This window comes from Ahaetulla prasina, chromosome 14 (genome assembly GCF_028640845.1).
Source record: "Ahaetulla prasina isolate Xishuangbanna chromosome 14, ASM2864084v1, whole genome shotgun sequence".
Taxonomy (NCBI): Eukaryota; Metazoa; Chordata; class Lepidosauria; order Squamata; family Colubridae; genus Ahaetulla; species Ahaetulla prasina.
Genome location: NC_080552.1, coordinates 18,888,173 through 19,031,352, shown reverse-complemented (window position 1 = coordinate 19,031,352; position 143,180 = coordinate 18,888,173). Strand labels below are relative to the sequence as shown.

The 143,180-nt window shown below is 45.8% G+C and overlaps 2 protein-coding genes across 2 annotated transcripts; both read right to left on the bottom strand.

Moving 5' to 3' along the window:
- Positions 1–26,811: 26,811 nt before the first annotated feature.
- On the bottom strand, positions 26,812–31,961 carry FOXL3 (forkhead box L3). Its single transcript, XM_058156908.1, has 3 exons — positions 31,833–31,961; positions 28,981–29,149; positions 26,812–27,289 (listed from the first exon to the last, which is right to left on the bottom strand). The coding sequence occupies exons 1-3, from the start codon at positions 31,937–31,939 to the stop codon at positions 26,843–26,845; spliced, it is 723 nt and encodes a 240-aa protein (XP_058012891.1). The 5' UTR covers positions 31,940–31,961; the 3' UTR covers positions 26,812–26,842.
- A 14,962-nt stretch (positions 31,962–46,923) lies between these two features.
- Positions 46,924–120,084, bottom strand: FAM20C (FAM20C golgi associated secretory pathway kinase). Its single transcript, XM_058157460.1, has 10 exons — positions 119,297–120,084; positions 100,090–100,268; positions 87,793–87,871; positions 61,848–61,940; positions 61,033–61,148; positions 56,232–56,412; positions 55,003–55,112; positions 53,646–53,727; positions 52,311–52,370; positions 46,924–50,452 (listed from the first exon to the last, which is right to left on the bottom strand). The coding sequence occupies exons 1-10, from the start codon at positions 120,061–120,063 to the stop codon at positions 50,200–50,202; spliced, it is 1,920 nt and encodes a 639-aa protein (XP_058013443.1). The 5' UTR covers positions 120,064–120,084; the 3' UTR covers positions 46,924–50,199.
- Between the last annotated feature and the right edge of the window lie 23,096 nt (positions 120,085–143,180).

The window sequence follows — 143,180 nt, the reverse complement described above, 5'->3', positions numbered from 1 at the left end:
CGGAGAGATTCTCTGGTTTCCATGTTGCCCCAACGCGTGCCAAGGGCTATCCCGAGTTTGCTTCGACACAATCCTTACATGTAGACCATCCCTGAGCTACCCTTGCAGCAGGGTTGAAATCCAGCAGGTTCTGACAGGTTCTGGAGAACCGGTAGCGGAAATTTTGAGCAGTTCGGAGAACCGGCAAATGCCATCTCTGGCTGGCCCCAGGATTGGGGTGGGGATGGAGATTTTACAGTAGCCTTCCCCTGGAGTGGGGTGGGAATGGAGATTTTGCAATATCCTTCCCCTGAAGTGGGGAGGGAATGGGGATTTTGCAGTATCCTTCCCCTGGAGTGGGGAGGGAATGGGGATTTTGCAATATCCTTCCCCTGGAGTGGGGTGGGAATGGAGATGAATGGAGATTTTGCAGTGTCCTTCCCCTGGAGTGGGGAGGGAATGGGGATTTTGCAGTATCCTTCCCCTAGAGTGGGGTGGGAATGGGGATTTTGCAATATCCTTCCTCTGAAGTGGGGAGGGAATGGGGATTTTGCAGTATCCTTCCCCTGCAATGCCCACCAAGCCACGCCAACAGAACCCGTAGTAAAAAAAAATTGGATTTCACCACTGCCTTGAAAGAATTTCAGAGGGGGCATCCAACGATCAATTTTCAATGGATTACGTTTGAAGTTCGTCTCCCAATTATTAATTAATTATGAGAAGTTGGATCCCAACTTAGCTTTTGTTAACTCAGAGAGACCTTAAAAGCCACAGAGGGTAACTTAGCTGGGAATAAAGCCAAGCGATTTGAAAGCCCGGACACTAATCAAGACTAAATCTGGATCTGAGCTGTTCTATTTTAATTATTGGCATTTTTAACCAATTTTCAACTAAGATTAGTGCCTGAAGTTGTGTACAGTTAGATTGAAGGTGGTTTTTTTTTTTTTTTAATATTAACTTTACCTTTCTTTGGCACTTTTGAAAGGATCTCGCCATCTTCTACCCGCCTGGCTGAGCCCTTCAAGTCATTTTGAATAGGAGCCAGCTGGCAAAACCATCTTAAAATACACAATCATTTTCCCCCCTCGCTATCTGCAGAAAAAATGGCCATTTACACCCAACTCTAAATAAAACACAATCCCAGTGAGGAATGCGTGTCATTTTGGAGGTCTTCCAATTTCCAATCTGTTGGCAAGGTCTGTACCAATAACCTATTAAATCTGAAATCTGAGACAAAATCCAGGGTTGGGTTGCTGGGGGTTTGCAGGGGTTCGAGAGAACCTCTAGATAAGATTCTGTGCAGTTCGGAGAACCCCTAAATTCCACTCCCACTTGGAAGGACGGAAGGTTGAGTCAACCTTGAACTGTTGTGGGTAGAGTTAGCCTGCAACATTGCATTCTAACCACTGCACCTCTATGCTTTCCTTCCTTCCTTCCTTCCTTCCTTCCTTCCTTCCTTCCTTCCTTCCTTCCTTCCTTCCTAAGCAATAGCAGACTTTATTATACCACTTTATTGTGCTTAACAGCCCTCTCTAAGCTGTTTACAGAGTCAACATATTGCTCCTAACGATCTGGGTCCTCATTTTACCCACCTCAGAAGGCTGGAAGGCCGAGTAAAACCTTGAGCCTGGTGAGATTCGAACTGCCAAATTGCAGGCAGCCAGCAGTCAGCAGAAGTAGCCTGCAGTACTGCACTCTAACCACTGCACCACCTTGGCGCAGTGGTATAGCATATTCAAACAGAGAGAAATTAGCTAAATACCCTTTCCTTCTCTGACCAGCCAAGCAAACAATAGAGTGCTTCTTGTCGTGTTTTTTTTTTTCACACTTATCTTGAGTCAATACAGAAGTTTTGCATTCCTGAAGTTATGTCAAGGGCAGCTGTAACAAGAACCACATTCACACGAGTGGCATTTACATGACCCCGGGGGCATTGCAACCCTTGTAAATACATGCTGGTTGGAAAGTGGCCCAATATTGATTACATGACTGTGAGGAACCTGGGGTGTAATAAATGAGAGGAGTTGTACCATTGTAACTTCAAACAGTCACTAAATGAATGGTTGTAAGTCAAGAACTCTCTAATATTATTTCATTAATATGATCTCTTCTCTTCTCTTCTCTTCTCTTCTCTTCTCTTCTCTTCTCTTCTCTTCTCTCTTTTAATTCTATTCTATTCTATTCTATTCTATTCTATTCTATTCTATTCCATGCTATTTTCTACTCTACTCTACCTTATCCTACCCTATCTTATCCTATCATTATCTCCTTCTCTTCTCTTCTCTTCTCTTCTCTTCTCTTCTCTTCTCTTCTCTTCTCTTCTCTTCTCTTCTCTTCTCTTCTCTTCTCTTCTCTCTTTTAATTCTATTCTATTCCATTCCATTCCATTCCATTCCATTCCATTCCATTCTATGCTATTTTCTACTCTACTCTACCTTATCCTACCCTATCTTATCCTATCATTATCTCCTTCTCTTCTCTTCTCTTCTCTTCTCTTCTCTTCTCTTCTCTTCTCTTCTCTTCTCTTCTCTTCTCTTCACTTCTCTTCTCTTCTCTTCTCTTCTCTTCTCCTCCCCCACCCCCTCCCTCTGTTCTGTTCATTATCCAAGGCATATCCCCACCCTTTGCTTGTCTAAGCATTTAACTTACTCAAGAGTCACGAAGTGTAGAAAATGATGTTCTGAGCAGGTCTTGCTGGGTTTCTGAGACCACCCAGCCTAAGGACCGACCAATGTTCATCTCTATCTTTTTTTTTCTGCAGCAAACACTCCTTTCTTTTTTCCCCTCTCCAGTGACATTTCATCAGCATGAAAGGCAAGTCAACGCAGCACTTTACAAACAGAAGGCCTCAGAGTGAGATTGTTCTGTCAGCATCTTCCATCTTGGCCCACGATTGCGCTGGCCCGTTTCAGGGCCGGGGAGCTGAAAAGCCCTTTCATCATTGTATGGACAAAGTCCTACCATTGCAACTCTTCTCATCAAAGGACTTCTTATGTGAAAACTCATCCCCCAGCCCATTCTCTCCCTGAAAGCCAAAAATTGTCCTCCAATCAGCACATAAACATTCATTCTATTATTTAGCAGAAGTAAGTCAACTCTCCGGAGTCTAGAAATAGGACCCCCGAGATTCGAGTTTTCTCCTTGTAAGTTTCAAGGGAGGGAGGAAGGAAGGAAGGAAGGAAGGAAGGAAGGAAGGAAGGAAGGAAGGAAGGAAGGAAGGTGTTGTGTCTGTACCCCCCGAGCCGGGCCTCCTGCCAGAAAGTGATTTGGAAAGTGAGGGGGAAGGGCCATCAGGACTTACCTCTGGAGCACCGGCTTCCCTGGCTCAGCTCCAGGAGCCAGAGGCAGGCCAGGTGGAGGAGATAACAAGGCCTCCATCCCCTGACTCTTTCCACCCCCAGGCCACGCCTCCAGACCCAGCTGATGGCAATCAGGCCTGGCTGGATCCTAGGTTTCGTAGGCAGGAGAGGCGGGAACAACAGAAGCAGGGGTGGGGCAGGCCTAGGAAGTGCTGAGTTATGGAGCCACACCCCACAGGATATAAAGCAGCAGAGCTGCTGTGCCTCTTCGTAACAGGCAAATCAACTGCTTAACTAAGAGCTGAAGTACTGTTTGTTCCTGGTTGACTCATCAAGAGAGATAACAGAGATACTTGGCAGACGCTTGCTATTTTGCTGCAGAGCTGATAGTGCTGGCTAATTAAGCCATCGCTCGGACGGAGGTGAGGGGGGACAGAATGGAAGGAAGGAAGGAAGGAAGGAAGGAAGGAAGGAAGGAAGGAAGGAAGGAAGGAAGGAAGGATGGATGACAAATTCTCTACCCTAATATTATTCCATCCAGAAGTTGTGGGTGTTCCATCACTGGAGGTTTTCAAGAAGAGATTGGACAACCGTTAGTGTGAATTGGTGTAGGGTCTCCTGCTTCAGCAGGGGGTCGGACTAGAAGACCTCTAAGGTCCCTTCCAACTCTGTTGTTTTGCTTTTCTGTGGCCTCTGAACCAGGTCACTGCAGACCAGATGAAAACAGTCCAAGTGGCTTTCGAATCCTGATATTCTGTGAGAAGTTACGACAAGCCAGCAGGTCGGCTTTGGAGAGTTATCACGCTCTCTCCAAGGAGATTTCTGAAGCTCAGCATCAGCAGCCTCTTACAGCCCACACCCTTGTAGCTGTCTTCAGTTTTCCTTCCCGGGGTCTGGACAACCCACCTTCTGTAGGAAGTTCTAGTTATGGAAGTCCGCAAGGTCACGCTTGGAGACGGGCCTGGAAACAGGTCTTGTGAAGCTTTGAACTTGTGAACAGCCTTTGCCGTGCCAAACGGTGATTTTATAACAAAAGAATGGTTAATTTCACATTTTGGATCATATTCTCCACACCTCCCCTCTGGCCTTCCCCCCCTACCCCCCCTGCCAGAAATCAATAAAGCATATTGGTGCAGGAATTTATTTTTTATTTATTTATATTTATTTCTTTATTTTGTCAATTCTATATAAGATAACAGGTAAAAGTATAAACATCTTGGATACTTGAAAAGACTTAAGTAAAAAGGAATATTAGGACAGGGACGGAAGGCACGCAGGTGCTCTTATGCAGGCCCCTTACAGACCTCTTAGGAATGGGGTGAGGTCAACAGTGGCCAGTCTAAGGTTAAACTTTTGGGGATTTGGGGAAGAAACCACAGAGTCAGGTAGTGCATTCCAGGCATTGACCCCTCTGTTGCTGAAGTCGTATTTTCTGCAATCGAGTTTGGAGCGGTTTACCTTGAGTGTGTATCTATTATTTGCTCGTGTATTGTTGTGGTTGAAGCTGAAGTAGTCATTGACAGGTAGGACATTGTGGTAGATAATTTTATACACTATGCTTAGGTCAGATTGAAGTCTGCGTAGTTCTAAATTGTCTAAGCCCAAAATTTGGAGTCTGGTGGCATAAGGGATTTTATTGCGGGTAGAGGAGTGGCCAAAGGTCACTTTTTTGACCTTTTTTTTTTTTGACAAAGGTCAAAGACACCGGAGAAGACTAATCAGTCATTAAGCCAGATAATTAGATATTAACATCAGGCTGGGATGAGTAGAGGGAAGAGGGGCGCTGATCTAAGGCTGAAGGAATTGGAGGCATCCAAAGCTATTTTAGCTGAAGTTCTTGAGAACATCCTTCAGTCCGCCAGAAGCAGCATTTTTTCCTCTCCAACTTTGATCAGATTGCTAAATGGGTCGATGGCTATTGAACTATTAGCAACATGGCAGGTAGTCCTCGACTTACGACACAAGGGAGCCCAACCCAAAGCTCTCCTACCCATCAGATTTTGCACCCGCCTTGAACCAGGGGTGAAATCCAAGAGGTTCTGACCGGTTCTGGAGAACCAGTAGCGGAAATTTTGAGCAGTTTGGAGAACCAGCAAATACCACCTCTGGCTGGCCCCAGATTAGGGAAGGAATGGAGAGTTTGCAATATCCTTCCCCCAGGAGTGGGGTGGGAATGGAGATTTTGCAATATCTTTCCCCCAGGAGTGGGGAGGGAATGGGAATTTTGCAATATCCTTCCCCTGGAGTGGGGAGTGATTGGGGATTTTGCCATATCTTTCCCCCAGGAATGGGGAGGGAATGGGAATTTTGCAATATCCTTCCCCTGGAGTGGGGAGGGAATGGGGATTTTGCAATATCCTTTTGCAATATCCTACACTATTTTTGTAGTGTCCTTCCCCTGACACGCCCAGCAAGCCACGCCCAGCAAGCTACACCACGCCCAGCAAGCCACGCTAACAGAACCGGTAATTTTTTTAAAAAATTGAATTTCACCACTGCCATTATTATTAATAATAATAATAACAACAGAGTTGGAAGGGACCTTGGAGGCCTTCTAGTCCAACCCCCTGCCCAGGCAGGAAACCCTACACCACTTCAGACAGATGGTAATCCAACATTTTCTTAAAAATTTCCTTCTTGGGCTCAGCCAGCCTTGCCAAAAACTCCTCGAATCCACCGGTTGCTTCGCATGGTTTTCTAGGTCAAGGCGGCCCTTCATATCAAAAGAAGGAAAACAACTCATCGGGAAATATCCCTGGAATTTCTTCCGCGTGGGCCTGGATTCTGGATTCCAACCTGAATGTAGTCAAAACAAAATTGCAGCGGTATCCAGGGGGGGGAAAGATCAAGCTTTTCCTTGGATGACTTTCACAGCTATGGGGCGAAAACTAAAATTTGGTATGTTGAAAAAAAACAGGACAAGGCTGAGCAGTGCTAGAAATAAGGAAAGGCTCATCTTCATGGTCAGGATGAGATCTTCCTGTCGTGCTGTTGATGTCTAGAAAGCACGCTTGGCCAGATCAGCTGGGCCAGTTGATATCCCCTTCTTTAACATCGTGGTACCGTGCTGTACTCCTATGTTTATATTTATGTGTATGTATATGTTTATAGAGATTCAACCTGGAAATAAGGAGGAATTTTCTGACAGTGAGAACCTTCAACCCATGGAACAGAAGTTGCCTTCGGAAGTTGTGGGAGCTTCATCCCTGGAAGCTTTCAAGAAGAGACTGGACTGCCATCGGACTGCCATCGGTCAGAAATGGTGTAGGGTCTCCTGCTTGAGCAGGGGGCTGGATTAGAAGACCTCCAAGGTCCCTTGGACTAGATGACCTATGAGGTCCCTTCCAACTCTGTTAAATCTGTTTGATACTGGCTTCGACCATTTCTTCTACCAGAAGAGACTGGTCAGTCACTTGTCTGAGATGGTCTAGTCTAGTCTAGTCTAGCTAGTCTAATCTAGTCTAGTCCAGTCCAGTCCAGTCCAGTCTAGTCTACTGTAGTCTATGAAATTTTGACACTTGGGGAGGGCAATGTTCTATCCAATGCTGTTTCCACATAGTGTGTATGTCAAAATCATCTCCTACAAATCCTTTAGCAGTAGAAATAGATTTAACAGAATAACAGCATTGGAAGGGACCTTGTAGTCATCTAGACCAGCCCCCTGCCCAAGCAGGAGACCCTACACCATTTCTGACAGGTGGCAGTGCAGTCTCTTCTTGAAAGCCTCCAGTGATGAAGCTCCCACAACTTCCGAAGGCAACTTCTGTTCCATCGGTTGATTGTTCCCACTGTCAGAAAATGTCTCCTTATTTCCATGTTGACTCTCTCCTTGATCAGTTTGTCAAACTATTTAACACCACTGATAATACATCTATCATTCAAAAAGACCTTGATCATCTAACCGCTTGGTCTAAAACTTGGCAACTCCAAATCTCAACCAGCAAATGGTCAGTCTTACATATAGGAAAAAAGAACCCAAACACTAAGTACTTGCTTGATGGTCATTACCTTACAGATGACCCCCATCCTGTTAAAGACCTTGGAGTTTTCTTGTCAAATGATCTAAGTGCAAAGCCCACTGCAACTACATAGCAAAAAAGGCTCTAAGAGTTGTAAACCTAATCTTGCGTAGCTTCTTTTCCAAAAACACCACACTACTAACCAGAGCATATAAAACATTTGCTAGACCAATTCTAGAATACAGCTCACCTGTTTGGAACCCTCACCATATCTCTGACATCAATACAATTGAACGTGTCCAGAAATATTTTACAAGAAGAGTTCTCCATTCCTCTGTAAACAACAAAATACCTTATCCCACTAGACTTGAAATCCTGGGCTTAGAAAACTTGGAACTCCGTCGCCTTCGACAAGACCTAAGTTTAACTCATAGAATCATCTATTGTAATGTCCTTCCTGTCAAAGACTACTTCAGCTTTAATTGCAATAATACAAGAGCAACCAATAGATTTAAACTTAATGTCAACCGCTTTAATCTAGATTGCAGAAAATATGACTTCTGTAACAGAATCATCAGTGCTTGGAATACTTTACCTGACTCTGTGGTCTCTTCTCATAATCCTAAAAGCTTTAACCAAAAACTTTCTACTATTGACCTCACCCCATTCCTAAGAGGACCATAAGGGGCGTGCATAAGCGCACAAACGTGCCTACCATTCCTGTCTTATTGTTTTTCTTTTCTATATATATATATATATATATGTGCTTATACCTTTATATACTATATAACCTTTCTGTATGATAGTTACATATATTGTTGTGACAAAATAAATAAATAAATAAATAAAATAAATAAAAGTTTCCATCCATTATTCCTTGTCTGGCCTTCAGGGGCCTTGGAAAACAGCTTGACCCCCTCCTCTCTGTGGCAGCCCCTCAAATATTGGAAGACTGCTATCCTGTCTCTCCTGGTCCTTCTCTTCACTAGACTAGCCAGGCCCAGTTCCTCCAACCGTTCTTCGTATGTTTTAGTCTCCAGTTCCCTAAGCGTTTCTGCACTTCTCAACTTCTGAGTCTCGACATTTTTTTATAGTGATGTCTGGATACAAATAGAGATGCTTCTATAACTGACGTTAGTTTTTTTGGGATATCTTCTAAGTAGCCAACCTCAAGCAAGTAGTGGTTGAGGTCTCAGGAGGCCTCTGGAAAGAGGCTGATGAAAACCTTTGAAAGTCACCTTAGTTTCCCTTCCATGGTTGACCATCTGAGTGACCATCATTCCATCCTTACATCCATCTTCTTCCTTCTCCGATCCTGTAGGGATACGGTAAACATTTGGTGGAATGTGTAGACTTTCCTGAAATGTTTGTTTCCAGAGGTTTACCGGTGAGTCACTGTAGAAGCACACTAGCCTTTTTGTTACCTGGTGTGTAGCTGGGGCCAGCTCCAAATTTCTGTGGGCCCACCGTGAGAGGCCTCTCTCCATGAAAGCTCACCACTTACTTTGATGTTTTCCCAATCTTCCTTGCTGATCCCCGATTTCTGTAGGAACAGCTGGCCGGGTGGGCAAAGGCCTTGCTAGAAGGAAAGCAAGCTGAGAGACAGTGAATGGACTCACATCTCAAATAGAATCCGACATTTTGCCTTCAACACCTAAACAGGACAAACAGAGTTGGAAGGGACCTTGGGGGTCTTCTAATCCATTCCTTTTTCATTCCTTCAGTTCTTTCCTCAACCTATTTGGCTGGCCAATTCGTTCGTTCGTTCATTCATTCATTCATTCATTCATTCATTCATTCATTCATTCATCCATCCATCCATCCATCCATTCATTCATTCATTCATTCATTCATTCATTCATTCATCCATCCATCCATTCATTCATTCATTCATTCATCCATTCATTCATTCATTCATTCATTCATTCATTCATTCATTCATCCATTTATTCATTCATCCATTCATTCATCCATCCATCCATTCATGTCTACCTCACCTTTTCTTCAGGGGATCACAACCTTTCTTGCCACAGTTGTTCAATGAATCACTGCAGCTGTTCAGTTAGTAACATGGTTGTTAAGTGAATCTGGCTAAATCTCCCATTTCATTTGCTTCTCGGAAGGTCACAAGGAATGATTGCATTACAACAATAGGGCCTCTGGTGGCTCAGCAGACTAAGTCTGTCTGTTATTAACACAGCTGCCTGCAATTACAATTACTGCAGGTTCGAGTCCCACCAGGCCCAAGGTTGACTCAGCCTTCCATCCTTTATAAGGTAGGTAAAATGAGGACCCAGATTGTTGGGGGCAATAAAAGTTGACTTTGTATATAATATACAAATGGATGAAGACTATTGCTTGACATAGTGTAAGATGCCCTGAGTCTTCGGAGAAGGGCGGGATATAAATGCAAATAAAAAAAAAAACCTTCTTAGCTGGGCCATCCATGCATCCATGCTTCCATGCTTCCATCCATCCATCCATCCATCCATCCATCTATCCATCCATTCATTCATGGATCCATGCATCCATCCACCCATTCATGCACCTGTGGATCTATTCCTCCCTCCATCCCTCCATCCCTCCATCCACCCACCCATCCACCCACCCATCCATCCATCCAATCATCCATCCATCCATTCTTCATTCATGTCTACCTCACCTTTTCTTCAGGAGCTCATGGTGACATACAAACCACCATGCCTTTCTCTGATCAGTATAGAATAGGTTGGTTGAGATACCAAGACTGTCCCAGATTGGTCCAACCCCTGGCCCTGAAGCCAATTCTCCATAATCCTGGTCCAATAACACATGACACTGCCACCTGGAGTAGGTAATTCAGAACTAGCTAGACCATGTGAGACTTCTCCACTGGTAAGAAAGGACTACCATAAGGGCAGGCAAATGAAAGCACCTTGGCCAGTTGGGTTTTGGGGAGGTAACCTGAAGGCTAAGATCCTTATAAAATGAGAAGAATATGCCTGGGTTATCTTGTGATCAGTCAATCTCTATCTAAGGTCAATAAATTAAACTTCACAATATTCAGATTCCCAAGACTGTTACCAAGCTAGGTCAGGCCTGAGGAAGACCAGGTGGTCACCCAAATAGGGATTAAGGAACCCCTCCATATCTGCAGACTGTAAGATGGCCACTCTATTTCAAAGATGGCTTGCAGATTCAGGACCTTCTAAATAAAAATTTGGGTCCTCTTTGTTGTCAGCTGATACAGCTAATCCTCGACATATGACCTCTACTCAGTTAGTAACACGGTTGTTAAGTGAATCTGGCTGCCCCATTGACTTGGCTTCTCTGATGCTCTCAACAGGTGATTACGTGAGACTGCAACTGTCATTAATGGGAGTCAGTTGCCGACGAGCGTCTCAATTTTGATCGACGGTCATAAACTGTGAAACCTGGTCCTAAGTCACTTGTTTTCAGTGGCGTTGTAACTTCGAAATGAACTGTTATAAGTCAAGGACTTCCTATATTGGAAGCTCTTGTGTTTCCTCGTCTCAGGCCACGAGAAATTGCTGGAGGTGCTGCAGGAGGAGGGGCGAATTTTCCAGACTCTTATTTTTCCGAGGAAAATCACTTTTCATAATTGCAAAGGCTGCTGCTACTCAGAATCAAAATCAGAACAGAGCCAGAAGGGACTTTGGAGGTCTTCTAGTCCAGCCCTCTGCTCAAGCAGGAGATCCTACAGTATGTAATACCATAGATGCAATCCTGAAGCCATTTCTGCAAAGCAGAGAGAAGGAAAAAACAACAATCATATATTTTATTTATTTATTTATTTACTTATTTGTCAACCATATATAAGATAACAGGCAAAAGTATAAACATAACTTGGATACATGAAAAGAGTAAGTAAAAAGGAATATTAGGACAGGGACGGAAGGCATGCAGGTGTTCTTATGCAGGTCCCTTACAGATCTCTTAGGAATGGGGAGAGGTCAACAGTAGACAGTTTAAGCTTAAAGTTTTGGGGTTTGGGGAAGAAACCACAGAGTCAGGTAGTGCATTCCAGGCATTAACAACTCTTGTTACTGAAGTCATATTTTCTGCAATCGAGTTTGGAGCGGTTTACCTTGAGTTTGTATCCATCATTTGCTCATGTATTGTTTGTGGTTGAAGCTGAAGTAGTCATTGACAGGTAAGGACATTGTGGTAGATAATTTTATGTACTATGCTTAGGTCAGACTGAAGTCTGTGTAGTTCTAAGTTGTCTAAGCCCAAGATTTGGAGTCTGGTGGCATAAGGGATTTTATTGCGAGCAGAGGAGTGGAGGACTCTTCTTGTGAAATATCTCTGGACTCTCTCGATTGTATTTATGTCCGATATGCAGTGCGGGTTCCAGACAGATGAGCTGTATTCAAGAATTGGTCTAGCAAATGTTTTTTGTATGCTCTAGTTAGCAGTACAGTATTAGCAGAGAAGAAGCTACGCAAGATTAGGTGAACAACTCTTAGTGCCTTTCAGGCAATGTTGTTACAGTGGACTCGGGCACTTAGATCTTTAGAAATGAGTACTCCAAGGTCCTTGACAGAGTGAGGGTCACCTATAAGGTCATGTCCATCTAATTTGAATTTTATGTTTTAGGTTTGCTCCCAAACCCAAAATTATCCCTTCGCATCTCCCAGCGAGCTGCTTCTATCTATTTCTACAAAGAGGAAAAAAAAACCCACCATGGTCCAAAATTCTTCTGAAACTGAATTTGCTGATGGACGGCTGTGAGATCTCTTCTTTTTTTTGCAAAGTCTTGGACCTTCCAGAAAAATCCTTAGCTCGAAAGCTTGAATTCTACCGCCATCGTGTGGGGGGAAAAAAAAGCCAAGATTTCGAAGAGCATCTCTTCCCGACTCGGGTCGCTTGGCTCGCGTTTTACCGTTTGCTGGCAAGGTTGAATTGGGTGAATTTAGGGAAACTACCTAAAACTCTTCACGCTGTTTATGTTGGCTTTCCAAGTCAACAGCTGCGTAGGGACTGCTGGAAGGAAACCAGCTAGGCGATCCAGATGGTTACGGGACTGTGTGGGTGTTAAGGCTAGGCCAGTGCGTGTGTTGGTGTGTGTGTGTGTGTGTGTGTGTGTATGGGTGTGTGTATGGGTGTGAAGGAGAAACAGCTTGCTCCTGGGAAAGTGGAATCCAGCTTCGTGCTTGGGGAAGTTCCCAGTCTCTTAGAAAGTGTTTCAAATCGTTGGTAATCCCTTCGGAAATGAACTCCTTCATGGCAGTGTGGTGGCTATTTCCGCTGGCTTGTAGCCGGATGGAGTGGAATTTCCCCTTTGCCAGTGGCCCAAGCGGATCCAGCTGGAAATGTAACTCATCCTCGGTTAAATTTGATAATACAGGCAATCCTAGACTTACAACGGTTCACTTAGTGACCGTTCAAAGTTACAACAGCACTGAAAAAAAAAAAGGCCCTTTCTCACACTTATAGAATAGAATAGAATAGAATTTTATTGGCCAAGTGTGATTGGGCACACAAGGAATCTGTCTTGGTGCATATGCTCTCAGTGTACATAAAAGAAAAGATACGTTCATCAAGGTACAACATTTACAACACAATTGATGGTCCATATATCAATATAAATCATAAGGATTGCCAGCAACAAGTTATAGTCATACAGTCATAAGTGGAAAGAGATTGGTGATGGGAACTATGAGAGGATTAATAGTAGTGCAGATTCAGTAAATAGTCTGACAGTGTTGAGGGAATTATTTGTTTAGCAGAGTGATGGCCTTCGGGAAAAAACTGTTCTTGTGTCTAGTTGTTCTGGTGTGCAGTGCTCTATAGCGTCGTTTTGAGGGTAGGAGTTGAAACAGTTTATGTGCAGGATGCGAGGGATCTGCAAATATTTTCACGGCCCTCTTCTTGATTCGTGCAGTATACAGGTCCTCAATGGAAGGCAGGTTGGTAGCAATTATTTTTTCTGCAGTTCTAATTATCCTCTGAAGTCTGTGTTTTTCTTGTTGGGTTGCAGAACCGAACCAGACAGTTATAGAGGTGCAAATGACAGACTCAATAATTCCTCTGTAGAATTGGGTCAGCAGCTCCTTGGGCAGTTTGAGCTTACTGTGTTGTCGCAGAAAGAACATTCTTTGTTGTCCGTTTTTAATGATGTTTTTGATGTTAGCTGTCCATTTGAGATCTTGCGATATGATAGAACCCAGAAATTTGAAGGTTTCTACTGTTGATACTGTGTTGTCAAGTATTGTGAGAGGTGGAAGTATGGAAGGGTTTCTCCTAAAGTCTACCACCATTTCTACGGTTTTGAGTGTGTTCAGTTCCAGATTGTTTTGGTTGCACCACAAGGCTAGTCGTTCGACCTCTCGTCTATATGCGGATTCGTCATTGTCTCGAATGAGACCAATCACTGTTGTGTCATCTGCGAACTTCAGTAGCTTAACAAATGGATCATTGGAGATGCAGTCATTGGTATACAGAGAGAAGAGAAGTGGGGAGAGCACACAGCCTTGGGGGGCCCCTGTGCTAATTGTACAGGTATTTGATGTGATCTTGCTTAGCTTCACCTGCTGCTTCCTGTTAGTTAGGAAGCTTGTGATCCACTTACAAGTCTGTTCCAGTACCTGTAGCTGGTTTAGCTTAGTTAGAAGAACTTAGTTAGAAGAACTTATGACCGCTGCAGCAGCCCCGTGATTTACATTCGGATGCCTGACAACTGACTCACATTTATGACGGTTGCCACATCCCGGGGGATCCTGTGATCCCTTTTTGCGACCTTCTGACAAGCTGGGGAAGCCGAATTCGCTTAAGAACCGTATTCCTAACGTAGCCACCGCAGTGATTCGCTTAACAACCGTGGTGAGGAAGGTCATAAAATGGGACAAAACTCACTCAACAGCTGTCTCACTTAGCAGCAGAAATTTCAGGTTCGGACTGTGGTCACAAATCCAGGATTATCTGTAATTATTGCATGGTTAGGTAAGCACCGAAAATACAGGGGGCGGCCAGGTTGTCCTCTGCTGCCCCCTGTCTTTCAAATATGGAACTTCCAAAAACTAGACAATGTTTAACCTAAAATTCCTTAGTAGGAAGGGCTAATCGAAGGACAATTTTCCCCCCCAGAAGATAATTTTAAAGCGTTCCCTTTTATTCTTCAGTAGAATAGAATAGAATAGAATAGAATAGAATAGAATTTTTATTGGCCAAGTGTGATTGGACACACAAGGAATTTGTCTTGGTGCATATGCTCTCAGTGTACATAAAAGAAAAGATACGTTCATCAAGGTACAACATTTACAACACAATTGATGGTCAATATATCAATATAAATCATAAGGATTGCCAGCAACAAGTTATAGTCATACAGTCATAAGTGGAAAGAGATTGGTGATGGGAACTATGAGAAGATTAATAGTAGTGCAGTTTCAGTAAATAGTTTGACAGTGTTGATGGAATTATTTGTTTAGCAGAGTGATGGCCTTCGGGAAAAAACTGTTCTTGTGTCTAGTTGTTCTGGTGTGCAGTGCTCTATAGCGTCGTTTTGAGGGTAGGAGTTGAAACAGTTTATGTCCAGGATGCGAGGGGTCTGTAAATATTTTCACGGCCCTCTTCTTGATTCGTGCAGTATACAGGTCCTCAATGGAAGGCAGGTTGGTAGCAATTATTTTTTCTGCAGTTCTAATTATCCTCTGAAGTCTGTGTCTTTCTTGTTGGGTTGCAGAACCGAACCAGACAGTTATAGAGATGCAAATGACAGACTCAATAATTCCTCTGTAGAATTGGATCAGCAGCTCCTTGGGCAGTTTGAGCTTACTGAGTTGGCGCAGAAAGAACATTCTTTGTTGTGCTTTTTTAATGATGTTTTTGATGTTAGCTGTCCATTTGAGATCTTGCGATATGATAGAACCCAGAAATTTGAAGGTTTCTACTGTTGATACTGTGTTGTCAAGTATTGTGAGAGGTGGAAGTATGGAAGGGTTTCTCCTAAAGTCTACCACCATTTCTACGGTTCTGAGTGTGTTCAGTTCCAGATTGTTTTGGTTGCACCACAAGGCTAGTCGTTCGACCTCTCATCTATATGCGGATTCGTCATTGTCTCGAATGAGACCAATCACTGTTGTGTCATCTGCGAACTTCAGTAGCTTAACTGATGGATCATTGGAGATGCAGTCATTGGTATACAGAGAGAAGAGAAGTGGGGAGAACACACAGCCTTGGGGGGCCCCTGTGCTAATTGTACAGGTATTTGATGTGATCTTGCTTAGCTTCACCTGCTGCTTCCTGTTAGTTAGGAAGCTTGTGATCCACTTACAAGTCTGTTCCGGTACCTGTAGTTGGTTTAGCTTAGTTAGAAGAACTTAGTTAGAAGAACTTATGACTGCTGCAGCAGCCCCGTGATTTACATTCGGATGCCTGACAACTGACTCACATTTATGACGGTTGCCACATCCCGGGGGATCCTGTGATCCCTTTTTGCGACCTTCTGACAAGCTGGGGAAGCCGAATTCGCTTAAGAACCGTATTCCTAACGTAGCCACAGCAGTGATTCGCTTAACAACCGTGGTGAGGAAGGTCATAAAATGGGACAAAACTCACTCAACAGCTGTCTCACTTAGCAGCAGAAATTTCAGGTTCGGACTGTGGTCACAAGTCCAGGATTATCTGTAATTATTGCATGGTTAGGTAAGCACGGAAAATACAGGGGGCGGCCAGGTTGTCCTCTGCTGCCCCCTGTCTTTCAAATATGGAACTTCCAAAAACTAGACAATGTTTAACCTAAAATTCCTTAGTAGGAAGGGCTAATCGAAGGACAATTTTCCCCCCCAGAAGATAATTTTAAAGCGTTCCCTTTTATTCTTCAGTAGAATAGAATAGAATAGAATAGAATAGAATAGAATTTTTATTGGCCAAGTGTGATTGGACATAGAAGGAATTTGTCTTGGTGCATATGCTCTCAGTGTACATAAAAGAAAAGATACGTTCATCAAGGTACAACATTTACAACACAATTGATGGTCAATATATCAATATAAATCATAAGGATTGCCAGCAACAAGTTATAATCATACAGTCATAAATGGAAAGAGATTGGTGATGGGAACTATGAGAAGATTAATAGTAGTGCAGTTTCAGTAAATAGTTTGACAGTGTTGATGGAATTATTTGTTTAGCAGAGTAATGGCCTTCGGGAAAAAACTGTTCTTGTGTCTAGTTGTTCCGGTGTGCAGTGCTCTATAGCGTCGTTTTGAGGGTAGTAGTTGAAACAGTTTATGTCCTGGATGCGAGGGGTCTGTAAATATTTTCACGGCCCTCTTCTTGATTCGTGCAGTATACATCCAGATTCAAGCATTCGAAGGAATTTATTTTTCTTTTCTTTCTTTTTTCTTTTTTTTAAAAATCATGTTATCTTTTTTAATAGACTCCTCCTTTATGCAGATATTTCCTCTAACCTGCGATTTTTTTCTTTAAAAAAAAAATCTGGATATTATAAATCCCTACCATTCTGCACTTAGTGAAATCGTTTTTTCAGGCAATTAATAGAAGTCAGGCACGCTATTGCTCGCCCGTCAGAATTTCAGCCGACAGGTGTAAATATTCCTTCCGTTTTGACAATGGGGCCTGCGGAGAACGAGAGGTCATCAATCTTGACGTGCTTATATAAACAAAACAAATGACTTAATTTGTTTTGGGTTAGAAAAAGCTTTTGGGCTTGTAACAGGAGGGGATTTGCAAATTTATATAAGAAAACATTGCCCCACCGACACCAAATTACATCTCAATCAATGTTAAAAGGCAACTGACATTTTCATTTTGATTTATGGATTAACCTTTACATCTAATGCAATCTTAGAATTTATTTTTTTCCCCCGCCATCAGCAGCTGGTAGTATAGCAACCTACGGAAGTTCACTAATTTAATAATTTCCACCTGCACCGCGAACACCCTGGTGAAGGAGCTCCTACCAAGGTTTAAATAGTGGATGGACGCTATCATCTCTCTCCCCCTGTCTCTCTGTCTCTGTCTCTCTCATCTATCTATCCATCCATCCATCCATCCATCCATCCATCATCCACCCACCCACCCACCCATCCACCCACTACCTACCGACCTATTTTTGTCTCTCTGTCTGTCTACTATCTGTCTGTCTATCTGTCTATCTATCTATCTATCTACCTATCTACCTACCTACCTATCTATCTATCTATCTACCTATCATCTATCCATCCATCCATCCATCCACCCACCCCCTACCTACCTATCTACCTATTTACTTACCTACCTACCTACTTCTGTCTGTCTGTCTGTCATCTATCTATCCATCCATCCACATCCCTCCCTCCCTCCCTCCATCCCTACCTACTTACCTACTTACCTACCTACCTACTTCTGTCTGTCTGTCTACTATCTATCTGTCTATCTATCTATCATCTATCTATCTATCTATCTATCTATCTATCTATCTATCTATCTATCTATCATCTATCTATCCATCCACCCCCCCTCCCCCACCCCCTACCTACCTACCTACTTACCTACTTACCTACTTCTGTCTGTCTGTGTCATCTATCCATCCATCCATCCACATCCATCCATCCATCCATCCATCCATCCATCCATCCATCCATCCATCCATCCATCCACCCCCTATCTACTTATCTACTTACCTACCTACCTACTTTTGTCTGTCTGTCTACTATCTATCTATCTATCTATCTATCTATCTATCTATCTATCTATCTATCTATCTATCTATCTATCTATCTATCTATCTATCTATTATCTATCCTTGTCATCTATGTCTGTCTGTTTGTCTTTCTGCCTGCCTGCCTCCCTATCTATCTATCTCTCTATCTCTCTATCTATCTATCTATCATCTATGGTATAGAAAACGTTGATCAGGTTTAGCAAAGCAGCTTCGTGAGAAGCAACAACGAGAAACCCGAGACTTGTCCTTTAACAAGAGATATGCATCAAAAACTCAATCTTGATTTTATTAATTTCTTTTAAGAATAAAAGGAGGCCTGTGGGTCAACTTAAAATTGCATTTGTTTTTCTCTAAATAGAGGTCCGAATGGGCACGTTTAGATATTCCCAACCGTGCAATTTTTAATGGCCTGCTTAAATGACCTCCCCTTGTTTATTATTAATCGCTTATAACACAAGTTTTAGCTGAGTGAGTTCCCAGTTACTTTTGCTTTATTTTATTGTTATTATTATTAGGTTTTTTTTTTAGTTTGGGTTTTGTTTTCCGGATGTAGCCTAAAGCTTATAGAAAAGTAATTGCATAAAGCGGAAAAGGGTTCAGGAGAAAGAGAGAGAGAGAGAGAGAAAAAGAGGTGTACGAGAACATCCAATTTATAAGCTGTGGTTATCAGCCTACTGCAGACGCTTCATTTTGTTCAAAGGAAAAACATTTACTTAAAACAACAAAGCCATGTTTCCGTAATTTACACGAACCACGTTCGGTATTTGGAAGGGATATAAAAATGTGTAAGTTTGCAAATATTTTTTTGCCTTGGTTTAATTTCATCTGCAGCGAAACGAGGCTGTAGGTAATAGCAAAGGCTTATCCCTCGTATTAGTCTTTACTCAAAAATTAAAAATAAATCCCCTTTTCTTGTGTAATTATAATCGATTTTGGATTTATTACTTAGAGAGAAATTAGGCACTGCACACCGAAAACCGAATCTGGTTGAAACGGCAACTTCTCTGATTTTTCACTCCGTTTGAAAAGGAAGATGGGAAACTGTTTATCTGAATAAATAGGGAGGGAAGGAGATGATGGAATAGTCAGTATAAATAAGTAAATAAGTGGATTTTGGATCCTCCCAAATATATATCTGTATGTGTGAGTGTGTGTGTGTGTGTGTGTGTGAGTGTGTGTGTGTGTATATATATATTTGTTTTCTGAGGTTTTCACGGGTGTTTGTATGTAGGTCTTTGGTTATTCGGGTTTTCTCCCGCGTAAAATTGGAAGTGTCTTGGCGACGTTTCGACAAAGTCTCATTCGTCATCTTCAGGCTTCAGCTTCGTGCTTCTGGGAGCAATGTGTGATCGCAGCTGTTTCTTCCTTTTTAACTGCTAGTGGGGGTTTGAACTGATTGGGTGGGAGCTTGGCTGTGCTCTGATTGGATGGGGTTTTTTTTGTGCTCTGATTGGCTGGGGGTGTGTCCTGTGTTGGTGGGGGCTTGGTTGTGCTCAGATTAGTCTGAGTTGCAGGGGGATTTGAGCTGGTGAGCTGCATTGCTGTTGTTTGGCTTCGTGTTTGTGGTCGTGCTCCATCTTCATAGTGGGTGTCTGTCTGCTGTATGTATGGATTGGAGGGGTTTGAAATGGCTGATGTTGCAGCTGCGGTCTGGCTTCTGGTCCTTGGTCGTGCTTCCTGATCATTGTGGGTTTGGGTCTGCTTTCTGGGTGGATGTGTGGTGGTGACATCCTGTGTGGACTTCGTGAATGTGGGTCTGGTGTCATTCCTCGTGTTAGGGACTCGTTTGTCAATAAAGGCGGGTTTCCAAATGGCTGGTAGGCGGGAGGTATCATCTCGTTTGTTCATGTTGTGTGGGCGTTTTTCTATCTCGGCTTCTCTGATTATTCTGTTGTTAAAGTGTTCAGTTTTGGCGATAGTTCTGGTCTTTTTAAAGTCAATATCGTGTCCTGTGGCTTTAAGGTGTTGGACCAGGGAAGAGGTTGGTTCCTCTTTTTTGACTGAGTTCTTGTGTTCTTCAATGCGTGCGCTTATTCTTCTGTTGGTTTTTCCGATGTATGTGGTGGGGCAGGCGGTGCATGGGATTTCATATACTCCTTGATTTTCTAACTCAATTTTGTCTTTGGGGTTTCTTAGGATGGTGGATATTTTTTGGTTTGTGCAGAATGCTGTCTTGATGTTATGTTTGTGGAGGATCTTGCTGATTCTGTCTGTGGTGCCTTTTATATATGGGAGGAGGGTTGTGCCATTTTCTTGTTCTCTGTCTTGGATTTTAGTGGGGGGTTCTTTTTGGATTAGTTTGGTAATCTTATTTCTCTGGAATCCATTGGATGTTAGTACATTTGTGAGAGTGTGTAGTTCAGTTTTTAGGTGTTGTTCGTCAGCTAAGCATTTTGTTCTAGAGATGAGTGTCTTGGCTACGGAGTTGATCTGTGCTGGGTGGTGGTGTGAGAGTGCGTGCAGATAGCGGTTTGTGTGTGTTTTCTTCTGGTAGATGGTGTGTCCTAGGGAGCCATTGGGTTTCTTGTAGACTAAGACATCTAGGAAGGGAAGTTGGTTGTTAACTTCTGTTTCCATGGTGAACTGTATTTTGGGGTGTAGGCTATTGAAGCTGAAGCCTGAAGATGACGAATGAGACTTCGTTGAAACATCGCCAAGACACTTCCAATTTTACGCGGGAGAAAACCCGAATAACCAAAGACCTACATATATATATATACATATATATATATACATATATATATATACATACATACATACATACATACATACATACATACATACATACATACATACATACATATATATATATATATATATATATATATATATATATATATATGAGATATATATATAAAAGAGCCTGTTTCCAATATGAACATGGCATGGAACTTGGAAGTATATTTTATTAGGAGACAACCCATGCCCCATGGGATCATCCTTGCAGAGATATTTTTATACCTAAACAGAGAAACAGAACAGGTCGCAAAAAAACAAAACAAAACTGGAGCAGGAGTGACTTTCGACTTCCTGTAGGCTTCCCCATTGAGGCTGCAGGGAGACCTCCTAGGCCCCAAATGGGGCACGGGGAGGGGGGGGGAGGCACATCCGCCCTCCATAACTCGTTTTTGCTCCCAGGGGGGTGCAGGAGGCTGAGTTTTGCCTGTTACACACCCTGGCCATGCCCACCATGGCCACACCCACCCAGCCGGTCATTAGGGCAGAGAACCGGTTGTTAAATTATTTGAATCCCACCACTGCTTCTTGTCCAACCTAACCCTGTGCCATTTCAGACAAATGGTTGCCCAATCTCTTCTTAAGAATAACACACACACACACACACACACACACACAGACAGGCAGGCAGGCAGAGACAGAGACAGAAAGAGAGAGAGACAGAGACAGAGTCAGAGAGAGACAGAGAGAGAGGGAGACAAAGACAGAGAGGGAGGGAGACAGAGACAGAGACAGAGAGGGGGGGCAGAGAGAGAGAGAAAGCGGGAGGGAGAGGGAGAGAGGGAGAGAGGGAGACAGAGACAGAGACAGATAGAGAGAGACAGAGAGAGAGGGAGACAAAGACAGAGACAGAGAGGGAGAGAGAGACAGAGAGAGAAAGAGAGACAGAGAGACAGAGAGAGAGGGAGATAAAGACAGAGACACACAGAGAGAGGGAGAGAGGGAGACAGAGACAGAGACACAGAGAGAGGGAGAGACAGAGACACAGAGAGAGGGAGAGGGAGAGAGACAGAGAGAAAGAGAGAGAGAGAGAGAGACAAAGACAGAGAGACAGAGACAGAAAGAGAGAGAAAGGCAGAGAGAGAGAGAAAGAGGGAGGGAGGGAGAGGGAGAGAGATAGAGATATTTTATGTGCTAGGGCCAAAGCATAGCAACTAGCAAGAAAGGAGAGCTCCCGAGTCCCGGGAAAAAAAAAAAGTAATCTGGAAGTTTCTTCTCTCCTTCTTCATTTTCATTCTGACGTCAAGGCCACTTACGAACGTTTGCCCGCGACGTGTGTGCCACAGTGCCTCGCATCTTCCTTAATGGAAACCCGCTGATCCGTAAACACTTGTGAGAGAGCCCGGCGCTCAGGGGCAGTGTGATATTAATGTTCATATCAGTGATTGATCAGAAGGATTTGCAAGGGAAGCATAAAGTATTTAATTATAATTAGACCAGGAACGGCTCCGTAATGGCACCGACATTTGAATAAGGTCATGTCTTGCCCATACACCTTTCATATTAAATGCCATCCGTTTCAAGGGCCCGGAATTCGTTTTGGAAATCGTCAGCGTGCAACGCACCAGGTAAATTAAAAAATGTCCCTGGCTTTTTTCCTCCCCCTCCCTCCCTCCCTTTCTTTCTTTCTTCTTTTTTTTTTTCCCTTCCCTCCTGGTTTGGAAAGATGATTGATCTCCTTTGAAAAGCAAACAACAGCATCCGGTGGTCCAGGAATGCCTTTGAGAAAGGTGTCAGGGACGTAAGAACTTTTCCTTGCCTCTTGGACATAAATCGGGTCAACCAATAGGAATATCTCAAGGTAGATTGAGATTAATTGCTTCGGGCTGGAGATGGATGTCTCCACTGAATATTAACCTTTTCCCTCCCTTGCAAATGGTTCCTTTTGCTTTGTTTGCTCCTCCTCCCCCCACCCTCAAATAACCAGGGACTGATCTTACCAAGGTAAGGGAGCAAGAGAAAATTACCTGCAAAAAAAATCCACAAAAAAAAACCAAAAAACCAACCACCTTTTGGAAGGGGTCAAAGAGAATCAAAACGCCAGAGTCTCGAGGGAATTTTAATCCTCGTTTGGGTTCCGATTCGGAGTCTTCCTTTGCGGAATAATTGCGCATCAAGCAATTAATGACACGAGAGAGCTGGGAATAACAACCGCGAGCAAAGAACCACAGCATTGTGTAGGTGTGTGGTGTAGAAAAAGCACAATGTTGGAGGAGAGGCGCGGCTGTTTAGGAAAACAAGAATTTAGCCCAGGAGAAGTGGAGAAGGTGGCAAAGAAACTCAAGGAAGTCTTGCCTTGATTCTCTTTGGCATATCCTACCTGTAAGGGACACTCAGTGGCTCAGTGGCTAAGACGCTGAACTCGTCGATTGAAAAGTCGGCAGTTCAGCGGTTTGAATCCCTAGTGCCGCATAATGGAGTGAGCGGGGTGGGTTTTATTTTTTTTATGTTTTTTTATTTATTTATTTACATTTATATCCCGCCCTTCTCCGAAGACTCAGGGTGGCTTACAGTGTATGAGGCAATAGTCTCATTCTATTTGTGTATTTTTACAAAGTCAACTTATTGCCCCCCCAACAATCTGGGTCCTCATTTTACCTACCTTATAAAGGATGGAAGGCTGAGTCAACCTTGGGCCGGGCTTGAACCTGCAGTAATTGCAGGCTGCTGTGTTTTTAATAACAGGCTTCTTACAGCCTGAGCTATTACGGCCCTTACTTACCTTTACTACCGGTTCGCGGTGGGATTGTACGTGCGTGCTTGCTTCGCTTGGATGTGCTTGCTTCCTGATGATGTCGGGGTTGGTGGGCGGAGCCTCTTCCCCCCCCCCCCCGGTTTTACTACCGGTTTGCAAGAATCGGTCCGAACCGGGGAGCAACCCACCGCTGGGAGTGAGCTCTTGTTACTTGTCCCTGCTTCTGCCAACCTAGCAGTTCGAAAGCAGGTAAAAAATGCAAGTAGAAAAATAGGGACCACCTTTGGTGGGAAGGGAACAAGCGTTCCGTGCGCCTTTGGCGTTGAGTCGTGCCGGCCACATGACCATGGAGACGTCTTCCGATAGCGCTGGCTCTTCGGCTTTGAAACGGAGATGAGCACCACCCCTTAGAGTCGGGAACGACTAGCACGTATATGCGAGGGGAACCTTTACCTATAAGTACAGGGTGGTCCTTGACTTACAACCACGATGGAACCCCAAATCTCTGTTGCTAAGTGAGACAGCTGCTGAATTTTGCCTCCATTCAGCCACCGTTGTTACGTGACTCACTGTGGTTGTTAAGTTAGCAACACGGTTGTTAAGTGAATCTGGATTCTCCCCATTGACTTTGCATGTCGGAAGGTCGCAAAAGAGGATCACGTGACCCCGGGGTACAGCAACGGTCATAAATATGAGGCAGTTGCCAAAACATCTGAATTTTGATCATGTGACCATGAAGGAAGCTGTCACGGTCGTAAGTGTAAAAAAATGACCATAAGTCAGGGGTCTCCAACCTTGGCCACTTTAAGACTTGTGGACTTCAACTCCCAGAGTTGAAGCTGGCTGAGCAAAGCTGGCTGAGGAACTCTGGGAGTTGAAGTCCACAAGTCTTAAAGTGGCCAAGGTTGGAGACCCCTGCCATAAGTCACTTTTTCCCCCGCCCCAGTGCCGTCGTAACTTTGAATGGTCACTAAATGAACTGTTATAAGTCAAGGACCATCTGAATCTACCCTTATGGAGGGGAGGGGAGAAGTTTCCCCTTCAAAAATACCTCCTCATGACTGAACCTGCAATCATTTGGAAACAGATACCATGCCATTGCTGAATCCTGCTATAAAGCAATGTTTCCCGATTTTATAAACAGAGGAAATTGTGTTTTCCCATTTTAGTTTTTAGCCGGGGAACTGATCTTCCAAGAAGCATAAAATTACGGTACAACTCCCACGTTATTTTCTGAGCTGAGCTGGGATGCCCTTGCAAACTCTCTCCGTGCATTTAAAATAATTTTTAAAGTGTATAATTTTTAATAGATAGCTTTATTGATTCACAATCCACAGGTCAATGGAATGGAATTACCAATAAATTAGGGGTGGGGAGGGCAATTTTCCTGTCCCAAACTCATTTATAGAACTGGGCCCATAAACACACTCTCCGAAATTTAACACTTACATTAGGGTTTTTAAAAACAAAACAAAACTCAAAGAAGCATTTTTTAAAACCAGGGTAAAAGGCCTGCAACCAGGGGTGAAATTCAAAATTTTCCCCTACCGGTTCTGTGGGTGTGGCTTGGTGGATGTGGCTTGGTGGGCATGGCAGGGGAAGGATGTTGCAAAATTCCCATTCCCACCCAACTCTGGGGCCAGCCAGAGGTGTCATTTGCCGGTTCTCCAAACTATTCAAAACTTCCGCTACCGGTTCTCCAAACTACTCAAAATTTCCACTACTGGTTCTCTGAACTACTCAAAATTTCTGCTACCGGTTCTCCAGAACCTGTCAAAACCTGCTGAATTTCACCCCTGCCTACAACTCACCCCCCATTGCATTGAAGATATTGCTTTTTCCTGCAATGAGGGAGAAGTTGTAAAAATGTACAAAAATGCATATTTGAAGAAAAAGGTCACAGGGTACACACAAACGCAAAGCATTCGGGTTGACTTATGTACAATGGGGAAAGGGACATCAGTCTGTTGAAACCTAAAACTTTAATCAGTTAACAGTTTCATGTTTTGTCCCCCGATTCAATTTATGGGGTTTTTGGTAGTCCGATTGTTATATTGGCTGACCATTCTGGAGTTCGAGGAAAGGATGCTGTTAAAATTAGAGTCTAGTCAAATTGGAGGCCCAGCAATCTTGTAAGTCCCACAGGAAATGCCACCCACCCAGGAGGGTCCATGGGAGCATTGTCAAAAAAGTCAAGATGGCAGACAAGGGATATTATAGACATTGGTATTTGTTTTGGGGCCCATGTCTAAGTTATAGTAATGTTTGAAGAAGCAGATTCTTTAGAAAACATAGCAGATTGTTCTGGGCACGAAGAAACACAGGAATGAAGGAAGGAGAAGGGGATGGAAAAGAGGATGGGTGGATGGATGGAAGGAGGGAGAGACAAGGGGATGAAAAAGACAGATTGAAGAGAAGGAAATAAAAGAAGGAAAGAAGAGGACGGGAGGGAAAAGAAGGGAAGGAAGGAAGGAAGGAAGGAATCTAGCTATATGTATTAAAGGAAGGAAGGAAGGAAGGAATCTAGCTATATGTATTAAAGGAAGGAAGGAAGGAAGGAAGGAAGGAAGGAAGGAAGGAAGGAAGGAAGGAAAATAAGGAAAGAAAGGGGAGGGAGGGAAGAGTAAGGAAGGAAGGATGGAAGGAAGGAAGGAAGGCATCTAGGTAGATGTATTCAAGGAAGGAAGGAAGAAAAGAAGGAAGGAAGGAAGGAAGGAAGGCATCTAGCTACGTATATGTATTCAAGAAAGGAAGAAAAGGAATTAAGGAAGGAAGGAAGGAAGGAAGGAAGGAAGGAAGGAAGGAAGGAAGGAAGGAAGGAAGGAAGGAAATAAAATAAGGAAAGAAAAGGGACGGAGGGAAGAGTAAGGAAGGAAGGATGGAAGGAAGGAAGGAAGGCATCTAGCTACGTATATGTATTCAAGAAAGGAAGGAAGGAATTAAGGAAGGAAGGAAGGAAGGAAGGAAGGAAGGAAGGAAGGAAGGAAGGAAGGAAGGAAAGCAGGCATATAGATAGACGTATTCAAGGAAGGAAGGAAGGCAGGCAGGCATCTAGTTACGTATATAGATTCAAGGAAGGAAGGAAGGAAGGAAGGAAGGAAGGAAGGAAGGAAGGAAGGAAGGAAGGAAGGAAGGAAGGAAGGAAGGAAGGAAGGAAGGAAGGAAGGAAGGCAGGCTTATAATCCTAATGTTCCAAGTCAGCATTAGGACAGCATCCAGTCTCCTTGATAACTTCTTGGATCCCATTATCTGCGTAGGGCCTACTACTACTTTTCCATCCACCTTTAAGTATTTCCTTCCCTCCCAGAATTCAAGCCGTGTTAGGCAGTTGGATGCCCCCGTGTCCACCAGAAGTCAGGAAGCGAGACCAACCGGAGGACCACTGTCTTCTCCAGCAAGCCCCAACCCCAACAGAAGGTTTAAACCCCGGGTGGGCGGTCCCCCAAAACTGGAAATTCGCTTTTGCTTCAAGTCATTTTGCGAATTTTCTGTCCCGGCTGATTCACAGTGTCCAAAACTGAACTTGCTGAACATCCAAGAGGTGGTATTTATTATCTTGCACATGGAATGGGGATTGCAGGACTGGCAATGGGTCTGGAGACGAAAGAATGTAATCAATGCTAAATTTAATTTCGGCGTCAGATTTTCCGATGTTTGGGCTTTGTCGGCTGGCGGCAGCTCTTGGAAAAAACTCACCGGGCTCTGAAGATTGGAGCGGTCGGGATTCCAAAGTCTCACCAGGGCAGGAGATTTCGGGAAAGACAGCCTCGGCGGAAGGCAAGGCGGGCAAGGCGCCTCTTTCTCCAGCCATCCTTTTTTCCCTTTTCACACTCCGCCTCCGCCTCCTCCTGTAATTCCCGTTTTCAAACAAATCCAGCATGGATTCACACCCGCTGGCAAAACTCCAGTAATTCCCTTTGCCTTTGTCGTTGCCTTCTGCTCGGGGAACCTGCGTTCGTTCAACCAAAAAAACAGCCATGCTGTCAATCAAGGACATTCCAAAAAAAAAGAAAAAAAAAAAGAGAGAGAGGATCTCATCCACCCTGTCTGGAAACTCTCAGGGTCTGAGATCTTCAAACACGAAGATCTGAAGAAGGTTGGGCTCTACAAGGGTTTCCGCGAGGGAAGGGAGGCTCCATTTGGACGTGCGCTGGAGCTCGGAGGAGGCTGGCCACCATGAGGATGGTGACCTTGGAAGGTTGAGGGCCGGCTTGATAGAGACACAGGTTGCCCACCGTGGCTGCCCATTTAGATTTGGGGCCCCTGACCTCTCAGCACGTAGGCTGTGAATGTTGCCTTGGCCACATCTGCCTTCACTTAGATGGGAGGCTCATATAAACAGCTATGACAAGTTGCTGAAATCCAGGCTCTCTAATTATAGAAATTGGGAGGTAAATATCCCCTTCAGTCTCTCTCTCTCTCTCTCTCTGTCTGTGTGTCTTTCTTCTTTCCTTCTCTCTCTCTTTTTCTTCCTTCCTCCCTTCTCTCTCTCTTTTTCTTTCTTCTCTCTCTCTCTCCCCCTTCCTTCCTTCTCTCTCTTTTCCTCCTTCCTTTCTTCCCTCCCTCCCTCCCTCCCTCTCTTTTCCTTCCTTCCCTCCCTCTCTTTTCCTTCCTTCCTTCCTTCCTTCCCTCCCTCCCTCTCTTTTCCTTTCTTCCTTCCTATCTTCTCTCTCTTTTCCTTCCTTCCTTCCTTCTCTCTCTTTTCCTTCCTTCCTTCCTTCCTTCCTTCCTTCCTTCCCTCTCTTTTCCTTCCTTCCTTCCTACCTTCTCTCTCTTTTCCTTCCTTCCTTCTCTTCCTCCTCCTCCCTCCTTTTCTTTCTTTCTTTCTTTCTTTCTTTCTTTCTTTCTTTCTTTCTCTCTCTCTCTCTCTCTCTCTCTCTCTCTCTCTCTCTCTCTCTCTCTCTCTCTCTCTCTCTCTCTCTCTCTCTCTCTCTTTCTTTCTTTCTTAAAACATCTCCACTTAATGGCCATTCATTCCCTCCACCTTTTCTTCAAACGAGGATAGTGATTTTTGGTGGTTTTCTCCAAAATCACCAAGGTTTTGTTTTCGTTAGCTTTTTTTTAAAAAAAAATGCCATAACCAAGATTGGAATATTCAAATTCATCATCTCTTCCTTATCATCTCTAATTTGGTTCTTTTTTTTGATCTGTTTTATAATTTCCTTACTTTTTCACTTGCAAGCTACTCAGGGTAGTTTGGCTTTGACTGACCTCTCAGTTTAATCAATCAATCCACTAATATTGCACTGATGATGTTCTCTAGTTGGGTCGTGAAAGGTCTGTAAGAAAACAACCAAACTCAGAGAGCACCAAGGACCCCACAATCCTCCTCATCTTCCTGACTTTGCAAACCCAACTCCCTTTTAGTACTGATCGCATTCCCTAGTTGGGTCATAAAACATCTGCTAGAAAAACACCAACCGCAGATAGCATCAAGGACTCCACAGTTCAATCCTGAGCTACAACTATTCTCTTCTATCAATCCAATAATAACACCCCAGAAAGTAATTTGGAAGACCTTCTCAGACAACCCAGATCAAGGCTGAGCCAACTCAAGTTGGAGGAACGACCCAACCCAGAACAGGTTGAGTGCATGGATGGAGGGCAGGTGTGTCTTGCAGGTGTGTCTTGCAGGCTTACCTTGACAAAACAGCTGTTGAGAGACAGGTTGTGACGGATGGAATTCTGCCATGCTCGTTGATTCGTCCGATAGTACGGGAACTTCTTCATAATGAAATCGTAGATGCCAGAAAGGGTCACCTTGTTGGATGGACTCTGCTGAATGGCCATGGCGATTAAAGCTATGTAGCTGCCCAAAGAAAGATGAACAAATTAAGAACATCAGAACCACATTGGATGCAGCAAAGGGAGAAGACGTAGAGAGACACAGAAAACGGAATAATTCAGTAGGCTTTGTAGCAAAGGGGCTGCTATCTTGAATGCGTTTAATAAAGATTAAGTAAGTCTCCTTGAACACAAGCAACTGTGGAAGGTTTGGACTCAGGAGCTTGATTAGTTCAGCTGAATAGTTTTTGAAACTTCCAAATCAGTGGCAACATCAATTCTTGAAACACAGAAAGAGCCACCTAGAACTTCATTTAATCTACTGAATCAAACCATAGCTGGCTTTACATCTTGCAAATTATTTTTAAGTTTGATCTGCTGATTAGATTACATAGATGGATAATAGATAGATAGACAGACAGACAGATGATAGGGATGGATGGGTGGGTGGGTGGATGGATGGACAGATGGACAAACAGATAGATAGATGATAGGGATGGATGGATGGATGGATGGGTGTATGGATGGATGGATGGACGGATGGATGGATGGACAGACAGATAGATGATAGGGATGGATGGATGGATAGATAGATGATAGATAGATAATAGATAGATAGATAGATAATAGGGATGATGGATGGTCAGATGGACGGATTGGCAGGACAGACAGACAGACAGACAGACAGACAGAGAGATGATAAGGATGGGTGGGTGGGTGGGTGGATGGATGGATGGATGGACGGACGGACAGACAGATAGATAGATGATAGGGATGGATAGATAGATGATAGATAGATAATAGATAGATAGATAATAGGGATGATGGATGGACAGATGGACGGATTGGCAGGACAGACAGACAGACAGATGGATGGATGATGGATGGATGAATGGATAGATAGATAGATGATAAAAATAGATAGATGTAATAGATACAGATATGCCACTGAGTGGTTTCACACATTGTGTTAGAAAGGCAGAATGTAATTAGTTATGGTTTCCATACTGTTATTATTGGATTGATAGAAGCAAATAGCTCAGGGTTGACCTGAGAGGTCCTTGGTGCTCTCTGAACTGGGTGGTTTTCTTGCAGACCTTTCATGACCCAAGTAGGGAACATCATCAGTGCAATATTATTGGATAGATTGATTAAACCTAGAGGTTGCTCAACCCCAAACTACCCTGGGTAGCTTGCAAATGAAAAAAAAACCCCATAAAACCAATTAAAGAACCACCATGTACTGTATACCCAGAAAAAAAATATACATTATAAGACATGTACAGAACCAGCCATTCTCTTGCTTGGTGTCAGTGCCCTGTTTCTAGGTAGAAATCTGACTTTTAAGTTTTATCCCAGGTACAGGTGTCTTGCACGCTCGCTCTCTCAGTCCACGTTGCAACCGTGATTAGTCAGGCACATTGGCCAACGGAGGCAACAGCTCTGAAGATCATTATTATTTAAATAAAAAGTAAATATCTTGCTTATATTTTATCCACGGATAAAAAATGACCATGATCACTTTTGCTTTGTTCTATTATTTTCTTCTCCGTATGGGAGGGGGGAAAAATGATTATTTTTAAACACTTAGACGCAGTTATTTTATCGACTCAGAGTTTCGGAGAGCTGTAACTTCTGCGAGATGCAGCAGATTGTGACTTCAGCCTGAGAAGGAATTATTTGGTTGCTATTTTGCAAGGGTTAAATGCAATTTTTTGGGTGGGTGGGTGGGCGGTTTTCAGATTCTGCACCCCTGACTTCGATGGGAGTTATTTTCACAGAAAGCGAAAGTGAGTTACAAACAAGCAAATTTCGCTCCTTGGCTTAATTAGCGGAGGCATTTTTAATCAAAGTCAGGATGAACCAGTCCCTTCAATGGCAATATTTCACCTGGTGGAACTTAATTTTTTTCAAATTTATTGTTATTTGTTTTCTACTTAGGGCCCGATGTGTTTATCCAAGAGGAAGTTTAATCATAAAAGCAACAGCTAAAGAGTTAAAACAGCGGGTCCAGCTCATTTTCGTTTGGAGAAAAATTGGAAAACCCCTCTTTCAACTTCCTTCTCCAAAACAAAAGATAAAGCAAATTCTCAGGGTGCAGATGGAACCCATCAGAATGCATTGGGGAGGACCGATCAGTTGCAAAAGTCCAAAACTAACTGGAAAAAAATGGGATTTAAGAGATGCAGCTAAGATACCAGTTTTCAGTCTCAATATCTACAATATTTGGAGGTGCACACAGCAGCACAAAAGTCACTCTTTTGACCTAACGGAATGCGAACCTCAAGTCTAACGTTTCCAGTCATTTGCTCTTTCCTCCCAAAGATCGATTTTAAAAATATTCAGGGGCTGGTTATTTCGTCTACCGATAGAAAAATCTAAAACCCCAACAACTTTCTAATCAATCTTGCGTCCCACTCCTTGCCAAGATCTTTATAAAAGGCAGTGGAGGAAAGAGAGAGAGAGGAAAGAAAGAAAGAAAGAAAGAAAGAAAGAGGAAAGAAGAAAGAAAAAGAAAAAAGAAAGAAAGGGAGGGAGGAAAAAGAAATAAAAAGAAGAAGAAAGAAGAAAGAAAGAAAGAGAGAGAGGGAGGGAGGAAAACAGAAAGAAAAAGAAGGAAGGAAGGAAGGAAGGAAGGAAGGAAATATTGTCCCAGGCTCCAAAATTATGCACACCCGTGCACACCCAGCTTAAAAAGTTCAGCTTACCTGTAAGCAGGTCTGGTGAATCTTTTCTCTTCATCTGAAGTGCAGGCTGGGTAATCATCTGCATCATAATTAAAGCAGTTATAAGGGTATTGTGTGTTATCAAACATTCTTTTTCCTGGATTTCGTTCAGCTCCCGAGAAGGAGGGCAGAGGTGGGAGAGTTGATGTTTCTTTATGAATGCTTCACTCCTCCCTTGCTCCCTCTCTTTCCTGCCCCCCCCCGTCCCCACCCTTCTCTCTCTCTCTCTCTCTCTCTCTCTCACACACACACACACACACACACACACACAAACACACACACACACTCAGGACAATTCTATCCCCCCCCTTGCTCCTTCGGAGCTCCCAGTCCCAGGCAGAGTAGATCTCCCCTCGGTTGGTTCTTCTGTTCCATTCTCCCTTTGCATTCAGCAAAGTGCTCGCAGAGAGGAACCTTCTCATCCAATTCGAATTGGGTGAAGGTCTTTCTTGAACCTTTCAAGGAGGTTCAAAGCTTTCGAGAAAGCTTTCAACTTAGCGACTGGAGTACCCGGGTAAACGAGGCACGCCGGTGGTGGTGGTGGTGGGAATCTGCTTGGGTGGTCCCAAGCGAGCAAGGACCTCTTAGTTGCTTGTCTACCAGGAAGAGTCAGGCAAGGTGAATAGGCTGGAAAAGGTGGGGTTGTCCCTTCTTCCTTCTCTTCTTCTGGCTTCAGTTTTTCAAGCAGAATGCAACGGGAGTGATAGGTCTTCCTTCCTTCCCTCCTTTTCCTTCCTTCCTTCCATCCATAAAATCCTTGCTTCCTTCCTTCCCTCTCTCCTTTTCCTTCCTTCCTTCCTTCCTTCCTTCCTTCCTTCCTTCCTTCCTTCCTTCCTTCCTTCCTTTATTCCTTCCCTCCCTCCCTCCTTTTCCTTCCTTCCTTCCATCCATAAAATCCTTGCTTCCTTCCTTCCCTCTCTCCTTTTCCTTCCTTCCTTCCTTCCTTCCTTCCTTCCTTCCTTCCTTCCTTCCTTCCTTCCTTCCTTTATTCCTTCCCTCCCTCCTTTTCCTTCCTTCCTTCCCTCTCTCTCTCCCTCTTCCTTTCTTTCCCTTCCTTCCTTCCCTCCCTCTCTCCTTTTCCATCCTTCCTTCCTTCCTTCCCTCCCTCCCACCTTCCTTTTCCTTCCTTCTTCCTTCCTCCCTTCCTTCCTTTCTTCCTTCCTTCCCTCCCTCCTTTTCCTTCCTTCCTTCCCTCCCTCCTTTTCCTTCCTTCCTTCCTTCCCTCTCTCTCCATCTTCCTTTCTTTCCCTTCCTTCCTTCTCTTCCTCTCTCTCCCCCACTTTATTCTCTCTTTCTTTTCTCTCTTTCTTTCTCCCTCTCCCTCCACCCTCTCTCTCATCTATCTATCTGTCCATCTTTCCTTCCATCCATCCACCCACCCACCCACTACCATCCTACCTACCTCTCTCTCTCCTCGAAATCCAGGTGGGTCGCCATCAAAGACTCTTGGGACAATTCTGTCTAGGGCCCACTTTTGGTTTTTTAAAAAAATTGGGAATGGAGAATTGAAGGGAGGTGTGGGGGAGGTGCTTTCAAAGGAGAAGCACTGTCAGAGAGGGAAGTTTGTTTGAGGGGGTGGGGGGGAAATTGAAAGCATAATAGCTGGAGGCAAGAGAGCTCCATGTGTGGGCTTTGATCTACAGGGTGAATTAGCTAATAACTCTGTGTGTTGGCATGCAGTCCTGTAACAATTTTGATCGTCTTCCCCTCTTGTTTTTGCTTTCGTTCTCCTCTCTCTCTCTCTCTCTCCCACCTCCCCTCTCCTCTCCTCTTTCCTGCTTTTCCCACCCTATGTGCAGAGAGAGAGAGAAAGAAAGAGAGAGAGAGAAGCAGATTCTTTGGGGCAGGCATGGACTGCTGGGGGTTCGGGCGAACCTCTAGCTAAGATTCTGTGCAGTTCGGACAACCCCCAAAATCCACTCCTGGCTGGCCCCGCCTACTCCACCCCACCCCTCCCAGAGTCCCCAGGGGGCCTGTCTTGGATGCAGGTAAGTGCAGGGCACGCACGGAGGCTCAGGGAGGGAGAAAAATGGGCCTACTGGAAGTTCGAGAAGGTCGCGTCCAAAGGGCCTCCGGAGCCTGGAGATGCCGTTTTCACCCTCCCGGAGACTCCAGAAAAGCCTCCAGAACCTGGGGAGGGCAAAAATGCTTCCCCACCTCCATTGTGGTGCAGGAGGCTGACTAGGCCACACCCACCATGGCCACTCCCTTTGCTAAAATATTTGAAGCCCACCCCTGCTTTGGGATGGTTTCCAATGAGGGATGTCAAACGAAAGGCCTTCTATTCAACAGTTCCCACGATAGGAAAAGGAGGGAAAATCCCCCGGAGGGTATAAGGTAGAGGGCCTCCTGCTCGAGCTGGGGGTTGGACTAGAAGACCTCCAAGGCAGTGGGGAAATCCCAATTTTTTTTTTTACTACCGGTTCTGTGTGAGTGGCTTGGTGGGCGTGGCAGGGGAAGGATACTGCAAAATCCCCATTCCCACCCCACCCTGGGGCCAGCCAGAGGTGGTATTTGCCGGTTCTCCAAACTGCAAACTGAACTCCGAACTTCTCTTCTCTTCTCTTCTCTTCTCTTCTCTTCTCTTCTCTTCTCTTCTCTTCTCTTCTCTTCTCTTCTCTTCTCTTCTCTTCTCTTCTCCTCTCCTCTCCTCTCTCCTCTCCTCTCCTCTATCCTTTCCTTCCTTCCTTCCTTCCTTCCTTCTCTCTCCTCTCCTCTCCCTCCTTCCCTCTCCTTCTTTCTCCTTCCTTCCTTCCTTCCTTCTCTCTCTCTCCTCTCCTCTCCTCTCTCCTCTCCTCTCTCTCTCCTCTCCCTCTATCCTTTCCTTCCTTCCTTCCTTCCTTCCTTCTCTCTCCTCTCCTCTCCCTCCTTCCCTCTCCTTCTTTCTCCTTCCTTCCTTCCTTCCTTCTCCTCTCCCCTTCCCTTCCCTTCCCCCTCCCGTCCTGTCCTCTTCTCTCCCTTTCCTACATTTTCTTTCTTCCTCTCCTTCCTCCTCTCCTCTCCTCTACCCTCTTTCCTCTCAATTTGGATGCCAAGATTGCTACTACTCACCCTCTCTAGAAGGCCAGTTAAAAATTAATAATTATTTATAGTATCTGGGACCCATACAAGGCTTGTAAGAATTGCAGGAAACTTTGCCCCATATGTTTTTGAAATCATTAAGACAATCTTATCAAAGTATTACCAACATCCAGAATGTCTTGAATTCTATCACTGGAAGACCTGAAGTCTCTTTCTGCTGTGCTGGCTGTTTAAGGTATCTCCCCCCCCCCCACATCCCCAGATAAAGAAATACCTGTAATACTTCCATTGCAATTAGCAGGTTTCAGGTGTTTTGCAGAAAATGAAACCGAGTCCCCGTTTCCTTTTCGGTTTGCAGGAGGCTGACTAGGCCACACCCACCATGGCCACTCCCTTTGCTAAAATATTTGAAGCCCACCCCTGCTTTGGGATGGTTTCCAATGAGGGATGTCAAACGAAAGGCCTTCTATTCAACAGTTCCCACGATAGGAAAAGGAGGGAAAATCCCCCGGAGGGTATAAGGTAGAGGGCCTCCTGCTCGAGCTGGGGGTTGGACTAGAAGACCTCCAAGGCAGTGGGGAAATCCCAATTTTTTTTTTTACTACCGGTTCTGTGTGAGTGGCTTGGTGGGCGTGGCAGGGGAAGGATACTGCAAAATCCCCATTCCCACCCCACCCCTCCCAGAGTCCCCAGGGGGCCTGTCTTGGATGCAGGTAAGTGCAGGGCACGCACGGAGGCTCAGGGAGGGAGAAAAATGGGCCTACTGGAAGTTCGAGAAGGTCGCGTCCAAAGGGCCTCCGGAGCCTGGAGATGCCGTTTTCACCCTCCCGGAGACTCCAGAAAAGCCTCCAGAACCTGGGGAGGGCAAAAATGCTTCCCCACCTCCATTGTGGTGCAGGAGGCTGACTAGGCCACACCCACCATGGCCACTCCCTTTGCTAAAATATTTGAAGCCCACCCCTGCTTTGGGATGGTTTCCAATGAGGGATGTCAAACGAAAGGCCTTCTATTCAACAGTTCCCACGATAGGAAAAGGAGGGAAAATCCCCCGGAGGGTATAAGGTAGAGGGCCTCCTGCTCGAGCTGGGGGTTGGACTAGAAGACCTCCAAGGCAGTGGGGAAATCCCAATTTTTTTTTTTACTACCGGTTCTGTGTGAGTGGCTTGGTGGGCGTGGCAGGGGAAGGATACTGCAAAATCCCCATTCCCACCCCACCCTGGGGCCAGCCAGAGGTGGTATTTGCCGGTTCTCCAAACTGCAAACTGAACTCCGAACTTCTCTTCTCTTCTCTTCTCTTCTCTTCTCTTCTCTTCTCTTCTCTTCTCTTCTCTTCTCTCCTCTCCTCTCCTCTCCTCTCCTCTCCTCTCCTCTCCTCTCCTCTCCCTCTATCCTTTCCTTTCCTTTCCTTTCCTTTCCTTTCCTTCTCTCTCCTCTCCTCTCCCCTCCCTTCCCCTCTCCTTCTTTCTCCTTCCCTTCCCTTCCCTTCCCTTCTCCTCTCCCCTTCCCTTCCCTTCCCCCTCCCGTCCTGTCCTCTTCTCTCCCTTTCCTACATTTTCTTTCTTCCTCTCCTTCCTCCTCTCCTCTCCTCTACCCTCTTTCCTCTCAATTTGGATGCCAAGATTGCTACTACTCACCCTCTCTAGAAGGCCAGTTAAAAATTAATAATTATTTATAGTATCTGGGACCCATACAAGGCTTGTAAGAATTGCAGGAAACTTTGCCCCATATGTTTTTGAAATCATTAAGACAATCTTATCAAAGTATTACCAACATCCAGAATGTCTTGAATTCTATCACTGGAAGACCTGAAGTCTCTTTCTGCTGTGCTGGCTGTTTAAGGTATCTCCCCCCCCCCCACATCCCCAGATAAAGAAATACCTGTAATACTTCCATTGCAATTAGCAGGTTTCAGGTGTTTTGCAGAAAATGAAACCGAGTCCCCGTTTCCTTTTCGGTTTGCATTTTGTTTGGCTGTTATAATTTTATCAATGTCACTATAACCCAGCCAGGCTGTGCTTGTAAAATTAAGATTTTTTTTCTAGGCTGCTTCCCCCTTCCTTCCCCCTCTCCTTCCTTGCCTTTTTAGAATGCATATCTCCGGAATGCAAAGCTATAAAAACCATTTGATCTGGGCGATTAAGCCAATGATGAAACTGTCGGGGAAGATTTGTTTTTAATATTTTTTGGTTAAAACAACATGAACCCAAATGGAAGTAAAAGCTTCACGTGAAATTGGGATGTTTTATCATGATGACAGCTTTGGAGAGGACTTTTTACCTGCAGCTGTTATCTGTTCATGAAGTCGGGGTTTTGTGTGTGTGTGTGTGTGTGTGTGTGTGTTTGTGTGTGTATCATTTTGTAATTGTTAGTGAAAGGGAGAGGAAAGAAACAGAGAAGAGAGTGGGAAGGAAGGAAGGAAAGAAGGAAGGAGGGGGGAGGAAAGGGAGGAAGAAAAAAGAGGAAGAAAGGAAGGAGGAAGGAAGAAAAAAGAAGGAAGGGAGGAGGGAGGGAGGAAGGGAGGAAGAAAAAAGAAGGAAAGAAGGAAGGAGGGGAAGAAAAGGAAAAAGGAAGAAAGGAAGGAGGAAGGAAAGAAGAAAAAAGAAGGGAGGAGGGAGGGAGGAAGGAAGAAAAAAGGAAGGAGAGAGAGGGAGGCAGGGAGGAAGGAAGAAAAAAGGAAGGAAGGAGGGAGGGAGGAAGAAAGGGAGGAAAAAAGAGGAAGAAAGGAAGGAGGAAGAAAAGGAAGAAAAGGAAGGAAGGAGGGAGGGAGAAAAAAGAAGGAAGGAAGGAGGGAAGGAAGGAGGGAGGAAGAAAGGAAGAAAAAAGAAGGAAGGAAGGAGGGAGGGAGGGAGGGAGGAGGAAAAAAGAAGGAAGGGAGGAGGGAGGGAGGGAGGGAGGGAGGGAGGGAAGAAGGAAGAAAAAATGGCCATTATTTCTGTCAGAGAAACTTGCTGACAGCGAGGACAATTAATCATGGACCTGCTGGCCTTCAAGAAGTTGCAGAGGCTCCCTCGCTGGAGGTTTTTAAGAAGAGGCTGGGCAACCATTTGTCCGGAATGGTACAGGATCTCCTGCTTGAGCAGGGGGGCTGGACTAGAAGACCTCCAAGGCCCCTTCCAACTCTGTTATTCTGTAAAAATGCAAACACCTCCCATGGCAATGCCCTGGGTTTGAAAAAAAAAAAAGAGATAGAAACTCTTTTCGCCTCTCCTGTAGCCTTGTTTATTCCTAAATATCTGTCCCTGGAAGCCAGCCAGGATTCTGTGTTTCCCACAAAGGTCCAAAAAGTAGCATCGCCCCAAACCCAGCCACAAATATTTTGAGAGAAGTTTGGCTTGCGCTCACTTGCTTTCCTCTAGAGGGTGCAATCTGATAAGGATTTAATTTATCAATACCTCGTTTCACCAGGATCCCCTGAATAGAATAGAATAGAATAGAATAGAATTTTTTATTGGCCAAGTGTGATTGGACACACAAGGAATTTGTCTTGGTGCATACGCTCTCAGTGTACATAAAAGAAAAGATACGTTCATCAAGGTACAACATTTACAACACAATTGATGGTCAATATCTCAATATAAATCATAAGGATTGCCAGCAACAAGTTATAGTCATACAGTCATAAGTGGAAAGAGATGGGTTATGGGAACTATGAGACGATTAATAGTAGCGCAGATTCAGTAAACAGTCTGACAGTGTTGAGGGAATTATTTGTTTAGCAGAGTGATGGCCTTCGGGAAAAAACTGTTCTTGTGTCTAGTTGTTCTGGTGTGCAGTGCTCTATAGCGTCGTTTTGAGGGTAGGAGTTGAAACAGTTTATGTCCAGGATGCGAGGGATCTGCAAATATTTTCAAGGCCCTCTTCTTGATTCGTGCAGTATACAGGTCCTCAATGGAAGGCAGGTTAGTAGCAATTATTTTTTCTGCAGAATTCTGCAGAATCACAGCCCGAGAGAAAGGAGTCCTTTGTACTTCCGCAGGATGGGCAGAATACTAACACAACTTTTGAAAAGAAAAGGTGCGGTGGGGGTGGGGTGGGGGAAGGAGACAGAATCGAGAACAAAGAAAACGAGAGAATTGATGCTGCTCCGGTTGCTCATGATGAAACCCTATTCCTCCCCTCTCGGGAAACTACTGGCAAATGCCTTCTGTCCTTGGAAAGGAGAAAAAAGGGGACCCTTGAGACAGTCATTCATGCCCTGGTTCAACCCTTCAGCTTGACTACTGCAATGTGCTTTACGTGGGGTTGCCCTTGGAGATCATCGGGAAAATTCAACCGGCACAGAATGCAGTGGGGCGGATAATCCCTTATCTTTGTTTTCTTTGTTCCGGTCTGGATTAATTTTCTTTCTTTCTTTCTTTCTTTCTTTCTTTCTTTCTTTCCTTCCTTCCTTCTTTCCTTCCTTCTTTCCTTCCTTCCTTCCTTCCTTCCTTCCCTCTTTCTTTCTTTCTTTCTCTCCCTCTCTCTCTCTCTCTCTCTCTCCCCCCCCTCCCTCGCTTTCTCCTTCCGATAGATAGATAGATGGATGGATAGATAGATATAGATATAGATATACAGTGGTGGGATTCAAGTAATTTAACAACTGGTTCTCTGCCCTAATGATTTCTTCCAACAACCAGTTTGCCAAACTGCCCAGAAAGTTAACAACCAGTTCTCCCGAAGTGGTGCGAACTGGCTGAATCCCACCACTGGATATAGATATAGATATAGATATAGATTGCCCCAACAATCTGGGTCCTCATTTTACCGACCTTGGAAGGATGGAAGGCTGAGTCAACCATGAACTAGTGAGACTTGAACTGCTGAACTGCTGGCAGTCAGCAGTCAGAAGAATTAGTCTGCAATATGGCATTCTAACCCCTGTGCCACCACCATGAAACATAGATTTAAACTTTTGCAAACCGCCCAGGATCGCTGGGAGTCGGACAGCCTGCCAATTGACCAAACCAATAATTCAATCAGAGGATGAAAGAAGTCTCTACATTTTTCTCCATCAATCTCCCGGTGGGAAATGCAAATCACAACATCGCAAGACTTTCCTTTCTGTCCAGCTGTGCCACATCCCAAATATAACTTAGCCTTGTAAATCTGAAAGTGTGTGTGTGTTTGTGTGTGGACCTTTGTCCCATGAAGTCTCAGTGTCCATTTCATTTTTCAGCCATCTCCACAGGACGCTCTTTCTCTGTCACTCATCATTTTCCCAAATCCATTTCAAAGGATGAGAGACTAAACATCTCAAGCCAACAATGTTCCAGGTTCATCGCTAGGAGGAGCTACAGCCTAGGTTGAAACCATGGTCTGTTCCGTGGGTGGGCATAAGACTAAAGAGCACATCAACATCCGGAGGTCTGGAAAAAAAAAAACACAACCCAAAGAGGGTGCTGTTTTTCACCCTTTCAAATCTAGCTAGAGAGAAAGAATTCACAGAGATAGGAAATGACCTTAGTTCCAAAGATGGAGCCTTTCAAAGTGACCTCTAACTTATTAGTTTACAGGTTTACTTTTAATAATTGCCTGTCTTGTGAAGTAGTCCAGGGAAGAAGCACACCCAGGAGAAGGAGTTCTAACTACTATTAGAGTTCTCAAATCTTCCGCTCGAAATAAAATTCCCTACACCACCAGGCTTAAAATCTTAGGTCTAGAAAGCCTCAAACTACGTCGTCCACGTTTCAACCTCTGCTTAGTTCATAAGATTATTCACCAAAACGTCCTACCTGTAAATGAGTACTTTAATTTCAATCATAATAACACAAGGGCCGTCAATAGATTTAAACTCCTCCTCCAGATCCCTTCTTCTCCTAGCTTCTGGTGATGGTGGACCTCCAGCTTTAAGCACATTAACAAAATAATCTCTTGCTTTCCAGACTGTATTGAGACAATGTACTTTTCCTGCTTGGAACACTATTATCCCGGCTGGAATATCCCATCTATACTCTATCTGTCGTTTTCCATCCTTCCAAGGTGGGTAAAATGAGGACCCAGATTGTTGGGGGCAAGAGGTTGACTCTGTAAACCGCTTAGAGAGGGCTGTAAAAGCACTGTGAAGCAGTATATGTCGTAAGTGCTATTGGTATTTCCTTCCTTCCTTCCTTCCTTCCTTCCTTCCTTCCTTCCTCCCTCCCTCCCTCCCTCCCTCCCTCTGTTCCCTTTCCTTCCCTTCCCTCCCAGTGTTTAGAATGTAGCGCTGCAGGCTAACTCTGCCTGCAGCTGGGGGTTCGATTCTCGCTGGCTGAAGATTGATTCAGCTTTCCATCCTTCCGAGGTGGGTAAAATGAGGACCCAGATTGTTGGGGGCAAGAGGCTGACTCTGGAAACCGCTTAGAGAGGGCTGTAAAAGCCCTGTGAAGTGGTATATAAGTCTTAAGTGCTATTGCTATTACTCTTCTTTTTCTTCCTTCCTTCCTTCCTTCCTTCCTGCCTGCCTGCACAGTGGTTAGAATGCAGTATTGCAGGCTAATTTAGCTGCTGACTGCCAGCAGTTCGATCCTGACCGGCTCCAGGTTGACTCAGCCTTCCATCCTTCTGAGGTTGGTAAAATGAGGACCCAGATTGTTGGGGGCAAGAGGCTGACTCTGGAAACCGCTTAGAGAGGGCTGTAAAAGCCCTGTGAAGTGGTATATAAGTCTAAGTGCTATTGCTATAATAAGCAACTCTTTCCAAAAATTATTTCAGTTCTTCTGCTAGAGGTTCAACGGATGGAGGGAAGCTGGGATTTCTCAACCCATCGTGCTGGCTAGGACTGCAGCTGGTTTGGTCCCACCTGGAAAATTTGGAGAGGCTGCAAGAGAGCAGCATTTCGAAGATACATCTGGGAACATCCTCCGATGGAGAAACTCAGCATACGTTCAAGCTCTTCTTTTCCCTCTCTTGTAATTGAAGGCGATTTGAGGGCTGCAAACATCATAATCAGAAATGGAAAGTTTCTTTTAAAAAATGTATAAGCGCAGGACTTAAGGGCCGCTAGCCTTCATTCATAATTCACCCAATGCTTATGTAGAAAGATGATTTGAGGCAGGGAGGGGTTGTTTGTCTGTTTGCATACCAGGTAAATGCATTATAAGCCCTTTTTTTTCATTCTCCATCAATATATGATGATCTCAAGTGGATAGGAGCTCAGAAAGCATAGCTAAGGTGGGATTTCTCCTCCTCCTCCTCCTCCTCTTCTTCCATCAGAAGAGATCACATGGAAGTCCACAGTGAAGTAGAATTGATGATGATTTCTGACATACCTTCAAAGGTGGACAGTCTTAAGACTCAATCCCAGGGGTGAAATATTCCCGGTTCGGACCAAATCGGCCGATCCGGTAGTGAAGACAGCAAGTGGTTTGGAGAACCAGTGTTGTGACTCGTCCTCCCTCCTCTCCTCAGCCGGGCCCCTCCCGTCTCCAACCGGGCCTTTTATCAGACTCCGAGTCTGATAATGAAGATGAACGGCCTGTCATGACTCCAGCCCCCGGCCCTGGCCCCATGCCTGGAGAGGATTCCAGGAGTGAAAGGAGTAGCCCAATAAATCTCACTCATACAGCGTGTATTCCTTTGGCTCAGCCGTCAGAGCAGGAAGCCAGCCAGGTGCTGGAATTGCTCGGGCCTACTCCCTCTGACCCCTCCCTTTCCCAGATGCTGACAGCAGATCCAGCTGAAGACAATTCAGTGTGGGAGGACCCTCGCTTCCGGAGATCTGAGAGGCGACGCCAGCAGAAGGAAGGGGGGGCAGGCCTGGATAAATGCTGAGTCATGGAGCCACACCCCACAGCCTATATAAAGGACCTGCTTTTGGCATTCCAACCTTGAGTCAAGCAAAGTCTTAGCTAGTTTGCTGATATCGGACCCTATCGCTGAAGTCACAACTTGGACTCCTGCCTGCCCTGATAAACCTCGAAGGAAGTTGGCAAGCTGCAGAGGCTTCGTTGCCAAGTTTGTTACGGACTTCTTTGACTCATTCGTCGGAGTGGGGGTGGGACACGACAACCAGTAGCAAAAATCCTTGCCCCCCCCCATGCCCATCCAATGCCCGGTCACCCACTTCCCTGCTTGCGACTTCTTTTAAAAAAATGCTTTTAAAAGGTTAAAAAAAAGAGGCTCTGACGATCACAGCTGAGCTGCGTGATCATCAGAGCCTTTTAAAAAAACCTTTAAAAACACTTTTTTCACAACCTATTCGGCCAAAGAGGTGGTTAAAAAAAAAATGCTTTTAAAAATTAAAAAAAACGATCGCGCACCACGGCTGATCACCCCCACCCCCCCGGCACGCTGTTCTACTTACCCCATGCCTCCTTTTGGCATGAACTGCATGCGCGCACTTTGCATTTGGTGTGTGGTGCGCATTGCGCAGGTGTGCGCGTGGTACGCATGTGCAACTAGCGAACCGGTAGTAAACTGGTTCAGATTTTCACCGCTGCTCAATCCGCCTTCCTGGTCTCCTTTCTTGAGGAATTGCATCCAAAAATGTGTGTGGGGAAAATAATCTGCCTTAAAGGTAAAGGTTCCCCCTCGCACATATGTGCTAGTCGTTCCCGACTCTAGGGGGCAGTGTTCATCTCCGTTTCAAAGCCGAAGAGCCAGCACTGTCTGAAGACATCTCCATGGTCATGTGGCTGGCATGACTCAACGCCAAAGGCGCCCGGAATGCTGTTCCCTTCTCACCAAGGTGGTCCCTATTTTTTCTACTTGCATTTTTATGTGCTTTCGAAACTGCTAGGTTGGCAGAAGCTGGGACAAGTCACGGGAGCTCATCCTGTTACACGGCAGCACTAGGGATTCGAACCGCCGAGCTGCCGACCTTTCGATCGACAAGCCTCAACGTCCTAGGCCCTGAGCCACCGCATCCCTCAATCTGCCTTACTGGCTTTTAAAACCCCTCCCTGGTCGTCCTTCAAGGACTTTCGCCCCTTTGTGACTTCAATACTTCCATTTACAAACTTTCAAGACGGGGGTGGGGAGGCAGGAGGGAGAGGGGATCCCCAGAAAAAGAAAGAAGGCATTGATTCGGATGCTAAGTGCAATTTGGCTCAGCAGGTTCTCTCCCCTCTCATCTGTCTCCCCCCGCCTCCCGGCATGTATCATAGCGAAACCGTCACTCACCACTCGTAATTAAAAGGGCTCCTGCAGCTGGCAGCCCATTCAGGTTCCCCTTCTGAACCCTCCTTGGCCTTCGCTTCTCTTTTTTTCATTTTTAAATTACAGGCAGTCCCTGACTTACGACCATCAGCCTTCCATCCTTCTGAGGTGGGTAAACTGAGGACCCAGATTGTTGCGGGGTTAAGATGAGGACTCTAAACCACTTAGAGAGGGCTGTAAAAGCACTGCGAAGCAGTATATAAGTCTAAGGCTATTGCTCTCCTTCCTTCTTTCCTTCCTTCCTTCCTTCCTTCCTTCCTTCCTTCCTTCCTTCCTTCCTTCCTCCTTCCCTCCCTCCCCTCTTATTCCCTGTCTCATTCTCCTTCCTGGTGGCACAGTGGTTAGAATGGAGTATTGGAGCCTGACTCTGCTGACTGCCAGTAGTTTGATCCTGATGGGGCTCAAGGTTGACTCAGCCTTCTGTCCTTCTGAGGTGGGTAAACTGAGGACCCAGATTGATGGGGGCAAGATACGGACTCCATAAGTTACTTAGAGAGGGCTGTAAAAGCACTGCGAAGCGGTATATAAGTCTAAGTGCTATTGCTCTCCTCCCTTTCTTTCCTCCCTCCCTCCCTTCCTTCCTTCCTTCCTTCCTTCCTCCCTCCCTCCCTCCCTCCCTATTCCCTGTCCCATTCTCCTTCCTGGTGGCGCAGTGGTTAAAATGGAGTATTGCAGCCTGACTCTGCCGACTGCCAGCAGTTTGATCCTGATGGGGCTCAAGGTTGACTCCGCCTTCCGTCCTTCTGAGATGGATAAAATAAGGACCCAGATTGTTGGAGGCAAGAGGCTGACTCAGTAAACCACTTAGAGAGGGCTGTCAAGCACTATAAGGTGATATATAAGTCTGCTATAGCCTGGGAAGGAAGGAAGGAAGGAAGGAAGGAAGGAAGGAAGGAAGGAAGGAAGGAAGGAAGGAAGTTATAGTGGTGCAGTTGTTACAATGCAACGTTGCAGGCTATCTCTGCTCATTGCCAGGAGTTCGATCCTGACCGGCTCAAGGTTGACTCAGCCTTCCATCCTTCCGAGGTGGGTAAAACGAGGACCCAGATTGTTGGGGGCCATAGGCTGACTCTGTAAACCGCTTAGAGAGGGGCCGTAAAGCACTGTGAAGCGATATATAAGTCTAAATGCTATTGCTATCATTGGGCCCAATCTTTCTGCTGCCAAGCAGGAATGTTGTTAAGGGAGTCACGCCCCATTATTATTTTTTTTGGCCACAACTGTTAAGCAAATCACTTCGGTTGTTAAGCAAATCGTGAGGTCATTAAGCAAATCTGGCTTTCCCCATTGATGTGCCTTGTCGGAAGCTGGTTGGGAAGGAATAGCGATCACGTCACCCTGGATTCTGGAACAACGCAACTATCCTAAATATTTATGCCAGGTGTTGAACGCCTGAATTTTGATCCCGTAAACAGGAGGAGGATGCAACGGTCATGAGTGCGACTAAGGTTCATTTTCCCCCCAGTGGTTCGATTAGTCACTAAATGAATAGCTGTAAGTCAAAGATCTGTACAGGGGGTCCTGGAGTTATGAATGTCCGTCGTATGTTCAAATTGTACTTATGAACGGGATGTCTGTTTTAGATGCTGATTCTGAGTGCGTTTATTTAGAACTCCACCCAGGCTTAGTGTTCTGAACCAGGTCCCCAAACACGACAAACCCTCTGAAGTTATTCCTTTATTAGGAGCGCCAGCAGCCCTCGCAAAAAATTTCTCTCTCACCGCAGGCTAACAAGTCCGTCTGGCAGAGAGATGAATAGTTGTATGCCGCATCTATTCATCTCCACCCCCTGCCTTTTATCCCCAGACTGGGTGAGGCTTCACTAGCAGCAGTGGCTCTTGCTTCCCAAGGACCGGCCCATAGATTTCCACTGCTCTCCTCTCCTCTGCCTTCTGTGCATCCGCGCGTCAGGCACAGGACCCAGCCGTTCCTCCTCTTCCCCATCAGCCACCTCCAGACCTGGGGGCTGTTGACTCTCCACCTGAGGGCTGATAAACGGGCCAGGCTCCGCCTCTCTTTCTCTCTGCCAGCTCCATTCCCTCCTCCCGCTCAGAGCTCTCAGGATGCCTTGATACTGGCCCTGACTCCCACACCTCCTCCTCCTCTGATTCAACTGCTGGAGGGCCCGGCGGCCAACAAGCCACAAGGCTTAGGAGCTGAAAATGTGGCTGCATCAGAGTTCAAAACAAGGTAACCAAAGGGGCTTACATAACTCTGGGACACTATAACCATCATAAATATGAGTCCGTTGCCAAGCGTCTTGAGTTTCGCTCATGTGACCATGCGGATGCTACAACACTCGTCTGAAAAATGGTCATAAGTCAACTTTTTTCAGTGACATTCGAATGGACACTGAAGAAATGGTTGTAAGTTGAGGGCTACCTGTATGTGGTCATTAAGCAAAACTGACTCCCTTCCCCGTCGATTCTGCTTATCAAAAGCTGGCTGGGAAGGTCACCAATGATGTTCACGTAACGCCAGGACCCTGCCTTGGGTTGTAAATGTGAAATACTGCCCCAATCATGATCACATGACCACGAGGGTAGTGAGATGGTCATAACTTTAGGTTGTAGGTCACTTTTTCCAGCACCATCATTGATTCTGAACCATCGTTACTCCATCGTAAGTCAAGGATATAGGTAAGCCAACAGTCTTTGGCGCAAAGCGATTGTCTAGATCAGGGGTGTCGGAACTGGTAGCCCGTGGGCAGGATGTATTCACGTGCAGGCCACGCCCAGCCCAGTTCCGCAAATGGGAAAAACATTGCGAAATGTCACATGACACGGCGAGTTTGACACCCATGATCTAGATGCATAAACAATAAGGTGAGAAATTACAGCAGTGGCCAAAATTGTGGAAATCTTTTGGGGAAAGTGTCTTTTCTAAAACTAGCTAATAACACCACTTTTTTTGGGGAGTAGTACCATAAAATTATACATCAGTGGAAAGATAATTTAATCGAGAATGCAATGCAATAATTTTATGAAGAATTTGCTCTTAGAATAGCAGTTACAGTTCAAAGAAGAAAAGCGAAACACATAGGAAAAACAAGATATACAAAAATTATCACCATGTCAGTTAATCCTTAATTGGGTAACCTTTAGCATGAATGATGGCCTTACAATGTCTTCCCGTGGAGTGAACCAAATCTTTGAGTTCTGCAGCTGTTCTAATTTGAAACCAAGATGGAAGGATGGCTTCTATTAACTGGGTTTTATTGCTGGGTCGCTTCTGACTAACAAGTTTCTTTAGTTCGGCTCCATAGATTTTCAATTGGGTGAAGATCTGGGCTATTCCCAGGCCATTCCAGCAGTGGAATAGGATTATCTTGAAACTCCCCCCAAAAAGTGGTGTTATTAGCCATCAGACCTCAAAAATACACTTTCCCCAAAAAGGTTTCCACAATTTTGGCCAGTACTGTGAGTTGTAGGCTTCAGCTCTGGGAAAGAATAAAAGGGTGTTAAAAGAGGGATCGATTCTGACATGAAGCTGGGAAAAACGAGAGAAAAACGAGGGAAAGAACACAAGGGAGAGACCTGAACAGGCAGAGCGAAAGAGCTTCTGTAGTCTAAGAGGCACCAGGAAGGCGGCTGCCTGTACAAGCCAGAGGCATCTGGGTGAATTAATGTGACTTAAGACTCTCCTTCTGGGGCAGGCTCAGGCAGGTCAAGGTGGAACAGGCTCAAATTCGTGCTTCAGAAAAATAAAAATAAAGAGAGAGAGAGAGAGAGAGAGAGAGAAACAGCCCCTGGGCCTTGAGCCAGTGTAGTTTTGTGTTTTTTTTCTATTGGGATGAGTGGAATCATGGAATAATGGAGGCCATATATTTGCCATATCTTTATTGCACTGGGACCACACTGCAAACAAATCCACGGAAAGGAGGAAAAAGGAAGGAAGGAAGGAAGAAAGAAAGAAAGGAAGGAGAGAGGGAGGAAGGGAGGGAGAAAGGAGACAGGATGGAAGGAGGCAAGAGGGATGGAGGGAGGGAAAAAGGAAAGAAAGAAAGAAGGAAGGAGGGAGGGAGGAAAGAGGAAAAGAAGGAGGGAGGGAGGGAAGAAGGAGAGAAAGAAGAAAGCAAGAAAGGAGGGAGAGAGGGAGGAAAGAAGGAAAGAAAGAAGGGAGGGAGGGAGGAAGGAGGGAAGAAAGAAGGAAAGAAAGAAGGGAGGGAGGGAGGGAGGAAGGAAGGAGGGAGGAAAGAAGGAAAGAAAGAAGGGAGGAAGGAGGGAGGGATGAAAGAAGATAAGAAAGAAGGGAGGAAGGAAGGAGAGAGGGAGGGAGGAAAGAAAGAAGGGAGGAAGGAAGAAGGGAGGAAGGAAGGAGGGAGGGAGGGAAGAAGAGAAAGAAGGAAGGAAGGAGGGAGCGAGGAAAGAAGGAAAGAGAGGAGGGAGGGAGGGAGGAAAGAAGGAAAGAAAGAAGGGAGGAAGGAAGGAAGGAGGGAGGGAGGGTGGGAGGAAAGAAGGAAGGAAGGAATAAAATTCTACTGCTGCTGAATGCAGTTTTTGGGTTTTTTTCCCTTTAATCTGTGTGTTGTTGTTTTTTTTTTAAACTTGGATATGTATATATTTACATAAAAGAAAACTATCAAAAGCAGATTTGAGAAAAAGCAGCAGCAGCTCAGCTTCCACCGTCCGTCCAGAGAGAGAAGGAAGAGCTGCTTACTTTCGGATGGATAAATAGCACAATTTATCTGTGGTGGTGGTTGGTTTGTTTGTTTGTTTGTTTGTTTTTTTAAACATCACTCTGTAAAACCGCATTCAAGTATTCTCGCCGATGCACGGATCGTCCCGCTCTTCTTTCGACGAAGCTGCTGCACTTCTGCGGAGGGTGGTCCTTTTGCTGGGGTGGGGTGGCGTGATGTTTTTTTTGGGGGGTGGGTGGGGAAGGGCTTGGCCCGTAGCTGGCTCAGTCTTGGAAATGCTGGGAAGCAAATGGGAGACCTCTGGCAACCGTGAAGGAGCAAGAGAAAAGGAGGACGACGCCTTGGAAGTAGACGCAAGGAAGGAAGATTTCAGGACCGCATGGAAGGAAACGTCCCTAGTGTGGCCTTCTCCATTCCTGACCCTTCCTTGTCTTCCCTTTGTAAGGGAGAGAATATTTGTAGTTTTAACCTTTCCCAAAAATGGTCTTTCGGTGTGCATGGTTTCCAAATTCTTAATCCATTCACCTCGTTCGCTACCCCGACCACCCACAAACCCAGGTTCAAGATCTAGGAGAGCTTCAAGCAACGGCCACAGCTGGGATTTCTCTTCTTTGGGATCCACTTGGAGACCACCTTGAGGGCGGTAGACAATCAGTCACTCCCTTCCTCATCCAAAAGTAGCGTTTTCCGTTTATTTAAAAAAAGAAGAAGAAGAAGAAGAACACAACACGACTGTCTCCTCTATAAATACAAAATATTAAATAAAGACCGGCTTTCTGTACAAAGGAAAAGGAAGGACAGAACGAGAGGGTTGCTCCAGCCAGTGAGAAGATCCTGTCAATAGGACTGGTTTGGAAAACTGCGATGAGGACAAGTGGATCCAGTAACAGTAACAGAGCTGGAAGGGACCTTAGAGGTCATCTAGTCCTGCTCACGCAGGAGGCCTGTCCTAGGGATTCGAACCGTCGAACTGCCGAGCGTTCTGGCCGATAAGCTCAGTGTCGTAGCCACCGAGCCACCAGAGGCGATCGGCTCCAGGATAGGTGGATGACTTTTCGGCATTTCCTACTGGGTCTTCCCAGCGGTGGGGGAGGTGGTGGTGCCACTTGCGATGAAGGATCAGGAAGGAGAAAAAAAAGGGGGGGCATGAAATCGCTAGCCGCTTGGAGAAAGGAAAGCAATGGTGGGGAGAGGGGAAGGTGGGGCTTGCCAGAAGCTCCGCCCACAGGTGGACTCCAAAGCCCTCGTTGACGATGGAGAATAATTTAGAACCTAAGGCAAGTGAGGTTGGATGAAAAAAAAAACATGGAAGGGTTATGACCATGTACCACTGAGAACACGTGGACGGCCCCGAGGGCTGTTGATGGCCGAGCTACCTGTTATTCTCAGTCTAATCTGCTGCAGAGTCTACGCCTTAGCTACTTACTTGGAGAACAATTAGAAGAGCAATTTCTGAATTCACTGAATTCAAACGTTGGCCTACACACACAGTCTTTCGCGAGACTGTCGGGATGTTGGCTTGGTCGACGTGGCGGTCTTTCTTCAGCGGCGTTGAAGGAAGTCTGTCCGTTGTCACTACCTCTCGGTCGTGACGGTGCTCCTAGGGGAGGCAAAGTCATTCTCTACCACCTTGTTGTAACTTCCTTTTTCTATACAGTCCCTGATGGCCTGCAGGACTATCCGGAGCCTCCGATCCATCGCTTGGAGGTGTAGTTTGTACAAGATGGGGGCGATTTTGTCCTCCAGCAAAGATTGTTCCATCAGCTGGCTCAGTTTGTACTCCTCCTTAGCCAGGAGCTGTAAACGCAAGTAGGTGGACTTCCGTATTCTAGGAAGAAGAAGCAGTTGGAAGGTGAGAGAGGTGGAGCACGCTTGGGCTATGTTTTTTTTTTTTTAAATCCTGTGTTTAGCAGAACTGGTTTCTGGAAGGATTCATTCTGGATTCCAACTACATGGGCTACCATGATTCAACACTGAACAGCTAGTTTTACCCATAACGGAAAATTCTGTCTGTCTGTCTATCTGCTATCTATCTATTATTTATCCATCTGAATCTATCATCTCCCTCCTTCCTTCCCTCCCTCCCTCCCTCTCTCCCCATATCTATCTATCTATCTATCTATCTATCTATCTATCTATCTATCTATCCATCTATCATCTATCTACCAACCTATCATCTATCTATCTATCTATCTATCTATCTATCTATCTATCTATCTATCTATCTATCTATCTCTATCTATCATCTTTCTATCTTCTATCATCTATCATCTACTGTATCACCTATCTATCTATCATCTATCTATCTATCTATCTATCTATCTATCTATCTATCTATCTATCTATCTATCTATCTATCTATCTATCTCTATCTACTGTGTTTCCCCAAAAATAAGACCCTGTCTTATATTTTTTGAACCCCCGAAATAAGCGCTTGGCTTTATTTTCTGAGAGGTCTTATTATTTTGGGATGCATGAAGCAAGACAGGGCTCCTCTTGCCATTTTACCTGATTTCCAGCTCTGTCTCCCTAACCCTAACCAGAGAAAATGGCGGGGACTGGCTGCACATGCATTTAAATATTTTCGGAGAGAGCTTATTTTCAGGGGAGGGTTTATTTTTGGAGCAAGGTTTATTTTCGGAGGAGGGCTTATTTTTGGGAAAACATGGTATCTAATCCATCATTTCTCACTTCTCTCTCTCCTATCTATCATCGATCAATCATTGATTGTAGGGGTGTTTAGAGAACCTTTAACTTTAAGGACTGATTGTAACCACCATTCATTTGATGCCATTGTAACACAAATGGCTGTGGTCATAAGTCAAGGACTCTTATGTTTACAGCCTCCAAAATCCTTTCTAAATTGATCCCCAATGAAGAGAAGAAGAAGGAGGAGGACGAGGAGGAGGAGGAAGAGGAAGAGGAGGAGGAAGAAGGAAGAAGGAAGAAGGAGAAGAAAAAGAAGAAGGAGGAGGAGAAAGAAGGAGGAGGAGGAGGAGGAGGAGGAGGAGAAGGAGAAGGGAGAAGGAGAAGGAGAAAGAAGGAGAAGGAGGAGAAGGAGAAAGAAAGAGAAGGAGAAGGAGGAGAAGAAGAAGAAGAAAAGAAGGAGAGAAGAAGAGGAAGAAGAAGGAAGAAGAAGAAGAAGAAAAAGAAGAAGAAGAAGAAGAAGAAGAAGAAGAAGAAGAAGAAGAAGAAGGAAAGAAGAAGGAAGAAGGAGGAGAAGAAGGAGAAGAAGGAAGAAGAAGAAGAGAAGGAGAAGAGAAGGAAGGAAGAAGAAGAAGAAGAAGGAGAAGGAGAAGGAGAAGAGAAGAAGAGAAGGAAGGAGAAGGAGAGAAGGAGAAGGAGAAGGAGAAGGAGAAGAAGGAGAAGGAAGAAGGAGAAGAAGAAAGAAGAAGAAGGAAGAAGACGAAGAAGAAGAAGAAGAAGAAGAAGAAGAAGAAGAAGAAGAAGAAGAAGAAGAAGAAGAAGAAGAAGAAGAAGAAGAAGAAGAAGAAGAAGGGAAAAGGAGAAGAAGGAAAAAGCAGCAGCAGCAGCAGAAGGAGGAGGAGAAGGAGAAGAAGGAGGAGGAGGAGGAGGAGGAGGAGGAGGAGGAGGATGAGGAGGAAGGAAGGAGGAAGAAGAAGAAGAAGAAGAAGAAGAAGAAGAAGAAGAAGAAGAAGAAGAAGAAGAAGAAATGCCAAACCTACCGGCAACACTGATTTAAAGGCACCAAGATAGACAGTTCATCGTGAGAATATTTCCCAAACCTGCAGGAAAGAAGAAGACAAGAAGCATTCACTGGAAATACACTTTCTGCCTCAAATTCCTGGCGAAAAGTCAAGGCCAAAACTGAATGGACTCTTTAAGGCCATGATTTTAGCCATGGGCTGAACTTCAGGTCTGGAGCCAAAGACGTGTTTTGCAGGAAACGTGGGCAGGCCTCCTGACTCACCACAAGTCATCAAAGAAAATATCATTTTTCCTTGACAACCTGTAAAGCAACGGAAAGTTGAACTGCGATCGTAAGCACCGTCACAGAATAGACTAATGGAGTTGGAAGGGACCTTGGAGGTCTTCTAGTCCAACCCCCTGCTTAGGCAGGAAACCCTACACCACTTCAGACAAATGGTTATCCAATCTCTTCTTTAAAACTTCCAGTGTTGGAGCATTCACAACTTCTGGAGGCAAGTTGTTCCACTGATTCATTGTTCTCACTGTCAGGAAATTTCTCCTTAGTTCTAAGTTGCTTCTCTCCTTGATTAGTTTCCACCCATTGCTTCTCGTCCTGCCCTCAAGTGCTTTGGAGAATAGCTTGGCTCCCTCTTCTTTGTGGCAAGCCCTGAGATATCGGAAGACTGCTATCATGTCTCCCCTAGTCCTTCTTTTCATTAAACTAGACATACCTGTTCCTGCAACCGTTCTTCATGTTTTAGCCTCCAGTCCCCTAATCATCTTTGTTGCTCTTCTCTGCACTCTTTCTAGAGTCTCAATATCTTTTATACATCATGGCGGCCAGAACTGAATGCAGTATTCCAAGTGTGGCCTTACTAAGGCATTATAAAGTGGAATTAAAGCGGAATCATGTGATCTTGATTGTATCCCTCTATTTATGCAGCCTAGAACTGTGTTGGCTTTTTTGGCAGCTGCTACACACAGCTGGATCGTATTTAAATGGTTGTCCACTAGGACTCCAAGATCCCTCTCACACTTACTACTATTGAGCAAGGCACCACATATACTGTACCTGTGCATTTGGTTTTTCTTGCCTTAATGTAGAACCTTACTTTTCATGGTTTCATTTAGCAGTTGTTTCGCTTAACGACCGAGTTGTCGGTCCCAACTGTGGTCACTAAATGAGGATGACCTGTATAGATTGCCAATCTCTTCTCAAGAAAAAAAACAGTGCTCTGGTAAAGTGACCTCATGGGTACATTTATGTCTTTTTTTCCCAGGCAGAAGAAAAGAGATGAAGAATAAGCCAGAATAAACAGGGAAGATTTAAGAATGAACAGCCGACCCCACCCCTCCTCTCCCATAATTACCCTCTTCCATTGTCTAAGTGGATAATAAAAGTATTATTTCCAAACTTCTCAAAGGTCTCGTAATGGTGTCGATCCATATTACCTGTAAAAGAGGAGGAAAAATAAGAAAAAAGAAAAATGTTTAGCAGAAAGTGATGTTGGAGATCTTAAGCATTAAGATCTCTTAATGACAATAGATGAACTCAGAACACGGCATAGGTTTGGAAGGAACCCTAGAGGTCTTCTAATCGTCCAACCCCTTGCTCAAGCAGGAGGCCATGTCAGCCTCCGCTTAATTAAGTGTATTTCTCCTACTAAACTGTTTTACTGTTTTATTACCTTGTTAAAAGTTTGCTCTACTGCAGTGGTTCTCAACCGTTATAGTGCTGCGACCCCTTTAATACAATTCCCCTACGATGTGGCGACCCCAACCGTAAAATTATTTTCGTTTTGAATTTATCGCGCCTGAAGCCGTATTGGCTAGCGATCTGAACTGCTTGCGATTGCCTTGAGGACGGAGGCATTAAAGCGGAGACTCCTCCCCTATTAAGTTTATCGCGCCTGAAGCCAGATTAGGCTAGCGATTGGGAGTGATTGCAGCTGGCTTGAGAGGGAGACATCAGAGCAAAGATTTCTCTCTTTTTTAATTCATCGCGCCTGAAGCCGAATTTGGCTAGCGATTTGAAGAGCCTGCAGCTGGCTTGTGGAGTCAACCATTGGAGCGTGATTCTTCAACTCGCAAGTGTACTTCCCATATTTCCGATGGTCTTAGGCGACCCCTGGCAAATTGTCATTCGACCCTCAATGGGGTCCCGACCCACAGGTTGAGAACCGCTGCTCTACTGAGTGTTTTACATGATTAATGGTGGAGGGGGGAGGTTTCAGGCTATTTTCTGGTCTGTTTTCAGGCCTTTTTTGGGCTGTTTTCAAGGTGTTTTTCAGGCTGTTTGGCCCCAAACGACCTGAAAATGGCCCGAAAAACAGCCTGAAAACAGCCAAAAAACCCCAGCCAAAAAAAGGCATACATGCACCGGCCAACTGGTCTTCGGATTTCCGGTGCTCTGGAACATGCACATACATGCAGGCACATTCCAGTTTGGGCACTCGGTGCTGAAAAGGTTCCCCATCGTGGGTGTAGGGTCTCCTTCTTGAAGCAGGGGGTTGGACTAGAAGACCTCCAGGGTCCCTTCCAACTCCGATATTCTGCTATTCGCATCACCCGTGAAAGTCGTGAATGTTGTGTCAGTGCAAAACAAGCCAAGACAACAACTAGCAGCGAAAAAATAAATAAAAAAAATCTACAAATTAGACATGTTCTACCACTAAAACTGCCCAAATTCTAAGAGTGCTACTCCATTTCGGAAGTCGACAAACATACCCATCAGAAAATCAAATATGGTCATGTCCATTATATCCAAGATCCTGGTTCCCCGGTCATAAGGTGGCGTTTGCTTAACCTCTTCGCAATATTCTGGATCAACTTCCCACCTGGGATGAGAAGAAAAAAATACGGATTGGGAAGTTTAGCCGCCGCCGATGCTCCCCCCTTTTCATGTCCGCAAGGATTGAGTGAGTGGGTGTGAATTTAACAGGGGAAATATGCACATCTAGATTTTAAAGTTATAGCGGATGCGGTGGCTCAGTGGCTAAGACGCTGAGTTCATCGATCAAAAGGTTGGCAGCTCAGCAGTTTGAATCCCTAGTGCTGCCACGTAACGGGGTGAGCTCCCGTTGCTTGTCCCAGCTTCTGCCAACCTAGCAGTTCGAAAGCAGGTTAAAAAAAAATGCAAGTAGAAAAATAAGGACCGCCTCCACTCCACTCCACTCCACTCCACTCCACTCCACTCCACTCCACTCCACTCTATTCTATTCTTCTCTTCTATTGTATTCTCTATTCTTCTGTTCTGTACTGTTCTGTTCTATTCTCAATGAATGAATGAATGAATGAATGAATGAATGAATGCCAGGGGAAAAAAATGCAGGGAAAATATTACCGTATTTCTCCCCTACCTGCAAAATAAATTGGATTCTAGTTTAACTAGGTGCTAACGTTTTAATCCAGCTGCATGGTGATGGTGACGTTTTGGTTTTTAGATTTTAGAACAAACCCGACAGCCAAACTATCTGGGTTAAACCAAGGGGCGGGGGGGGGGCATCCAGATAAAGCCAACATGTCTCAGCCCAGCCTCTGCTCTTTTTTTTTTTAAATTTGAATTTATATCCCGCCCTTCTCCGAAGACTCAGGGCGGCTTACAATGTGTTAAGCAATAGTCTTCATCCATTTGTATATTATATACAAAGTCAACTTTTATTGCCCCCAACAATCTGGGTCCTCATTTTATCTACCTTATAAAGGATGGAAGGCTGGGTCAACCTTGGGCCTGGTGGGACTTGAACTTGCAGTAATTGCAAGCAGCTGTTAATAACAGACAGACTTAGTCCATTGAGCCACCAGAGGTGTCTCTTCTGCGTTTGGCAGGCAGATGGCTTCATTCTGTGCAGCGGTGGTGGAATGAAAGTCTGGCTAGGCAACAATGGGGAACTGACAGTTTGAGGCATGGGGGTTGTAGCAGAAGCAGCGAGCTGGCTCTTAACCATAACACTTACTCGGCTTTCTTGCGTTTATGGTAGGAACGTCGCCACGGGTTCCTCCAGGTTTTCCGTTTGGCTAAAGACAAGTCGGGCAAGAAGGCGGCCATGGAACCTTCAATCTGGTCCGGTTTGCCACAAAGGGCATGCTCCGTCGAACAGTAATAGGAGCATTCTCCATAGAAGCAGATGTTGTTGGCTGCAGAAAGAAGGAGAAACATGGTGGGACAACCGACATGGGTAGAAGAGGATTATCGGTGGCTCAAGGTTGAGCTGTGGAGTTTTTGGTGCTCTCTGAGTTGGGTTGGTTTTTATCGATGCTTCATGACCCAACTAGATAACATCATCAGGGCTAAAATGGGATGGGAGAAGGAGGAGGAGGAGGAAAAGGAAGAGGAGAACCGTGAGGTCCTTGGTGCTCTCTGAGGTTGGATGTTTTCTTGTGGATGATTCATGACCCAACTAGGTTACATCATCAGAGCTAGAAGGGGATGGAGGAGGAGGAGGAGGAGGAGGAGAAGGAGGAAGAGGACCGTGAGGTCCTTGGTGCTCTCTGAGGTTGGATGTTTTCTGGTAGATGATTCATGACTCAACTATCAATAGTAACATCATCAGCGCTAGAAGAGAGCTGGGCTTGTGGAGTAGAGGAGGAGAAGAAGGAGAACTGTGGGCCAGTCAGGAGTGGGATTTGGGGGTTCTCCGAACTGCACAGCCCACCCCTGGGATGATTTTGTGACTTGCTGAGACGCCTAAGTCGATTGTTGGATATCACTTTTTCTTTTATGGTTGCTGCCCAAATCAACTCCTTCAACAGTTGCTGACTCAAACAAGCAAGTGTGAACTGACTCCGCTTTCAAGCTGACACCAGATGGGTGCGAAAACTCTTGCCAGCAGCGAGGAATGTGTGAAAGAAGGTGAGTTGTGAACCAACTGCCATTATTTAAGCTCCTGCGCACTGGCATTTCTTCACCGAGAAAGATGGTTCCATTTACTGCTTAACTGCTGATGCAGATAGCGCTGGACTTACGACCACCCCAAATTTCTGTTGTCAAGTGGGACATTTGCAAACTGGGTTCCGTGTTGTGGTCCATCAGCAGCCTAAGGAGCTGGCAACGGAGTCGGACAGCGATGAGGCTGAGGTGAGGCCAGGGCCATCGGGAAGTGAGGTGCGGACTCCAGAGCCTCCAGAGACTGATAGTAGTGAGGCAGAGGAACAGGAGGAGCCTGTTCCTAATGCACGCATGAGAAGAGCTGCCAGAAGGCAAGAGCAGCTCAAGCAGAGAGGACAACTCGGGAGTAAGGCCAGGAGATGATTGGCCTCTCTCATAAGGCTTAAAACAGACCAGCAACGGTGTTTCAGCTTTGCCGGAAAACAACGTTGCAGCTGCATCTTCTGCTTCGTCCTCTGCTTCGTGTACGTCTTTGTTTTTGTGGCTCCTGGACGTTTGCCAGGAAGGGCCTTTGGCAGTTTGCCTAATTGGACTAAGGTTTGGGAGATAACTGAGGAATTTGTGTTGGGAGGCATTTGTTTTACTTTGAACTGAACGACGCTGGGAATGAAGTAATTCCCAGCTGTTCGAATAAAGTTTGTTTCTCCATGGACTAAGTTTATTACCATCTTTCTTGCCACGGTTGTTAAGGGAATTGTTACGGCTTGATAAGTTAATTAACCCAGTTGCTAAGGGAATCTGCCTTCACTTGTTGGAAGGCCTCAAAAAGGGGATCGCGTGACCCCGGGACACGGTGACCGTCATAAATATGAGTCTTGACTTCGCTTTGTCAAAAGGTTGCAAAAGTTGATCGTGTGACCTTGGGAGAGAGCAACAGTCGTAAGCATGAACCAGACTGCCAAACGTCTGAATTCGGATCACACAGTCACGTGGTTCAGTGCTATTGTAAGTGTGGACGGTCACTAAATGAACTGTTGTAAATCGAGGATTACCTGTATATGTATTATTAAAAATGGGAAATTTATACTTCTCAACCCTCACAATCAGGAGGCTGTGAGTTCGATCCTAGGCAGAGGCAGATAATTCTCTCTCTCTGGGCAAAATGGAAATAGATCTGCTGAACAAAATTCCACACTGGTGACAGGAAGAGCATCCGGCCAGTAAACACTCAGCTAGCTCCATTCAGTTGCCCAGACTCTGCCCCGCAAAGGATTATGGAGTCATTAAAAGAATATGATGAACCCTGATAATTTCTGAATCTTAATTCCCATAAGGGCCAGTGCGACTCTCCTTTACGTCTGTTTTACACTTAAAAAACATCTCCTTCCAATAACATCCTTGGGGCCTAAATAAAGGCACTCCTTGAGTTGCATCCATTTAGTGACCGTTTCCAAGTTACGACTTCACTGAAAAAAAGAGAGAGACTTAGGACCGTTCCTCGTACATACAATCATTGGAGTATCATCTCGCTCACATGATCCAACTTTGGACACTTGACAACTGGTGTGTATTTATTGACAATTACACTGTCCCGGGGTCATGGTGTGGTGGCCTAGAGGTGGAGCTCTCCCCTCACAATCAGGAGGCTGTGAGTTCGATCCTAGGTAGAAGCAGATATTTCTTTCTTTGGGCACAATGAGAATATTTCTGCTGAACAAAACTCTGTACTGGCAACAGGAAAGGCCTCCGGCCAGTAAACACTCAGCTAGCTCCATTCAGTTGCCCAGGCTCCGCCCCGCAAGGGATTATGGGTTGGTTAAAAGAAGATGATGAACACTGTCCCGGGGTCACGTGATCACCGTTTCTAACCTTCCCATCCAGCTTCTGACAAGCAAAGTCAACGGGGGGGGGGGGGAGACTTGGATTCACGTAACGGCTGCAGGAGTCGCTTAATCACCGTGCCAAGAAAGTCGTAACATTGAACACAACTCTCTTTGCAATCGCTTAACAAGATAAACGAAGGTCGGAAATTGAGAACTGCCTGTTTGTCTGACGTGAGTTCCCATAACATTTGAAACCATCATTTCACCTCAAATAAGGACAATTTGACAGTTTGCCACTCTTCTTTCTTTCCCAACGTCAGAACCCGGGGAATGTAAATAATCCTGCACCCCTTCTTAAAAAAAAAAAAAAAAGTTGAAAAGATTCTAATCTCCCTTTTCTTCTTTCAAGTAAGTGAAGCAGAGCTGCTATTGTCAATATCCCAGAAAGTGGGGGGGAGGGGGAACGACAGGGGTGGGAATCCATAAACCTCTGTGATTGGTCAAGGGGAACAAAAGTCCCCCGAACTCGCATTGATTTTGGCAAATGATTATTTCGAAAATTACAGCCAGAGTTATTAAAGTTTCTCTCCCACCTGAGTGCTAACAAATCATTCCTTCACGCCATTCTTTAAGGCAAGTGGAGCGCTAGCTAGATATAGCTATTTCCAGTCATTGCACTTTGGGTGCAAGGTTTTCCTCCCTCCCTCTCCCCCTTCCTTCCTTCTCTATCCCTCTTTTCCTCCCTCCCTCTCTCGCTTCCTTTCTTCTCTATCCCTCTTTTCCTCCCTCCCTCTCTCGCTTCCTTTCTTCTCTATCCCTCTTTTCCTCCCTCCCTCCCTCTTCATCTCCCTCCCTCCCTTCCCTTCTCTCCTTCTTTTCCTTCTTCCCTTCCCTCCCTTCCTCTCTCCCTCTTTTCCTCCCTCTTTCCCTTCCCTTCTCTCTGCCTTTTTCCTTCTTCTTCCCTCCTTCCTCTCTTCCTCCCTCTTCCTCCTCCCTCTTTTCCTTCTTTCCTCCCTCCTCCCTTCCTCTCTCCTCTTTCCTCCCTCCTCTCTTCCTCCCTCCTCCCTCTCTCCCTTTTCCTTCCTTCCTTCCTTCCTTTTTTCCTTCCTTCCTTCCTTCCTTCCTTCCTTCCTATTATCTCTCTCTTCCCTCCCTTTTTCTTCCCTCTCTGCTCTCCCATGCCTCCCTCCCTCCCTCCCTCCCTTCTCCTTTTAAAAATCTAAATCCATTTTAAAAGTCCATTTATCAGTGGACTTTTTCTTGTTTTGACGAGGAACAAGAGTTAGGTAGAGGCGTCCCCAATTCTTGCCTTTACTGGGAGAACTCTTCCGCTAGGTCTCCTGAATACAGTCCCAAGAGATTTGATCCCAGCAGTGTCAGCCAAGCAGCAACCTTGCTTACTAAAGCAGAGCAAAAGATTCCAGTCTCTTGGGAGACCCTCAAATGTTTATGCCGGCACCATCATCATCTTCTCACTTTAATTTCTGGGGTTGCTGCTGTTCGCCATTATTAACGGAAGCCAATGGGGTGGGGGGGTCTCCTTGCCAAACCCCCCAAGCTGATGAACACAACCTGAGTACGAACCACCGCTGCCTTTTCGGTAGCGGCAATTCAGACGGAACCAGAAAGTGATCACAAAGCAGAAGTGAAGAAACAGGAAGGGCAGGAATCACGCGGTGGGATTCAGCCGGTTCGGTCCGGATCGCACAAACCGGTAGCGGCGGTTTGCGGGAGGCTCCACCCACCCGCCCTGACGTAATGCGCTACTACTGCACGAGCGCTCACATTTGTGAACTGGTAGGGAAGGGAAGGGAATCCCACTTCTGGGCAGGATCCAGTGGGAAGCCCAAAAAAAAAAAATTACCTGCTGGATCCTGCCCACTGGATCCCTGGCTTCCCTCTGGATGGAAATTATTCCTCCATTTTACTGAGCGAATTTGAGAGGCTGAATCACCAGGCTGACCAACGAAAGACCATGATGGCCACAAACCTTTTTGGTGGACTTGAATGTTGATATGTGCGATAGTTTGTGGTCCTCGTTTTAACTGCTGCCTGTCACCTGGAACCTATTTTGATGCCCAGAAGGTCAACTAAGTCTTCCCATACCTGGTGAGATAAAAAATGTCCTCCATAGTTTCTTGTCGCGAGTAACGTCCCTTATTTCTCTGGTCATATTAACCAGTCTGCCTGCAACTGGTGGGACGCGACGGAAATCCAGGATCCTGGAAGGAAAACAGGAAGAGACGGTTTTAATCTGGTAAATCCCACAAAAACAAAAATCTTCTGCAGGATGGGCTATAAATATCGTAATGGGTTAGTCAGTTAAGACCTCATAATTATGTGCCAAAAAATAATGCAGAAAAGAGGGGGTTGGATTAGTCAAGATTAAAACCTGGCTTGTGCGTTCTGCTTGTTGGGACTTATTGAGATTAAAGAACTTGAGAAACGGTTTGGTGGGAACCTCTCCTGGGATGTACCAGTTCAGACTTTGGGAGAAGGTCCTTTCTTTAGTGCTGCAGGTAGACAATTTCTAGGGGACTGTTTGCCAAGAGTAGATCTTTCCAGTGCTAATATTCACTTTATGGAACTGTCCACCTTTGAAGGTATATCAGAAATCATCATCAATTCTACTTCACTGTGGACTTCCATGTGATTCTCTTCTGACAGAGGAGGAGGAGGAGGAGAAGGAGAAAGAAGAAGATGAAGACAAAGACAAAGACGAAGGAGGAGGAGGAGGAGGAGGAGGAGGAGGAGGAGGAGGAGGAGGAGGAGAAGAAGAAGAAACAACAACGGAATGACCTCCTAAAAAGTCCTGTTGCAAAATACTGAAAAACTGACTCAACTGTTAGGCCACCCAAACCCTGGATTCACCTCCCTCCCCCGCCCTCCCATTTTTCCCCTCTGCCCCTCCCCTCGTTTACCTGTCCAGGTGAAATGCTGCAATCTCAGCATTGTGTCTCTCGTAGTCGGAAAAATAAAAAAAGTCGGGAGGGGTTTCCTGCTCCCTCGTTTGCCTACAAAGGTCGAGAAAGAGACAAATAAACGCTCGGATTACATAAAATGGTAAAGAGGAAATCCTTGATTTATATCCATCCCTAAAATTGGGTGCAACTTGTATTTACGCAGATATTTTAAAAACAACAACAACTGTACAAAACGTAGCCTTGCCACATTCATTTTGGGGATCCTTTTGCTCCACATTATCACCTCCAGGTTTGGGGTGCAGAAATCAGAGGGTCACCCAACCAGAAACTGGGTTAGAGAGACACAGAGAGAGAAAAAAAGATTTATTTTCAATACATGCTGGCTTAATTCATCCTTTCCCATCAAATATGCAACCCACAATGGAATTCGCCTTTGGTTCTCGCTCCCGCTGAATTTCATTCTGCCTTTTTGAACAATCATCGCTCCTAGGGCTGTTTTGTGTGTGAAATTTCTCCGTTTAGGAGAACAGCACACAACAAGGAACGCATTCAGGAAAATTTGCTCACACAATGGGGAAATTGAGGGAAAACACGCGATTTTTAAGCATGCAGGCTTTTTATAAAGCCGCACACATTGGCGTGGAAGCAGGAGAGGGCCAGGATGTGCTTGGAAAACAAACCAACCCGGGAAGAAAAAAAAAGAGAAAGCAAAGCAAAATATTCTTAAAGTCGCAAGATGGAAGGTGTGTAAGTTTTTCCTGGCCGCAGGCAGGCAGGCAGGCAGACAGACACAGCCTCAAGGATAACCAAAGTAAGTAGGATCAGGACAAGCATCAATATCATCGGATTTTGTTGAACTTTACTGTGAACTTAAAACTTATTTATTTCGTATGGCTGGACTAGCCTGATTTTTATCTTTAAATTTTAATTGAATTTGATGGGTTTTTAAAGTTTTGTAATTTTATGGGAGAGTATGTTATTTTAACATTTGGGCAAATTTAAATTAGTTTTTTAAGGGATGTTTTTAACTATTGTGTGTATCTGTATTTTATCTGCCTGTTCACCGCCCTGAGTCCTTCGGGAGAAGGGCGGTATACAAATTAAAATATTCATTCATTCATTCAACTTAAAATTCATAAAATTTTAAAATTTAAAATTTAAAAGTAAAATCACTTGCAGGTTCAAGTCCCACCAGGCCCAAGGTTGACTCAGCCTTCCATCCTTTATAAAGTAGGTAAAATGAGGATCCAGATTGTTGGGGGCAATAAGTTGACTTTGTATAATATACAAATAGGATGAAGACTATTGCTAACATAGTGTAAGCCGCCCTGAGTCTTCAGAGAAGGGCGGGATATAAATGCAAATTTTTTAAAAAAATCAGCTTCAATGCATACAACCGTCACAAAATTTATTGTATAATCTTTCGGTTTTTTTTAAAAAAGAGGCATTTATGTTCACAGCGATAGAATCTCAAGTGCATCGATTGGCTAGCTTTATGTGAAGGGATAGGCCTATACACACACAATAACTTTCTGACCCATGATGGTATGGAAGAAGTGGTGAAATCCAATTTTTTTTCACTACCGGTTCTGTGGCCGTGGCATGGTGGGCGTGGTGGGGCTTGGTGGGCGTGGCTGGGGAAGGATGCTGCAAAATCTCCATTCCCACCCCACTCTGGAGCCAGCCAGTGGTGGCATTTGCTGGTTCTCTGAACTACTCAAATTTTCTGCTACCGGTTCTCCGGAAGGCTCAAATTACGAGAACGGAGTGGGGTTTGCAGTGAGGAGGAGGAAGAGGAGGACTGTGGGGTTCTAAGTACTCTCTGAGTTTTGTCGCAGATGTTTCCTGAGCCAACCAGGTAACATCATCAATGCACTGAGTAACTCGATGCAATGCACTGATGATGTTAGCTAGTTGGGTCATGAAACATCTGCAAGAGGACAATCAAGTTCAGAGATCATCAAGGACCCCACAATCCTCCCATTCCTCCTCCTCCTCCTCCTCCTCCTCCTCCTCCTCCTCCTCCTCCTCCTCCTCCTCCTCCAATCCCACTCCCTTCTAGCATGGATGATGTTACCTAGTTGGGTAATGAAGTGTCTGCAAGAGAACAACCAAGCTCAGAGATCACTAAGGACCCGACAGTCCCCACCCTTCCTCCCACTCCTCCTCTTCCTCCAACTCCTCCCTTCCTCCCACTCCTCCTCCTCCTCCTCCAATGCCACTCCCTTCTAGCACGGATGATGTTACCTAGTCGGGTCGTGAAACATCTGCAATAGTATCACCAAATTCAAAGAGCACCAAGGACCCTACAGTTATTGTAATCGTTGAGTTCACAGCCTTGTCAGGTTTCTGGAGATTTTTTTTTTAATGAACATTTATTTGCACGTTTTCTCTGCTATTAATCAAAAAGAACAGCTTCCTCACTCGTTCACAGACAGCGGTGCAAAGGAATGAAGGAAGTCTCCCCTCCAAATATATCCAGGGATGAAGTTCTAAGTCGGAGTGGGCTCCGTGGCTAACATTTCTGCAAAAGCGTAACCCTTTCACCTTGGGACGACTTAAGGAAAATGTCGTAAAGAACTTTACTTGGGAGACTTCCTCTTCGCTGAGTCAGCTGCCCACACAAACCCGCTCTCCACTGGTCTCCATAACCAAGTTAACTCATTTCCTGAGATTGCACAATGTACCCAACCACCACCGTTCACCCAAGGAACGATGAGGTTTTCCAACACGTTAAGCTCCGGCCATGAATGTTTCACCAAACATTACATGTTTTGGGTTTTTAGGAGGAGTCTGAATCTCCAGTGTGAATCCATGTAAAAGCCTTGTTGGGTTGCGGTGTCAGGGCTGCTCCCAGAAGTACACAACCACAATCCGGTTTCCCCACAGACATTCACGTTCATGCCTGCAAGCCAGGATTACTTTTTCTTAGAAGCTTTGCCCCACCGAACGATGAATATTTGGGACACCTCTTTGGCTTGAAACCAGACTAAAAAAAACGAAAGAGTGTTGTGTTTTATACCAATGTGTGCAGAAGGACGAGGACTGGGGGTTCAATCTCCTTTGTGTGTCAAAACTTTTTGTGTGTGTGTGTGTGTGTGTCTTTAGTCCAGAGAAAAATAGTTTCAGTGAAACGTTTTTTCACTTAGCATCATATATTCTGGACTCAATAAGTCGAGGACCACCTGTACTGTAATTTGGACTTATTTTCTGCTACAAAAAAACAAACACACACACAGATGTACAATCCAACAATCCCATTCTTCTCCATGACCTTAGCATCCCATTTGATATTGGGGGACCAATTGGCTTGGCTTTCTTTTAAACCTTCCCTATCAAAAGAATCCCACAGACCAGGGGTGGACTGCTGGGGGTTCCCAGGGGTTCGGGAGAACCTCTAGCTAGCATTCTGTGCAGTTTGGAGAACCCTCAAATCCCACTCCGGGCTGGCCCCGCCCACCTCTCCCCTCCCCTCCCAGGAGTCCCCACGCAGCCCCCTGTGGATGCGTGCACGGAGGCTCAGGGAGGGCGAAAAACGGGCCTACCGGAAGTTCAGGAAAGCCGGAAACGGGCCCATTTCCGGCCTCCAGAAGGCCTCCGGAGCCTGAGGAGGCCGTTTTTGCCCTTCCGGAGGCTCAAGAAAAGCCTCCAGAGCCCGCGGAGGGCAAAAACGCTCAACCCCCATGGTGCAGGAGGCAGACTAGGCCACGCCCACCATGGACATGCCCACCCAGCAACCGGGCAGAGAACCCTTTGCTAACATTTTTGAAGCCCTCCCCTGCCACAGACTGATAACTTTCACAAAAGCTAAGCCGGCATCCCTTTCTCATCTTCCATAGAATAGAATAGAATAGAATAGAATAGAATAGAATAGAATAGAATAGAATAGAATAGAATAGAATAGAATTCATTGGCCAACCGTGATTGGACCCACAAGGAATTTGTCCTGGTGCAGATGCTCTCAGTGTACACAAAAGAAAAGATACCTTCATCAAGGTATTAGAGGGTAAACTTATCTGCAGCGAGAGAAGATGGGGTGGGTGTGTCTCAAAAAAGACATTTTGGAGGGGAGTGGGGGATTCTTGCTTCAAGGGCAGAGCTTTATCTGGAAAGCAACTGTTATTCCTTCTCGCGACACACGAAGTGCTCATTATATCACCACGGGAAGGGTGTATTGTCAGAAATTGAACTTTTTCTATTAATTCCCTGCTGAACCTAGCCAGCCACAGATTGCAATTCTCTGCAGTAAATGTGGTTTGGTGTTCCCACCCTGCTGTTGCTCTGGTTGATTGGATTTAAGTTCATTACATTTTCACACAGTCATCTATCTATCTATCTATCTATCTATCTATCTATCTATCTATCTATCTATCTATCTATCTATCTATCTATCTATCTATCTATCTATCTATCTATCTATCTATCCATCCATCCATCCATCCATCCATCCATCCATCCATCCATCCATCCATCCATCCATCCATCTATCTATCTATCTATCTATCTATCTATCTATCCAGTGGTGGGATTCAGCCAGTTCGCGCCACTTCGGGAGAACCGGTAGTTAGCTTTCTGAGCAGTTTGATGAACTGGTTGTTGGAAGAAATCATTAGGGCAGAGAACCGGTTGTTAAATTATTTGAATCCCATCTATCTATCTATCTATCTATCTATCTATCTATCTATCTATCTATCTATCTATCTATCTATCTATCTATCATCTATTCACACTAGCACATAGCCATCTGGATGGTTGAGCTTATGAATCTATAAAAATGCAATGCACATATCTATTTATATAAATAAATAACAATAAACATCCATCAATCTGGTCGGTTGGGCTTAAATTCATAATATCATACATTCGTTCATTCTCTCTCTCTTTCACACACACACACACACACACACATACACACACACACACACACACACACACACATCTATCAAGTGGTGGGATTCAAATAATTTAATAACCGGTTCTCTGCCCTAATGATTTCTTCCAACAACCAGTTCCCCAAACTGCCCAGAAAGTTAACAACCGGTTCTCCCAAAGTGGTGCGAACTGGCTGAATCCCACCACTGCATCTATCTATCTATCTATCTATCTATCTATCTATCTATCTATCTATCTATCTATCTATCTATCTATCATCTATCTATCCAACTATCTATCAATAGCAATCCTTATGATTTATATTGATATATTGACCATCAATTGTGTTGTAAATGTTGTACCTTGATGAACGTATCTTTTCTTTTATGTACACTTTTATGTACACGTATCTTTTCTTTTATGTACACTGAGAGCATATGCACCAAGACAAATTCCTTGTGTGTCCAATCACACCTGGCCAATAAAATTCTATTCTATTCTAATATCCTAAAGCAAAGAAGAAGACCCAACAATGACAAACAATCTTGCTAAGCGCTTTGACAGCTTTGGAGGTGTAAATAATTTCTCCATCCCAAACCACTTCAGCATAGTTAGAGTTAGTCAGAAAAAACCTAATGGACAACTCTTACTATACCAAGTCTCTATATCAAAGATCTGTTTCTTTTATTTTTTAAAAAGGGGTCTCTTTTCCTTCTGAATGACCTCTGTGAAAAATCCTAAACACATCAATCATTATAGCAACCTTGATAACAAGCCTATGGATGTGGTGATCTAATCATACAGTCCCCAAAGCTAAAAAGCACCTCATTGCTTAAGAGATTCTTTCAGGATAAACTTAGAATATTCAATCCAACGAACAAGGACAGACATTCAATTTTGCAGCTACTAAGATTGTTGGACGAGCAAATACAAAAGCAGCCAGGGAAGTGAATGAAAAGCCTGGGAAACAGGCTTCTTGTCAGTTCAACAGGAGTGCTGATTTACTACCAGCTTATCAAGTACTTAGGAGCCAAGGCTGTGGCACAGCACAACACAACCAATCACCAAATACTGCAAACAGAGTAGGCCAAAGCACATACTGTGCTAGACGGAAGTAAGTTCCCTGAGGATGGGCTACAGAATGAGTCCGAAAGTTCAGAAAACTGAGCCTCTGGTCCGGTGACCGACCCAGGCTGGATCCTGCAATATTATCCATTATCCGCTCTCATTTGTTATATGCAGTACACTGCAGTGAGCCATGTGCATATCTGTACATTGGGGAAACAAAACAGCCACTTCACAAACGCGTGGCACAACACAGGAGAACAAACCCCTCAGGGCAAGATTCAGCAGTCCATCTGCATTTAAAAGACAAAGGCCACTCTTTAGAAGACAGCAAAGTCCACATTTTGGACAGAGAGGACCGCTGGTTTAAAGAGGGGTGAAAGAGGCCATCTATGTCATAATTGAAGAGCCCTCGCTCAACAGCAGGAAAGGGATACAGCATCATCTATTTCCAGCCTACAACACTGTCCTTTCAGCAGTTCCAAGAAGGCTCCGCACCAGGGGTGAAATGCTCTTGGATTGGACTGGATCGCGCGATCCAGTAGAGATCGTGGTCGGTGGTTAAGCAATCCGGTAGTGATGGCGGAATGAAACTTTGCCCACCTGCCTGGGTGTCATTACTTCCTGGTTTTAACAGGTCAACAGAGGTTTTTAAGAAGAGACTGGACAGCTGCTTGTCTGGAATGGAACGGGCTCTCCTGCTTGAGCAGGGGGTTGGACTAGAAGACCTCCAAGGTCCCTTCCAACTCTGTTATTCTGGGCAACCTATTCTCCAAAGCACCAGAAGTCAAGACAAGAAACAATAACCAAGGAGAGAAGCAACCTGGAATTGAGGAGAAACTTCCTAACAGCGAGGACAATGAACCAGTGGAACAAATTCCCCCATCACTGGAGGCTTTTCAGAAGAGTCTGGATAGCAATTTGTCAGAAATAGGATAGGGCTCCTGCGAGAGCAGGTGGGGTGGGCTAGATGACCTCCTTCCAGCTCTGTTCCTGAATGAAAGGAAGTTCCTAGTTTCTATGGAGAATCGCATGAAATGCCTGAAGACTGCATGAAATTAGCTAGAAACTGCATGAAATCAGCCAAGAACTGCATGAAATTCGACGCAGTGTCTCTGGGCGCCTGGAGCTAAACTTTGTCCAATCTTTGTGGTTAGAAATGCCTTCACCAAGAAGACAAAAGTGCTATTGATTTCCATGGACCTGCTTGTCCTCAGATGTTCCCCCACAATGGTTTTCTCCAAACATCTATCTCAGTAACTGTAAATAGGCTGTGTGATCGTTTGCTATTCTGCTTCTAGGTCGACCGTCAAGGAAAACCTTTCATTTCTCTCTATTTTGCCACCCCTGGGTGCCTGCCTTGCCAGAAAACCTTTTGAAAGAGAAAAGAAAGCCTTTTTTTGGGGGGTGGGAGAGAAATTAGGCAGGATTAAAACACCCACCCGCCTGCACACACACACCCAGGCACAAAACACGGAAAATTATTTATGTGCCAAGGGTTCGAAAATATTGTTGATAAATATGTTCATTATGCAGACGACATTCGCAAAATGCTTGGCATGTCACTGCAGGAATTTAATCACCACCTGTAAAATATATGTCTGCTTCTGGATGTTTTCGGGGTTGGGGGGTGTGGGGTGGGAAGGGACAGGATGATGAGATGCTTCTTCCCAATATATCCAACTCATCCAACAATCTTGACGTGCTATGAATTATAGAAGCACCACTGACGGGCCCGGATGGGTGTCATCAAAGATAGTTAATCAAAAGAGAATTCGCAGACGGTGCTTCGTATGGTGAAGCGTTTGGAACACAAGTTCATGAATCAGGGACAACAGCACGCCTTAATGAGTAGGCGTGCAAAATCTTGAGTTTTGAGTTAACAGAAGAACAGAGTTGGAAGGGACCTTGGAGGTCTTCTACTAATCCAACCCACTACACAAGCTGTGAAAAGATTTAATTCTCCCCAGTGGAGCTGCGCATACATTCCCGTCTTTCTATTTCTCTTCTCCTTCGATATTCAGAACAACAGATTCAGAAGGACCTTGGAGAGCTGTTAGTCCAGGGGTCCCCAACCTTTTGGGCCTCAGGGACCACTAAATCCATAATTTTAAATCCGACGGACCACTAATATGATCTGCCTAATGACTGGCTGGGTGAGTGTGGCTAGGTGGTTATGTTAGCTCTCGCCTGGACTATTGCAATGCTCTCTACATGGGGCTCCCCTTGAAGAGCACCCGGAGGCTCCAGTTAGTCCAGAATGCAGCTGCGCGGGTGATAGAGGGACCGGTTCGGAGCTCCCATATAACACCTATCCTGCGCAAGCTGCACTGGCTGCCTGTGGTTTTTCGGGTGCAATTCAAGGTGTTGATTACCACCTTTAAAGCGCTCCATGGCTTAGGACCGGGATATTTACGGGACCGCCTTCTGCAACCATTTGCTTCCCACTGACCGGTACGCTCCCATAGAGAGGGTCTCCTCAGGGTGCCGTCAGCCAAACGATGTCGGCTGGCGACCCCCAGGGGGAGAGCCTTCTCTGTGGGAGCACCTACCCTCTGGAACGAGCTTCCCCCAGGACTTCGTCAACTTCCTGACCTCCGGACCTTCCGCCGCGAACTTAAGACATATCTATTCTCTCATGCAAGACTGGCTTGAATTTTAATTTTTTAGATGATTTTATGGGTTTTAAATTTTAATTAGTTTTATAGGGTTTGAATGTATTTTAAAACTTGGGCCAAATTTAGTAAGTTTTTTAATTATTGTTTTTAGTAGTATTGTATGTGTCTTGATTGTTATTTTATTTGGCTGTTAACCGCCCTGAGTCCTTCGGGAGAAGGGCGGTATACAAATTAAATTATTATTATTATTATTATTATTATTATGATGATGATGATGATGTGACTGGGTGGGCGTAGATGTCACTCGCATTGAGGGGTGCCTTGCTGACCTCTACTTGCCCCTCCCCTACCAGCCACTCCTCGCCTGCCCGCCCGGGCTCCTTAGGGCCCCAACAGGAAGTAGTTGCTGGAGCTAAGCAGCCACCATGAGAAAGAGCTGGCAAAACAGCTGGCTCAGTTCAAATTGAATCGGAAAGAGAAGGCGGTTCAGCAGAAGCACCTCACTGAGGACTAGGAGCATAGGCTTTCCAAGCAGAGGGAAGACCTGAGGGAGTGCAAGGCCAAGGACCGGCACCTGGAGGCTCAGCGGGCTGAGATGGTCAGCCAGTTCCAGGCCATGAGGCAGTCCCACTGGAACAAGGCCCTCCAACTCCTTGCTACCAGCAGCACTTCGGCCAAAGCCTCGCACCAGGAGGCTGAAGCAGACCCCAAGTTGGAATTTCTGCCCCCCTCCGACCCACACAAGAAGACCCCGAAGTGGGAGACTCTCTGCAGCAACACAAATGTTCATTCTAGCCCAGGAGCCATAGTTTGAGGACCCCTGATTTAGTGCAATATAAAAAAAAATGCAAATAATTTTTTCTGCGGACCACCAAAATTTTCTCGCGGACCACCAGTGGTCCATGGACCACCAATTGGTGACTGCTGTTCTAGTCTAATCCCTTGCTCAAGCAGGAGACCCTACAGTTGTTCACTCTCTTCTTAAAAATCTCCAGTAATGGAGCATCCACCACTTCTGGAGGCCAGTTGATTAACTGTTCTAAATTTCAGGAAATTCCTCCTTAGTTCTAGGTTGCTTCTCTCCTTGATTAGCTTCCATCCGTTGCTTCTTGTCCTGCCTTCCATCAGTGGCTTTGGAGAAAAAGTTGACCCCCCTCTTCTTTGTGACAACCCCTGAGATATTTAAACACTGCTTGAGTTGGTCAATTTCTACATTTTTTATTGTTCTTGACTTTTATACATAAGCTGCATGCACTGAGAGCATATGCACCAAGACAAATGCCTTGTGTGTCCAATCACACTTGACCAATAAAAAATTCTATTCTATTCTATTCTATTCTATTCTATTCTATTCTATTCTATTCTATTCTGAAAGTTGGTTGGAGTTGAGTGGTCTCTGCATCTAATAAATACATGGGTTAAAAAGAAATTGAACAGAAATAAGAAGTGCTGCAACCCCTTGTTCACAGATATATTTTGGCTAAAGTAAAGGTAAAGGTTCCCCTCGCACATATGTACTAATTGTTCCTGACTCTAGGGGGTGGTGCTCATCTCCATTTCAAAGCTGAAGAGCCAGCGCTGTCTGAAGACGTCTCCGTGGTTATGTGGCTCAACGCCAAAGGTGCACGGACCTGTGTTACCTTCCCACCAAAGGTGGTCCCTGTTCTTCTACTTGCATTTTTTATGTGCTTTCGAACTGCTAGGTTGGCAGAAGCTGGGATAAGTAACGGGAGCTCACCCCGTTACACAGTGCTAGGGATTCGAACCCTGAACTGCCGACCTTTCGATCGACAAGCTCAGCATCTTAGCCACTGAACCACCACGTCCCTATATGGCTACATGATGGTTAACGCTCGGGACCTTCAGCTATGGTTAATATATAAAAATGATCAATCGTCTCTTGATTTTGATTTTCCTTGTTTATATCTCCTTTTTTATTTCCCCCCCCCCAAGGTAGCTCACATTACATTATAGATTGATACTCTATTTTACTTCCTCCTGGTAGCTTTTTTTATTATTGATATATACTTTACACCGGTTCTTAACTTTTTAAATTATTTCCATTCCTTTTTTGAGCAATAGGGTGTAGACGTGCAAGAACCTCCTAACTCATTTTGATAGAGTGTCCAAAACTGCTTTCTTCAGAGGCGAGCAATATTTTTGGATCCTAGTTAACAACAGCTATTAACACTCAGTGCATTTCAAATATTTCCTTCCCGAGATCTCTTTAATCAAACTGACTTAATTGCTCCCCAATGCCATTAAAATTCTGCATTCCTTCGAATTTGGAGACAAAGAGCAGGAACAAAGAAAAGAAAAGGCGCACAAACATTTGTACAGGGGATGACAATGTATACGGAAAAAGCCGCCTTCAAAAATTTTTTTAAAAAAAAAGTATTTAAAAACATGTGAATTGTTGAGCCTTTCTTAAAAAGCCAGATCCATGCGCAAACGAAACGGGAGGGTCTTATAAAAAAGGCTCAAATATATGCAGACTGTGACTTAGACAAAGCCAACATTGTATTTGTTGGCTTTGCTGAACAGCAGGTGAAACGGTGAAAGCTTTTTGGGCTTTGAAAAATAATTCGGAAAAAGATCAGAGAGGCACAAAAGCCAGCCTTTGCATTGAAGGCTGTTTTTTAAAGGGGCGAATTGGAAAAAATGAAGGGGCTGCTTTAAGGGCCGTATTCGACATGCTTTAAAGGGTCAACTCTTTAAAGCCTCTGCCTCTCAAGGAAGCCTGGGGGAGGCTATGTCGGGCTTTGTGTTCTTGCGCAATTCTGAAAGATCTCTTTTGTGCTATTTTCAGAGTATGCTTGGTCTTAGGTCTTAAGTTGAGGATGATAGATAGATAGATAGATAGATAGATAGATAGATAGATAGATAGATAGATAGATAGAATGAATATATATATATATATATATATAAACATATATAAACATATATATATATTAACTATATAAACATATATATATATTTGTTTTCTGAGGTTTTCGCGGGTATTTGTATGTAGGTCTTTGGTTATTCGGGTTTTCTCCCGCGTAAAATATATATATATATATATATATATATATACATATATAGTATATATATGTTTTCTGAGGTTTCACGGTGTTTGTATATAGGTCTTTGGTTGTTGGGTTTTCTCCGTGTAAGATTGGAAGTGTCTTGGCGGCGTTTCGTGATCTCATTAAATCATCTTCAGGCTTCAACCGTGCTTCTGGGAGCAATGTGTGATCGCAGCTGTTTCTACCTTTTAACTGCTAGTGGGGGTTTGAACTGATTGGGTGGGAGCTTGGCTGTGTCCTGAACACCCCTCCACCCAATCAGAACACAGCCAAGCTCCTAACCAATCAGTTCAAACCCCCACTAGCAGTTAAAGGAAGAAACAGCTGCGATCACACATTGCTCCCAGAAGCACGGTTGAAGCCTGAAGATGACGAACGAGACTTCGTCGAAACGTCGCCAAGACACTTCCAATCTTACACGGGAGAAAACCCGAACAACCAAAGACCTATATATATATATATATATATATATATGTGTGTGTGTGTGTTTTCTGAGATTTTCGCGGGTATTTGTATGTATTTGTATGTATGTAGAAGTGTCTTGGTAACATTTCGACAAAGTCTCATTCGTCATCTTCAGGCTTCAGCTTTGCGCTTCTGGGAGCATTGTGTGATTGCAGCTGTTCCTTTACACATTGCTCCTTCACACTTTGTTCCTTCACACAATCACACATTGCTCCCAGAAGCACGAAGCTGAAGCCTGAAGATGACGAATGAGACTTGGTCGAAACGTCGCCAAGACACTTCCAATTTTACGCGGGAGAAAACCCGAATAACCAAAGACCTACATACAAACACCCGCGAAAATCTCAGAATATATATATATGTATGTATGTATGTATGTATGTATGTATGTATGTATGTATGTATGTTTATGGGATGCGGTGTCAGGCCTGGAAACCATATTGAACTTTCGGTTTCCAGACGCTGCCACATTTTTATCTTAAGGGGAGAAGGGGGGGGTCGAGGGGCAGGGTAACATTCTTCCGGTGGTCAAGGTCGGATAGCGTTCACGTCTGCACGAGGAGTGGCAAGAAGTTACTCGAATGAACTGGAAGGACGTGGGACCGTGTGATCATCAGAGGGGTCAGGGGGGTGGGACTACTGGGGTTTGTATAACTGGGGAAACGAATCCGGAACTTCAGTTTTGGGAATTGCACTCATCGTGTGCCAGTCTCCTCATGCTAGTAAAGGACTTTGAGAAAAGGAACGGATGCCTCCGAGTCTTTTTTTACGCAGAAGAGGTATTTCTGGAACCTTGACATTATTCCCAAAACTCACACAAACTTTCTTTTGCTAACAGTACCCTCTCCTCCTCTCAGAGGGGGCCTGTTAGAGGGGTGCTGGGCCCCAGTCTCCGCAACCTCCACTGCGGTGCAAAGACCCAGTGAAGATGGAAGAGCAACAACTTGAGAGCGTAGAAGGAGCCGTGAAGCAGGATCTTAACGACTTAATTGAAGTCACCTATTACCCATCTAACAACAGGACCCGAAGCCCCGAAAAGGAAGAGCTTGCTTGTCCGCTTGGAGCACGCCCCAGGGACTCTGATTCATGGGTAAGCTGCCAGTCCGGAGGAAACTTTTCCCCGGGACGAAGTGGAGAGCCCCCTCCCTCTTCTCAACCTCATTGGAGAGCAATAAAACCTGGAGAATCAGGAGAGTCCCTGGATTGGGACCGGAGAGACCCTCTGAAATCCCAGTCTCTATTAGACCTCCCTGAAACTTTTGAGCGGCTGGAGGTGAGACCTCGAGAACCTTTAGCTCAGCCTAGATTCACTTTCCCTCTCACCAGAGAGAGAGAGACTACTGAAACTCGAAACCGTTCTGAAGAACGCAAGAAGCCCCCTCCCTCTTTCAAATGGCAAGGACCTCAAATAACACCAGAAGCGTGGGGGGGATCGCAACTCCCCCACCCAAATGACCTTTCCCGCCAGCAGAGGCTTACGCTGCCTCCAGCAGCGTCTATCCCGCCTGGATGGGCGTTCTATCCGGGACAAGGGTGGATTCAGTATCAATGGCAACCAGCTAGTTCAGCCCCTCCTTTTCCAGTGGGCCTCACACCAATGGTTGATTCATCTGCTGCAGCGATTCAAGGACTTTCTTCTCAACAACAAGAAGAATTCCACCCCCCTTTGCAGCCCAACAACCAGCGGCAACAGCAGCAGCCCCACCCCCGCAAATCCCTCTGCAGCCACAAGCAGGCCAACTACACCCCCACCCAACCCCTCCCCCTTTCAAACCAACCTTTGATGGGAATCCACAACACCTGGCTTACTTTCTCAGCAGAATTGAGGCTTACGCTGAACAATATAGACATCTCTACCCATCAGAAAGAAGCCTAATCAACACCATCTCAGATGGAATGAATGGGGCTAGCTTCAGAGTGGATAGCACAGCTATACAATGCACAAGCACCAGAACTGAATAATATTCACGAATTTATAACACTGCTTCGCAACCGGTTTCAAGATGATGACCTAATTGCAGAATGTGAGACCACCTTAAAAACAATGAAACAAGGCAACAAGCCACTCAAACAATTTGTATGGGATTTCAGAAGAGTGGCCGGCAACCTTAGACATTGGCCAGAAGCAATTCTTCTTCATTACTTTAAAGAAGCGATTGATCAAAACATCAGAAAAGCCTGCTCCACCAGAGGAATCCCAGAACAACTGAATACCTGGTACAACGTGTCCATTGCTCTGGACAGAGAATTCAACCCCCTCCAAAGCCGATCACCAACTATACCTCCTCAAAGACCACCTACAAGATCCTCCCCCTCCAGACCAACCACACCCTCCACCTTTTACCCCTCAACAATGATCAAATGCTACCGTTGTGGGAAACTAGGTCATCGAGCGTCAGTTTGCCTAGCCCCAACACCCCTCCAACAATATCGACCACCAACGGCTACTCGACCACGCAACCCCCCTCGAAAACATCCTAATACCACTCGCTTTGCAAGGCAAGCCATAGACCTCGCTACTGACCTTCCATCACCTGACTCGCCTCCCAACGACTCAACCCAAGCAGAAAACGACCCAATGGTAAGTGCACCTATTCCTCCTTTTGCCATTAAAGTGAACTTAATAATTCCAGGAGGAGGAGCCAAAAAACTTTTAGACGCTATTGTGGACACAGGATGCACCAGATGCCTAATTTCAACCTCCACAATCGCCCAACTCCATATAAAAACTTTTCCCTTAAAACACCCAATTAAATTCCACCAAGTAGATGGAACCTTAATTGGTGGTGTTCCAGCAACCCGAGTCACGCAACTACTTCGCTTAGAAATTGGAGCCCATCATGAACTTATAAGATTCATAGTAATTCCTAAAATGTCAGAATCCATCATCCTAGGTTTAGCTTGGTTGGACAAATGGGAACCCACAATTAAATGGGAGGATGGATTCAGAAAAATTATATGGACCTTCGGACCCTTAGACCAAATCCCCGATAGCGAACCGGTCAACCAAGCACTTACTCGACCGCGATCACACCGCAGTACCAACATCCCACCAAATAAACTACTAGCGGACTTAAAATCAGCACTCACTAATGATGCTTGGTTTAAAGAAAACTCGCAAGACCTCACCTTAAGGGATGGGATACCCTGGAAGGGAACCAAAATTTATGTACCCGTCGCTATGCGGTTGCCAATACTACAGAGAAGCCACGACTCTCGCCTAGGAGGCCACTTTGGATTTTTAAAAACTCTCCACTTGGCTAGAAGACAATTCTGGTGGCCAAAAATGAAATCAGATGTCGAAGACTATGTCAGGAGCTGTGCTACCTATGCCACCATGAAGTCCAGACCAGGGAAACCCCCTGGACTCCTGCAACCCGTAGCCGAACCGACCAGACCCTGGGAAGAGATTGCCATGGATTTTATTGTTGAACTCCCACCTAGTGGAGGAAATACAGTGATATGGACCGTAGTGGACTTGTTCTCTAAACAAGCCCACTTCACTGCGTGCAGCGGATTACCATCAGCTAGAAAATTAGCAAAGCTCTTCCTCAAACACATCTACAGACTGCATGGAGTCCCTAAAAGGATAATATCCGACAGGGGTGTTCAATTCACAGCCAAGTTCTGGAGAGAGTTCCTACGGTCCATTGGGTCGTCTCAAGGACTTAGTTCTGGATTCCATCCGGAGACTAACGGAGCGGCTGAGAAATTAAATTTGATGGTGGAACAATACATACGGTGTTACGTAAATTACCAACAAGAAAACTGGTCCGACTTGTTACCATTTGCAGAGGTTGCATATAATAATGCCGTACACAGCAGCACGGGATTAACCCCTTTTCAAATAACCAGCGGCATGGACTTCGTTCCAATGCCTGAACTCCCCGTGCAACCCCCCACTTCGGTTTCCCTAATGGACTGGATGAATTCCTTGAAGAAAGGTTGGGAAAACACAAAAAAGGCCTTAGCTGTCACAGCTCGGAATTACAAAGCCCAAGCTGACAAACACCGTTCCCTTCAACCCCCTTTTCGCATTGGAGATAAAGTCTTTTTGTCTACTAAATATCTAAGATTAAGAATACCCAGCAGGAAACTCGGTCCAAAATTTTTGGGTCCTTTCCCCATTGTAAAAATTATTAATCCCGTTACCGTCCAACTTAAGCTCCCTCGAATATTGGGAAAATACACCGGTATTCCATACCAGCTTATTAAAACCTGCTAGACAGTCTGGTCTGAGACCTCAACCTGCTGCTCCCCCACCACCCTTGATAATCCAAGGTGAAACCCACTATGAAATCAACAAAATCCTTGACTCTAGACTATATAGAGGTCAGTTACAATATTTAGTCCACTGGAAGGGATATCCATTATCTGAATCTACTTGGGTCAAAAGTTGGAAAGTACATGCGGACACTTTGATTAAACATTTTCACGACACTTTCCCTGACAAACCTAGGAAACCTCTTGGAGGGGGGAGGGGGGGGTAGAAGGGAAGTGTGGACCACTGACACTCTTCTTTATCGACTTTTGTTTTCTTTCCTAGGATATAGCTTCTTTTCCAAGGGGGGACGCCTGTCAGGCCTGGAAACCATATTGAACTTTCGGTTTCCAGACGCTGCCACATTTTTATCTTAAGGGGAGAAGGGGGGGGTCGAGGGGCAGGGTAACATTCTTCCGGTGGTCAAGGTCGGATAGCGTTCACGTCTGCACGAGGAGTGGCAAGAAGTTACTCGAATGAACTGGAAGGACGTGGGACCGTGTGATCATCAGAGGGGTCAGGGGGGTGGGACTACTGGGGTTTGTATAACTGGGGAAACGAATCCGGAACTTCAGTTTTGGGAATTGCACTCATCGTGTGCCAGTCTCCTCATGCTAGTAAAGGACTTTGAGAAAAGGAACGGATGCCTCCGAGTCTTTTTTTACGCAGAAGAGGTATTTCTGGAACCTTGACATGCGGTGGCTCAGGGGCTAGGATGTTGAGCTTGTTGATCGAAAAGTTGGCAGCTCAGCAGTTCGAATCCCTAGTGCTGCCGTATAATGGGCTGAGCTCCCGTGACTTGTCCCAGCTTCTGCCAACCTAGCAGTTTCGAAAGCACGTAAAAAATGCAAGTAGAAAAAATAGGGACCACCTTTGGTGGGAAGGTAACACCATTCTGTGCACCTTTGGCGTTGAATCATGCCGGCCACATGACCACGGAGACGTCTTCAGACAGCGCTGGCTCTTCGGCTTTGAAACGGAGATGAGCACCGCCCCCTAGAGTCGGCAACGACTAGCACGTATGCGCTAGTATTACCTTTACCTTTATATATATTACCTTTACCACGTATTACCTTTACCTTTATATACATACACACACACACACACACACACACACACACACACACACACACACACACACACACACACACATATATATATATATATAATAGGTGGGTAGAAGGATAGCTAGATATAGATATGATATAGCTAGCTATGAATGGATGGATGGATGGATGGAGGTAGGTAGGTAGGTAGATAGATAGATAGATAGATAGATAGATAGATAGATAGATAGATAGTTAGAAGATAGATAGATAGATAGATAGATAGATAGATAGATAGATAGATAGATAGATAGATAATATATATGATAGGTGAGTGGAAGGATAGATAGGTAGATATAGATATGATATAGCTATGAATGGATGGATGGAGTTAGGTAGGTAGGTAGGCAGGCAGATAGATAGATAGATAGATAGATAGATAGATAGATAGATAGATAGATAGATAGATAGATATAGAATATATTTATGATAGGTGGGTGGAAGGATAGATAGATACTTATAGCTAGCTAGCTATGGATGGATGGATGGATGGATGGATGGATGAAAGGAAGGAAGGAAGGAAAGAAAGAAAGAAAGGGTGGATGGATGGATGGATGAATGGATGGATGGAAAGATAGATGGATGAATGGATACAGAGAGAGAGAGATACATACACATACGCATACATTTTATTTCGATGATAGGTGGGTAAATGGATAAATAGATTAGATAGGATGGAGGGATGGATTTTTTTTTCCTCCCTTGAAAACGCCCTTCCCCCAAGGTTTTGCAAATTTAGCCTCCCCTGTTTTGGAGAAGTCCGGACACAGGACTTGGTCAGGAGCTGCCAAACACTCTATTCTTTTCAGTGCGTGACACCCTGTAATTTCTGCCCTTGGTTTTCCTCTCTTTCCGTGGAGCTCAACCATAATTGCAGGGTGCACCTCAGGCTGCAAAGAGACTCGAGTCAACACCCCGGTTCCTCTTCTTTCGACCCAGGGAAGGAGATATTTCTCGGTAGGAACGTGGTCGACCATCAACCGGTCGACCCTTTGAAGAGAGCAACCTCCACACTCAACGTCTGGCAGGCTTGCAGCCTGACTTCCCACGAGCTCTCGGCTCCGCTTCCAGGATTAACCTGCAATCTATGTTTGCTGTTGGGTGACACCTCAGTTGTGGGCAGGATCCTGGGCATCCTAAATAAGCAACGGAAATGACGGGATGGTCAAGAGCTAGATGGGAGGAGATGTGGGCTGAGAGTCAATAATATCCTACAGAGGCAAGAAGCAGATGGGTCCAATGTGGGAGAGGCCATGGAGAAGGACCAGGAGAACTGAATAACAGAAGGCCACAGTTATAAGGGACCTTGGAGGTCTTCTAGGCCAACCCCCTGCTCAAGCAGGAGATCCTATACCAGTGATGGCAAAAATTTCAGCACCGAGTGCCCATACGTGCATATGTGCATGCTGGAGCATTGGAAACCCAAAACCTCCCTGAAAAATGCCCCCAAAGTGCCCCAAAACAGCCGAAAAATGGCTCCAAAAAGACCCAAAAAACAGCCTGGAAAATGACCCCAAAACGACCAGAAAACGACCTGAAAAACAGCCAAAAAACAGCCCATTTTCTGGCCCGTTTTCCAGCACTCTGGCACCCATAAAGACCAGATGACTTGTCATGTCCCACTCCTCCGCTGATGGCCGGGTCGGGGAAGTCCATATCAAGCGTGCCTCTGCAGCTCTGCCAAAGTCCTATCAGAGTTCTCAAGGCAGGCAGGAGACCAGGAAGTGACTTCAGCAATCCAAGTTAGACTTTGCCTGACTCAGAGAATGCCAGAAAGCAGATCCTTTATATAGGCCATGGGGTGTGGCTCCATGACTCAGCACTTATCCAGGCCTGCCCCTCCTTTCCTTTTGCTGACGTCACCTCTCAATTCTCCGGAAGCGAGGATCTCTCCAGCCTCCAGCTGTTGGTAATCTTAGCTCATGACTGGCTTCACATTCTTCAGGCTCACATGCTGTGGGGGAGGGGTTTAGTTGCTCCGTTTGCCTGGGCATGGTGCCAGGACTGGGGGCTGAAGGCACGTTAGGCCCTTCGTCTTGCTCGGCCTGTCCGGGCATGCTGCCAGGGCTGGGGGCTGGAGGCATTCCAGGACATTCTTCCGAACTATCAGCGTCTGGCAGGAGATAAGAGGGGCCCGGCTGCGGCAGGGGGAGCGAGCGAGACACAACATGACTGGTGTGCCAAAAATGAGAAGAGCAGCTGGTAACGGTGTGTGTGACCACAGAGAGGCGTCGGCGTGCACGTGTGTCATAGGTTTGCCATCATGGGCCTACACCCTTTCAGACAAATTTCAGACAACTATTTGTCTGAAATGATAGAGGCTTTCCTACTCCAGCAGGGAGTTGGACTAGAATAGGGGTCTCCAACCTTTTGCAAAGCAAAGCTGGCTGGGGAATTCTGGGAGTTGAAATCCTCCAGGCTTAAAGTCGCCAAGGTTGGAGACCCCTGAACTAGAAGACTTCCAAGGTCCCTTCCAACTCTTTTGTTCTGTTAAATGGTATAGGGTTTTCTACTTGAGCAGGGGGTTGGACTAGAAGACCTCCGAGGTCCCTTCCAACTCTCTTATTCTTTTAAAAAAAAACCAAGAGGCCATCATCACACAATGGATGTTAGAATCTTGCTGCAATTCCCTTTTGCTTTGTGTCAAGTTAAGGCTGTTCTTGTTCGTTGAAAAGAATTCATGAAATGAATTCAACACACAACTCTCCTGGGTGGCCATAAATGAGACCTTAGATAGGAAATACTTCCTCCAACATCTGTAGTCCAACCAATTAAACCCTTAATGTGATAATTATTGTGCCATCAGCTATTTATGGGAAAAAAAACAACATTTCCACCCCATCAAGGCCCACAAAACCCATCAAGCTGATAGCTAAACGGTTGCTTGGAGCCCTCGAGGAACGAACGGTGTGGCTGTTCCCAACGACAAAGCCCCAAAACTTCTAACCAGGACAGGCAAAGCCCAATTCACGTCATTGCAATGAAATCTAGAATTGCTCACCGGCCAAGAGATTAAATTAATTTGAGCAGCACGGATGCACAAAGCGAGAAGAACAACAGTTGTGGGTTGGGAACAACCCCAACTTCACTGTTCAGGTGTTCTCCTGCACCCAGGAGAACATCGACTGAAGTCTTCAAAAAGCAGTAGGATTCTAACAGTGGTTAGAAATCCAATTTTTTTTACTACCAGTTCTGTGGGCGTGGCTTGGTGGGCATGGTGTGGCTTGGTGGGTGTGGCAGGGGAAGGATACTGCAAAATCTCCATTCCCTCCCCACTCTGGGACCAGCCAGAGGTGGTATTTGCCACCTCTGGCTGGTCTCAGAGGTGGCAAATTTTCAAAATTTGCTGCTACCGGTTCTCTGAACGGCTCAAAATTTCTGCTACTCGTTCTCTGAACTGCTCAAAATTTCCGCTATCGGTTCTCTGAACTACTCAAAGTTTCCACTACCGGTTCCCTGAACTATACAAACTTTCTGGTACCAGATCTCCGAACTGCTCAAAATTACTGCTACAGTTCTCCAAACTGCTCAAAATTTCCACTACCAGGCCTCCAAACTGCTCAAAATTTCTGCTATCGGTTCTCCAAGCTGCTCAAAATTTCCACTACCAGTCCTCCGAACTGTTCAAAATTACCACTACCGTTTCTCCAAACTGCTCAATATTTCCACTAGCGGTTCTCCAGAACCGGTCAGAACCTGCTGGATTTCACCCCTGAGTAGGAACCTAGCATTCTTCAGGCTATAGACTTCATCAGTGTATGTGCTCCATCTGTCCCCTGGAGCAAAGTTGGTAGACAGGAATGGAAGCTTATAAATAAACTTGGTGTGTTATAAAGATGACCACTCCCTGGGCTGCGGTTGAAGGGATGCACATCCCAAACCTCCGTGCAATCATTTGTTTGCCTGTTCTTGGCTTTGTGTGGGAGAGATGCTGCCCAGAAGATGCGAAGGAGCAGAAGAAAATAATATATCTGGTTTTGGAGGAAGCTTGGGAATTAGGGAACGGAAAAGCCTCCCTTTCGTTTACATTTGGGGACAAAGAATGATCAAGCCATCATTCCAAATCCCAGATGTTTCTGGGGTCTATTTGCAGGTTGAAATGGTATATAGCCGTAATGGCGAGACAGTGGCATGCAGAGCCCTTCTGCAGACACATCAGTCGTTGCGTCAGCCCAGCTTCACCGCACATGCACGAACGCCTCCCACTGGCCAGCTGGTCTTCGGGTCTCTGCCGCACACGGGTGAGGGCGGGGTGCGTGTGAGGGACATGCATGCACAGGGGTGGGGCACATGAGCCAGGGCACTCCTGTGTGTTTTGGGCCTGGAAGGCCTCCTGGAAACCAAAACGGGGCACAGGGTGACATGCACTGGTGTGAGGGGGAAGGGTGCATGCCCCGGGGGGGGGGGCTTGCATTGCATTTTGGGATTTGGGCACACACGTGTGCATTTGTGTGTGCACATGCGCACTTTGGGCACTCGGCACCACAAAGGTTAACCATCACTGGTTGCACCCTTAAACACTCAAAGAGCCACAAAGCTCCTAACCAGAAGCCCCCCATTCAATTTTGGAGCCGACCAGAAGTCCGGTTCCCCCACCATAGAGTCTCCTCCAAGCTTGGCATCCTTTTTCCTCTACCTGTTCTAACTGAAAGCCCTATCAATTGTGGAGCTGAAAACCTGCCTGTTGTGTCTGCGCCCCCCAAGCCGGGCCCCCTGCCAGAAAGTGATTTAGAAAGTGAGGGGGAAGGGCTATCAGGACTTACCTCGGGAACACCAGCTTCCCTGGCTCAGCTCCAGGAGCCAGAGGCAGGCCAAGTGGAAGAGATAACGAGGCCTCCGTCCCCTGACTCTTCCCCCCCCAGGCCACGCCTCCAGACCCAGCTGATGGCAATCAGACCTGGCTGGACCCTAGGTTTCATAGGCAGGAGAGGCGGGAACAACAGAAGCAGGGGTGGGGCAGGCCTAGGAAGTGCTGAGTCATGGAGCCACACCCCACAGGATATAAAAGCAGCAAGGGCTGCTATACACTTCGTGGCAAGCAAATCAGCTGCTTAACTAGAGCTGAAGTACTGTTTGTTCCTGGTTGACTCATCGGCATCAAGAGAGATAACAGAGACACTTGCCAGACGCTCACTAGTTTGCTGCCAGAAGCTGATAGTTGCCGGCTAATTAAGTCATCACTCGGACTGAGGTGAGGGGGACAGAACACCACCCCTTGCCATAGAGTCTCTTCCTGGTGCGCCATGCTTCCGCCCCCCCCTCCAAACCAGAAACTCCTCTCAAAATTGTGATGCTGACCGGTGACAGGGAGCCACAGCAGAGGGATGAAAGAGCCACATGCGGCTCTAGAGCCGCAGGTTGCTGATCCCTGAGCAAGTTGTATAATTATTAATTTTTTTGAGTTTGCCAGTGGCCTCACTGGCGAATGAGGAAATCAATTCACCTTTTATTTGGCACAGGAGATAGAATATTAAGTAGGTGCTCAAAAGTCGCTTCTCTTTCCCCCTCCAGAGTTCTGCAGAACCACTTAAAAGGAAATAATAATTTTGTTCTCCTGCAGCAGAAACAAAGCACGGGAACAAGCTTATTATTCCGGCGATGACTAATGCCAGTTCTGAATGGCTCCGTTAAGCCTTCGGGAGCCTTAAGTGACTTTGCTAAAATGCGGCTCAAGCACCACTTTTCTTTCTTTCTTTCTTTCTTTCTTTCTTTCTTTCTTTCTTTCTTTCTTTCTTTCTTTTTCTTTCTCTCTCTCTCTCTCTCTCTTTCCTTCCTTCCTTCTCTCTTTCTTTTTCTTCCTTTCTTTCCTACCTTCCTCCTTCCTCTATCTTCCCCTCCCTCCTCTATTTTCCTTCCTTCCTTCCCTCCCTCCTTTTTCTTCCCCTCCCTCCTCCTCCCTTCTCTACCTACCTACCTACTTCCTTCCTTCCTTCCTTCCTTCCTTCCTTCCTTCCTTCCTTCCTTCCCTTTCTTTTTCTATCTTTCCCCTCCTTCCTCCCTCTCTTCTCCTCCCTCCCTCCCTCTTTTATCTTCCCCTCCCTCCCTTCTCTATCTTTTTCCTTCCTTCCTTTCTTTCTTCCTTCCTCCCTCCCTCCTTCCCTCCCTCCCTCCCTCCCTCCTCCCTCCTCTGCCAAGCCTACCTAAAGGCACCATGTTTCATCCCTCCCTTCCTGCTCTTTGTTTGCTATTCTAACCCTCTAATTTTTGGAAGGACAATCTCCCTCAGGGAGCAATAAGAACAGAGAGCCGCCCACTGCTGTAATTGCCCAAAATGCTTCCTTGTGCCCTCTCTGCATTTCCAGGAATCCAAGCCTTGTTTCAGAAATGAACCGTTGATGGGCATATTGCAAACTTCAAAACCTCACTGGTGTAATTCACCTCTAACACCATTCACAAAGTATACAAAGGCAGCCACTGTCCCTCTCCATCCCGACAGAAGAGATAAAGGTAAAGGTGAAGGTTCCCCTCGCACATGCGTGCTAGTCGTTCCCGACTCTAGGGGGCGTTGCTCATCTCCGTTTCAAAGCCGAAGAGCCAGCGCTGTCCGAAGACGTCTCCATGGTCATGTGGCCGGCATGACTCAATGCCAAAGGTGCACGGAACGCTGTTCCCTTCCCACCAAAGGTGGTCCCTGTTTTTCTACTTGCATTTTTTACATGCTTTCGAACTGCTAGGTCGGCAGAAGGTGGGACAAGTCACAGGACTCACCCCGTTACACAGCGCTAGGGATTCGAACCACTGAACTGTCGACCTTTCAATCGACCAGCTCAGGGTCTGAGCCACTGAGCCACTGTGTCCTTTTATTCCCAGGCCATTCTAGCAGTGGAATAAAATTATCTTGAAACTCCAAAAAAAAAAAAGGGGGGGGGTGTTATTAGCCATCAAACCTTAAAAATACACTTTCCCCAAAAAGTTTCCACAATTTTGGCCACTACTCTATACTACTACTGTATACTACTGTATGTTTACTGTATAAACTGTATACTACTACTGGGCCCAGGAAAAGTTCCTGAAGAGGGCTTCCCTTGGCATCTATCAGAAGCATGAGAAGCCGTGGGAGATTTTACCTATTTGGGAGACTACTATATGATGAAAACCAAAACTTTAACCATTGGGCCACCATGTTAGAAGATGAAGGAACATGTTCTGTCCCCCCACCTCACCTAAGAAAACACACGTGCCGAAGACTGTCTGCCAGCAATTTATTTACAAGTTGGCTTGGTTTCCTTTGGCAGAGGAAAGTTCTGGCAGCTGCTCTCCAAGTGCCAGCCAAGTTTCTTATCAAGAGTCAGCGTGGTTACAGTCTGTTGCCGGAGCAACCAGAATGGTCAAGAGTTACTCACGAAAATCCAAGCCTTAAATCCAAAAACTGTCTGAAGCTCACACGATGCAGTTCACACCTAGTAGCTTTTGTCCATCACAAGGGCCCGATGGCAACCCCACCCACTTTTATCCCCTGTGGGGTGTGGCTCGGTGACTCAGCACTCCCTGGGCCTGCTACACCTCTTCCTCTGCTGCGCATGCCTCTCTTTCTGACGCTGTCTAGGGTCAATCCAGGATTGATCCTCCTTGTCCTCTATCTGTGGGGGCTCTGACACACCTTCTTCCTGGCCTTCAGCCGGCACTTGAGGCGTTGCCAGGAAGGAGGGACCTGGAGAAGGAGGCCTTGTTGGCTCCTCTCCCTCCCTCTCCGAGTCATCCTCCTCCATGAGGACAGGCTCGGGGGCCGGAATCACAACAGAACACAACACTTCACCCTGAAAGACCTAACCAAGAGTCTCTTCTCCTTTGAAGACCATGTAGAAGACCAATTCTCTCTAGTTGACCGAGAAGACGGAACAACCTGCTTTACACAGAAACTAATCCAGGTTGAATCATTCAAAGGTTGAATTCACCCATTTCCCTCAATCAAAAGCAAACAAACCATCTCATGGTTTGTATGTGAACCCAGACGCAATGAACATCTAATGTTCTCAGTCAGCAGAAGCTGGTTCCTGGATCCCTAATCTTAGTCCAGCAGGGACAAGAAATGGTTGATAAGCCCAAATTTTTGCTGAACTACAACTCCCAATGATTCCAGCCAAAAGTGGACTTTCGTAGTTTGGAAACTTCTGAAAACCCAAACACCTCCCACCATAGCCATCATTCCTGGAGGGTTAGGCTGAAGATCAAGGAGACCAGTGGAAAAGAACCGTAGTCTTATCTTTGTTCTTGAGCCATGCAGTTTCTCTAGTTGGGTTGAAGGTGGATCAAAGGACTGAAGTTCACTCACAAATGAGGAGGTTTGGTCCACATTGATTCCCTGAAGAGTTGCATTTCAAGTTCAGAAAGACAAATATGCCATTTTCGGTGGATGCAGAGTTGTGGTTGTCCACTGTTGGTTATTTTCATAGTCAAGAGAGGCTACTCAAGTAGTTTCGTGAGACAAACAGACAGACAGAAAACAGACAGACAGACAGACAGACAGACTAGAGGTTCCCGACTTACTTCATTGGCTTGAACAAGGCTTGTCCATAATTCTGGAATGTCATGATGAGTTTGAGCTGGGTGCCTCCCGACTTCATGGCTACGGAAGGAAGGAAAAAAGGAGGAAAATTTCAGAGAGAAAAACAACAACAGAAGAAGACAGCTATCCTGTTTCCCCTCACCCCACATAATCCTTGAGATGTTGATAGCAAGAGGGGGGGGGGAAGCCAAGACAGCATCTGTGATCAACATCTGATTAACGTAATACAGGTTAAAAAATAAAAGGTGTGGGACTTGAATCACATGGATCGAAAAAAAGGGAGGGAAGGATTAAAATGTGAAGCGGCCAGCTTATTTTGCAACCCTAATTTGCTTTAGACTTCACCCCCGTTTTATCTCACCCTCAAACTGGAGCTATTAGCTATACATTCCTTTAATTACTCCTTCTGGTGTAATCTTTCTTTTTTTCCCCCCCATGCTATAAAATGTTATGCAAATTTGGTCCATTTAATTACTCCTCTGCTCCAGGAAAAAAAAAAAAAAAGAGAGAGAGAGAGAGAGAGAGAGAGAGAGAGAACTTCCAGCTTTGGGGGTTTGGTTTTGTTTTTTTGCTGATCCTAGCTTTTTCTCACATTCTACTCAACTTATCCTACGGGGGAAGAAAAAAATTAAATAATTAGAAATGAAAGGCCGTCCAGCAATCGGCGCTGAAAACAGCCTGGAAGGAGGACGGAGATTTCCCATATTAGATGAAGCTGATATGCCGAGTAGGCTAATTTTTTCCGGAGGGCGTTTAAGGTTAGACAAACACACCATTCTTCTTTTCTTTTTCTTTTTCTTTCTTTCTTTTTTTTTTCTTTTTGAAAGAAAACAACAACTCCGGGAGTTTGCTAGGTTTCACTCTGAGCTCTCTGGCAAATTCGCAGTCGCTCGGAGCACTTGCTCAGTTCTGGCTTCAACCCGGAGACGTGCACAAAAATAGATTAGACATTAAAAAAACATGACCGAGCGCACTCGGCGGGTGGAGTTGCTGGAACATGTCTCTAGCGTTCTTGGAAAATATAAGAGGCGGCCTCATTTTCAACCTGAGTTGACTGAGTTTGGGAGAGGCGGGAGGGAGGGAGGAGAGGCTCCCACCCCAGCTCCAGGGACCTGCCAAAGCTTCCTGAGAACCCAACCCAGATGGCCAACGTCAACCTTGGGGTTTCTGTCCCCCAAGTCTGAATCAGCCAAGGTACGACTGAGGTCGGTTTGGAAGCAACTTGGAGAGGGAAGCGGGAATGGCCTTGAGGAAGAGATAGAAGAGTTACTACGTGAGGAAAACTTCTTAGACAAGAGCAATAACGATAGCAATCGCATTTAGGCTTATGTGCCACCCTGTAGCACAGGGGTGTCAAACTCGGTTTCATTAAGGGCCGCATCAGGGTTGCGTTTGACTTCAGGGGGCCGGAGTGGGCATGGCCAACTTGACAGGGGCACCTGTGGCGGCCCGAGTGCTCTGCCAGTGAAAACGAGCTCCTGAGCTTCATTTTCAGTTGCGACGGCCTCTTGCAACCCTCTGCCAGCGAAAGCGGAGCTCGGGGTGGCTGTCTGAGGTCCTCCAGTGCTCCATTTTCACTGGCAGAAGCCCTGCAGACCGGTCCTTTGCTGTTTCCAGGGCAGCCCCATGGGCCAGATCTAAGCACCCTGTGGGCCAGATCCGGACCCCAGGCCCCTGCCATAGCACTTTAAAACACCCCCTGGCCAGTTTACAATGTAGAAGCGCCTTTCCCCCAACAATCTGGGTAACCCTCATTTTACCGACCTCGGAAAGATGGAAGGTTGAGTCAATCTTGGGGCCCCATCAGGATCGAACTCCAAGCTGTGGCCAGAGTTTGCCTGAAATGCTGGACTTTTAACCACTGCGCCACCGCAGCTCCTCTAGGAAGAGGGGCACCGAGAGTCCCTAAGGGTTACTAAAAACCTCCTTCGTTCTCATGAAGATAAAGGGAGGAGGGAAGCACACTCAGATTCACAAGATTTACTACAGGTTATCAACGTTCCAGAAAACACCCCCAACTCCAAGTAAAAACTCAGAAGCAAGCATTTTCCAAAGTTCTATTTACTAGGATAGGTAAACAGGCACATCTGGGAAAACCCGAATCTGGGAGGTCCGGGTTTTTCTTCAGTAAATCGAAACCCCCAAAACCATCCCCTCACTCAGCAGTCGATCACATGCTCCAATCGCCAACCGTCCCATCTCGAGACAGCACTCCGACCACTCCTCCTCCAGATGCAGGATCGGCCTGACCTTGACCGACAGGAAGAATGCTATTACGTCTAAAGACAATCCTTCTACGAAATCCCCCCTCCTACTTTCCCCCACATGCAAAGAAAGTGGCAGCATAGAAGCTTCCGGCCTAATATGCCTTCCAAAGCTGACTCAGGTATTCTTTGACATACAACCGTTCGTTTAACGGTTGTTTCAAGTTACCATGGAGCTCCCTAGAGGGGAGCTCCCTGACGACCACAGAAACCTGAAGTTTACAATGATCAGAGGTCAGGCACTGGGCTTGAACCGGCTCACCTTGACAGCTGTTTGCAACATCTGCAGCCACGTGACTACAATCTGTGACTTTTTCTAGCGTCTACTTCCTCTTTCCAGCAAAAAACACCCATTGGGGGAAAATTGGCTCATTTAACAACTGCAGCATTCCCTTAACAAATCTTGTAAAAAAAGCTGAAAATTCAAATCTGGTCATCCGATGCTTTGACTTATGACTGCAATGACTTAGGGCCGTAATTCCAGGCTGAATGACAGTCATAAGTCAAGGCTGACATGTACAATAAAAGTGATCTGACCTGCATGATAATGGATTCCTAGTTTGATCTCCCTGAAGGGTTGAATGGCCCTGGAGATGTTTCCCCAAAGATTCAAGAATGGTGCTAAACGGACACATCCTGGGATGATTGGCACTGCCAGAGCCGGGCTGTTATCGTGCAGAAACTCTTCGGAACATAACAGTTAAAAGATGTTTTCATGCCCGCAGCCAACCGGGATCATATATTTTGATTTATTTTTATTTGCTGTGTTAAGCACTTTGAGGTCATCCATCAAACGGGAGCCTCGCAAAGAGTTGGGCCCATTATCATTCACCCAGTAACCAATCCCCTCCCTTTGTCCAGGAAATTAATGGATTGCTTTCGCTACCATCTACCCAAGGAGCTTAGTATCCTCTGGGGATACTTAAAAAGAGAAAAGCCAAATCAGAGGCGAATCTGAATTGAAAGCCAACTAAAATCGCTAAGCCTGAAATCCAAAAATAAACCGACCAGAGTCCTGAAAGAAAACCGGCCTACGGCACAAATTACGGTCATAAATTAGCATCAGAAACACGTTAAGATGCCCATGTGCAACCTAATAAAAATAGGAATGCTTATGTCACCTTAATGTAAAAGGTGGAAACTTTTCCAGGTCAAATGGGGGTATATAGCTAAGATAATACAGAATAATCCCGTGTTTTCCCCAAAATAAGACCCTATTTTATTTTTTATTTTTTTGAACCCTGAAATAAGTGCTTAGCCTTATTGCCATGCGCTCAAAAGCCCGATTGGGCTTATTATCAGGGGATGTCTTATTTTGGGGGAAACAGGATATGCATTTATAACTTATACGCTCCTCCTTCTGGCCCCCTAATTTCTAGTTGGGTTCCTGCTTGTGCTTCCAGGTGCACAGAAAAGGTTTCCTTAAGTAATTGGCATAGTTCCATTCTCAGACTAAAAGTAATGGTATTTTAAGATACAGGTGTACAGGTTGTTCTCATAGGATAGCATCTGTTCAAAGCAGACCTTGGAGGTCCTTCTGGTCCAACACCCTACTTAAGCAGGAGACCCTAGACCAAGGTGTCAAACTCAAGGCGCAGGGACCGGATCCAGCCCATGGGGTGCTTAGATCTGGCCTGTGGGGCTGCCCTGGAAACAGAGAAGGACCAGCCCGTGGTGCCTCTGCCAGAGAAAATGGAGTTTGCAGAGCCCTCTGAGCTCTGTTTTTGCTGGCAGAGTGTTACAGGAGGCTGTCCCAGCCGAAAACGGAGCTCAGGAGCCTGTTTTCACTGGCAGAGCACTCGCCCACCCCTGACACGAGTGATGTCATGTTGGCCATGCCCCCCCCCGCCCCCCGAAGTCAAACAGAACCCTGATGCGGCCCTCCATGAAACTGAGTTTGACGCCCCTGCCCTAGACCAGGGGTCTGCAAACTTGGCTCTTTTCAGACTTGTGGACTTCAACTCCCAGAGTTCCTCAGCCAGCTGGCTGAGGAACTCTGGGGAGTTGAAGTCCACAAGTCTTAAAAGAGCCACGTTTGCAGACCCCTGCCCTAGACCATTTTGGACAAATGGCTGTCCAGTCTCCTCTTAGAAACCTCCAGCGTTGGAGCACCCAACACTTCTGGAGGCAAGCCGTTCCACTGGTTAATCGTTCACATCGTTGGGAAATTTCTCCTCCGTTCTAAGCTGGATCTCTCAAATGAGCCTGCATGATCTGGGAAGTGCGAGAGGGCAGATGCCAAAGCCCACTGCAACTACATAGCAAAAAAAGCTCTAAGAGTTGTAAACCTAATCTTGCGTAGCTTCTTTTCCAAAAACACTACACTACTACCCAGAGCATATAAAACATTTGCTAGACCGATTCTAGAATACAGCTCGCCTGTTTGGAACCCTCACCACATCTCTGACATCAATACAATTGAACGTGTCCAGAAATATTTCACAAGAAGAGTTCTCCATTCCTCTGAAAACAATAAAATGCCCTATCCCACCAGACTTGAAATCCTAGGCTTAGAAAACTTGGAACTCCGTTGCCTCCAACAAGCCCTAAGTTTAACTCACAGAATCATCTATTGTAATGTCCTTCCTGTTAATGACTACTTCAGCTTTAATTGCAATAATACTAGGGCAACTAATAGATTTAAACTTAATGTCAACCGCTTTAATCTAGATTGCAGAAAATATGACTTCTGTAACAGAATCATCAGTGCTTGGAATACTTTACCTGACTCTGTGGTCTCTTCCCATAATCCTAAAAGCTTTAACCAAAAACTTTCTACTATTGACCTCACCCCATTCCTAAGAGGACCATAAGGGGCGTGCATAAGCGCACAAACGTGCCTACCGTTCCTGTCCTATTGTTTTTCTTTTCTTCTTTCTATATATATATATGCTTATACCTTCTAATATTTACTCATATATGTGTTTATATGCTATATAATCTTTTTGTATGATACCTACATATATTGTTGTGACAAATAAATAAATAAATAAAAAATAAATGATTCAAAGAAGACGGCAAGGGCAGGGTAGCCGAAGATAATTAAAGGCTTGGCTCATAACCCAGTGAGCGTGGTGGTAAACACTCCACCGGGCAAGGCTAAAAACTTTTCCAGCATTTTTCTTTTTCAGTTGAAAGCAATAAAGGTGAAATTCAGACTCCCTCTTCTTAATCAGCGCTGACTTTTCCTCTGCAGAATTTGATGGGGTTGAGGGGATCCGCCTGATCTTGGTGGATCTTTTTGTCTTTTGCTTTGGTTAATCTTTGTGTAAAATGGCCTAACCTCATCTCTGTTTTCCATTCACGTGGCGTAGGCAGGCGGGGGTATCATTTGCATCTTTATGGGCTTTCAGGATTGCGCAAACAGTCCTGGATAATCTTTCGTCCGAGTTAAGCATGCATACTGGGGGACTCTAAAGGTTTTGAGTGTGAGTGTGTATGTGTGTGTGTGTGTGTGTGTGTGTGTGTGTGTGTGTGTGTGTGTGGAGAAAGAAAGAGAGGGAGGGAGAGAGAGGGAAGGGGGGAGAGAAGGAGAGAAAGAGAAAGAGAGAAGGAGAGAGGGAGAAAGACAGAGAGGGAAGGTGGGATGGACTGATGGAGAGGGAGAGACGGGGAGAGAGAGGGAGAGAGAGAGAAAGAGAGAGAGAGAAGGAGAGAGGGAGAAAGACAGAGAGGGAAGGTGGGATGGACTGATGGAGAGGGAGAGAAGGGGAGAGAGAGGGAGAGAGAGAGAGAGAGAAAGAGAGAGAAAGAGAGAAGGAGAGAGGGAGAAAGACAGAGAGGGAAGGTGGGATGGACTGATGGAGAGGGAGAGAAGGGGAGAGAGAGGGAGAGAGAGAAAGAGAGAGAAGGGGCACCCGGATTAGCATAAAGTTCAAGATTTAAATTCAAATGAATAGACAGCAGAAGGGAACTTGGAGGTCTTCTAGTTCAAACCCTATACTATTTCAGAAAAGTGGCTGTCCAGCTCTTCTTAAAAACCTCCAGTGATGGAGCACCGAGAACTCCTGCAGGCAAGTCATTCCTCTGGTTTATTGCTTTCACTGTCAGGAAATTTCTCCTTAGTTCTAGGCTGGATCTCTCCTTGATTAGTTTCCATCCATTGTCAGGAAATTTCTCCTTCGTTCTAGGCTGGATCTCTCCTTGATTAGTTTCCATCCATTGCTTCTTGTCCTGATGCAGGTTTAGAATCCTATTCAAAATCTGAAAAATAGTGGGGTAGGCCCTATCCAATTGTGTTTTATATCCAGATGTTTATCAGCAATTTCAAGATCTTTCCACTCCCTTCAGAATCTAAAGAAAGTTGAATCAATCGGAAAAATCCATCCATCCATCCATCCATCCATCCATCCATCCATCCATCCATCAAACATTCTTTGTTGTCCTTTTTTAATGATGTTTTTGATGTTAGCTGTCCATTTGAGATCTTGCGATATGATAGAACCTAGAAATTTGAAGGTTTCTACTGTTGATACTGTGTTGTCAAGTATTGTGAGAGGTGGAAGTACGGAAAGGTTTCTCCTAAAGTCTACCACCATTTCTACGGTTTTGAGTGTGTTCAGTTCCAGATTGTTTTGGTTGCACCACAAGGTTAGTCGTTCGACCTCCCGTCTATATGCGGATTCGTCGTTGTCTCGAATGAGACCAATCACTGTTGTGTCATCTGCGAACTTCAGTAGCTTAACAGATGGATCGTTGGAGATGCAGTCATTGGTATACAGAGAGAAGAGAAGTGGGGAGAGCACACAGCCTTGGGGGGCCCCTGTGCTAATTGTACAGATATTTGATGTGATCTTGCTTAGCTTCACCTGCTGCTTCCTGTTTGTTGCACTATCCAGGTCATCCTGAGGACACAGATAAACCTCCAAGTGGCCTCCACGACTTTCGGAAAGAGCGCAAACGATCAGATGACTGCAAGGAATATACATCCTTCCATCCTTCACCATTCAGTCGGAATGGACGAAGCTTCTTGGATGAGAAGCGAGATGTCTTCAAGGGAAAACAAAGAAAGTCCAGTTGCCTCTTGAAAAAAAAAAAGCACCTTTGGGACACGCCTAGTTTATCATTCAGAAGATCTCGGATTCAACTCTGAACATCAGAAGCAGAAACAAATCGTGTTTATCTACTTCCCCTGCCAAATGTTTTCCGCAACTAAAAAAGATGAACACCCAAGGAGAAAATTACAATCAGACTCATCCTATTTAGGAACTGGTAAAGGTAAAGGTTCCCGTCGCACATATGTGCTAGTCGTTCCCGACTCTAGGGGGCGGTGCTCATCTCCATTTCAAAGCCGAAGAGCCAGCGCTGTCCGAAGACATCTCTGTGGTCATGTGGCCAGCATGATTCAATGCCAAAGGTGCACAGAACGCTGTTCCCTTCCCACCAAAGGTGGTCCCTATTTTTCTATTTGCATTTTTTACGTGCGTTCGAACTGCTAGGTTGGCAGAATCTGGGACAAGTAACGGGAGCTCACCTCATTACGCAACACTAGGGATTCGAACCGCTGAACTTCCGACTTTTCCATCGACAAGCTCAGCATCTTAGCCTCTGAGCTGCCGCACAACTGTTAGCTGTCCCTAAAGAACAGTTAGAGCACCATAAAAGGGAGAGATCAATGTAGAATTCTTAACTTGAAACACAAATGACCAGGCTCAAACTATGTTACTTTGGACACATTAGGCAAAGACCTAAGATATCCGGAGAAAGATTTGATGCTAAGAAAGATGGAAGGTAGGAGGAAAAAACAACAACGGATCAGCAGCACGGCCGGTGAACTCAGTTACAGGACAATGAGTTTATTGATGTCCCCAAGGTGCCTTTCAAAAAACAGCTGGATTTAAAAACACACACACACACACACACAAAAACCAAAGACGTTATGCTTCTTATCTGAGATGTTTCTTCAGTCCTTGGATGAGAAGCGAAATAAAACAAAACAAGAAACAGGAAAGTCCAATTGCCTTTTTAAAAAGCACGTTAGGGACAACCATTACCTGGGTGATTGAGAATCTCCATGGACATCGACTTTTCCAAAGGCAACTGGACTTCGTTTTTTGCCTTCAAGACGTTTCGCTTCTCATCCAAGAAGCTACTTCAGTTCTGACTGAAGCAGTAGCTTCCTGGGTGAAAAGTCTTCCAAGGAAAAAAAAAGTCCGGTTGAAAATGGTGGTTTTTATTCAAAATGTCCTGAAGAAGAAGATAAAGTTCCTGCCGCAATTTTTCCTTTTGGGAATTATAACGGATTGTACAGGGATTGAGACTAAATTGATTCTGAATTTAATAACAGCAGCAAGACTGTTGATTGGACAATATTGGAAGAAAGAAGAGGTACCTACAATAGAAGAATGGATATTGAAAGTCATTAATTTGGCTGAGATGGCTAAAATCTCAGCTTTTTAAAAAGACAATACGCAGGAAAGATATTTAATTGAATGGAAAAAATGGATTGATTATCTACAAAACAGATATCAGATTAAGAAATATCAGATTGCCTTTGAATAATTAGGAAGTATTATTTTATGTAATGGGGAGGGGGTTGGGAGATGAAAAGATTTGGATGAGGTTAATTGGATTAGAAGGGAAAATTTTACTCTATGTTTGGTTTATGTATAACAATACCTTGTGATTGACCCGGGAAGCCGGGGGGGGGGGAGGGAGGGGGGAAGGGGGTTTTCTGGGAGGGAGGGGGGAAAAAGGGGGGGGAAATGTTTTTGTTTTTTAAAACTTTTTCAATAAAAAAAAAAGAAAGAAAATGGTGGGATTCAATTTTTTTTACTGCCAGTTCTGTGGGCATGGCTTGGTGGGCGTGGCAAGGCAAGATTACTGCAAAATCCCCATTTCCTCCTGATCAGCTGGGACTCCGGAGGCAGAGAATATATATAGGGCGGAGCCAGTCAGAGGTGGCATTTACCGGTTCTCCGAACTACTCAAAATTTCCGCTACTGGTTCTCCAGAACTGGTCAGAACCTGCTGAAACCCACCTCTGGTCTGGTTGCCTTTTGAAAAAGCACCTTAGAGACAAACCTGGATGACTGAGAATTTCCATAGATACCGTAGACCGGGGGTGTCAAACTCAATTTCATTCAATTTCAGGGCTGTGGTTGATCTCGGGGGGGCCAGATGGGTGTGGCCATCTGGGTGGGTGTGGCCATCTGGGTGGGTGTGGCCATCTGGGTGGGTGTGGCCAGCTTGACGTCACTCGCCAAACTGCTGGCATGTTTCCTCTTTGAATTGGGTAGACCAGGGCGAAGCCATGCTGGCCCAATGCTTCCTCTTCTCAATGGGTAGACTGGGCCGAAGTGTCGCGGGTAGATGCGGGTAGACCAGGACAGCCCAGCGGGCTGGATCCAGCCTGCAGACCTTGAGTTTGATACCCCTGCCATAGACATTTTTGGACTAATATTGGAGAAGACTCCGGAGAAGGTCATAGACAACCAAGAAAACAAATGGATCATGAAACAAATCCGGTTAGAATTCTCACCAGAGATATCGATGACATCTCAAATGATCCTACTTTGGAAATATTCTACGAGGACCTAGTTCTTTGGAGAAGAAGCTGGTGGTGGGAAGGTTGGAAAGAAAGAGAGGGAGAGGACCATCAGGAGAAAGGTGGGTGGACTCAGCTACAGCTGCCATGGGTGAACTACTGGAAGATCTGAAGGATCTTTGGGACCGGAAGTTGACAAACTGGCCATTTTCAGCTTCCGGGGGGGTGGAGGGTGGGGAAGGCCAATTTGCCCTCCCCAGGCCCCTAGAAAGGCTCTGGAGCATGAGAGCAAAAAACAGGCCTTCCCCACCACCACCAGGCCCTCCGGAGGTAGGAAACAGCCTGTTTCCCTATTGCAGGTAGGCCCAGAAGGCCCCAAAATCAGCTGGCCGGCGCGCGCATGGCTACGCCTGTGACACGCTTGCCATAGGTTCGCCATTACAGGTCTAGGCAAAATCCTTATCCTTTCCATAACTTTGCAGTACCGTTTTTTTTTTTTTTAAATTACATGACCCACCCAAGCAGAAAGTGCTGGAGAAGTTAGAAAAGATCTGATTTCATTTATGGTCTCATTCTGGCCAGGTAGGAAGATAAATGAAGACATGCAGACAATGCCGTTCCATAGAAATCCAGGGTGATCTTCCTCCCAACTTTAATAAGGGGGAAAAAAAGTGTGCTTGGAATTATTAACATGTTGCGTCTTGATGCTGTGAACCACGCAGGGTTTCTAATTAAGGCGCCTGTTGGCTCACGCAGGTGGCGTTATTAGAGATGCACGTTTTCAACTGCACGAAAAGAAAATGGCTAATTATGGTCATTTCTGTACTTGAGTTCTGGTAATTAGAGGCGCAAAACGCACCTCACCTTTCCTTGAGCCAAGTCCGGCTTGCCTTCAGTGGAAACCTGGAAGATCTAATTAAATCTTTGAAGAGAGTCGTGCCGAATGAAACAAAAAATAAAAGGGGAACAAAAATGGGTCTCACAAATAGACAGAAACGTGTTCTAATCCTTCCAAATTTCAATCTGCTACAGGATTGGGGAGAAGTTGATCTTGAACTTCACGGCTTCTGCAACGCTGTTGAGCTAAAATCTTCAGGTCTGCTCACCCAAGACACTGAACTCAGCCAGCAATTAACTGGGTTTAAATCCTTGTACAGGTAGTCCTTGACTTACAACAGTTCAGTTAGTGACCGTTCAAAGTTACAAGGCTACCAAAAAAAGTGACTTATGACCATTTCTCACACTTAGATTTAGACTAGCTTTATTGTCACTTCGTTGTTGTTAGTTGTGAAGTCACATCCGACCCATTGCGACCCCATGGACAACGTTCCTCCAGGCCTTTCTGTCCTCTATCACCCTCTGGAGTCCATTTAAGATCACGCCGACTGCTTCAGTGACCCCATCCAGCCACCTCGTTCTTTGCCGTCCCCTTCTTCTTTCGCCCTCCATCGTTCCCAGCATTAGGTTCTTCTCCAGGGAGTCCTTCCTTCTCATTAGGTGGCCAAAGTATTTGAGTTTCCTCTTCAGGATCTGGCCTTCTAAAGAGCAGTCAGAGTTGACCTCCTCTAGGACTGACCAGTTGGCCTTGCAGTCCAAGGGACTCGCAGGAATCTTCTCCAGCACCAGAGTTCAAAGGCCTCAATTCTTCGATGCTCACAGTCTTTGTTAGTTGTGGTTGTTAGTTGGGAAGTTGTTAGTTCCCAGAAGAAGTTAGTTGGTCCACAAGTCTTAAAGTTGCCAAGGTTGGAGACCCCTGACCTCAACCAACGTTTCTCAATTGCGGCCGCTTTAAGAAGTGTGGACTTCAACTCTCAGAATTCTGTGGTTACGTGGAGAAACAAAACAACTCCACAAGGAAGAGACCAAAAGTATAGCACTAAATAATGTTTTATATCCTGGAGATAATGTGGAACATAGTTTTAATGTGTTTGGCTTAGCCATGAATGAAAACATGGGTGGGGCGAACTACATTCTGCCAACTTCCATTTTATCAGAGGCGAAAGCCCAATAAACTTCATTCAGACATAAAGCTGACCTACAACTTATGGGCTGGCTTAATTCACCTCTGGTCGTTCACTTTCACCTGCTCTCAGGTGTGAAAGTCACAATTCTGCAGGCCATCAGCTTAACAGCATGGAGAAATTGCACTGTTTGTCTAAGACAGGAGTCTCCAACTTTAAGACTTGTGGACTTCAACTCCCAACATTCCTCATCCAGGCTTAAAGTTGCCAAGTTTGGAGACCCCCTTGTAGGTCAACTCTGTGTCTGAATGAAGTTCTAAGACCAGAAGGAGCAAGTCAACAGTTGCATTCCAAAGAGGGTGGGGCCAGAAGACCTGGGTGGAGCTAAGGGCCAAAGTAAATGGGGCACTGCATTAAAAAAAAGGCTCTAAATACCGTAACTGTAAAATATAAACATCGCCAACGGTCAAATTCAACTCATGCCAAAGAAGCATCTCCTAATCCAGCCACAGAAGACACAGCTGCATCCACGTGCAGATGGCAACAGTAATTTGAACTGCAACCTACCAACGCTGGTGATTTTCTGGGTAGCCAAATCGTGGAGCAAGGTGCCAATCGCTGGGTTGTGCCTGGAATACAGCTCGTACCGGTTAATGCCAATGTGGAATTTGAGCCAATTCGGGTAGGAATCGACAGACGTTTCCCCCGTGGGTAAGAAGTCCTCGTCTTCGTTGCCTTCGTTTTGCCTGCCAAAAACAAACGAGAGAGATACAATAGAGAAGGTTAGCTATTGTTCATGGGCCAGCAACGGATTTTGCAATCCTTTGGGGACACGCAAGCCAACCTAGTAAGATGGTCCAAATAGGTCAAGTGGTATTCTTCTCTACATTAGGAACCCAAGGGATAGCCTGGGTTTAAGGAAGACTATGTTCAATCTCAGTGTTCTTCAATCTTGGCAACTGTGGAAGATGGATGGATATCCATTCCCATGATTCCTCAGCCAACCATGGTCTATCTCACTGTGTCTCAATCTTGGAAGATGGATGGATGTCAATTCCCAGAATTCCTCAGCCAACCATGGTCTATCCCACTGTTTCTCAATCTTGGCAACCCTGGAAGACGGGTAGACGTCAATTCCCACAATTCCTCAGCCAACCATGTGTCTCAACCTTGGAAGATGGGTGAATGTCAATTCCCAGAATTCCTCAGCCAACCATGGTCTAATTCACGGTTTCTCAATCTTGGCAACTTGAAGATGGGTGAATGCCCAGAATTGAATTCTGGGAGTTGACATCCATCCATCTTCAAGTTGCCAAAATTGGGAAACTTTGGTCTATCCAACCTAAATTGCCCATGCTGATTGTTTGTTCATCGTGGACCAGCACTTCTGCTACACTGCAACCACTACATAGGACTTTCAACCAACAGCACAAGGAAGTCCACCAATCTCCCAGCAGATGTCCTTCAGAGGCAGTCAGGCTGCTATGAAGGCATCTCCATCTCTTGAGTTTTTTTAAGAACACAGCCACTTCTCATGGACGGTTGAAAATGGTTTTGATGCCCATCTAGGCTGAAGGCTGGCCTAGTTCATTCATTCATTCATTTATTCGATTTCTATACCGCCCTTCCCCCGAAGGACTCAGGGCGGTGTACAGGCAAATAAAAACAGACAAGACAATAATCTATAAAATGCAGAATTAAAAAACTTATTATAATTTGCCTAAAATTTTAAAATATATGAAAATTAAAACCCCATTTAAAATCAATAATAAAACTATACAATCAATAAAATTTAAGCCAGCCTAATAATAAAACTATACAATCAATAAAATTTAAGCCAGCCCGAATAAAAGATCGTCTTCAGTCCGCGGCGAAAGGCCCGAAGGCCAGGTATTTGGCGTAAACCCGGGGGAAGTTCGTTCCAGAGTGTGGGAGCCCCCACAGAGAAGGACCTTCCCCTGGGGGCCGCCAGCCGACATTGCTTGGCGGACGGCACCCTGAGAAGTCCCTCTCTGTGAGAGCGTACGGGTCGGTGGGAGGCATATGGTAACAGTAGGCGGTCCCGTAAGTACCCAGGCCCTAAGCCATGGAGCGCTTTAAAGGTCATAACCAAAACCTTAAAGTGCACCCGAAAAGCGACAGGTAGCCAGTGCAGTCTGCGCAGGAGAGGTGTTACGTGGGAGGTACGAGACCCTCCCTCTATCACCCGCGCAGCTGCATTCTGGACTAGCTGAAGCCTTCGGGCGCACCTTAAGGGGAGCCCCATGTAGAGAGCATTACAATAATCCAAGCGAGAGGTAACGAGTGCATGAGTGACTGTGCACAAGGCATCCCGATCAAGGAAGGGGCGCAACTGCCGAACCAGGCGAACCTGGTGGAAGGCCCCCCTGGAGACGGCCGTCAAATGGTCTTCAAACGACAGCCGCTCATCCAGGAGGACACCTAAGTTGCGCACCCTATCCTTTGGGGCCAGTAACTCGCCTCCAACAGTCAGCTGCAGCTGCAGCTGACTGAATCGAGATGCCGGCATCCACAGCCACTCCGTCTTGGAGGGATTGAGCTTGAGCCTGTTTCTCCCCATCCAGACCCGTACGGCTTCCAAACACCGGGACAGCACTTCGACAACTTCATTGGGGTGCCCTGGGGTGGAGAAGTACAGCTGAGTATAGTTGACCTTTAGCAACCATCCATCACCACAATTTGATGTCTCTATTTTTTCTCAACGTACAGGGAGAACATTGCTTACTTATTTACCACTTACTCCGTTCCCTTTTGCAATCTAATGAAGTTCAGCCCAGTTCAGAAGAAGCTGTATACCTGGACACCACCTTAAAATGTCAAGAAATAATTGCTAGAGGACCTGCAGGAAATGACCTCTTACTAAACCTAGATGGGATTGTCCCGTAAGGGATTCAACTGGCGTTAAGAAAAGGAACCCAAAGAAGAAATAAGCAGTTGCTTCCAGACTAAGGTCCCTTTCATCCATCAGGAGCTGGAAGTCCTTGTGAAATCAATTCAGAGCCTCATGGTTTGCATTTCTCTTTTTTAAAAAGATTAACAAGCATCTCGCCATCTCAGCTGCTTCTTGCCCTGCCAAGAAACTGTAAGCATGCTGGAAAACGACTATATAAACAGAAGCGTCTCAGTGTCTTAGGAAGAGCGAAAATCCGCCATTCGTATTTGAAAGCAGGCCAAGTGCAGAGCAATCCAAATCCCCCCCCTCTCTCTGTGTATGTTTACACTGAGACGGAAGCTCCTAACAACCCAACCTCCAAACCTCAATGGTACCCTGGAGAACTCAGGTGCTCCGAAATTCTGACTCGATTCCCATCACGAAAGGAACCCCTTCAGGTAAGCTAGCAGCAGATGCATTTACACAACAGGCTAAGTTGAGTGAGGGGCCCTTGGTGCTCTCTGAGCTTGGTTGCCAGGACTAGCACTGATGAAGTTCCCTAGTGGGGTAATGAAACGTCTGGAAGAAAACCACCAAGCACAAAGAGACCAAAGACCTCACAATTCTCCTCCTCCATCTGCACGCCACAAATCCCACTCCCTTCTAGCACTGATGAAGTTCCCTAGTTGGGTAATGAAACGTCTGGAAGAAAACCACCAAGCTCAGAGAGCACCAAGGACCCAGCAGTTCAACCCTGAGCTCCAAATATTCTCCTTTGTTAGTAAGTTGGGTGAGACGTCATGTTGGTTAAATTTCTCATCATCTTCGGTGGCTTAAGACACTCTTTCCAAAGACCTGCTGATCTAGTCGAAGGCACCGCACATTTTTGCAAAACCAGAAAGTGGGTTTTTTCAGGGTGTGATCTGAATTTAGACACAAACTTAAGCAATCCTTGTGCTTTTTTTTTTTAAAGTGACCTTTGATACCTAACCTCCCGTTTGCAAGGGGGAGTTAATATTTGACTGTTCTGTCTTTCCTCCTGCTCATTTTTACGTATGCATATTTAACTTGGCGACCAGAGTTCAGTTGGTTAGTTCTGGAATTTTAATGGCATTGTGTTGGAAAACCCCAAAGGAGCTGTAGGAACCGACAAATACCACGACCGGATGTGACGTGTCATCAAGGTTCTGAGAGTGGGATGAAACAATTCCCAAATATCGCAAGAGATATTTGCAGGTGACTTGGAAATTACATCAGGTAGAGAATGTGGTGGCCACGTTGCCCGAGGCAACCCTAGTTTGACATCATGGGATTGATTGCTATCGTGCTTTTGAGTTTAGCTCAAAGAGTTGGTTGGTAACTGTAAGGCCATAGACACCGTAGCAGCAAGATATATCATAACATAATAACAGAGTTGGAAGGGACCTTGGAGGTCTTCTAGTCCAACCTCCGGCCCAGGCAGGAAACCCTATACCATTTCAGACAAATGGCTATCCAACATTTTCTTTAAAATTTCCAGTGTTGGAGCATTCACAACTTCTGCAGGCAAGTTGTTCCACTTATTGATTGTTCTAACTGTCAGGAAATTTCTCCTTAGTTCTAAGTTGCTTCTCTCCTTGATTAGTTTCCACCCATTGCTTCTTGTCCTGCCTTCAGGGGCTTTGGAGAATAGCTTGACTCCCTCTTCTTTGGGGCAGCCCCTGAGATATTGGAAGACTGCTATCATGTCTCCCCTAGTCCTTCTTTTCATTAAACTAGACATACCGAGTTCCTACAACCATTCTTCATATGTTTTAGTCTCCAGTCCCCTAATCATCTTTGTTGCTCTTCTCTGCATTCTTTCTAGAGTCTCAATATCTTTTTTACATCATGGCAACCAAAACTGAATGCAATATTCCAAGTGTGGCCTTAGCAAGGCATTATAAAGTGGTATTAACACTTCACGTGATCTTGATTCTATCCCTCTGTTTATGCAGCCCAGAACTGTGTTGGCTTTTTTGGCAGCTGCTGCACACTGCTGGCTCATATCTAAATAGTTGTCCACTAGGACTCCAAGATCCCTCTCACAGTTACTACTATTGAGCAAGGTACCACATATATGGTATCTGTGCATTTTGGGTTTTTTTTGCCTAAATATAGAACCTTACTTTTTCACTGTTAAATTTCATTTTGTTAGATATCAAAAACCACCTTGCATTCCATCTCACAGGAGCTACGTGGTCTCTGCTTCAAAGTTTTCAGTGGAATCCTCCACACTTTGGAATATACCCTTCCCCACGGAAACATGCCTGGTCCTGATCTCCTGGTATTTTAGAGCAGAGGTGAAATGCTCCTGGATCAGACCGGCTCGCGCGATCCGGTAGCGATTGTGGCCAGTAGTTCGGCAATCTGGTAGCGGTGGTGGAGAGAAAGCTCCACCCATCCGCCCAGGGCGTCATTACTTCCTGGTTTTAACCAGGAAGTAATGTGTTTTTTACCTTCTGCACATGCACAGGTTTTGCGCATGCGCAGAAGGTCTGCGCACACACGTGACGCCTGCGTGCGCACTTCCAAACTGGTAAGGAAGTTAAGTAGATTTCACCCCTGTTTTAGAAGGAAGCAAAAAACATCTAGTTCAAGAACCACTTTAACTATGAGACTGGTAGAAAACCATCAATTATTACACAGTGTTGTATCTGTGTCAGCTTTATCAGATAAACCAGACAGGAAACAGGACCAGATAAGCTAATTCTACTTTATTGTAAAGCTACGTTAACGCAATCTTGCAAGCCTGAAAACACAATTCTCCCTTCCACTTCCTTTACAGCACAAGAAACTAGAGAGGGTCCGTCTTTCTCCACCCATTATGCACCTGTGGGCTCTGCCGTCTCTTCTCTCATCATTCCTTGGGCAGCATCCCCTTATCTTCCTTTCTCGGACACCATTATAATCTGGAAGATGGATTTTTGCTTCTGATACAGAATAACAGAGTTAGAAGGGACCTTGGAGGTCTTCTAGTCCAACCCCCTGCCGAGGCAGGAAATCCTACACCACTTCAGACAAATGGTTATCCAACATCTTCTTAAAAACTTCCAGGGTTGGAGCACCCACAACTTCTGGAGGCAAGTTGTTCCACTGGTTAATTGTTCTAATATTGTTTGGGATTTGATTCCATCAGTATTCATCATCCAGATAAAAAAAAAAATACAGGTAGCCCTTGACTTAGGGCCACAATTGTCCCTAACATTTCCATTTTGTGAAGTGAGACATTTGTTCAGTGAACTTTGCCTCATTTTACGTCCTTCCTTGTTGTTAAGTGAATCACCGCAGTTGTTAAGTTAGTAACATGGTTGTGAAGTGAAAACTTCCCCTGGCTTCCGTTTCCCCATGGACTTCCGCTCATCAGAAGGCTGCAAAAAGGGGATCGTGTGACCCCAGGACATTGCAACCATCATTAATATGAACTCAGCATCTGAATTTTTGACCACATGACCATGGGGATGCTGCAACGGTCATAAGTATGAAAGGTGGCCATAAGTCACGTTTTCGGTGCCAGTATAACTTCAAATGGTCACTCAAGGAATGGCTGTAAGTCAAGGACTATCTCTACTACACAAATCAGGGGTATCAAACTCAAGGCCCAAGGGATGGATCCGGCCCACGGGATGCTTAGATCCGGCCCATCGACCCTCCCGAGCTCCGTTTTTGGCTGCGATGGCCTCCTGCAATTCATCGCCAACGAAAACGGACCTCGGTTTTCGCTGGCAAAGCCCTCAGGCCACCACAGCTGCCTCCAATATGAGTGACACCGAGCTAGCCACGCCCACCCTGGCCACACACCCCCATGCCCCCCTCCCCCAGGTCAAACACAACCCCGATATGGCCCTCAATGAAATCAAGTTTGACACCCCCTGACATAAAAGAACTAACTGAATAAAAAGCAGCCTGTGGTTTCGGAACTCGGACCAAATCGCCAAAGGAATTGCGCCGTTGACCTGCAGGTTCCATCGCTCCGTCTGTTTCCTCTGCCGCTTTGCCATGTGCCGATTGGACACCGAATTGCCTGCAGGGATCGTCATAACAGCTAACTGCGTAACTGTTGTGACCCAGGCCCAAATAGGTAGCAATAAACTTAGTCCGTGGAAAAACAAACTTTATTCGAACGGCTGGGTTTTACTTCATTCCCAGCGTTGTTCAACTCAAAATAAAACAAATGCCTCCCAACACAAATTCCTCAGTTATCTCCCAAACCTTAGTCCAATTAGGCAAACTGCCAAAGGCCCTTTCTGGCAAACATCCAGAAGCCACAAAAACAAAGACGTACACGAAGCAGAGGACTAAGCAGAAGACGCAGCTACAACGTTGTTTTCTGGCAAAGCTCAAACACCGATGCTGGTCTGTTTTAAGCCTTATGGGAGGGGCCAATCATCTCCTGGCCTTACTCCTAAGTTGTCCTCTTTGCTTGAGCTGCTCTTGCCTTCTGGCAGCTCTTCTCATGCGTGCATTAGGACCAGGCTCCTCCTGTTCCTCTGCCTCACTAGTATCAGTCTCTGGAGGCTCTGGAGTCTGCACCTCACTTCCCGATGGCCCTGGCCTCACCTCAGCCTCATCGCTGTCCGATTCCGTTGCCAGCTCCTTAGGCTGCTGACGGACCACAACAGTAACAGCGAATAGAACCATTCGGCGAATGAATTCCAAAGCAAGGGCATTGGGTTTTAAAGCTGCCAGCCTTGTTTTCAGAAAACGAGGTTAGAGCTGTGCCTGCTGCCCGCTTTCTTTTGAAGTTCGTATTGAATTTGATGGGAAGAGACAGGATGTACGCTGCTTTTTAACCAGGTCTGGTTCGAGACCAACCAACTCAGCAGGGTTGAATGCCAAACCTAATTGCCGGAGACAACGGTAAGGATTCATTCAATAGAACCGTGGGTGGGTGCCAATTTTAAAATCCTTGGAATGGTTTTAAAAAGAAGCGCAAGCTCCTGTCAGTCATGGTCCGGCCGCACAGCTTTTAAAACACAGTGCAGCGACAACCTTGTGCGTGACATTCAGAATGGAAGAAGCCAGTCTGATTTCAAAAAAGACTCTCGGGGAAGAAATCGCATGTAGACATCTGCTCTCCGAAAGCTTGATCCCCAAATTATAATTAAAACTATGGTTCCAACCGTGACTTATCGCTAAAAGGTGGTAGCATCTGGCTGATTACACCTGAGTCTGGAAGCTAAGAAGGGTTGGTCCCAGTGGTGCAATTCAGCCGGTTTTATCCGGATCGCGCAAACCGTGGCTGCGGGAGGCTGCGCCCACCTATCCTGACATCATTTTTTTTACCCTCTGTGCATGTGTGAAATGGACAACGTTCCTCCAGGCCTTCCTATCCTCTACCATCCTCTGGAGTCCATTGAAGCTCACGCCGACTGCTTCAGTGACTCCATCCAGCCACCTTGTTCTCTGCCGTCCCCTTCTTCTTTTGCCCCCCATCGTTCCCAGTGTGAGGCTCTTCTCCAGGGAGTCCTTCCTTCTCATTAGGTGGCCAAAGCATTTGAGTTTCCTCTTCAGGATCTGGCCTTCTAAAGAGCAGTCAGGGTTGATCTCCTCTAGGACTGACCAGTTGGATGGCCTTGCAGTCCAAGGGACTCGCAGAAGTCTTCTCCAGCACCAGAGTTCAAAGGCCTCCATTCTTTGACGCTCGGCCTTCCTTATGGTCCAACTTTCACAGCCATACATTGCAAATGGGAAAACCATCACCTTACTGACTATACGCACTTTTGTTGCATCCAACAGTAAAACTAACCAAAATCCGTTGCGGCTGAATGCTGGGTTATCAACCCACAGATGCCACGTCCTTGATCTATTCTGATGGTCTAAATTAGATGGATGTTCTTCCAAGGGACCTCTTATTAAGGCAACAATGGAATTTTCTCGGACACACCCTTGTGAGGGAGAGATAGACAGGAAACCAAGCCTGCTCTTTTTTCTGTTAGGAAAAAAAAGCCAAAGGCCTAAAATAAACAGCAGACAATGGCCGGTCTTTGCATCTGATCTTAAACTAGGCGAGTGACTATCGCTTTAACTCTAGGCTGCCCCACGGAAGGGCAGGGAGTCCCCCTTCCCCCAAACGCATCCAAATGAGATTTGGAAGCCAGGAACAAAGGAGAGATTGAAAAGCAGCTGAAAGAACAGAGCCAAAGGAATGATCTAGGCCAGCTATCATCTCTTCTTCAAAGAAGCTCAGTGAGGGCTTTCTTTTTTCTGCTATTCGGAGGTACCGTGCCTCAGAATAGGGAGGCTCGACTTAAGGATAAAAATACAAGCCTAGAGTGCTTCAGGAAGGCCCTTTAGCATCTCGCCTGTTCCTTGTTCGTGTGGCCTCCTTCCTTCCTTCCTTCCTCCCTCCCTCCCTCCCTCCTCCCTCCCCTCCCTCCCTCCTTCATCTCCCCCTCTCCTTCCTTTCTTCCTTCATCTCCCATTCCTTCCTTCTTCCCTCCCTCCCTTCCGCTCCCTCCTCCCTCCCCTTCCTTTCTTCCTTCATCTCCCCTTCCTTTCTTCTTCCCTCCTTCCCTTCCTCTCCCTCCTCCCTCCCCTTCCTTCCTCCTTCATCTCCCCCTCGCCTTCCTTTCTTCCTTCATCTCCCATTCTTTCCTTCTTCCTCCTCCCTTCCTCTCCTCCTCCTCCCTTCCTTCCTCCTTCATCTCCCCTCCCTTCCTTTCTTCCTTCATCTCCCATTCTTTCCTTCTTCCTCCTCCCTTCCTCTCCCATTCCTTCCTCCCTACCCCATCTTCCTTTTTCATTACTCCTCTTCCTCCTCCCTCCCTCCCCTTGCTTTCTTCCTTCATCTCCCCCTTTACTTCTTCCCTCCCTCTCCCATTCCTTCTTCCTTCTCTCCCCCTTTCTTTGGTCATCTCTACCTCCCTTTCTTCCTCCCTCCCTCCCTCTCTTCCTTCCCTTCCCTTCCCCCTTCCTTTCCCTTCTCTCTTCCCTTCCCTTCCCTTCCCTCTTCCCTTCCCTTCCTTGGTACCACTCACTTAATATAAACCTTGTTTGATAATGGAAATTCTGGTCGAAATGCTCATAAGCCGAGGGCTATCTGTAGATCTCGCTGGCCCCATTTTATTCCGACATTTATTATGTAGGATGCAGAACCTCAGGAACTGAGAACCAGTTTCTCTAGTGGTTACAGATGCTGGATTAAGAACAGGGAGACCCAAATTCTGATCCTGCCTTAAGCAGAAAGCCAGCTGGTGGATTACGGGGCCAATCTTCTTTCCTCTCAGCCCTGGGAAGAAGGGAAGCAAAACGCTTCTCCTCTGAGCTTCTCCTCTGAACGCCTCGCCAAGGAAATGTCATCATGAATCAAGATAAACCCGAGAGGAACATATCAACAACAGCCTCAAGAAGCAGCCACCAAGAGGCATAAACAAAATACAATTTTGTTCTCCAAAGTTAAGGGAAAACTAAAAATCTGCCGGGCCTTCCATAAATCCAAAGACTTCATCTTCTATTCAATTTTTAACAGACCGGCTGCCTGTCAATACCGAATGACGGATTGGTCTCCAACACATACACACACACACACACACTGCTAAGCCATTTGCATAGGATTAGATTATTAGGACTCTGAAATAAAAGACAAAAATCATCACCTCCGCTGGTATTGCAAGTCGCTGTCCTATTTTCACGCGGCAGCCTGGCAGCTACGATCTCAAGGTTGCGACGATATTTGCCTGAATCAGTAAATAACAGAAATAGACTCTCTCTTTTTCACCTCTTTTTCCCCCTCCGAGACTAAACTTCCGATAGAATTTACTTCAGAGGAAACATGGGCAGAACTGTCCCTCTAGGGTTGCAATATTTCAGGAGAAAGAGAGAGCAAAAAAATAGAGAGGATAAAAAAAAGAAAAGAAAAAGAAGAAGAAGAAGAACTGAACTGGGCTGGAATTGCCAGAAGCTAGAGACCCCAGGTTTATCGGTTATAAGTAATCCTCGACTTACCGCCACAAATCATCTTCTTTTTAACGACCCATAATCCTTTGCGGGGTGGAGTCTGGGCAACTGAATGGAGCTAGCAGACTGTTTACTGGCCAGATGCCCTTCCTGTCGCCAATATGGAGTTTTGTTCGCAAGATCTCAAATGGACAGCTAACATCAAAAACATCATTAAAAAAGGACAACAAAGAATGTTCTTTCTGCGCCAACTCAGTAAGCTCAAACTGCCCAAGGAGCTGCTGATCCAGTTCTACAGAGGAATTATTGAGTCTGTCATTTGCACCTCTATAACTGTCTGGTTCGGTTCTGCAACCCAACAAGAAAAACACAGACTTCAGAGGATAATTAGAACTGCAGAAAAAATAATTGCTACCAACTTGCCTTCCATTGAGGACCTGTATACTGCACGAATCAAGAAGAGGGCCGTGAAAATATTTACAGACCCTCGCATCCTGGACATAAACTGTTTCAACTCCTACCCTCAAAACGACGCTATAGAGCACTGCACACCAGAACAACTAGACACAAGAACAGTTTTTCCCGAAGGCCATCACTCTGCTAAACAAATAATTCCCTCAACACTGTCAGACTATTTACTGAATCTGCACTACTATTAATCGTTTCATAGTTCCCATCACCAATCTCTTTCCACTTATGACTGTATGACTATAACTTGTTGCTGGCAATCCTTATGATTTATATTGATATATTGACCATCAATTGTGTTGTAAATGTTGTACCTTGATGAACGTATCTTTTCTTTTATGTACACTGAGAGCATATGCACCAAGACAAATTCCTTGTGTGTCCAATCACACTTGGCCAATAAAATTCTATTCTATTCTATTCTATTCTATTGTTCAGCAGATATATTCTCATTGTACCCAGAGAGAGAAATAACTGCCTCTACCTAGGATCGAACTCACAGCCTCCTGATTGCGAGGCGAGAGCTCCACCTCTACGCCACTGCACCACTCGTCTTACAACCACAAATGAGACCAAAGTATTTCCACGGTTAAGCAAGGCAGTTGTTAAGTGAGTCACATCTGAATTTAGGACCTTTCCTGCCATGGTGAAAAGAATCACTCCAGTTGTTAAGTGAATCAGGTAGGTCTTTAAGTGAGTCCAGCTTCTCCACTGACCGCTTGCTGGAAGCCACCTAGGAAGGACATCAATGGCGGTCATGTGACCCTCCAGGATGCTACAACCATTGTAAATGCATACCGGATGCTAAGCAACCAAATTTTGGTCACATGACTTTGGGATGCTGCATTGGTTGCAAGTGTGAGGATTGGTTGCAAGCCACATTTTCAGTGCCGATGTTACTCTGAACGGTCACTAAATGAACGGCAGTAAGTCAAGGACTACCTGTATTTCTTACTTTGAGGAGAAATTCAGAAGACTACCTTGGAAGCAGAGATAGCTCCAACATCACATCATAGAAATGTAGAGCTTAGAATAATAAGAAAGGGACCTTGGAGGTCTTCTAATCCAACCCCCTTGCTCCAGCAGTAGGTTCTATATCCATGATGGCAAACCTGTGGCACACGTAGCCATATCAGTGGGCATGCAAGCTCAGCTCCGGCGTGCATGTGCGCGCTGGCCAGTTAATTTTTGGACCTTCTGGGCCCACCGGAAGTTGGCAAATGGGCTGTTTCTGGCCTCCAGAGGGCCTTCCGGGGGATAGGGAAGGTCGTTTTCACCCTCCCCAGACTCCTAGAGAGGCTCTGGAGCCAGGTGAGAGAGAAAAACGGGTCTATCGGGCCATTGTGTGCCAGGAGTGGGGGGAATGGGGGGGTCACATGCACAGGGGTGAGGCACATAGAATTATGGGTGTGAGCAAGCATTCGCCCAAACCGGTAGCGGAAATCACACACTCCAGCTGTATGCCATCCTATTTAGGCATGCTTTTGAGGCTGGGTGCATGTTTGGAAGGCAGGTGTGCACGAGCGGGGCAAACCGGTAGTAACTTAATGTGAAACCCACCACTGAACCAGATGTGAAGAAAGTTATCTTACAAGCTGGACAATTTCTGGCCTCCAGCTAGTCCAGAATGCGGCTGCGCGGGTTATTGAGGGAGCAGTTCGGAGCTCCCATGTAACACCTATCCTGCGCAGACTGCACTGGCTGCCTGTTGTCTTCCGGGTGCGCTTCAAGGTGTTAGTTACTACCTTTAAAGCGCTTCATGGCTTAGGACCGGGATACCTACGGGACCGTCTACTGCCAACGTCTATCTCCCAACGACCGGTGCGCTCTCACAGAGAGGGGCTCCTCAGGGTGCCGTCAGCCAAGCAATGTCGGCTGGCGGCCCCCAGGGGGAGGGCCTTCTCTGTGGGGGCTCCTACCCTATGGAACGAGCTTCCCCCTGGACTCCGACAAATTCCTGACCTTAGGACCTTCCGCCGCGAACTTAAAACCTACTTATTTCGTCTTGCTGGACTCGCTTAAATTTTATATTATCAAATTGATTTATGGGTTTTAAATTTTTGTAAATTTTAGAGGGTAATATTTTTATCTATAAGTAGCCATATTAAATAGGTTTTTTAAGGGTTGTTTTAGTTTTGTATTGTTGTTTTCTTTCTGTATTTTATTTGTGGCTGTACACCGCCCTGAGTCCTTTGGGAGAAGGGTGGTCTATAAATAAAATAATTATTATTATTATTATTATTATTATTATTATTATTATTATTATTATTATTATTATTATTATTATTATTATTATTTCCTTCTCCTGTACCACCAGCTAAAACCAGGGAGCTTTCTTCAGTAGGTGGCCACCTTTATTATGTCTGTGAACTTTGAGGGCGATTCATTATTATTATTTTTTTTAAGCAGATGTGTCTCCCCTTTAAATATCTTTTAGGAAGCGATGGAACCAGGAAGTTCTCTTTGGCCTACTTTCTGAAGGATCTTTTCATCAGGCGGAACCTTTGAGTCACTGACCCTTCATTTCCATCCTAGCTGAAGAACAGGAGACCTACCATCAAACAACGTTGGTGGGGGAAGGGGCAAAGCTCAGAAGACAAGACATTGGGATTAAGAGTGAGAAGATAAGAATGAGGGAACGGGGGAAGAGGAGAGTGGATGGAAATACAGGACAAGCAAAGAGAGTAAAGGATTTTAAGAGAAAAAAGAAAAAAAGGAGAAAGAGAGAAAAGAGGAGATTTAAAGAATAGTTGAAAATATATTAAATGGTTTAAATATTAATAATGGAATTTGAACGCACAAAAAAAAAAAGCAGACCATATATTAAATGGCTTAAATGTTAATAATGGAATTTGAAACTATAAAAAGTCTATGTGATCTCTGGGCAGTTTTAAGAAAAAGATTTTAGATAGGATGACCTCTGATTAGTAATGTAGATATAAAGCTGAGAGTGGTGAAATTATAAAACGTAAATAGAATTTATTAATGATGTTGAAGGGAATTAAGCACGGGGACTAGACTTCATTTCAATATTCTCCTGAATGAGTTGAATTTGATTTACTTCTATAATCAGATTGTGTGCAAATAAATAATTGAATTTAAAGAAGAAGAAGGAAAATACATTGTATTAGATTACAATGTAGGTGAAACTTGATACGTTTAAAGATGTACCTGACCAATAATTTGTTCACAATGATTTTTTTTTTATTATGCTTGTAAAAAAATAAAAAAAAATTTGGGAAAAAAAAAGTCTTTAAATGTAATTATGGAATTTACTTAAAACATTAGAAATGATACTATGAAGATAAACTGAGTTTTCTTTTCTTTTTCTTTTCTTTTTTGACTATGGCTAATATTATATGAATTGTTATTGAATTGTAAATATATGACTTATTCTGATGTTTGACAAGTAGTATACACAAAAGATTACAAAAACTAACTGGGAAATAAAGGATTTAATCTAAAGGGCGTAAAAGAAAGGAGGGGGGAGAGAAAAGTTGATAAATGATTAGAATTCAGGGCGAAGGGTAAGATTAGATTTACAATATAAATGAAAGAAAGAAAATAAAAATGAGACAAAAAATATTAATGCAAGCATGTAAGATGTGTTGGGAGAGAATCAAAAGTCGTAAGAATATGAAACCTGCCCAATATTCTGTTCAGAAAAAAATGCATTGTATGTTGATGTATGTTTGTTAAAAAAAAAAGAGAGAGAAGACGACAAGACCAAGAGAAATATATTTCCAGGTCTGGTTCTGAGGTTTACAAAAATAGGGTGATTTTGGAAGTGTACCTGGGGTGATTGGGATGTCTAGCATGAAGTTGGACTAGTCCAGGGGTCTCCAACCTTGGCAACTTTAAGACTTGTGGACTTCAACCCCCAGAATTCCTCAGCTAGCAAAGCTGGCTGGGGAATTCTGGGAGTTGAAATCCACGTCTTCAAGTTGCCAAGGTTGGAGACCCCTGGACTAGTTGAAAAGGTGTTTTGTTTTGTTTTTAAACAGCATTTTCTCTCTTTTCAATGAGATTTATTTCGCTCTTTTCCAAAGTCAACATTTTGGACATTGGAACAAAAACGAACAAAAAAACGGCCTTGAAAATGAACAGCTTGGTTGCTTAACCAAGACAAAAATATTCTCCATTTTTATGAATGAATGAACGAAACTTCTGGGCCGAGACAAGAGATCAAGGAGCGCATTCTTTCATTTGACTTTTTTCCTCTCTTTTTGGTTCCCCTATAGTTGGGGGAAGAAAAGTGTTTAAATGTTTTAAATGTTGAGATATTAATGTTTTGCAGGCTGCTCTGCAGAGTCCCTCGTTCAAAAGGCAAGCGAGGCATTTCCATTCATAAATAATAAGAGATGGCAGGCCCCCAGCGAGAAGGAGAAATTGACTTATATAATCCTGTTGTTATTAATGTTATTGAAGGAAGGGGGCAGCCTTGGATGGACAATTACATCGGAGCTGCCTTTGAACCCGAAGCACCTGAAAAATCCGTCCATCCATAAATGGAAGATGCAAGTCATTCTTTGTGTTGAGAGACTTCAAGATGGATTCAACTCCGGAAGAGGACACAAATATGTCCAGGTGATTTTTTTTAATTATTATTTTTGCCAGTACTAAGAAATGATTTTCAATCTTCTGATCTAGTTTCCTACGCAAGAGGAATTTGGTTGAAGTCACTTCTCCTGCTACCTTAAAATAAAACCAATCGCTGTAACAATCTTTTCTACCTCCTTCCTGGATAAATGTCCTATTCAACAAGACCAAAAATTTCCTTCCCTTCTGAATGTGGCACTTTTCCAATGACCAGACTGTCATGTCTATACACCCTGGACAGCTTGGCTGAGGATGATGGGGTTTACAATGTGGAAGGCACTGAGAGGAAGAGAGAGAGGAAGAGGGAGAGAGGAAGGGAGGGAGAAAGGGAGAGAGGAAGAGAGAGAGAAAGAGAGATGGGAAGAGAGAGAGGGAGGGAGGGAGAGAGAGGGAGAGAGAGAGAGGAAGGGAGGGAGGGAGAGGGAGAGGAATAGAGAGAGAGGAAGGGAGAGGGAGAGGGAGGGAGAGAGAGGAAGGGAAGGAGAGAGGAGGAGAGAGAGGAAGAGAGAGGAAGGGAGGGAGAGGGAGTGGGAGTGAGAGAGAGAGAGAGAGAAGAGAGAGAGGTAGGGAGAGGAAGGAGGAGGAGAGAGGAGAGAGAGGAAGGGAGGAGAGGAGGAGGGAGGGAGTGAGAGAGAGAGAGAGAGGAAGAGAGAGAGAGGAAGAGAGAGGAAGGGAGGGAGAGGGAGTGGGAGTGAGAGAGAGAGAGAGAGGAAGAGAGAGAGAGGAAGGGAGGGAGAGGAAGAGAGAGAAAAAGGAAGGGAGAGAGAGAGGGAGGGAGGGAGGGAGGGAGGGAGGGAGAGGGAGAGAGATCTTCTCTTATATATCAATGAAAAAGTGCTAATTATATTTTCAAATCCCATTTTGGGGAGAGCTAGACATCCTTGTGATTCCATCCAGGAATTAGGAATATCCGACCCCCGATTCCTTTCCAAGCTCGGCTAAGGTCTTTCTTCTGAGTGCTGCCTTATGGCCTATGTCGACAGCCGCCATGGTCTGGGGTTTTAATAGGACCACCGATTGCTCAGCCACATTTGAATAAACCACAGCTGGCTGAGTTCAGACAACACCAAAAGTGTTGTTTACCAGTCACAAATGCTGGATTCATACAACCTGGCAAAACCCAACATATCTCTGCAGGTTGCGTGAAACCACGTCAAATTGTCGCTCCAGAAGCTCATCAGATATTTTTTAAGAAGTCAAAATCCGTTGATTATACCTTCAGACCAGGGCTGCTGATGCTTTTATGGAACTTTTGGGAGAAAATAAGAAAAATCTTAAAAGAAAGACTGACTTCTCTCTCTCTCTCTCTCTCTCTCTCTCTCTCTCTCTCTCTCCCTCCCTCCCTCAACAACATTCCTTTTATCTTGGAAGGCAACGTCAACGAGATCCTGTCATAAAAAAATCGTGGTCATTTAATGAGATGCTTGTACATTTAGAAAGGGTGAGGTGGAGATTATACAACCGCAATGATCGTAAGAGAGAACCTGGGATGGGCTTAAAAATAAATACTTTATCTAAGGGTTTTTTTTTTCAATTCCTGCTTTTGGGATGGAAGCTTTTGGAGAGAAAGAGTAGGATGAGAAAGAACTCACCTCTGTTTTACCTCGTCTAGGAATTAAATGTTTTGCCTTATCTACAATAGCTTTATCTTTGCAGAGGGGAGGGGATGGGCAAGCTGTTTCTTCTTTTTCTTCTCTGGCTTCATCTTTCTTTTTTACATACACCCCCAATTCGTCAATTTCATTCATTGTCCTGCTTCCCATTTTATCCCACTACAATTCTACCACCATGCTTGGGAGACCGACCTGCCCAAAGCCATCCAGTGAGTTCAGTGGGATGAAGGGAGGCTAAAAATCGTTTCAGTCCAATTCTTTTAACCTACCAAAACACACCAGCTTTTCCACCATCTCTGGGTTGAAGTCACTTCTCCAGCTACCTTAAAATAAAGCCAATCACTCTAACCATCTTTCCTGGATAAATGTCCTATTCAACAAGACCAAAAATTTATTTGCCTTCTTAACGTGGCACTTTTCCAATGACCAGACTGTCATGTCTATACACCCCGGACAGCTTGGCTGAGGATGATGGGGTTTACAATGTGGAAGGCACTGAAAGGAAGAGAGAGAGGAAGGGAGGGAGAGGGAGAGAGAGGGGGGGAGAGAGGGAGAGGGAGAGAGAGGGAGGGAAGGAGGGAGAGAGAGAGAAAGAAAGAGGGAGAGAGGGAGAAAGGGAGAGGGAGAGAGAGAGAGATCCTCTCTGTTATATATCAATGAAAAAGTGCTAATTATATTTTCAAATCCCATTTTTGGGAGAGCCATCCAACGCAAGACCAAGAATGGAACACAGGCTTTGACGGGAGGTGAGCCTCATCAGTCACAATAAAAGCCTTCTTTTTTAAAAAAAATTTGGACCAGGCCATGCTTAATTCATTCAACATTTTTTTTTTTAAAAAAAGGCAAAACCAGAAAGAGAAGTGGAATGGGAGCAAACATCACTCAGGATTCAGCTTAATCTCAATCGAGTTCCACAACTGGGAGACGGAGAACATTTTCAGGCGTAATTATTATTATTTTTTTACTTAAGATTCGGAGACCATGGGCCTGAAAGCGGATAGAGAATATTCTGAATTTCCCTCTCCTATTGTTGGTAACCGTTGGGGGAAGAGGGTGTCAGCCAACACGAAGCAATTCTCCCCCCTCGCCTTCAATTGTGGGGGGGGGGAGCCAGACCTGAGAATTCAATCAGTTTCTCTCTTGTATAAAGCAACCCCTCCCCCCTAGGGTGTTATAGGGGTGGGGGTGGAGAATGATCCACTAGGCAAAGCTATTTTAAAAAAAATCTTAAATGCAGCAGGAAGAGGATAAAAGCAAGCTTTCTTACAAGCTTCTAGTTCTCAGTAGGGGCTGTCTTTTAAAGGGGGGGGGCGTTTTGGCTCATCCATGCCTCTGTTCTGTTTCTTCCCAGGAGGAAGGCGGGGGTGGGGGTGGGGAAGGTAGAAAAAGAAGAACATTCCAATTTGATAATCCTCAGGGCTTGAGTGGAAGAGCACTCAAAAGCCAATTAGTCTGCATTGGTGGGGTTTTTTTTAAAAAACCGCTGACCGGCCACCCAGCACCAATGTCAGCCATTCAACATCAGCCGTGCGTCCGTCCTTCAAGATGATGATGGTGGTGGTAGAGGGTTCCTTCTCCCACCCTTGAGCTAAACTTGGCTTTAAGGTTAGGACCTGGCTCGGACATCCCTCAAAGGCCAAAAAACCCCGGTTGAGTGAATCAACTGCAGTTGGCTGTGTGGACCTCCAAAAGACATCAACCTGGCCATAACTAGGTCACTTATATATGCCGAGTTTGGGTTCCTGCAGGACCACGGATGTCTTCGGACCGAAGGGACTGAACCATCGTGGTTTGGCACAAGGCGAAGAGCCACCCATTTGGGTTGAGATATGTAAAACTGGGCTGGTCAACCTCAATGTCTTGGCTTCACACACACAACAGCATCCATCTTGGCGGACAAGCCATCATTTTCTGGGTTCCCCACCACATTCAAGTCAACCGGCTCTTCTAGCGCCTTCAATCTTGGTGGGGACGACCCCCAACGGTTTACACTCACGAGGCAACACCCGAAGAAGACTCAGCAGCAGCAACAACAACAACAACAACAACTGGGGATGGCGAAGAAGTCTGTTCCACCATCCAGCAACCGCTGGATTTTCTACTTTGGCTTAGGCAAAACCCTACAACCCCCTCCACCCAACCCCAAGGTTTACCCTGGTCGTGTGAACCCAACTTAACGCTTGGATGCCAAGCAGGGTTCGCCATGCCCATCTGGCAAAGCTACCCGCGTCTTTCCCTTTCCCCAATCTTATCTCTGCCTCCCCCCATTTCCAACATCACTCACCACTCGGGATTCTCCGCCGCCTTGGGGTTAAATCGGATGTCGCTGTTGACGTTGAACAAGAGGTCGGCTTCGTCCAGCGGCGGTAGGGCCAGCTGGTAGAGCGGGTGGGCGAAGAGGGCGGCCAGGCGGGAGCCGGTGCCCGCTGCTCCCTCCGCCGCCGCCGCTTCTTCTTCCTCCTCCTCCCGGTAAACCGGCAGCAAAGGCGGCGAGTGGGGCTGGTTGTGCAAGCGGTCCGCTGCTCTCGTTTTTCCTTTCGCGTGGAGCGCTCCGGTGCTGAAGCTTCGCAGCTGCGGCGCCTCTCCTCTCCGCTCGGCTTTGGCGTGGCCGGGTCCTTTCTCTCCGGAGCTGAGGTTGGAGCTGGGCTCGCTGCTGAAATCCTGCAAGAGCCGCAGCGTGTGCTTGCTAGGCCAACCCGCGGCTGCCGCGGCCGCCTCCGAGGCGCCGGTTTTGGCTCTCCCCGGCTCCTCCTGAGCTCCTGCTGCTGCTGCAGCCGCCGGCGGCGGAGGCTCCGGTTCCAAGGAAGACGGCGGCGGAGGTTCCTTGGGCCAGCCGCGTCGCTCTTCCCCCGGCTGGGCTGCTGCTGCTGCTGCGGCGGCGGCGGCGTGAGAGCAAGAGCAGCCCGGATTCGCCTCCGCCGCCCCAGCTTCGGATCCCGCGGCTCGCTTCTCCAGCTTGGGCAAGAGGTCGATGAGGATGTGCAGAGTGCAGGCCACCAGGAAAACCAGCAGGATGAGAACGCGGAATTTGCGTACCAGGATTAGCTTCATGGCTCCGGGGAATTGGGGTGGGGGAGGGTCCCAATATAAGCTGGAAAAGCGACGGGGAGTGGGGTGGGCTCAATTCAGCCGCCTGGTGCTCGGAGAGCCGGAGAAGCGAGGCAGCGGCGGCGGGGAGAGCTTTTTTTGTGTGGGGGGCAGCGTTGATTCTTTTTTTTCCCCTCCCTCTCTCCCTCCTTTCTTCTTTTTTATTTATTCACAATCCAGTCGTCTTCCTCTCCGGCTGCCGCGTTCCGTCCATCTCGCGAGAAAGGCCTGAAATAATTCCTCCCGGCCTTCTTTTGGCCGCCGTTTTCTCCAAAGGTCCTCCCGGCTTTGGGCCGAAAAATTTAAAAAAAAAAAAAAATCGAAAGGAGGGAAAGAAGGAAGGAAGGAAGGGGAGAAGGGGCTCCTCCTGAACCAAACCCCCGCCCGAGCCAGCCAGTCAGTCGGCCAGCGATCAGCGAGCCCAGCCTTTCCAAACGGGACGCCGCCGCTTCCAGCCTGGCCAACGCAGCATTGATTCGCCTTTGAGGTCCTGGCGTGGGGGAGTCAAAGAGCAAGCAAAAAAACACCCAAAAAAAACAGGAGGAGGAGGAGGAGAAAGTCTTCGGAGAGCCCCAGGATGGGCGGGGAGGGGGGGGGCTTTAATTCACCGGGGAGGGGCGAGGAATCAAAGCAGCTTGCAGCAGTTTTGCGCCCCCTCCCCCACGGGGTCCCGGAGCGCTCCCCAAAAGCGCCCCGTCTCCCCCAAAAGCAGAGTTTGGCATGCGCCCCCCAGAATTGGCGAGCCGGTTTGCCGGAGGAGTTCCTGCCGGAGCCTTCCTAGCCAAGCCGAAGGGGAGCCACCAGCCCATCCGCCGGCGCTTGCCTCCCCCTCCCCAACTCTTCCCGGCAAGAAGGGGAGAGAGGGAGAGAGAGAGACGCCTCTAAGCTGAGACCGGCTCCCCGCGAAGCTTCTGCGGCCCGGGTTTGGAGATCCCTCACCTCCGGCGCGCTTCGTCTCCAAACGCGAAACCGAGCCCTTTCCGGAGGCTGCTGCAGCTGCTGCGAAGGTTGGAGCGCAGGAGCCGCCGCTTGACAGATAGGAAAGGGGTGGGGGGAGGGAGGGAGGAGGAGGAGAGGGAGGAGCGGTGGAGAAGCAAAATTTTAACTCCCACCCCCACCCCACCAAGCCGGGGAGGAGGAGAAAAAGAAAAAGGGGGAAAGAAATGAAGGAAAGAATCAGCGCTCTGCGGTTCCCATCCCTTCTCTTTTTTCTCTCTTTCTCTCTCTCTCTCCAGAAAGCTGCAAAATAAAATGCTCACGCGGCCCCCCTCCTCCTTTTTAGGGGCAGCCCCGAGTCACCGAGGTGACCCCCAACCCGAATGCAAAAAAGAGAGAGAGAGAGAGAGAGAGAGAGAGAGGGATAAAGGAAAGGAGCCCACGCAGCCCACCCCTCTCCCTCTTTCCTTCCCCTTCCGGGAAAGCTAAGCCCAGCAGCAGCCAGCGGCTTGCAGCTCAGCTGGCTCCGGTCGGATTTCGCTGGAAGGGGGTGGTGAAGGATGGGGTGGAGTGGGGGGGGCGTAAAGTGGAGGCGCTGGCAGGTGCAGCGGGGAGCCCCCCCTCCTCCCCTCTGTTTGCGGCCCCGGTAAATGCGGCGGCGGCTGGCGCGTTGGTGGGCAGAGAGAGAAGAGAGAGAGAAACGTCCCTGCCTCGGGTGGGTGTTAAATAAGCGGAGGAGGCAGCGGTTCGCCCACACGTCACTGATAAAGACATTGGCTGAAGGCTACCGGGAGAGTAAGAGAGAAAGCTCAGCCCGAAGCTGGCGCTGCCTCCCCCTCCCATCCTCCCCAATTCACTTCCTCTTTTCTTCTTCCATCCTCCCCTCCTCCGGCCTCGCTTTCCTTTTAATTCTGCTGCTGCAGATATCCGAGGAGGGTCGGAGAAAGGAAGAGAGAGAGAGAGAGAGAGAGGGAGATGGTGTTTCCCCCAAGGGTGTGGGGGGGGAGAAGAAGGGGCCAGAAAGCGTGCCCCCCCCAATCCCCTACCCCCAGCTCTAGGGAAGAGCTGAAGGTGGGCTCCAGGAAAATAAGAGGGCAGCAGCCCCCCCCCCCGGCTTGGCAATGGGTGGGATGGGGGGTCTTTGCAAGGTCTTTATTTATTGGCTTTTAAAGGCTAAGCTGGAGACTAGGACTGTGAGCATCAGAATGGTGCTCAATGGATTTTTTTGCTTGGGGGGGGCTGGTGGGTGGGAGAAAGAGGAGCTTAACTTTCGGCCCCTCCCATGCAGTTTTCATGGTGGGGATACCGAAGTGTAGCTGCTGCTTCTGCTGGCAATCTTTCTCCAGCTTTCATAGTCTACCGTCTGATATTGGGATTTCATAGTGGTCTCCTTTCTGAGTGTTATTCAGGTCTCCTGGTGCTTTGCCCTGAAGACAAACCAGGGTTGGCTGAGTGCTGCCACCTGCTGGGCAACGTATTTTTTTATATCTATTTATGTCTCTATCAACAGTTGCTTCGGATACTGAGATGGGCAGCATATGAATGTGTCCATCCATCCTACATATGGACAACTCAACACCATCGTAGCTAATAAACTCCCTTTTTATAACCCTGTAATTCTTTACTTTGGGGTAGAGTCGGGGTGTGTGTGACTGAATAGAGCTGAGCATTTACTGGCCAGATGCCCTTCCCGACACCACGTGGAGTTAGCAGCAGATATTTGCATCCTAGGAAAGAAATATCTGCCGCTACCTAGGATTGAACTCTCAGCCTTCCGAGTGGGAGGCGAGCCACTTCATCACTAGGCCACCACGTACATACCTAATAATTCCTCCTTATTTTCCCTTGTGAACCACCTTGTGAAATGATTGAGTTGAGAGAGGGAGAGAGAGAGAGAGGGAGGGAGGGAGGGAGGGAGGGAGGGAGGGAGGGAGGGAGGGAGAGAGACTGTCCTAAAGTCACTGACCCGGTCTTCATGCTTAAGATGGAACTCGAACTCACAACCGCCTAGTTCCGTGATGGCAAACCTATGGCACGCATGCCACAGCTGGCACACAGAGCCCTGTCTGTGGGCACGCGAGCTGTTGGCCAGCTCAGCTCCACCCCACATGCATCCTTGCCTCATGATTCTTGGGTCTCTGCCGCGCATATGTATGCATAGGGGGTGGGGCGCATGTGGAAGATGTGCATCTATGCCCGGGGGATCATGTGCGCATGCGCAGGGGTGGGGGGAACATGGGGGGGGGCATGACGCAGCCCATTTTGGACCTAGCAGGCCTCCCTGCAGCCTCCTGGGACCAAAAACGGGCCGCGAGGGGGGATGCGAGGGGGTCACGCGCACATTGCATTGCTGTCGTGTCCCACTCCTCCGCTGATGGCCGGGTCAGGGAAATCCGAATCAGGTGTGCCTCTGCAGCTCTGCCAAAGTCCTAGCAAAGTTCTCAGAGCAGGCAGGATACCAGAAAGTGACTTCAGCAAGATATATTTAGACTTTGCCTGACTCAGAGAATGCCAGAAAGCAGATCCTTTATATAGGCCATGGGGTGTGGCTCCATGACTCAGCACTTATCCAGGCCTGCCCCTCCCTTCCTTCTGTTGCCTCCGTCTATCAAGTCTTCTGACGCGAGGGTCACTCCAGTCTGCAGCTGTTGGCAATTGACCTCCCTCAGGCTCACATATGCTGTGGAGGAGGGGGAGGGGTCTAGTTGCTCCGCTTGCCTGGGCATGGAGCCAGAGCTGGGGGCTGGAGGTATTTCCTCCTCTTCAGCCTGTCTGGGCATGGAGCCAGGGCTGGGGCCGGGAGGCATACTAGGACATTCCTCTGTGTTCGGAAGCAGATAAGAAGGCCCCGGCTGTGGTGAGATCGGACGAGACACAACAATTGCTTTCGGCCCGCGACGACTTAAAGGTTAGCCTTAGTCACTGACTTAGTTTCTATTCCAGCACCTTCACCACTCTACCGAACTGACTCTCTGTGCAGAAGTCCTTCTATGCAGAAGACTACTTCAGCTTCAATTGCAACAATACAGGAGCACACAATAGATTTAAGCTTTATGTGAACCGCTCCAATCTCGATTGCAGAAAATATGACTTCAGTAACAGAGTTGTTAATGCTTGGAACACACTACCTGACTCCGTGGTCTCTTCCCAAAATCCCCAAAGCTTTAACCAAAAACTATCTACTATTGACCTGACCCCATTCCTAAGAGGACTATAAGGGGCGTGCATAAGAGCACAAACGTGCCTTCCGTTCCTGTCCTATTGTTTTCTTTCGTTATATCCAATTAATATAGTTATTACATACTTATGCTTATATATATATATATATGCTTATATATAGTATAGTTATTTCGTGCTGATGCTTATATATCCTGTTGTGACAAAATAAATAAATAAATAAATAAAATAAAATAAATCGGAGTAATAATAATCCTGTCAATTTCACTAGATGCCCACCCCCACCTCGGGTTCCGGAGAGGAGGAAGACCAAAGAAATTGTGTTATCCAAGGCCGCATGAGTGGGAATAGGGATGTTGTGGATAAATCACTTTCTGACATCACACCCACATTAGCATCCTGAATAGCTTGTGCGCACATCTGGCTGCACATTCATCAGCCTCCACAGAAGCAGGGGCTCTGATTTCATGATTTTCCCTTAGTAGGGAAATTGCAAACAGATTCTAGGGGAAGCCAGAGGACGACCAACTATCTACCCCGACGTTTCCTTGTTTGCAAAAGTCAACGTGGATCTGTTCAGTTGGCCATTTCACTGGAAACAGAAAGAAGAAGAATAAAAAAGAGCTGCTGATCCATTTCTACAGAGGAATGATTGAATCTGTCATCTGCACCTCTATAACTGTCTGGTTTGGTTCTGCAACCCAACAAGGCAGACACAGACTTCAGAGGATCATTAGAACTGCAGAAAAAACCATGGCTACCAACCTGCCTTCCATTGAGGACTTGTATACTGCACGAGTCAAAAAGAGGGCTCTGAAAGTATTTACAGACCCCTCACATCCTGGACATAAACTGTTTCAACTCCTACCCTCAAAATGACACTATAGAGCACCGCACACCAGAACAACTAGACACAAGAACAGTTTTTTCCCGAATGCCATCACTCTGCTAAACAAATAATTCCCTCAACACTGTCAAACTATTGACTAAATCTGCACTACTATTAATCTTTTCATCGTTCCCATCACCCATCTCCTTCCACTTATGACTGTACGACTGTAACTTTGTTGCTTATATCCTTACTATTCATATTCATATTGATTGTTTCCTGACTGCTTATTTGTACCCTATGACTACCATTAAGTGTTGTACCTTATTTTTTTTTTATTTGCATTTATATCCCGCCCTTCTCCGAAGACTCAGGGAGGCTTACACAGTGTCAAGCAATAGTCTTCATCCATTTGTATATTATATACAAAGTCAACTTATTGCCCCCAACAATCTGGGTCCTCATTTTACCTATGTCAAGGTTCCAGAAAAATCTCTTCTGCATAAAAAAAACTCAGAAATCATTGCCTTTCAGAGTTCTTTACTAGCATGAGAAAACTGGCACACGATGAGTGAAATTCCAAAACTGAATTTCCGGATTCTTTTCCCCAGTTATACAAACCCCAAGAGTCCCACCCCCCTGACCCCTTTGATGGTCACATGGTCCCACGTTCTCCCAGTTCATTCGAATATCTTCTCGCCACTCCTCCTGCAGATGTGAACACCATCCGACCTTGACCGCTTGAAGAATGTTACCATACCTCTCAACCCCCCTTCTTCCCCTCAGGGGAAAAATGTGGCAGCGTCTGGAACCCTAAAGTCTAGTATGGTTTCCAGGCCTGACAACCTACCTTATAAAGGATGGAAGGCTGAGTCAACCTTGGGCCTGGTGGGGCTTGAACCTGCAGTAATTGCAAGCAGCTGCTGTTAATAACAGACTGCATTTGTCTGTTGAGCCACCAGAGGCCCATATGATTCTTGATGAATGGTATCTTTTCTTTTATGTACACTGAGAGCGTATGCACCAAAGACAGATTTCTTGTGTGTCCAATCACAGTTGGCCAATAAAAAAATTCTACCTATCTTCTATTGAATAGAAGGGAGTAAGATAATTTGAGGTTTTCTCCTTTTATCATTCGCATAGTCGCATCAGAAGGTTCCGTCCGGTTCAGGCAAACCGGTAGTGGCGACTGAGAGGCTCCGCCCACCCAGCTAGATGTAATGCTGGAGCAAAGAGCATGCGCGTGGAAGGTCATGTGCATGCATAGAGGTGTGTGTGAGTGAAGCTAGCGCTTGCACTCACATTTGCGAACCGGTAGGGAAAGTAAGTCAGTCCCACCACTGATTCACATGTATAGGTTAAATCATGCCGGAAGAAGAAATGCATCTTGATGAAACTGACACATTGCTGAAGAAAAAAAAATCATCTTGTGAAATTGACACATCCCTGACAGAGCATGTTGTCTCCTGTTGGCACAGAACAGAACAGAACAGGGGCCCTCTGGTGGCTCAGACTGCTAAGACAGTCTGTTATTAACAGCAGCTGCTTGCAATTACTGCAGGTTCAAGTCCCACCAGGCCCAAGGTTGACTCAGCCTTCCATCCTTTATAAGGTAGGTAAAATGAGGACCCAGATTGTTGAGGGGCAATAAGTTGACTTTGTATATAATATACAAATGGATGAAGACTATTGCTTAACATAGTGTAAGCCGCCCTGAGTCTTCGGAGAAGGGCGGGATATAAATGCAAATAAATAAAATAAATAATAAGAAGGGGGAAAGAGAGAGGAGGGAGGGAGAAAGAGAGAGGGAAGGGGGGAGGAAGAAAGAGAGAGAGAAGGGGGAGGGAGAAAGAGAGAGAGAAGGAGGGAAGAAGGTTGACTCAGCCTTCCATCCTTTATAAGGTAGGTAAAATGAGGACCCAGATTGTTGGGGGGCAATAAGTTGACTTTGTATATAATATACAAATGGATGAAGACTATTGCTTAACATAGTGTAAGCCGCCCTGAGTCTTCGGAGAAAGGCGGGATATAAATGCAAATTTAAAAAAAACAGAATAGAATAGGATGAACAACAGAATTGGAAGGAACCTTAGAGGTCTTCTAGTCCAGGGGTCTCCAACTTTAATAACTTTAAGACTTGTGGATGTCAACTCCCAGAATTCTGGGAGTTGACGTCCACAAGTCTTAAAGTTGCCAAGGTTGGAGACCCCTGGACTAGTCCAACCCCCTGTTCAAGCAGAAGACCCTATATCAATTCCGACAAATGGTTGTCCAATCTCTTCTTGAAAACCTCCAGTGATGAAGCACCCACAACTTCTGAAAGCAACGTCTGTTCCGCTGGTTCATTGTCCTCACTGTCAGGAAGTTTCTCCTTAGTTCTAAGTTGCTTCTCTCCTTGATTAGTTTCCATCTGTTGCTTCTCGTCCTGCCTTCGGGTGCTTTGGAGAATAGCTTGACCCCCTCTTCTTTGGGGCAGCCCCTCAAATAATGGAAGGCTGCTAAGAGACAAAGTAAGAGATGAGAAGCACACTTGTGCATGCTACCTTCCCGGGAAGGAAAGGGGGGGGGCGGTTCCACCCCCTTTAGATGTTAGCGATAGGTAACGCATGCTGCAGCAGCAGCTGTAAACTGAGCTTAATGTGTTGCTTATTTTAATGGAATTTAGGCGTGTGTTTTCGTCTTACCGTTTTCCCAAGTGGAATGCCTCTGAGATAAAACAACTCCAATTTCTTGTAAACTAAGAGGAGCAAAGAGATAAGCAGAGGGAAGCACAGCTATGAAGGAGACGAATCCTGAGCCTTAAACTACCGTGTTTGAAACAACAAGGCAATTCCTGGGTTGGTTCAAAGGCAGCGTCCGTTGATAGTGAAGGTAGCCTCCTTGGATTATTGATACATCCGCTATTTGTCCTATTGATAGATTTCGCCTTTTTGAGAATGAATGCTGTGGCTTGCTAAGTGTGGCCTTAGCAAGGCATTATAAAGTGGTCTTAACACTTCACGTGATCTTGATTCTATCCCTCTGCTTATGCAGCCCAGAACTGTGTTGGCTTTTTTAGCAGCTGCTGCACACGGCTGGCTCATATTTAAATGGTTGTCCACTAGGACTCCAAGATCCCTCTCGCAGTTACTGCTATTGAGCAAGGTACCACATATACCGTACCTGTGCATTTGGTTTTTCTTGCCTAAATGCAGCACCTTGCTTTTTTCACTATCAAATTTCATTTTGTTAGAAAGCACCCAGTTAGCTTGCCGCCGTAGACGTGGGGGCTAAAATTTGTGCGATTTATCGAAGTCGTAGGGCCGCGGTGTGGCTCAGGCTGTTAAGAAGCCTGTTATTAAAACACAGCTGCCTGCAATTACTGCAGGTTTTAGTCCCACCAGGTCCAAGGTTGACTTAGCCTTCCATCCTTTATAAGGTAGGTAAAATGAGGACCCAGATCGTTGGGGGGGCAATAAGTTGACTTTGTAAAAAATATACAAATAGAATGAGACTATTGCCTTACACACTGTAAGCCGCCCTGAGTCTTCGGAGAAGGGCGGGATATAAATGTAAACAAAAAAAAAAAAAAAAGAAGTTGAAGGAGTCAGGCTTCTCCCGAAGTGTGCATATTATTAGGCAGCTGAAGTGTGCTTTCCGCTGGCACGCATGTTTGCACAAAGACAATTGATCTAGAAGAGGATGTTACTGGAGGGGGGGGCTGTCGTTGCAATTACTCTGTAATAGATATTATTTATATTACACCATTCACTCGGATGGATGGAAGTTGACAGGCGTGAGCTGAAAAGGATATCTCTGCCCTGGAGTGGGGGCGCCCAATAAAATTTGAAAATGTTGCGCTCTGGATGTTTACTCTGAGCGATTCTTCGTTGGCGATCTGGGTCATTAAAAACGGGATTGCTGGTTTAGGTCGTCCTTCCAGCTCAGAGCAACCAACTTCATTTGTTGGGAAGTTAGTTGGTTTATTGCTTAATTTCTAATTCATGGAGCTGTGGTGGCGCAGTGGTTAAAACGCAGCATTGCAATCTGACTCTGCCAACTGCCAGCAGTTCGATCCTGACCGGCTCAAGGTTGATTCAGCCTTTTGTCCTTCCGAGGTCGGAAAAAGGAGGAGCAAGATGGTTGGGGGTAAGTATGCTGACTCTGTAAACCACTTAGAGAGGGCTGTAAAAGCACTCTAAAGCGGTATATAAGTCTAAGCGCTGATGCTATACTTGCTCATTTCTCCTATAACGTGACTCTCAGCACCTTACAAATTATAACATGATTAGATTTGTTTGCCTCCCCTCTGACTTCGAGGAGACTTTGAATAACTTTGGGGTAACATTGGGGAGACCCTGATGTGTTTTCCTTTCAGTTCTCAGAATGAAAAAAAGAAAGAAAGAAAGAAAGAAAGAAAGAAAGAAAGAAAGAAAGAAAGAAAGAAAGAAAGAGAAGCAAGAATAGATGTAAGAAAGAAATTAGGTTAGGATTTGTCCGTCCGTTGTTAGACCCATTGCAAATACAACTCACTTGTCAGAATGCTGTAAACAGGGACCCCTCTTGGCAGCTTAAAGGTAAAGGTAAAAGTTCCTGTCGCACATATGTGCTAGTCGTTCCCGACTCTAGGGGGCAGTGTTCATCTCCGTTTCAAAGCCGAAGAGCCAGCACTGTCTGAAGACGTCTCCATGGTCATGTGGCCGGCATGACTCAATGCCAAAGGCACACGGAACGCTGTTCCCTTCCCACCAAAGGTGGTCCCTATTTTTTCTACTTGCATTTTCTTTTACATGCTTTCAAACTGTTAGGTTGGCAGAAGCTGGGACAAGTCATGGGAGCTCACCCCGTTACACGGCAGCACTAGGGATTCGAACCGCTGAACTGCCGATCTTTCGATCGACAAGCTCAGCGTCTTAGCCACTGAGCCACCGCATCCCCTTGGCAGCTTACCTCTCTTTAAAAATAAAAAGTAATAAAATAAAAAATGGCTGTGATAGCTCAGGCTGTTAGAAGCCTGTTATTAGAACACAGCAGCCTGCAATTACTGCAGGTTCAAGCCCGGCCCAAGGTTGACTCAGCCTTCCATCCTTTATAAGGTAGGTAAAATGAGGACCCAGATTGTTGGGGGGGCAATAAGTTGACTTTGTAAATATACAAATAGAATGAGATTATTGCCTTACACACTGTAAGCTGCCCTGAGTCTTCAGAGAAGGGCGGGATATAAATGTAAATTAAAAAAATGAAATAAAATAATAAAATGAAAATGATTAAATAAATGAAAACCAGGAAAACATTCTTAAGAAGAAGGAGAAACTTAACTCCTTCAGCTGGGCATTCAATAATCTTTTTGCAGGATTCATGCAATATACTGAATGGAACTAACATATATACTAATAAGGAATGCTATTCAAAAGGAATTGGTTCCTACCACCCTGGGAACCATAGGGAAGCCAAATCAAAAAACATGAAAAATAACTAAAGTTAGGGTGTTCTGTGAAGACAGATGCTGTGCCTTTAATTGAACTGATAACCCCTCTTGTGTAAAAAAAACATTCTGTGCGTAGGTTCACCGTTTTATGCAACTTTAGAGTGGTTGTACTTCCCCTCCTGTGGTTTTTCGATGTATCCAAAGCAAAGCAGTGATTCAGTGCTTGGAACCCAAAACTTTTGAGTCACAGGTCAGAGGAAAAGGAGAAAGAGACAGAGAGAAAGAGACAGATGGACAAGGAAGGAGGGAAGGAAGGAAGGAAGGAAGGATGAAAAAGAAAGAAAAAGAAAGAAAGAAAAAGGAAGGAAGGAAGGAAGGAAGGAAGGAAGGAAGGAAGGAAGGAAGAGAAAGAAGGTGGCGGGAAGGACAGAGGGAGGAGGGAAAGAAGGAAGGAAGGAAGGAAGGAAGGAAGGAAGGAAGGAAGGAAGGAAGGAAGAAAGAAAGGGGGAGCGAGGGAGGGACAGAGGAAGGAAGGAAGGAAGGATGAAGGAAGGAAGGAAGAAGGGGAGTGGGAGGGACAGAGGAAGGAAGGAAGGAAGGAAGAAAGGGGGAGGGAGGGAGGGAGGGACAGAGGAAGGAAGGATGAAGGAAGGAAGGAAGGAAGGAAGGAAGGAAGGAAGGAAGGAAGGAAGGAAGGAAGGAAGGAAGGAAGGAAGGAAAAGAAATCTATAAACCACCATTTTCAGTTTACAGTTGCCCCCAAGGCTGGAGAAGACAAGGCAACAGATTAAAAGTCATTACAATCATGTCACTACTTGAAAAGCCTCCAGCATGGCCAGACCTGCCTATCCAGAGACCCGCCGGAGATCAAATCGGAAATTCTTGGGTTTGCAGACCTTGAATTCAAGTATAGAAGTCTGCTGAGCCCCATGTCCATTCCTGAAATCCTGCCACCGGATAAGAGAAGGGCTATAAGCTGTCATCTGAACTAGCCAGACCCTCCCTTCAGGACTGGAGGTCCTGAAACACGTTGGCTTGGCGACCTCTGAAATCAAGTTCGGCGATTTGATGAACTTACAGCTTAGCTTGGAAAAGAACATCCCTCCATCCAGGGGTGAGATTTATTTATTTTTATTTATTTATTTTGTCACAACAGTATATATAAGCATAAGCATGAAAGTAACTATATAATATATAGGCATATATTTAAGCATAAGTATGTAATAACTATATTAATTGGATATAATGAAAGGAAACAATAGGACAGGAAGGTAGGCACGTTTGTGCTCTTATGCACGCCCCTTACAGACCTCTTAGGAATGGGGTGAGGTCAATAGAAGACAGTTTTTGATTAAAGCTTTGGGGATTTTGGGAAGAGACCACAGAGTCAGGTAGTGTGTTCCAAGCATTAACAACTCTGTTACAGAAGTCATATTTTCTGCAATCAAGATTGAAGCGGTTAACATTAAATTTAAATCTATTGTTTGCTCTTGTATTGTTGTGATTGAATTCACAACAATACAATTGAATTAATACAAATTGAATTGAATGGATTCAGCTGGTTCGGCTGGTTCAAGCAAACCGGTAGTTAAATTGCTGGCTGGCCCCGCCCCTTTCTACCCCGCCCCTTCCAGGAGTCTCCATGTGCCCCATTTTGGCTCACAGGTAAGTGCAGGGAGGCCTCCTAAGCCCAAAATAAGGTGTGGGGGGGCGACACCCACCCCAACGGCCCATTTTTGCTCCCAGGAGGCTTCAGGGAGGCTTCCTAGGTCCAAAGGTGTGGTGTGACCCGCCCCCTGTCCCCCGCAGCCTATTTTTGCTCCCCAGGGGTGCAGGAGGCCAAGTGCTGCCTGTCACACCCCTTGGCCACACCCACCATGGCCACGCCCACCCAGCCAGTCATTAAAGGCAGAGAACAGGTTGTTAAATTATTTGAAACCCACCCCTGCCTCCTTCCTCTTATCTATCCCCTCCGGCTTCTATTGCCATCTTTCTTGTACATCAATTCTCTACCCAAAGCCCCCTTCCATATCCCTAAGAAACCCCACCTCCCCCCCCCAATAATAATAATAATTCTCCTGGGCATTCTTCTTCCAATATTTCCCTCCAGGCCTGCCAAGCTTCCTGCCTTGACTGATTTTATTTTAGATTCTGTTAATTAAAACAAAATTAAACAGGAAGCCAAACACATTGCAAGGCTTCAGCCTCGAGCTGCAGGAACAGCCTGCTCTTCCATCTCACAGTGGTACAGAGTCACAGTTCCCTGGTCTGATGTCTTTCCTTCGGCCAAAGAAGACGAGAGACGGTTCACCATCAATCTTAGGAGTCCACAAAAGCCAAGAAGGCGAGTTCCAAACACTTATTGGCCAAGCGTGATTGGACACACAAGGAATTTGTCTTTGGTGTGTATGTAAGAGCCATGGTGGTGCAGTGGTTAGAGTGCAGTGCTGCGGGCTACTTCTGCTGATCACCGGCTGGCCAGCAGTTTGGCAGATCGAATCTCGCCAGGCTCAAGGTTGACTCAGCCTTCCTTCCTTCCGAGGTGGGTAAAATGAGGACCCAGATTGTTGGGGGAAATATGCCCGACTCTGTAAACCGCTTAGAGAGGGCTATAAAGCACTGTGAAGTAGTATATAAGTCTAAGTTCTATTGCTAAGTGCTATATGTTCTCAGTGTACATAAAAAGAAAAGATACATTCGTCAAGAATCATAAGGTACAACACTTAATGATAGTCATAAGGTACAAATAAGCAATCAGGAAACAATCAATATCAATATAAATCGTAAGGATACACACAACAAAGTTACAGCCATGCAGTCATAAGTGGGAGGAGATGGGTGATGGGAACGATGAGAAGATTAATAGTAGTGCAGATTTAATGAATAGTTTGACAGTGTTGAGGGAATTATTTGTTTAGCAGAGTGATGGCATTTGGGAAAAAACTGTCCTTGTGTCTAGTTGTTCTGGTGTGCAGTGCTCTGTAGCATCATTTTGAGGGTAGGAGTTGAACCAATTTATGTCCAGGATGTGAGGGGTCTGTAAATATTTTCACAGCCCTCTTTTTGACTCGTGGAGTATACAGATCCTCAATGGAAGGCAGGTTGGTAGCAATATTGTTTTTTCTGCAGTTCTAATGATCCTCTGAAGTTTGTGTCTGTCTTGTTGGGTTGCAGAGCCAAACCAGACAGTTATGGAGGTGCAGATGACAGACTCAATACATTAACGCTCCATGTTTTGGCAACACGGAGTCGGTTGGGAGGTTTTGTGCAAGGATCCACAAAAAATAAAAACCCCGACAATTGTTTCTCTCCATTTCACAAAGCTGGAGAATCTCCGAAAAGACCCAGAAGTTATTACTTAGAGGAAAACAACCGGCTTTTTCCAACCCATCCTCAGTCAAGGCCAATTTCCTGCTGAAATGGTTTCAGTTAGCAAAGAGAGAGTGGCATCGTTTATTAGAGACAAGCGTGGTTTTGAACGTATCATTTAATATCTGTCAGGGCTGCAGGATCGGTTGGTAAATGGACTGGGGGAGTTTGGAAGGGGAAAACTCAAGGGGTTTTCTTCAGCCGAAGAGGACTTAGTCAACCCTGGCAGTTAATCCCACTAAGGTCAGTTTTAACCTCCGACATGTGAACTCTCAGACTGCAAACGAGAAACAGCAGAGAAGCTAAAAACGTATTCCGTTTCATGGAATTAAGTCACCATCAGTTTATCCATCGAAACTGGATCATGAGGGGGGCGGGAATAGATACTTTGAACACATAGAACAGAACACAACAGAACAGAACAGAATTGGAAGGGATCTTGTAGATCATCTAGTCCAACCCTACACCCTTTCTGACAGACGGCAGTCCAGTCTCTTCTTGAAAGTTTCCAGGGATGAAGCTCCCACAACTTCTGAAGGCAACTTCTATTCCATCAGTTGATTGTTCTCACTGTCAGAAAATTCCTCCTTATTTCCAGGTTGAATCTCTCCTTGGTCAGTTTCCATCCATTATTCCTTATCTGGCCTTCGGGTACCTTGGAAAATAGCTTGACTCCCTCCTCTCTGTGGCAGCCCCTCAAACATTGGAAGACTGCTATCCTGTCTCCCCTGGTCCTTCTCTTCACTAGACCAGCCAGGCCCAGTTCCTACAACCCTTCTTCATGTTTCAGCCTCCAGACCTTTGATCATCTTAGATAGATTCAGATTAACAGAGTTAGAAGGGCCCTTATAGGTCATCTAGTCCAACCCCCCGCTCAAGCAGGAGACCTTATACCATTTCTGACAAATGGCAATCCAGTCTCTTCTTGAAAGCCTCAAGGGATGAAGCTCCCACAACTTCCGAAGGCAACTTCTGTTCCATGGGTTAATTGCTCTCACTGTCAGAAAGTTCCTCCTCATTTCTAGGTTGAATCTCTCCTTGGTCAGTTTCCATCCATTATTCCTTATCTGGCCTTCGAGTACCTTGGAAAATAGTTTGACTCCCTCCTCTCTGTGGCAGCCCCTCAAATATTGGACGATGCTATCCTGTCTCCCCTGGTCCTTCTCTTCACTAGACTAGCCATGCCCAGTTCCTACAACCGTTTATCCTATGTTTTAGTCTCTAGGCCTTTGATCGTCGGAGATAGATTCAGATCAGCAGAGTTGGAAGGGACCTTGTAGGTCATCTAGCCCAACCCCACGCCCAAGCAGGAGACCCTACACCATTTCTGACAGATGGCAGTCCAATCTCTTCTTGAAAGCCTCCAGTGATGAAGTTCCCACAAATTCTGAAGGCAGCTTTGTTCCTTCAGTGGATTGTTCTCACTGTCAGAAAATTTCTCCTTATTTCTAGATTGAATCTCTCCTTGATCAGTTTCCATCCATCATTCCTTGTCTGGCTTTCAGGGGCTTTGGAAGATTGAGCCCAAAATTTATGTTGCTAAGGGAGAAACCCGTTAAGTGAGTTCTGTTACTTGACTTTTCTTGCCACATTCGTTAAGTGAATCACGGCAGACTTTAAATTAGTAACGCGGTTGTTGAGTGAATCCGACTTCCCCATTGACTTTACTTGTCAGAAGGTCGCAAAAGGGAATCACGTGAGCCCATGACACCGCAACCGTCATAAACGTGAGTCAGTTGTCAAGCATCCACCTGTAAATCGCCTGACCACGGGGATGCGGCAGTGGTCATAAGTGTGAAAGAATGGTCATAAGTCACTTTTTTTCAGTGCCGTTGTAACTTCGAACAGTCACTGTTGTAAATCGGGGACTATCTGTACTGAGAAAGGAGGAAAAGAAGGGAGAATTTATGATGGCAGAGAAAAATGCTTTGGCTTAATTAGCTCTGTTTTGAATCCCGTTTAAAATCTGCAATATTTGTAAGTGGTTCTGCTATGCTTACCAGGTGATAAATATTTATGGTATCATTGGCCAGCTTGAAAAATCCTAGGAGGATCAACCTTCTATGTTTTCAGAAGAGAAGAAGAAAAATGGAAAGGAAGAGGATAAAGATCAAAGGAGAACATTTCTCTTTCTTTCTTTCTTTCTTTCTCTCTTTTATTCCTTCTCTCTCTCTTTCTCTTACTTTCTCTTTCCTTTCCTTTCTTTTTCTTTTCCTTTCTTTCTTTCTTTCTTTCTCTCTCTCTCTTTCTTTCTTTCTCTCTTTTATTTTCTCTTTTTCTCTTTCTTTCTTTTTCTTTCTTTCTTTCTCTCTTTTATTCCTTCTCTCTCTCTTTCTCTTACTTTCTCTTTCCTTTCTTTTCCTTTCTTTTCTTTCTTTCTTTCTCTCTTTTATTTTCTCTTTCTTTCTTTCTCTTTCTTTCTCTCTCTTTCTTTCTTTCTTTTCTTTTCTTTCTTTCTTTCTTTCTTTCTTTCTCTCTTTTATTCCTTCTCTCTCTCTTTCTCTTACTTTCTCTTTCCTTTCCTTTCTTTTCCTTTCTTTTTCTTTTCCTTTCTTTCTTTCTTTCTTTCTTTCTCTCTCTCTCTTTCTTTCTTTCTCTTTATCTTTCTCTCTCTCTCTCTCTTTCTTTCTCTTTTATTTCTCTTTCTTTCTTTCTTTTCTTCTTTCTTTTCTTCTCTTTCTTCTTTCTTTCTTTCTTTCTTTCTTTCTTTCTTTCTTTCTTTCTTTCTTTCTCTCTCTCTCTCTTTCTTTTCCTGACTCCTGTGCTGCTAAGTTCTCTCCTTTCTCCTTACCCACAAACCAGCCTGACCACACGGTCCGTTCTTCCCAGCTGGCCAAAAATGAACCAGTCATGTGAGTCCCACAAGATCTGATGACCGGCTGTTAGCAAACTCGGATCAGTGAAGAATGGAAATGTGGATTCATGGAAGACACCTTGTGGGTGTGAAACGTCTGCTTGCAAAGACCCAGATGAGGTCATCTTCTCTGCCCCATGCAGCTGTCTTCCTGTGAGCGGTAGGGGAGACTTCCTCAGCAGACGGGGGTTGCAAGCTGCTTAGCCATGAGTCACCTCCTTCCGTAAATAGCCCCTCTCTGGCTTAGGATACCTAAGATCCCTTGGCAACGGTGGTGGACTGGTGGAGGGGAACGTGGACAGCTTGATATTCCCATCTCACCTCACTGCTTGAGCTTCTGCAGTGAGAGAGTTGGCAGGCCAATGGAGAAAGGGAGGATGGGATAGGATAGAACAGGGAAGGAAGGAAGGAGAAGGGAGGAAGGAATCTAGTTATATGTTAGGAAAGAAGGGAGGGGAAGGGAAGGAAGGAAGGAAGAATGGAGAGAGAAGGGAAGAAGGAATAGTTATATGTTAGGAAAGAAGGGAGGGAAGGGAAGAAGGAAGGAAAGAAGGAAGGAGAAGGGAGGAAGGAATCTAGTTATATGTTAGGAAAGAAGGGAGGGAAGGAGAGGGAAGGAGGGAAGGAAGGAAGGAAGGAAGAAGGAATCTAGTTATATGTTAGGAAAGAAGGGAGGGAAGGGAAGAAGGAAGGAAAGAAGGAAGGAGAAGGGAGGAAGGAATCTAGTTATATGTTAGGAAAGAAGGGAGGGAAGGAGAGGGGAAGGGAGGGGAAGGGAAGGGAAGGAAGGGAAGAAGGAATCTAGTTATATGTTAGGAAAGAAGGGAGGGAAGGGAAGAAGGAAGGAAAGAAGGAAGGAGAAGGGAGGAAGGAATCTAGTTATATGTTAGGAAAGAAGGGAGGGGAGGAGAGGGGAAGGGAGGGGAGGGAGGGAAGGGAAGGGAAGAAGGAAGGAAGGAAGGTGTTGGATTCGGGCAATAACGAGGCAGTAGACCAGTGAGTGACAACAGCTCTTTAGTTTATAGTGAACCCAGCAAAAAACGTCCGGCAAAATCCCTCCTTTTATACAGTTTCGGCTTATGCTAGAACCAATCAGCAACGTGCTTGTTCCCGCCCAAAATTCCCTCCAAAAGTTTAAAGATACATTACACTCCTCCCCTCCCAGAACGCATTGTACCTATATTTGCATTTATTTAGCATATCATTTCTCAACGTAGTCACGCAGTTAGGAAGGGCGTTTCCTGACCCTTTCGGACCTGCGCAATTCATTCTCGGGGAGTGAGTCGAGCTGTTCGGAGGGACTTTCAGTTCCTCCTAGCTCCTCCTCCTGGCCGTCCGGCCCTGGATTATTGGCAGAGTCGTTCCTGCTGTCTTCCTGAGGAACCGGGTGGCGTCGCTGGACTTCATCGGACTCAGATAAGTCCCCCGTTCGCCTCGGGCTTGAGTCAGCTGTGAATTCAAACATTTGGTAGTCAGGGCCTGGCTGATTTGTTTCTGCTTTGCTTGGTATTCGCTTTCTTATTTGGTCTATGTGTCGCCGCCAAACTCGGCCATCCTCCATGTCTACTATATAGGATTTTGGCCCAGTTATTCCAAGGATTGTTCCTTTTAACCATGTTGGACCCTCGCTATAGTTGTGTGCCCACACTGGGTCACCAACTGCCATTTCCCTAATTTTTCCTTGTGTCCCCCTGTACCCATCTGGGGTGTAGGTTGGGTTTAAACGATCTAATGGGCACCTGAGCTTTCTGCCCATCAATAGTTCCGCCGGGCTGCGGCCAGTCGCTACACAGGGGTTTCTATGTTGGACTGCTAGAAACGTATCAATTTTTGTTTGCCAATCGCCTGGACTTATCCTAGATAGCGCTTCCTTTGCGCTCCTAACGAAACGTTCTGCAAGTCCGTTCGACGCCGGGTGGAAAGGCGCCGAGAGGGCATGTCTGATGCCCTCCTCAGCCAAGTACCCCTCAAACTGAGTTGCCGTGAATTGCGGGCCGTTGTCGGAGACCAGGGTGTCGGGTAACCCATGGGTTACAAACAGGTGCCTTAGGACTGAGATGACTGCCTCAGCCGTCATGGATCTCATGAGGATAATTTCTAATCATTTTGAGTAGGCATCTACTAAATTAAAAAGGTTTGCCTGTGGAACGGGCCGGCAAAATCGATGTGAATTCTGGACCATGGCCCCTGAGGTTTCTCCCACTCTCTAGTTGGGGCTGTAGGGGGTAGTGGCCGTGACTCCTGGCAGGGTTGGCATTTCCCTACCCTGTCGCTGATTTCCTGATCCATCAAGGGCCACCAAACATAACTCCTTGCTAAACTCTTCATCCTCACGATTCCCGGGTGGCCCACATGCAATAGTTCTAATACATTTTTCCGTAGTTTTTCTGGAATGACCACTCTATCCCCCCATAACAGACACCCCCCTTGAACCGACAGTTCCGCTCGTTTTTTCGTAAAGTCTTTGAACCGCTCGCCCGGCGCAGCGGGCCATCCCCTTTGTACCCAACCGATTACAGTCCTTATTGTAATGTCCTTGTAAGATGCCCTAGCCACTTCTTTGGATGTGACTGGGCCAGAGTCCCAAGAGTCAATTAATAAGACTGGAATTCCCGGGGTCGGGTCTTCAATGGTTTCAGGTAGAGGGCATCTGCTTAGAGCGTCCGCATGCCCTAAGTCTTTTCCAGGGTGGTGGATCAATTTATAAGAGTATGCCGCTAGAAAAATAGTCCAACGGGTCAGCCTGGGTGAAAGTGCAACGGGTGTTGGGCGGTCGCCTGCCAATAGGCCTAGTAGGGGTCTATGGTCCGTGACTATCTCGAAGTCTCGTCTGAAAACGTATTCGTGGAATTTCTTCACCCCGGAGACTATTGCCAATGCTTCCCTATCTAGCTGGCTATAGTTCCTTTCGGCCTGGGACATTGTTCAGGAGTAATATGCTATAGGGGCTTCCGTTCCATTCGGCAATCTGTGGCTGAGCACAGCCCCCACCCCATAGGGAGATGCATCACAAACTAGTACTAATGGCAACGTGCCATTATATTGAATGAGGAGGCTCTCGCTAGACAAAAGGTTTTTTACCCCTTCGAATGCCCTAGCTTCCGCCTTCCCCCAGGACCAAACAGCTTTCTTTGCTAGTAATTTGTGTAGCGGTTCGGCTATTGTTGCCTTGTGTTTTAAGAATACTGCATAGAAGTTGACAAGACCTAAGAATGCTTGTAACTCCGTTTTATTTTTGGGAGCTGGGGCCTTCCTGATGGCCCTTACCTTGCTCTCAGTGGGGTGAATTCCTTCCCTGTCTATGCGGTAGCCTAGGAATTCCACGGATTCTACCCCAATTTGGCATTTGTTAAGCTTAACTTTAAGCCCGGCAGACCGGAAAATGCCTAAAACCTTCCTTAGTCTCACTCCCAGTTCCCCTAAGTTCTCAGCTGATACCAATACATCATCGAAATAAGGCACCACCACAGGTAAACCCTGTAATAGTCTCTCCATTAGGTTTTGAAATAGCCCTGGGGCCACACTAACTCCGAACTGGAGTCGAGTGCATTTGAAAGCCCCCCGGTGCGTGACAATTGTCTGCGCCTCGGCTGTGCTGCTATCTACGGGTAACTGCTGGTAGGCTTGAGCCAAATTGAGTTTGGCGAAAACTTGCCCTTGTCCCAACAAGTGCAGCAAGTGTTGCACCACTGGAACGGGGTATGCACTCTTTTGCAACGCTTTGTTTAGCGTTGCCTTGTAGTCAGCACAAATCCGGACCGATCCGTCCGGTTTGACTGGGGTCACTATGGGTGTTTCCCATTTCGCATGGTCAACGGGCACTAGTATTCCCTGGCTAACTAGCTTGTCCAATTCCCTGTCAATCTTTGGCTTAAGGGCAAATGGAACCCTCCTAGCCTTTAACCTGATAGGGGCAACTTGCGGGTCTAGATTGAAAGAGATAGGGGTCCCCTCGTACTTGCCCAGGCAGTCTTTGAAAACGTCCTCGAACTCCTTCAGCAGTTCAGCCTTGAGGTCGACTTCGTTTCTGAAGACCCCGGTCACTCCCATGCCCAAAGCTCGGAACCAGTCCAGTCCTAGCAAACTCGGTAAGGTTCCATCTACTATGGTGATTGGCAGGGTCTTTTTGAACTGTCCATATTTGACTTGGACGGACGTCACCCCTCGAACAGGGATTCGATTTCCTTGGTAGTCCTGCACTCTCAGCTTCTGGGTCTGTAGTTGGTGCTTCGCGACGGCTGGCAAGTCCTTCACGAGGGTGCCCCAAGACATAATTGTGATCGATGAGCCGGTGTCCACTTCCATCTGGCACGGCACTCCTTCGATGTATGTCTTGGTAAAAATCTTTTTTTCTAGTCGCGTCGATGCGAGGCTCACTCTCACAGCGGTCTGGTTTAACTTCGCGCCCTTTTTGAACTGGCCAATCCCGGGCCGCTTCGCTGCTCCCGCGCTCTGATTGGCCGGTTTGAATTTTTGGCGGGAAGGTTGGGGGGCTCGACAGGCCTGCGCTATGTGACCTTTCTTTTCGCACCGCCGACAAATAGCGTCCTTAAACTTGCAGTTTTGTCATTGATGTTGGCCCCCGCAACTCACGCATTCACCCCAGTCCCCTCTCTCTGACCGGCCGGTGTGGAAAACCTCTTCCTCTTCCTTACCTTCTGACTTGGCCTGGACTTCCTCATTGTGGACCGGTGTTGTCTTCGCCCCGGTACCCTGTGCGTTCGGCTTTTGCAATGTTTCTGCCGCTTTTGTAGACATCTCGTGAGCCCTGGCTTCGTCCAGGGCTATTGCCAAAGTTAGGTTGCTCTTAGACAGCAGCCGCCTTTGCAGTCGGATGTCTCTAACCCCACAAATGAGCTGTTCGAGTAAGGAGTCCTCCAAATCTCTGTACTCACAGTGGTTCGCGGCTTTCCTCAACGTGGCCATGTACACGCTTATCGATTCACCTTCTCGCTGTACCCGCTGCCTCAACTCGAACCGTTGGACGAACTTTGAGGGTACCGGTGCGTAGTGCGCTCGAAGTGTTGTTTGTAGTGTTTGCCACGGTACCGATTGTACCGCCGTTGGCTCTGAAAGTGACTCCGCGGTTTCGAAAACCTCTGGACCGCAGTGGCTCAGGAAGTACGCTCGCTTCCTATTATCCGAAACTCCTTGTAGTTCGTTTGCCTCGAGGAAACACTCGAAACGAGCCATGTATGACCCCCATTTCTCTTTTGCTGGGTCAAATGGCGCTGGCGGCGTGTAGCTGGACATCGCTAACTATCCGCCCTTGAACTGGCTGGGTTCGCGTCTTCTTTCGCTCCTTCAGCTCTTTTTTCCTGATCTCACTGCCTCAGGATCCCATCCTCGTCGCCAATGTTGGATTCGGGCAATAATGAGGCAGGAGACCAGTGAGTGACAACAGCTCTTTAGTTTATAGTGAACCCAGCAAAAAACGTCCGGCAAAATCCCTCCTTTTATACAGTTTCGGCTTATGCTAGAACCAATCAGCAACGTGCTTGTTCCCGCCCAAAATTCCCTCCAAAAGTTTAAAGATACATTACAGAAGGAGGAGGAAGAAATCTAGTTATATGTTAGGATAGAAGGAAGGGAAGGGAAAGGAAAGGAAAAAGGAAGGAAGGAAGGGTAGAAGGAAGGAAGGAAGGAAGGAAGGAAGGAAGGAATCTATCTATTAGGAAAGAAGGAAAGGAAGGAATCTAGTTATATGTTGGAAGGAAGGAAGGGTAGAAGGAAGGAAGAGAAGGAAAGGAGGGAGGGGAGGGGAGGGGAGGGAAGGGAGGAAGAGAAGGAGGGAGGGAGGGAGGGAGGAAGGAAGGAAACTACCACAGCTGGGTGAAATAGAAGAGTTGAATGAAATCTACTTGATGCATATTTGATGTTTCTCTTCCCCAAAAGGGACCAGACAAAACTTCCTTGGGTAAGGAATTTTCCGATCCAGGGCTGATGTAGGGTTAGCTAAAGGTCACCTTTTCATTGGAGGTACAAACATCAGCAACCTACTACAGCTGCTTCCCTTCCCTTCCTTTCCAGTTTCGCTGAGTTCAAGAGCAAGACGCCTGTGATTCAATCCTTCCCTTTCTGGAGGCTTTTTAAAGCCTTCATTTAAGACCAAAACACTCTTTGACTCCCAGTGACGTACCCATAGACTTCACAACAGTGGTTTGTGGTGTCTTTGGGGATGTTGGTTGTGATGTCCTAGTCTAGTCTGCAGACCTAAAACTATCTGATGGTCTCTCGCCCAAGTGCTAACTGGGGCCGGTCCTTTTTAGTTTCCAACCTCGGCCAAGTTTTGGCCAAATGCTGCCAAGTTCACAAGCCAATTTTTTTTTTTATTGGAATGAAAAAAAAAAGCTCAACGACTTACAGATTTAGAGAATGACAGAGTCAGAAGAGACCTTGGAAGTCTTCTAATCCCAGCCCCTGCTGAAGCAGGAGACCCTAAATGTGACATAACAGAAATATATTTAATATATATATAACAACAGAGTTGGAAGGGACCTTGGAGGCCT

What these genes read in the sequence shown, in the direction of transcription:
- FAM20C (XM_058157460.1), bottom strand. Translation starts at nt 120,063, where the DNA reads ATGAAGCTAATCCTGGTACGCAAATTCCGCGTTCTCATCCTGCTGGTT. An exon ending in CCAGAAAATCACCAGCGTTG is followed by an intron (nt 87,872 to 100,089) that starts GTAGGTTGCAGT and finishes TTCCTTCCGTAG; the next exon opens with CCATGAAGTCGGGAGGCACC. An exon ending in CATATTTGATTTTCTGATGG is followed by an intron (nt 53,728 to 55,002) that starts GTATGTTTGTCG and finishes CCTCTTTTACAG; the next exon opens with GTAATATGGATCGACACCAT.
- FOXL3 (XM_058156908.1), bottom strand. Translation starts at nt 31,939, where the DNA reads ATGTTTGATAACACACAATACCCTTATAACTGCTTTAATTATGATGCA. An exon ending in TTCACCAGACCTGCTTACAG is followed by an intron (nt 29,150 to 31,832) that starts GTAAGCTGAACT and finishes TTCTTTGGGCAG; the next exon opens with CTACATAGCTTTAATCGCCA. An exon ending in TCAACAGCTGTTTTGTCAAG is followed by an intron (nt 27,290 to 28,980) that starts GTAAGCCTGCAA and finishes GAACGAACGCAG; the next exon opens with GTTCCCCGAGCAGAAGGCAA.